At 39.9% G+C, this 144,179-nt stretch overlaps 2 long non-coding RNA genes across 2 annotated transcripts; both read right to left on the reverse strand.

The window, feature by feature from the left end:
- Positions 1-1,255: 1,255 nt before the first annotated feature.
- LOC119088501 lies at positions 1,256-103,131 on the reverse strand. The gene is made up of 3 exons (XR_005092147.1): positions 102,675-103,131; positions 52,180-52,243; positions 1,256-1,947 (listed from the first exon to the last, which is right to left on the reverse strand). It is a non-coding gene; the product is annotated as an uncharacterized LOC119088501 (long non-coding RNA).
- Positions 103,132-122,160: 19,029 nt separating this feature from the next.
- LOC114699677 lies at positions 122,161-138,940 on the reverse strand. The gene is made up of 6 exons (XR_003735559.2): positions 136,886-138,940; positions 136,306-136,387; positions 127,968-128,359; positions 127,576-127,736; positions 126,383-127,264; positions 122,161-123,226 (listed from the first exon to the last, which is right to left on the reverse strand). It is a non-coding gene; the product is annotated as an uncharacterized LOC114699677 (long non-coding RNA).
- Positions 138,941-144,179: the final 5,239 nt, after the last annotated feature.

Raw genomic sequence — 144,179 nt, forward strand, 5'->3', positions numbered from 1 at the left:
AATACTGGTTCCTGTGTTCCTAGAGGTTTATATCTGACTGGGGACATATATTTTTAAAACATGAATAAATAAATGGATATTTACTGAGTAAATGCTATGTGACAAAAAGTGGAAGTAGAGTTTACATTCATAAAAAAAAAAATCAAGAATGATAACTGGCCCAATAGTGTGGGCCTATAATTCTTGCTACTCAGGAGGGTTAGGCAGAAAGATCACAAGTTCAAAGCCAGCCTGAACTAAAATGTGAGTATCCTAGGTAACAAAATGACCCCCTTCCTGTCTCAAAAAAAGTAAAAGTAAAAAGAGAGTTTGGGATGTAGTTCAGCAACATAACACTTGGCTAGATGGAATGTCACCAGAGTTCATTCCCAGTGCTGGGAGAATAGAAGAAAAAGAAAAAAAAATAGGAGCAAAAGTCTACCATGGTTCACGAAGTCTAAGAAAGCCACTCTGGGGAAATGATGTTGAATCTGAGATAAGAGAAGGATCCAGAAGGCTTTCCATGCACAGTGGATGCAAAATCGCATGTCCTATGAGATGGAAAGAGAGATGACTGTGGACGTGCAAGGGTAAGACCCCAGTAAACTGAGACTGGATCGTTATGATTATACTTCAAATTCATGCTATTCAAATCTGATCCAGACATACCCTAGAAGCTTGCTGTACAAGCAGAACCTCCAGTTTCATCCCAGACAACCACATGAGGGCTCACCCTTTGACAAGATTACTGGCAACCCTTTGCACTTCTGAGATTAAGAGGCCACTGGAAAGTATAAACTCAGTGGTGTGCCCCTCTTTATGCTTTTAAAGGGTTCTTCTAGGTATCATAATAATGGAATTTATTGATATTATGGCTTGTGAAGCTTCTGACTAGCTTACTGTTCCTTCTTCCAAGGTAATCCTGCTGTTACCTGGCAATATCTCCCCTGAATTCCCAGCCCGGTTCCCAGCGTTGCTCTCCTGAGTATATGTTGCCTGTGTCACAGTCTGCTTGCTTTTTACTTGTAAGTGTCACCTTTTCCATGTTTTCTAGAGCAGAGGGCTGCCAGATGCCTAAGGGAGTTGACCCAGGAAGCTGCATGCTCTTCCATCCCAAAGTCTTTCTCTGTGCTAGAGAGAACTGCTGCATTTAATGTTGAACCACATGCCTTCAGCTGCCTCTTCCATACATAGCCTCTTCCAGGGAAGCGGCTTCATGTTACAGTTATCTGTTCCCACTGCACATTCCTTCTGTGCCCCAGGAACTCAAGGACCAAGTTTAAAAAAAAATCAGCAGTTCAAGTTATGATAATATTCCAAAGATGAGAACGGAGTTCGTATGTAAATGCCAGCCATCTTTGTATGAAGAATAAAACTTTTTAATCGATTGTTGGGGGAGCTGTTAATGAGCTAACCACTTTTAATTCAACATTTGACAGTAATTGCAACAGAATTACATTTAACAAGACAGGAACCTCTATGGGTTTTTAACAGGCAAATGAGGTAACAGCACAGCCCCTGTGAAGGAACGGAGATAATCAAAGGAGCCTCCACGCCTCTGGCTGCATCTGAGTGACAAGACTATCAACAGGAACCCCCAGAGACTGGTGTTATGGTTGTATGGAATAGGATATAAAACAAGATTTTTACTCCAAATGTGGTGGCTGGTGGAGCACAGAGGTTGCTGGGGATGGCTGGAGATCTTGCTCAGCTAAAGCTGTCAAGGCGTCTGGGAGGCACGGCAGGGAAAAGACATTTCTTAATGGGTCTTAATAGAAGTTAAGAGGCAACTTTTGCAGCGATGTCATGAGTAGCTGCAATCCATCTCCATTATGTGGCAAGAGGGAGGAATGCCTTCCGTCATTCTGGGGAGCTCTGCAGAGGAAAAGCGGTTCACGCTGTTGCTCAGCATCCTCTCGCAACGGCACCGTGGAAGTTATTCCTTGTATTAGCAGGCTTCAATCAGACCTACAAAATGAGGGCAGAATTAGAAAGGAGGTATTTGTATGTGCGATGGAGGAGGGTCAGTGGGAGCATGGTAAGGATTTAATCAGGTCATACTGTATTTAATCCCTGGGCTGCTCTGGGGATCTGAGGGAGGCAGCTGGGAGTCCCACAGAGGCACGGCTCCAAAATTGTCTTCATTATGCATGTTCTTGAAACCCTCTGAAGAAGCTCACCTTTCTCACCTCAAATGGCTATGTCACCACCTTTGTTGCTGCTCTAACTCCTGCTTTAATGGATTTTTCTGAGCTTCCAACTTTGAAACCACATAGAAAGAACAACCTCAGCAGAGCACTGCTGGTGTTATGCAGATCAAATGTCATCAGTCCTGGGGGACAATGTCACTACAGAAAGATGGTCAAACTTGGGTGGTTGAAAAGCCAAACAAATGGATTCTGTGTATCAGTGGTCTCTAAAACTGGCTCCAGGAAAAGCGATTCTTATTTTCTCTTAGCAAAATTTCATCTCTGTTGCAAAACAAACAGAGGAAGTCAAAATGCCATTTTTTAATACAATGGGGGAGGAGGGGGAGGAAGCAAAATAGCTAACAAAACAGTCTCCTAGTTATATAAGGAAAAAGAACCTTTGGATACAAAGTTCATATCTGACAGGTAATATGACAATAAAAAGGGGAAAACATGAATTAAAATGCAATGAAAAGTTCATACTCTCATGCATCAAGAAACAAGAGAATGCCCTTAAATTGATCAGCTCTCCGGCTGGAGTAAGGGCTTCAAATAATGGATGAATACATCATTCATTTTCTTGCAGATGTAAGTCGAACCATGGTGGTGAGGCTAATTTGAGTCCCTTCTTAAAAGAATATAAAGAAAATGTGATATACACATATAGCAGAAATTGTTTTGAGCCACAAGAATAAGGAGGTTGTGCCATTTGCAGGAACATGGGTGCAACTAGAGGTAATCATACTAAGATAAAGTCTCAGACAATTACAGTATGTTTCTCTCATCAGCAGCTCCTAGATTTCATATAGTTACATAAAACTGTGTGTGTGTATATATGGTGTAAATTGGAAGTGAAAATGTCTGGAAGACAAAAGGTGAATGAAGGAAAGAAAAAATGGAAGCAATATGCCCAACATACAATATAAACCTGTAAGAAAACTTTTAAAATAATAATAAAGTTAAAGTTAAAAAAAATCAGTGTAGCCTCTAATCTTATTTTAAAATAAGGGCATAAATGCATTCATTTTATACTATGCATTTATGCAGAGTAGGAAATTAAAAGTGCTTTTAAGTATAATTCAAAACCATGGACTAAAATGACGATAGACAGCTAAGGTTTCTGTCCATATCATGTGAAGAAAATCTACCTTAGTACTAAATAGTTCCGCTGAAAGATAGTGTCAGAATGAGGGACACTGAAGGAGATCATTAGCAGGTCACCAGTCACAAAACACCTGGTCAGTCCTTAAGATCTGATCAATGAAACATAGTGGACAGACCACTGAGCATGCCATAGCAAGATAAAAGTTTTTTTTAAAGTGCTAGACCAGAATCAGATTATGCTGAAAAATGTAATTCCTCAAGCTGAGTGCTCTGAAAACACACAAGGGAAATTTAGGAAGTTATTTCCTCTGATCCACACTATAACCCCTGGATCAGAATCACAGGGCAGAACCATGCTGTCTCCCGCAGCTCTAGTCTCTGCTAGTTCTTTCAAGTTGAGTCACACAACACAATATTGAATAAGGGTTAAGGATGAGACCCCTAATTTAATGCCAAAGAGCTCAGAGGCCTGATGTTAATAAGCATTAGTGTAATGAACAAGAAAAAAGTCTAGTAAGCCCCAGTGGTCTCTGACTTGGTGATTAAAAATCAATGTTAAGGAATTCAAGGGTTGGAAGACAGGGAACATCTTCACCACTCTTCCATCAGACTCTTACATAGAAACCTGACATGTAGAAGTTCATCCGCGAACAGCCTATGAATGAAGGAGTTGGAGAGTCTCCACCTAGCAATTTCTTGTTCCCATAAAACACAAGGTGAAAAGATGCCAGCACAGCCAGAGATCAGAGTGGAAAGTCCTTCATCTCCAAAATGTATGTATCAGAACATCGACACTCAGGAAGCTGGTCAACCCTGATCTTTGAATCCTCCACAATCACTCAACTTTATATCTCTCCTTTTGCTTATGACAATAACGAGTTCTCAGGAAATGTACAGTACATGGTGTTCACTGAACTAATCAATGCAACTGTTTTACAGTCACGATTATGTCCTTAGTTCCAAGGACAAATTTTATAGTGGGTCTCTTCTATCTTTTAAAAAGTAAATTAAAAAGTAAATAGACACTAAAACAGACCTATGGACTACAAGTCAAGTGAATGCCCCATTAATTCACATAGCTCACAGAAAAAGAAAAAGCTGTTTCAATGTTTTGAATGATTTAACTTCAGTATTTTTCAATTCTTCATTAAAACCATAGAAATGAAGGGAAACAAAACTGTACAGAGTTTCTACTTAATAACCAGCATGTTTTGCCCATTTATGTAAATTTTCCAGCCAGTCAAAGTGAGAACTAGCATTAGATCTTGGAATTCCCTTAAGTCTGTTAACCCACATCTGTGGCACCTCTCTTGAGACATGGACAGAGCTCTGACCGATGCAATGTAAGCCTAGGTGTGGTGGCCGACACCCATATTACCACCTCCAAGGTGAAGCTTCCTGTTTTTCTTCTCTTTTCTCTTCCCACTGAATGGCATCTACTTGGCAATGACCCAGTTGTAACTAAGTACACATAGACAGTCTTCGAAAAAGACTCAAAAAACTTGGGTCCCTAGATGCCTGCCTGAGCAAAGTCTTCTCTACCATCCTGAGCTGTTTGCTTTGGATTGTTGCCTGAGAAAGAAGAAATCTGCCATAACTGAGACCCAATACTTGCCCATATTGTTTCAGTGGCTTTTGCATACATATTATACTTCTTATGCCAAGGTCCTAAGATTCCATTTATGTTCAATAGGCCAAACATCTAATGTTTCATCTGTAAACAGTATTCCCTAAAGATAGTTGTATGGGCTAAAGAAAGTATTGTTTTCTGTTAGCCTGTTCAGCTGACAACCACCCATAGAGACTGTTCTCAGATAGTTGGGGGGTGGGGTGGTATTTGGAAAATGGGAGTGACTAAGAAGCTAAAAATATTATGATATGCAGTGTTTCTTGACCCGGACATATCATTTGAAGGTGCATTTGGTGTTGATATTGTAAATACATTCTCAGTGACAAGGAACAATATTCAGGAGACTCTTTTTGGGTATGTGAGCAGCATTAATTAGCAAACTCCGAACTCACTGTGCATGCATATTCCAAAGTTCAAGCAGTGGCAATTTGCCCACCTAAACCTTATACAGCTTTTATTGTTTTGCCGGGTCTGCTTACTTAAATGCATAAATTAAGTACCATGCATAGCACCTACTTAAAAATATGGCAGGATTCCTTGGGAGAAGTGCAAATTAAAGTGTCAAGGACAAAAAAAAAAAAAAAAAAAAAACCCTTTGGCTTCTCACACTCAGAGTTATATCAAGAGATAAAAGCCAGATTTGAAGATGTGCTGGTTGCCAGACCAAGTGTGGCTACCTATCCTGGCCCTTCCTGACTCCAGCAAATCATACACACACACACACACACACACACACACACACACACATGCACACACGCACGCACGCACGCACACACTGGGGAAGAGCATTTCTCCCAATCTCAGCATTTTCCAGTTGCCCCAACTTCTTGTATAGGATTGAGGAGCTTTTAAACAATTGACCTTCTTGTTTCATGATACTTAAAAATTAAGATAAATCTATCATTTTCTCTGAAGACTTAACAATCCGTCCTAAGATAAATTAAACAAATTTTTGTAATACTGTCAGGCTACCAAATAGGCCAATCATGCAAAGTCCCACTTGTCATCTGCCTGCCCCCACTTAATTTTATTATTGGAGTAAGTGACACCAGCTTATCATCAGCCACCAAAGAGAAAAGAGATCTTTATTTCCCCTATCCCTTGCTAGTCAAAAAAATATTCAAAATAGAACTTAAGTCCAATTTTTTTCATGGGATGTTTCCCTATGCAAGAACAAAGGAACATGTCTCATCATTTCCTAGTCCATCTTCCCTTATTAAAGCCTAGTTCTAATTGTGAAAATTCAAGGTACATCTTGAGTAAATAATTCCCATCCCTCCCCAGTTCCAGAGAACATAAAGGAGAGGGTTGCAGCGTCTTATTCTATTGTTGCCATGGCTCTCTGCACCAGCTCAGCCATCTGAAAGATAGCCGAATCTCTGGGTCTCATGTCGAGTGCTTACTTTTTATCATTTCAACCTGTTTCTCTCTGATAGCACTCCTGTCAAATTTATGAATAAGTCTGGAAATTTTCGAGATAAGCTGAAATCACTCTTATTTGTTGGCTTCTGACTCAAATTCCCTCCACCTCATTGAGGAGGAAGCTTCCGATTTTAAACTCTGGCTGCTGGATGTGTGTTTGCCCCAACTCCGGCTGTAAATCACACTTGGTTTCACAGAAATTGATAAAGCCTGTGAGCTTATAGCATCCCTTCCAGAACTAGCTAAGAGTTACTCTCTGGGAGATGAAGCCAGTCAGTGGCCCTTCTAGCCACATAAATATGATCCTATTAGGTGGAATTCAGTGGGCCTGTCTAGCACCGGGGGTTGACCCAAACAGCTCCATGAAGCGGCATGATCGAAGTGATAAAAGAACTTTCCCACAATGGCAAAAGGGGAAGACAAACGACAGAGGGGTCTGTTTTAATTTTGTTCTTTGCCCTCCAATCTGATTCCACAGCCACAAGGCTTTCTTGCATTTTTATATGCATGAACACACACTGATCCACCAATACAGCCCATCTCTCACACCTCGGGTCCCACATCATAACACAAGCTGCTGTTGTGAAAAATCCAAAGCACACTTATGTAGGCTTTGTCAGGTGTGGGAGAGCAGCTGAAATGATAAAGATGAGATAGTAAGTTGACCCAACTCCTGCCTTTCTCACTCAAAAACGCCGCCTTTGGTGGTGCTGGTGAAGAACAGTGCTAATGGTAGAGAACTATGCGGCAGTGCTGCTATGAATTTGCATGAAGAAAAGGACATATTTGATCAAGCTGCCCATGCTTTGCCATCACAAGACCTGCATTGCTCTGTTAGCTCTCATTAGACTCCATGAAAGACCATCTGCTAACAAGGAAATGCAGGGGTTGAATGTTCACCCCTCATTTAACTCACCTGTGATAGACACCCAGCATATTAGACAAACATTTGCATTGGATATTATTGACACTAAGGTTGCGCCTGTGCGGTGTGGGATGGGAACTGGGAAAGTAAGAAAAAACCATTCACACATGGAACAGCCAAAGGGAGGGTGGGATGTTTTGTTTTGTTTTGCTGATGTGGTCCAACATTAGTGTACTTTATTCCCATAGGAGAATGTATTCCACTCTACTCAGGAGTTAATGATAGTGATAGACTTGGTTTTTCAACCTAGTTATTACCTTTAGTAAAATGTTTTTTTTTTTTTTCTAAATCAGGGAAACCCAAAAGGAACTTTAATGAATCTGATACAATCTGTGGGAATAGAGTTTCTCAACACTACACAAGTGATGGCTGAGGGATGTGAAACTTTTTTTATACAAAGGGGTTAAGGGCAAATCCTCTTTGACTTGTTGGGACCCAAAGCAAGAATTATTGCTCAGAATGCCTAAGTTATGGGTCCCTTTGTTCAGACATTTGGGGAAAATCGAATATGTGATTAAGACAGATTTTTCTCTGAGGCTTTGAAAGGGTTTTCCTGACAAGGAGAACTCACTTTCAGGTTTCTCTCTCAACATGGTCTTGACAAATTAATGGATGAAACTAAGATTAAAATATCTTAAATTAGACACTAAATTCTGTGAATTGTTTTCAGTGTGTAATTAGAGTAAAAACCAAAATTGGGAACCTGCCAGTTCCCAGAACTTTTCAGGTCTCTACAAAGGGGGGAGCTCACTGTCTCTTCATTTTCTTATTAAGGACAAGCTCACTGGAGAAGCATTGCCCGCCTTGGATCGAGCAGTGGGTGACATTTCACTATGTGTGGCTTCCTACAAAGAGAACAATCATCTGGCTGCCATAAGGAGACACTGCGGAAGAGGCATTAGTGGACGGAAGGCAGCGCATTTCATCCTCAGAGAGCTGATGGATGTGACGGTGTCACTTGACAGGCAGCTGTGTGCCAAGCTGCTTGACACTCAAAAGGCCATCCCGAACCTGTCATTTAAGATGCATCTGCTCTGGCAGAACCTTGAATGGGGTGTCAGCTTCATAAAAAGACCCCTCTGGTAGATAATATGAACATGTTGTAAATGAAATAACTATGTCATTCCAAAGAAAAAAATACCAGTGGGGACACGCTGAATTCCTGTCTCCTTCCTACAACCTCATCAGGGAAAGAATGTGAAGTTGGGAATAAATGTGGTATGAAGGACTGCTGTGAAGATAATTTTAGTATTGTCTCAGAATCACACCAAGGGAAGTACGCTGAGGAATCTCCAGTGGAGCCTTCCACATCAGTGTCTGAAATAGGTAGGCATCCTCATCCTATCACCATCCTAAGCCCTATTGCACGCATTTACTTTGGCCCTTCATTAAAGATGTGTTAACACTTCTCCAAATGCTTTCCATTAAATAAGTGATCTCCCTCCCTCCCTCCCTCCCTCCCTCCCTCTCTCTCTCTCTCTCTCTCTCTCTCTCTCTCTCTCTCTCTCTCTCTCTCTCTCTCTCTCACACACACACACACACACACACACACACACACACACACACACGAAATATACCTCCAAATCCACCAAGCCATGAGATATGTCCCCGTATCTCATATGCAGAGAGCCTGCAAGATTCTGAAATGGTCATTTGGAGACATCATTTTCAGGTCTTGTGGATTTAAGTTTATAGTACGCTAAGCAAAGAAATGTTTCTCCACATTCGTCACTATTCTGACATTTCATAGTATGTGACAGCTTTCAGTTTTTATGCTTACCATCTCTCTTAATCTTCATGAACTATCTATTTTAAAGAAGAGAATGAAGCTCAAAAAAGTGTGAGAGCCTTTGCAGGAGCCATGCCGCTGGAACCCAGGGGAAGTGGACTCTTTTCACATGTTGGTCAGCACCACTCCAACACCTTTCCTGAGCAGGGGAATGCACTTTTATGCATCCGCTGGTAGAAAGCTCCGGTTCTCCAACTTTATGAAACATAATGAAGCCAGCAGATACTTTGCATATGGAATACACCATAAATAACCATATCCTTTTAGAGTTTATGAGAATCCCTACTATGCATTGCCTCTCATTATTACCATCCTCCCCTGGTCAAAGTATGATCACTGTGTTAATAATATCTTTCATCATATATATCAAAGAAGCAGTAGGGGCCTCTCTAGCAAGGAAGACGCATGCCCACAACACAGAAGTAGTCAAGTTGTAACTTCTCCTCTGCTCTGTAATGCTTAAAAATGCAAGACAGAAAGAGGCTTAGTCCTCGGAGCAATGGTGAAGAGATCAAGTACCTAGCATATAAACGTCTAGCAAAGACAGCTCCAAGTACAGTCATCCAGCTTCCTAGATCTTCTGTTTGCCACCAGGTTTTGTCTTCAAGACTTCCTTTTCCTCTCTAAGCTACAAAAAAAATTCTTTCTACTAAGTTAATCAGTGTTCATTTCTGTTTTCAAAAAAAGCCTTGTGTGCCATACCAAAATTTGTTAGCTTTAATAGATGTGGTTTTTCCAATGCTCTGAGCCTCTTGTAATAATTGAGTTTGACATTTGAGAAAGTTCTAAAAACCTAACGTACCTTCCCTGAAAATCAGGGGGAAAATTGTATCTTATATTCAAAGCACTGACCTGGAGTGGACACATTAATTTTCTGATCTTGACCATTATATAGCAGAGTTAATATAAGGTTAAATTACAGGACTAGTGGTAATTTTGTCCAGGAGAGCTCCTGACAGCAGACAGTGCTTCCTCTCTGGAACCCATAATACTAAATATATAGAGCATCATTGGGCAAGCAATCACCCAGTGCCTTAAGACTATAATTTGATTAGTATTATATATTAAATATGTCCTCAAATATGGTTCTCATACCTTTTTTATAAACTATCATCCAATTCCTCTAATTGGAATTATTTGATCAGTGTTATATATTAAATATTCCTCAAATATGGTTCTTATATCTTTTTTTATAAACTATTATCCATTTTCTCTGATTAGAATTATACTGAGCTAGACAGCAAAGACTTGGTACTAATTTCTTTGTATTTCCTACCAATTATAGTATGTAGATAATTTTTTTTACTTTAAAAAATGTACTTACCCTTTTGTAAATTTTATGAAAAACCATGTCTTCTATTTTGAATCTTGGCAATTTATTTTCTGTTCCTTCATACATTGAAATTGTCCTTATTTATTCTGTCGCCAGTTATCACATTTATATGCCCATAGATAACTAACAAATATTTGAAACTTAATGATTGATTAATAACAGAGTGATTCCTGACATTTATAACTGCCAATATTATTAAAGCAATATCTGACATGAAATGACAAGAGAAAAAAGGAATTTGAAAAGAGGACAGCAATAATTGTAGGTAGGATATAAAAATCTTACAAGAGGACTTTGTGGAATATAAATTAGTGCACACATTGAGTGTACACTAGGATGTTCAATAACCTTGCTTTCTGCATGAAAAGACCCCTTTCCTTCTTGATCACTTGACTTTACTTCATTAAAAAAAAAATGGACCTCATATAAACAGAAGTTGCGGACAACTGTCACTTTTTGAATTAGATCCATTCATATCTAATTAAACCCAATATTCAGAAAATAATAACAACAACACAAAGCCTTTGGGGACTCAGTAAAAATAAAAATCAGAAGAGCCGCTAGTGGGAAATTGGTAATGGTGCACGCACATTTTAAAAACACTCCTTTCAGCTGCCAGTTGCCTTGTCTAATCAGGGCACCTCTGTTCTGAAGGAGCAAATATCAAAGTCAAGATGGAATGTAAATGCAGCATTATAATATATGGCATGTAGAATGAAGATATGGCAAAGGTTGACAGTGATGATGATTAAACCGTTTGGGATTTGGTCTTAGAGACATGAGGACAGAATCCATAATCACCAGTCCTCCTCTCCTCGTTACACACAACCTGCTAATAATATACACCAGTTCCATAATTGCCTACTAAAAGATAGGTGGGGAGTTCATTAGCCACGCTAATTACAGGAACAATTTATGCTACATCATCAGCAGGAATGTTTAAAACACCCCTTGAAAGCAAAACAATGTAAAACCGACCTTCATAGATACAGAACACCTGTTCTCTGGGCCAGGCTAGAAGAGAAAAATCATAAAAAAAAAAATAGAGTCAATGGAAGCAGAAAAAGTATTTTCTTTGGCATCCCCAACTGAATGGCAGATGCACATGTCTATTATACGAAGAAAATGGTGCCTTAGAGCTGATGACCTCATCTGGAAAGGGGTCATTTGCAGCTGCTGGCTACTCAAGACGGCACTCACTACTTGTCACCCAGACGTCTAATTTCTTAGTGTTCTGAAGGACTATATCCCCTTCTTCCTCCTCTCTAAAGTGAGTCAGCCAGGGAAGAGCAATAATCCAAAAGTTTTGTGACATGTATTATAAATGTCATGTCCATTTATGCAAAATTCTACCAGATGTTCAAAAGTCAAGGAACAAAAGATGATGGCTGACTAATGACTAGATAGAAAAGTTTAATTGTAAAATTAACAGAAAGAAATCACTGCAAATTTTATTTTAAGACACCATTTAGTAAGTACATATAAGCACTAGGAGCTAATTTTTACTGAAGGGTTTCTTTGAACTTTAGTTTTAGGGCTATTATTATTTCATAATTATGAAATAATTCCTCGTGATTAGGCAGTGTCAACTAAGGATTTTTTTCTTGCAAAAGTCAACCATATCTAAATGCATATAATTACTTTCCCCCTGCAGGAATAGAATTTTTAAAGGGGGTGCTTATTCAGGTAGTGTTTTAAGATCTCTTTAAAATGGAAATGCTTCTTTGGAAATTTTCTACACATTTGACTACAGAAATCTCCTCAGTTCAAACTGTACTAATTAGGGGCATGCACACAGAGGTTGCATATATAAGGTGAAAAGAGAGGAGCATTAATGACCCTGGCTGTGATATCATTTGTGAGAACCGTTCCACTCATCTGACACCATTGAAGTTCAGCTTTCAGTTCTTTCTTTGAAGCCTGGATGAAGCAATATCATGGACACATGTCTTTTGTGTTAGTCATTTTTTTTTTTTTTTTTTTGCTACATTGTAATAGACTACCAACCGAAGATAGTATCCAACCAACACTGGCCATGGGTACAGTTTCTAACATGGCAACTTCTGTGACTTCAGTTGCTTGAGACAGGACTACATGATAAGGGGGCAGGGGCGAGAGATACTGCATGGAAATGATAAACAGTGGAAAGAAAATGCATTTCTAGTGATTTTCATTTTCTCTGATCCATAGTTGCCCGCAGATCTGACCAGTAGATAGGCTCATCTCTGGTAGCATCTGCAAAGCAATCTGTGTGGTTTCGAAGACAGCTGGCCATTAGGGAACTTCTTGGCGGCATTAACTCACTCATACTCTGATACTCTTGTTACTACACATACGAAGAATTGCCTAGTCTTAGGAAAATAAAATTGTTTGTCATTGGCAATATCCTGCCTCCTTAGCTGGCACCACCTCTCTCTATTTCAATATGCACCTGATGCCCAGGCACCTCCAGCAGCCTTTTCCACCTGCCTCTGCTTATCTCAATAAATGTCCATTGACAAAGAACAGATGCCGCCAACCCCATCAGAGGAGAGCTGCTTAAGAATACCACTGCCTAGCCATAGGCCTTTCTCTTTAAAGTTTTATCTAGGCGGGTTTAATGTTCAAAAATATTTAAAGAGCCCTGGAATTTTGCTACAAAATCATGGCCCTTGTAAACATAGCCTTAACATCACCTGTGTGTCAAAAATGCAGAATATTGGGTACCTGCCAGGCCTGTTGAATCTGAACCTGCCATTTTGTGATAAGTACATGCAGATTTAGAGCAAAAGATCTTACTTAACCATCTGCACACAGACTTCAAAGAAACACGTGATCAGAATATTGGATGATGGTCTTTTTGCATATTTCCCCCCGAGGAAGCAACCAGTAAGTAGTTTTAAAATATTTCTTTGTGACCCAAATATACTGGGGGGGGGGGGAACCTAACACTAGAAATGGGACCAAATTTCACAAATTTAAACACTTGTTGGAATCAAACATGAAATAAGTAAGCGAAGGATTTGGGGTAGATTTATAGAAGTAGTCTGCACAGAAACAATGCATTTCTGGTTAAAAAAAAATCATTAGCCTCTCCTTTTCTACCAGTGCTTTTCCTTCTTTTGACGGAAGCATAAGCTCAGGATAATAGCTGTCTACTGCACGGGAGGAGGTGTGCCTGTGTGGTACAGGGTAACTGACAAAGCCTTGGAAGGCTATTGGACGAAGAGAGGCTAGATGTAGTGGCTATCTTTCCCCAGCCAACTGCTTGTACGGAGGAACACTAACCTGGTGTTTTCAAAATCTTCGGACTTTAACAGATTGTTCAAACTCACATGTTTTATGTAAAATCAGTATTTAAATGCAGTATCAATTTTTTTTTTTTATGCCAGAACTGACCACATCAAATTCTTATATAATTAACATTTGCTACAGTAAACCCATCTCTTTCTGAAGGTCATTTGGGCTAGAATCAGAATTCCAGAAAATGTAACCCTGCTTTTCATTTTAAGAATGAGAAGGCAGAAAGGTGAGGTGTCTTGATAATGTTCACAATGAATTCATCTTAGTTAATGTGAGTCTCACCGTGAGAGTCTGTTCAGCAAAGACAAAAGTAATCTAGGCTTTGGAGGCAAGCAGTCATTCAATACAGGGAGTTGGTGATGAAAAGGATGGAAGGGTAGGAGGTGCACAGCTGCTCACAATCCTCACACTTGTTACTAGGTTTGAGTCAGGAAATTGCTGGAACACAGAGAAACCATTTGCAGGCCAGAATAACAGTGCCTAGGCAATAAGGAAAGAAATTCACAGCAGTGCTACAGGAGATTTCTACATCCTGTCTGCTGGCTCTCTCCTTGTGGAGAACAGGATGTTTCCTGCTTTCCTCTCCCTTTCTTGAAGTCTTGCACCTGTGCCTTTTATATAAAATCTAACCTAGAACCCTATGGATAAGTGATCCGAGAAAATACAGTTCACAGGTTTTCAACCTCTGTAATGCAGAGCAGAGGACAGATGATGAGCAGGAACATTACTAAGTGGACAACTGGCCAGCCACAAATAACAATACTTATCCTATGCTGTGCCCGACTTGGCCTCATTTATTGCACACTAGCTGTAACATGGCCTTTCCTGAGATAGCTTCTAACTCATACACATTGAACTAACAAATCTATCGTAAGGAACAAACTTTATTCTGCTGAGCATATAGTTCAAGAAGAAAAGAAAATATTGATCAATTAGAGACTTACCTGGAAAATAAATAAGGAAGAATTGACAATATTAAGACAGCAATAAACATTTATCTATGTGCATAATTTGAGTATGCAATACCTTAGTTTTAACTTTTATACTAATCTGCATCTATTGACAGCATGAACTTTATGTTACAGAAATAAATAAGATATACATATTAATGTCAGAACATACAAATAAGAGTACAGGTGGTTAGACTCATGGTAGATACAAATCAAGATCAATGCTTTCAAAACATTGAACCAGAATTTAAATTTCTTCATGAGTTGTCTCTTCTTTTCATAATTTATCTCTGCATAAGTATGGCAAGTTTCCCCTTATCACATTCCTTCACCAATACCTTCTTTGACTAAGGCTCACTCCATATGATGGAACCCATATGAACACTGCTTGGGTGACCAAAACCAAAGACTAGATTCCCAGTGACCTAAGGTAAAACCAAATACTGCTGTTCCCCAAAAACAAACAAAAGAAAACCACCACAACAAAACATAGCAATTAAATGTCTCCTAATGGTATTCTGCTTTACTCATAGATCAGTGCCTTGCTCAGCCATCATCAGAGATGGAAACAAATACAAAGACACATAGCCAGATTTTATAAGGAGAGTGAAAGACCTTGGAACACTCATCCCTAAATGGTATGTCTCCATCAAATCCATTCCCTCAGGAAATAGGGAACCCAGTGGAAGGACACAGAATTTAAGAGCCAGATGGGATGGAGGACATCAAGAAAGTAAGGCCCTCTAAAACAAAAGGATTGACACATATGAACTCACAGAGGCAGGAGAAGCATGCATGGGACCTGCATGGGTCTAGAATTGAATGATTTTTCTTAATGAGAATTCTACAGAAACTATTAGCAAGATGCTGTTTTCATCAGGAAAACATTGCTTAAATTGAATATAGCACCGTGTCAAGCCAAACCTCTGTTATCTTCTATTCCAATTCATAAGTTTAAACCCTTCAATCAGTAACAAGTATTTTACAAAGAGTTAAATATTCCGACCCATCCAGACATGGAAGGAAATGCATTGAGAGTACATCCTAGGGATTCCATTCAGCCCCCACTCTATAGATGCAAATGGCCCTTTGTTTTCAGAAACAAATAATCAGTTGTCCTACAACTCCCAACAGTAGAACATAATGAATAATTTGGGAGCACAAGTCTCATAGCCAGTACAGAAGGCAAAGGAAATCACAGAAAGAAATAAAAGCGAAACATAGTCTTGGAAACACCATTTAAACCCCAATTCTAGGTGATCGTAACTTATGGACACACTACTTTCAAAGTAAGTAGATAAAACACTACTAGTTGCTCCTCTCCTGTCTAAACTTCAGCTACCCTAATATTCAGAAGAGCACAAACCTGACAATATTTTTAAGTGGAAGGTTTTCATCAGAGTAATTTGACTCCATGCTCACTCAAAATTAATTTTTAAAACAGTGAGAGCACTCACACACACATACATAAACAGTGATATACTCTGAATATGATAATCATGAATTTATAGGAAATATATTTATTCCTGTTTAAGAAATGTCCAAGGCTATCTAGCTCCTGAAGTTCAGCAGGCTGTGACAGCCAGCAGCCAGTCAACTGAGCACTGCTCATGTTTGCTCAGAGCATTAGTGACTGTCTCAATCATCTCTGGTCACTCAGAGAAGTCCACTACTCTGTTATACAAGGACAGGAATCATTTCAATCAAAGGTACAGCACAAAAGAAAGACAGAGTTTTCATCCCAATGCCATGTGTTTTCAGGCAAACAAGGGGCCAACAGTTGCCTGCAAACCCTTTCCTCAGAACCAACTTCATGGTCACAGAAGAAAAGGAAAAAGAGTTGTGTTTCCAAATACCTACTTCCAAAACCACATGAACGAACTCTGGTGTATTCTTCTCCCTTGCTTTCAAACCTCTCTGCTAAAAATCATTAATTCCCTCACATGTCTTTCAAGTACCATGAATGTACAAGGGAGTTAATTGAAATAAAAATGAGGTGCTCAGTTTAACACAAAACAAATAGCAAATTCTACATGCCACATCCATGCACTGGTACGAACGTGAAAGCATATGTCTGTCAAGGACAGACTCTCTCTGTGAAACCTTCAGTCAGCCCACTGTCTAGCATCACACCAATAATGTAAGATAATTTTGCCCCATGAATTTTAGAGAAAGAACATGATTTCTTCTTCTATGGTTTCAAATAAGTGCCCCAAATATCTATTTTAGTTTGCTTTTGTAGATCCCAAATATTAGTGCTAGAGTTGGGGGGATCGTCAAAGGAAGGTTTGTGAAAATATTCTGCTTCTGAAAAGGGGTGAGCATGCTGCCATGCGTTATTATTTTTTGGAAACTTAAAGTGTTTTTCTCCCATTTTACATTTCAACTGTAAGAGAGGGGAAAACAGTTTATTGCTAATTGTCAGTTAATATTCATCACAGGCTGATCCTCAAACAGAACAATTAAAATCCCACTGTCCTTTTTGACTCTGATTTGTTTAGAACTACTGAGTTTCTTCCTGAAATCAAAGCCAATTTTGGAAAGCAATTTCCGAAATTTGGGGAAAGGAGACTTGTATTCTAAACTTTTCTCTTACCCACAAAGGAATGTCTTAAATGGATTATTACCAACGGATCCATTTATTTCTACATTGTGGCCATTCATTGACACACAATCTCACGCTTGGTTGCCTCTTAACATTATGTGAATTATCTGTATTGCTCCCAAGAAATGAAAAATTAATTCCATAAAAGAACTTCTGGCAAATAATGAAAGAAATATTTCTTTTCCATTTCCTGGCCTCAAAACAGGTGCTTATTTATACCTGGAGAGGGCTGGGGGTGGGGTCGGGGGTAAAGCCCAGGCACACACAAGCAAAATACCTCATACACTAACTTCAGGAATAGCTTCCTGTTATATCTGTCTGCTTTCCAAGCAAGGTTTCTCCGATCCTGTAAAAACCTCCTCAGTATTATAGGATAGTTAGTACCTTAATGGGAAACCTTCCACTAGTGAAGAATAGTTCCTACCATTCCAGGGGGCCGTTCCCAAACCATTACCTTGGTTTCATTGAGTACTTCAGTAGACCAAGCTGCATCTTCCCCTTACTCTGCCCTCTTCCTATTGTACAAAAGCTTATTCACCATTTAATAACGCTTTATTAACCTTTCTCTTCTCTCTGATTCACTCTTTCCATCACAATTTTAGTCTTGGTGTCCACTCTTGAAGGAGCCTAGTTCAGATACTGTTACAGGAACTCTTATCAAATTCTGTCTATACATCCTTGTAAAGATTAGCTCAAACATAGTTACATAAATTCCAGGCCCAACTTTGCTCTATGCATAAATCTATGTCCTCTCAGTCATCACCAGAGAAGCTTCCTTCTGCAGTGTGTGTGAAAACCAATAATTGGACAAAGTGAGAGAGTGAGAGACCTTGGGATGTTCAGTCCTAAATGAGATGTCTTCATCAAATCCCTTCCCTCAGGGCTCAAGGAACCAGACAGAAAGATTGTAAGAGAGGGAATGGAGGACCCCAAGAAAAGCGTTTTCTAGACATAAAAGGATGGATACACATGTGAACTTACAGAGACTGCCAGCACACATAGGGCCTGCACATGTCCAAACCAGACAGGGTCCCAGGACGCAGAGGAGGAAGTGGACACCAGCTCCCACTGCTAAGCAAAAACCTAGCTCCAATTGACAATAGTTTACAAAGGAAATAATTGGTTTTTTCACACTTATAGGTAGGCCCAATGCACAGCAATAGATAGCCAAGACAAAAGAAGTCAATGAAATTTTTTTTGGTTTTTCGAGACAAAGTTTCTCTGTGTAGCTTTGCGCCTCTCCTGGAACTCACTTGGTAGCCCAGGCTGGCCTCGAACTCATAGAGATCCGCCTGGCTCTGCCTCCCGAGTGCTGGGATTAAAGGCGTGCGCCACCACTGCCCGGCAGTCAATGATATTTTGAAGATTATTTTTTTTTGTCTCATATTGCTTTGTTTTTTTTGTTTTTTTTTTGTTTTTTGTTTTTTTGTTTGTTTTTTTTTTTTTTTTTTTTTTTTGGTCTTTTGCTTGTATATTATATTTTCTGATTTTGTGTTTTATGGGGTGTGTTGTGTTGTGTGTGTGTGTGTGTGTGTGTGTGTGTGTGTGTGTGTTTCTAGTGCTTTTTCTTTTGTTCTGGTTTGTTTGCCCTTTTTTTCCTCTTTGCTTCCTAAAGAGAGAGAGAGAGAGAGAGAAAAAAAAAAAAAAAAAAAAAAAAGAGAGAGAGAGAGAAATGTCCTGCGGTTGGGTGGCTGGGGAAGCAGGAAGGATCTGGGAGGAAATGAGAGTGAATACCATAATCAAAATATACTGTATGAAAAAAAAATTATTTTCAATAAAGAAAAACGAAGAACTGAATCTAAATGGTTTGGTTCAACCTAAGTAAGATCCAGGAGCCCATTCATGGGTTTGAGAGAATGACCCCATCCTTACTAAAGTCTGCTCTTAATTCTTGGCAAACCCTAACACATTGTGTTACTGTAACCAAAGCAGAATAGAGGGAAGTCTAATCTACCTTTGTGCTTTCCTTTTATAGGAAGCATCGCATCAACTCAGGTGAACTCAGTTCACTCTCACCAGACTTTGTGGGCAAGAACTGCATTTCCATTTGCCTACCAAGTGTCAGGTCCAAATTCTGGCGGTTAGGCCAGAGCCAGCATTCCACAGGAACTTGTGAGACAGATTCCCTCTCCCAAAGAAGCCATTTCCATAACACTGGCAGAAGGGACAAATGGCAATCATTGGTGCCTATTAGCACGACAAAGCACACACTGGCCTGTAGACTGCCTCGGTATCACTAGAAACTGATGCATATTTCAGGGTTCACAGCACCCTGGATCTTCCCACCCTGTCCCTTTCCCTAAACTTCTCCAGCTCGTGGGCTTCTACACCCAGCTCCCCATTTCTCCTTAATCCTTCTATTTAGGCCGAGTGCTCTCTTCTTCTTTCTCTCTTGGTCTCTCTTTTTACCCTCTCTTGGTCCTTTCTTTTCATCTCTTGCTCTTCCCCCTTCTCTTTCTTCTCATGGCCAAGCCCCAGTCTGCCGGCCTTGCTTACTCTATTATTTTCTCTGTGATCTGGACTCTTCCTGATGCCTCTAGTGGTTCTTTCCCTCACATCTACAATAAAAACCTTTCTCTTGACTGGGAGGTGGTGGCACACGCCTTTAATCCCAGCACTCAGGAGGCAGAGCCAGGTGGATCTCTGTGAGTTTGAGGACAGCCTGGGCTACCAAGTGAGTCCCAGGAAAGGCACAAAACTACACAGAGAAAACCTGTCTCGTAAAACCCAAAACAACAACAACAAAAAAAAACCCTTCCTCTTAACAATATTTGGAGTAGTCATGTGGTCGGTTTATACATGAAGGAGGAGGGAGCTATAACTTTCATTATGGCCTAAAGAAATATTCTCTACAATGTCAACTTTAAGGTGAAAATTGAAGATGTCGATCCTGATTTTCCAAATAGATTAAACTTTAATTCAATAATTTTATGGCGAAACAATGTAAGGCATTTTGATAATAAAACTGTCTCAATTATAAATTCCCCTTAACATCAAGGCTCACTTCTTCATTTCCCGCCTGATAGCTTTGACACAGGCAAAAGGTTTTCAAAGAAAAATGCCATTCTGAATCCAGTGATTCATTTGAACATCATTCTAAGAATTGGTTTTTTCAAAATTGGGTCTTTCAAGGAAATATATGTTTTCAAAATAATTGTCTTTGGATCACTAAACCCAGCTGGGAATGTAGCATCCTCCTCGCCGCAAGCTGGAAAGATGTTAATGTTGTGAACAAAACTGGTGGCCGTGATAAAGTTAATGGGGTCCTACTTAAGAAATAACTGGGCATTTCTCTTGTTTTATGAGGCAATAATTTCACTCCCTAGTGAATAAAGACTAGGGAAAAGTTGGACTACTGCCCAAGACATAACCTACACTACATCAAGTAGTGCATCACATTCTCAGCTGCCTTCTGGAGGTCATAGGGCTACTTATGGGAAGGTTTTCTGATACTGTTTTTCTGGGGGTGGGGCTGCATTAAATAAATACCAGAACCAGAGTGAAACAGTATCTTTTGAATGTGGCAGAGCTAATGCACTCACGAACTTACAGCACGTGTGGTTGCCTGTGCACAAGGTCAGCTCAGTCACTTTCCTGAATGGAACATAAGGGTTCATGAGCCTCCACCTCTAACTAAGGGAAAAGTCTACTCTCTTTAAGGGTATGGTTCCTGGTAAGTCAACTGAATGCCCATGAATGGCCTCAAGCCAAGAGTCTATAAGCTGCACCAATTGGAGTAGACAGGCTATCAAGGTAGAAGAGATGGATCTTGAAGGAGTTAGGGGACCAGTGGGAATGATGAAATACATTTAGTGACAGTCTCAGAATTAATGAAAAGTTAAAAAGTAAATTTAAAAAATAAATCCTTATAAAACAAACAAGCAAGCAGCATCATTAACAACAATACCAGATACCAGCTAACAATGTAAAGATGTGTGGGACTGTGTTCCAGAGACAACTACAGCCAAACTTTCCAGCTTCCAATTTTAACACCTACATTGTTATTGCACTGTCTCACATGTGAAAAACACAGTCTTCATTTACATCTGATTTAACATTGCTTGTAAATACCAACTCATGAAATCTTGAAAGAGAGTGTAGACTCTTAGTTTGAAATGAGAGGAAATCATTCTTTAAAAAATAGGGGAGGAGGCTGGAGAGTTGGTTCAGCTGTTAAGAGCATGTATTGCTCTTTGAGAGGACCTAATTTCAGTTCCTAGCACGCATATCTAGAGACTTACAACCATTTGTAACTTCGGGTCCAAGGAATCTGATACTTTCTTCTGGCCTCTGGTGACAATAAGATGGATATAGCGTATACACACACACACACACACACACACACACACACACACACACACACATACACACACACACACAAATACAGAGAGAGAGAGAGAAAGAGAGGGGTACATAAATAAAAATAAAATGTCAAAATCAAAACAAGAAGAGCAGGACCTGAGACATAGCTCATTGGAGAGAGTACTCATGTAGCATGTAGGAAGCTCTGGGTATAATCCCCAGTACTGCATATAAAAAAAAAGCAGTCAGGAGGTAGAGGCAGAAGGATAGGCTAGCCTAGGCTACATGAAACCCTGACTCAAACAGAAAAGGGAGAAAGGGAGGAGTGTTATTTATTTGTTTTGTATTGTTCAAGATGAATAACCTTTAAAAAGAAATCATTTTGAAGGCACTGAATGAACTGTATTAGCAGATACATTGTATACTCAAACTCCTACCAGAACCTTTCTAGAACAATCAGCTGTGGGATGAGTTTCTGCTTATCTGGCTTAAAACATTTGACCTCACCACATAAAGCTAACAGGACTTACAAAATGTCCATCAAAGTAATGCAAACTAATAAAGCCAGTAGCCACATCAGTTCCTTAGAACAGTGGTATTGGGGAAAATTATAAGGGCCACTCCACGTAGTTAAAAGGAAGATTTATTTAGTGGATGACTTACAAATGAAGGAATGGATAGGTCGCGGGGGTCTGGGGAAAGTGTATCGCAATCCAGCGGTGTTCTCTGGAGCTCTACACAATCAATCTCCACTATCCAGGGTCCAGGCGCAGAGAGCGCGCCCAGAGCGAGCGCTTGCCCATCCAGCTCTCAGGTTTCCAGCACCTCCCCTCGCCCCGCCTCGTAGGCGTGACAGTTGCCAGAGTCTCAATGGGGGTTGGAGCTTCCAGATCCAAGCTGGAATGGCTACCCACTACACAGTGGTGTTTTTCATATTCTGCATTGCCCAGGTAGACTTGGAGATCTCCCTAAATCCTCAGTTCAGTTTTAGAATTTAAGTTACTGACTTAAGGAGACAGATAGCAAGCCTCTTGTCTTTGTTAGGATTTCTATTGCTGTAAAGAGATACCAGGACCATGGCAACTCTTATAAAGCAAAACATTTAGTTCAGGATGGTTTACAGTTTCAGAGGTTTAGTCCATTATCATCATGACTGTTTTGAGATTTCTTCTGCCAACAGAATTATCCAAATCTCTTCACTTTGGTATCAGGCAGACTCTTCAAATAAGGGCAAAAAGCAGCCACATTCTTCACCAAAATATCACAAGAATGATCTCTAGGCAACAAACTAAAATTCTTCTCATCTGACACCTCTTGAGCCAAGACCCCACAGTTCAAATCACCTTCAGCACCACTGTCTTCTATACTCCTACTAGGATGGCCCATTAAGCCCCACTTAAAGCATTCAACTACTTTTCTAATCCATGGTCTCAAAGTCCATATTCCTCCGAACAAAAACATGGTCAAACCTATCACAATAAAACCCCACGCCTAGTACCAACCTCTGTCTTAATTAGGGTTTCTATTGCTGAGACACTAGGGCCACAGTGACACTTACAAAGAAAAACATTTAACCTGGTCTGGTTTACAATTTCAGAGGTTTAGTCCATTATCATCATTGCAGGATGTGGTGGCATTGCTGTGCAATGTTGTTCTGTATGCTATGAATGTGTGTTGCTCTGATTGGTTGATAAATAAAATGCTGATTGGTCAGTATCCAGGCGGGAAGTATCGACTGGATAAACAGACAAGGAGAATTCTGGGAAAGGAAGGCTAAGTCAGGAGTCACCAGGCAGACACAGAGGAAACAAGATGAAAAGGCAGAACTGAGAAAAGGTACCCAGCCAGGTGGCTAAACATAGATAAAAATTAGGGGTTAATTTAAGTGTAAGAGCTAGTCAGTAATAGTCCCGAGCTAATGGCCAAGCAGTTATAAATAATATTAAGCCTCTGTGTGATTATTTTATAAAAGGCTGCAGGACTGTGGGTGAGAGATTTGTCCCGACGGTAGGCCAGGGAGGACACAGGAAAACTTCCAACTACGTGGCATGCAAGCAGAAATAGTGCTGGAGAAGGAGCTAAGAGTTCTACGTTTTGATCTAAAGGCAACAGAAGAGAACAGACCCACTGGCCATGGCTTGAACTCTGCAGTGACACATGTCCTCCAACAAGGCCATACCTCCCAACAGTGCCACTCCCTATGGAGTGGGGTGTTTTCTTTCAAACCACCACAACTTTGAAATAGGAGACAATCATATCACTAAAGGAAGTCTACCTTATGTATGCAAAGCCATCAAGCTCTCAATAAAGGAATCAACTCATTTAAACCAGGCTATATCTAAGATTAAAATAAGTGCTAACACTTTTTTGGTATGTGTGAGTTTTGCCCACAAGGATATTCTGCAGGTAATCATGAGTGTCTAATTATAGAGCTGAGCTTTGAATCTGCTGATTGACATGGATTTAAAATCTTATCATAGCTTTAACTCATTTGCCCTGTATAATAGGTTGGGGGTTGATATTATTATCCTCCTACATGTCTAAACACTTAATGCAGCTGAAAGGCTAAGCAACTTTACCACCAACACAGAAGAAACTCTTAGGCTTCATTCAATTACTTTCTCCTTTTCGCTGGTGAGACTCTTCAGTGACTTTCTCAGTCCTGATGCAAGGGGAAATTACTCTGCTTTATGCAGTAAGTAAGGATCAGAATACTTTCTGGGACCCACAGAAGATGCAACCAGAGTTGAGTGACAGTCCAAGTCTTTCTCCAACCACCCTCACTCCTGGGTTTGTAGCAGGGAAGCACACTGAGGAAGCCCATCTCTGTTCCTCTCTATCGGCCCACTACTGTTCTCAATACTGGCAAGTCAGACAAAATCTGGTTCCTAGCTTTCCAAATCATCATAAAACCTCTGCTTCTCCCAATTTGAAACTATACCATGTCCTGATCCTAAATCTCCCCGTGCTCTGTTCCTTTAAACAAGCTCAGATCATTCACAAAACTGGCATGCTGGGGGTGAGGAAGGAGGTGGCTCCAGACGAAACACTGTCCTCCTCTACAAGTAAGACAGGAAGGGTATATAAGGAAAGAGTGGAGACTAATTGAATGAACTGGCTTGTCAGGGCTTTGGTTGTCACTTATGATCCAATATCTGTCTGAGAGTTGCTGTAGAAGTGTCTTGAAGATGTGATTAAACTCTGTCATCAGCTGGCTTGTGAAAGGGGTCTATGACCCTTGATAAGGTCGTTGTCTAACCAGGTGAAGGCCTTGAAAGCAAAGCACAGAGTTTCTTAGAAGAAAAGAAAACTGCCAAAGGGGGCAGAACATAAAAGTCTAGCATGAGTTTTCGAGCTGGAAGCCTTCCTTGCAGATTCCAGACTCAGGACCACAGCACTGACTGGGATTTATCAATGTCCCCAGCCTGTCAGCTTGACTGAAAGTCTCAAACATACCCTTTGTGACTATTTGGTCCAGTTCTTAAAATGAATCTGGAATGTGTCACATGTGCATGTAAAAATTTCTGTGCATTCAGTTTCTCCAGAGAACTCTAACTAGAAAAGGCTGCTGACATCATTGCATCATGTGTTGGGAAAAAGCTGTCCTAAACAAGCTACAGAGATTCATTCACTGGAAGAGGTAAACTTACCTTAACCAAGCATGCAGACGAGTCTAATACATGTATTTGCACTAGTCTCTGGCAACAGACTACCCCAAATACCTGAGTCATCTCTCCACTCCCACTCTAAAAGCTGCATGACATCGCAACCAATCAGGAATGCTGTTTCTGCCCCCAGGGAAGAGTCCACAGCAGCAGGCAAATGAAAGAACAGGAGCCTATGAAATTTTTGAGGTCTGCTATAAAAATGAAAAAGAAAACTCTCCGATGGTCTTCTATAAAACACAATATTCAGTAATAAAATATAAAAAGTAAACACTCTGTACTGCTAAATATTTAAAAAGATAAAAAACTGCTGCACAGATTCCATTTTAAGATGTGTAATTTCACACTTTCTGTACAGAGGAAAAGCACAAGAATAATGCAAAAACGTTACATAAAAGAGGAAGCACTTTGCAATTTATGTATTCTCAGAGGTCAATGCCCATAACTTCCCAGGAAAGAATGAATGCCAGTGCCTAGATAGAGGGAGACCTACAGAGGTGGAGTGGTTTGTAGGCCATTAAATGTTTCCCGAAGCATAAGCTGCATTACTTTATTCCATGGAGAATAGAGCCTGGCTAAAGGATGCAGATGAAAGATTTAAAAACCAGCACCCTAATTGAGATACCCTTTGGTGTATTTCACAAAAGAAGTTCAGATACATTTTTTTTTTCCTTCTGATCATCCTGTCCTAAGTTATTATGCCCCAGGCAGTGTTAACATAGCAGTTTCTTCCCAAATAGGAGGATGCACCCAGCAGCAAACACCATGATATCAAAACCATAGTGAAACAAATAATAGCAATGTGGACAATTATACAAATGTACACTGTACTGGTTAGCTATTTGTCAACTTGCCACAAGGTAGAGTCAACTGGGAAAAAGAAACCTCAAATGAGGGACTCCCCCCTTAGGCAAGTCTGTGGGACATATCTTTGATTAGTAATGGATGTGGAGAGTTCAGTGCCACTCCTGGGCAGGTAGTCCTGGGATGTGTAAAAAAGCATGCTTGAGCAAGCCAAGGAGGACAAGCCAGTAAACATCACTCCTCTCTGGCCTCTGCTTCAATTTCTGACTCGACTTCCCTTGATGGACTGACTGTAAGCTGCAGTAAACTCTTTCCTCCTCTAATCTGCTTTTGGCCAGTGTTTTATCACAGCAACAGAAAATAAACAAGGATACCACATTTCACTTCAGGGTAGTTCGTGCATGCTATTTAATTTCTTTTTAAAAGCTTTCCGCAACTCAATAAAATGTAAATTTCAATTACAAAATAGGGAAAGCACATTAAAACACAGAAAGAAAATACAATAAAATGAAAGGGAAATGTTCAATTTTGCTAATAAGTAGAATAGTGTTTATTAAAACAAGACTTCATTTATATGTTCTTGTGGTGAATATACCTCGTGTAGGCCAACATGGAAAGAAGCAGGTACACTTACCCATCACTGAGGACCAGAAACTGCATGGAGCCTTCTCCTGAAAGGCAGTCGGGCAATTGGGATGAAGCACCACTCTGTGCGTGCCCTTTGGTGCAAAAACCCCTTTTCTTCAACATGACCCTCAAGAATAATAAATGGCACAAATACTTTGTATGAAGATCCTAGTTTTTATAAACTCAAAAGCATGAATGTAACTTAAATGCACTAAACAGTAACTCAGACAAATTATTCTGATCCATTCAAAATAAAAGAAGAATTATTGTGCAGAGCAAGACAAACATGTCCTATGAAAAACATTAATTACTGAAGAAGATATTAAAATATCCTCAAATGATGAAACATATGATAATTTTTTTTCTGATAATAGTTTCTGCCACCTTCAGCTCTCAATCTCATGAGTTCCATCCATGGATGTTCCTAACTCTAATCATGGAAGTCAGCATGAACAGGTGAATGGGTAGCACCACCCTCTGAGCTACATCAAGAAGGCAAAGTTAAGTTTCTCTTCAAAATATTCGGTCCCACTTCACAGACAGTGCCCATATTTCCATTTCAGTTTAGCTGTGAGTCAATCAGACCAACAAGAAAATAACATCAAAGTGCCAGCTAAAGGATAGGGCTCCCAGAAACACTGAGCCAAGTAGAGACAGACAACAGATAGTTCAGGTGATATGATAGAGTGTTGGCAGGGGAGAAAAAGGGGCGTGAGAAGGGAAGAAAATAAAAATTTGACTTTTGCCTGTGGGAGATGGTGAGTTCACAGCTTACTGACAATGTCCATAGGCTGCAAATCTACAGAAAGAGCAAATGATGCAGTTCTGAGGCAAAATGTCCTCTTCCAGTAAACCTGAGTTTTTAAATTCCCTAGGGATTTTCAGGTGCTTCCATGAGCTCTGCCCATGTTGTCTATGGGATCTCTTTAGCTAGAGGTATGTGATTGTAACTGCTATTCATATCTACAAAGTCTTTTAACCAAATTAGTGTTTGAGTCAATGGTTCTCAACCTTCCTGAGGTTGTAACCCTTTATTACAGTTCCTCATGTTGTGGTGATTCCCAGCCATAAAATTATTTTCGTTGCTGCTTCATAACTGTAAATTTGCTGCTGTTATGAATCATAATGTAAATATCTGTATTTTCTAATGGTCTTAGGCAACCCCTGTGAAAGGGTTATTCAGCCTCCAAAGAGTGCCACTGATTGAGACACAGGTTGAGAATTGATGGATTACATACTCTACACCAATTAAATGTGATAGGTAAGTGGACACATGTGGTGCTTTATCAGGTCCCTATACAAAAATAAAAATTTTGCTCTGACTTAAAGATAAAGGAGGAAGTAGACTCCATAATGACAGAAAGTGGAGTAAATTTGAAAACTAGATATATCACAAAGAAGGCAAACCTAGCTGCAATGGTACAGTGGAGTATACAGACTTCAGAGTTCATGGAGAAGGGGAACAGGGTTGTGCTGGCTAGTCTTATGCCAAACTGACATGAGCTAGAGTTCCCTGAAAGGAGGGAACATTAATTAAGAAAATGCTTCCATAAGATCTGGCTATAAGGCATTTTCTTAATTAGTGATTAAAGCGGGGAGACATGGTTCACTGTGGTTGGGGCCAACCATGGGCTGGTGGTCTTGGGTTCTTTAAGAAAGCAGGTGGAGCAAGCCATGTGGAGCAAGCCAGTAAACAGCACCCTTCCATGGCTTCTACATCAAATCATGTCTCTAGGTTCCTGCCCTGTTAGAGTTGCTGTCCTGACTTCTTTCAGTGATAAACAGTGCTGTGGAAGTGCAAGCTGAATAAATCCTTGCCTCTCCAAGTTTCTTTGGTCATGGCATTTCATTACAGTGATAGTAACCCTAACTAGGACAAGAGTTATACTTGAGAAACCTTGAGGAAGCAAAGAGACTGTGAGTACGGACCAAGAGAATGGAAAACAGGAAAGGAATTACACAGGAAGACAGAAATGGAAAAAAGGGCAAAGATGCTTATGGAACTACTTTTTTGAAAAAGTTTTATTACATTTTGAAAACTGATTTTGTCTAGGGGTACTACAGTGCACGTGTGGAGGTGAGAGAACAGAGAACAGCTTGCTGGAGTTGGCACTCTCCCTTCTCTGTATGGGTCCTGGGGGTGAAGGGGGTGAACTCACATGTTAGAGTTCGAGGAAAATGCATTTTCCTGCTGAGCCATCTAGCTGGAAATTATTTTGATGACTTGAATAATAGCCATTGGGCCCTAGACCCTGCTTCTGATGCCCATGTAGGTCGCAGATAACCCGTGCTAAGATAATGTAGTGTACAACTGAACCCATTCACAGGAAGAAGGTTTCTTCCAATAAATCTATCAATTTAATAGAAAGAATTATCTTTATAGTCATCATTTAGTTTTTACATGGATAAATAGTCATTTGAGTTTTGTATGCTAGGAACTGATTGGGAATGTCTTCTCTTCTATAAATTCAATATTAACTTATTTTAGCACATCCTTGGCCTTTCAAAAAACATATTCTCTTGCTTTTTATCTAATACTAATAGAATTCCTCCATTTCAATAATTCCTCCATTTTAATAATCACTGGATGATCTTAAGGCCTCAGAATTCCTTTTCTCCCACCTGGCCCCGCCTGTCCTACCCTGCACTTAAGCAGAGCAAAGTGATGATCACTGATTGGCACTCTCTTCTGCAGTGAACACCTTAACTCACTTCCTAACCCATTCTGCTCTCTGTTCCAAGAAACTCTTCCCAAACCACAGTGTGCCCATCTTATTGCCCTAATTGAAAACTTTCCATCTCCTTCATTTTCTGTGAAATAAGATTCACACTCCTCGGGAATTCAACGCACTCTCTCTTTAAACCTGCTTTCCATCTTTCTGTCACATGCACACTCTATTTTGAATTAGTTCTGAGATTTTCCACCTATACACCTTTGCAAAAGCTGGTTCGGATCAGAACGGTTCCCCAGATTAAGCCTGTAATCCCCATTTCTTGCACAAGTCACTCGTGTCTTAATGTGAATGGCAGAAAAACAGCTACCTCTATCCTAAACAAAGCAGAAAAATGATTCTCTCATACAAAGGCAAATCCAGATAACCAAAACAGTGTAGAGTCTTAGAATAAAAAAAATAAATAATAATAAATTCTACATCCTCAAACTGTCTGGTTAGGAACCAGTCTCCACTTCCCAGCTTTGATTTCTTTAGGCAAGATGATTTTCAAGTACATTCTCTGTGTGTGGTAATTTGTTAGTAAAATTACTAGGTAAAGAAAAAGAGGAGGGAGACCAGTGTTCAGGTTTAAGCAAAGGAGCACAATTAAGTGCTGCCTTTTCTTTGCATATTTTAAATTCTTTTGTTGGGCTAGAAGCCATTTGCCATTCTAATTTTGCTCCCAGAAACCTGCTTTGTCTAAAAAAGCCTGTGGCCTGACTGTGGCACACCAGACCTCTGCATCTGCTCTGATTTTCCTTTGCTTTATGAGCTCATGCATGAATCAGTGTGCTTATTTTGGGAAGCCATGTATACTTTAAGAAGAATATGCACAGTTAAAATGAAGTTTAGAAGAGTTAACTTGGTCTAGGTTCTTGGAAGCATGCCTTAACAGGACAATTGTTCTCCCCAATTTCTGTCTTTTTTTTTTTTTTTTTTTTTTTTTTTTTTTTTTTTTTAGCTCACTGATTGGCAATTGCTCATCTTTGGAGAACCTGATGCTATCACCTGGTAACCTTGCCATGTGGCGAAAGACATTTATGAGAACAGGAATCACACTGTGCACACCATAAAGCATAAGCTCAGGTACACTTTACTGACGTCTTGGGAATAGACTTAATGTTTGAACACTGAAGTCAGTGATTAAATGTCTTCCTTGAGGTGTGAGATGTATTATTTAGATGTAGATATAGGTATAATATGGTTTGCCTTAAGTAATTACTAGAAAACTAATAAATAAAAATTATAATCAGAAGATCATAGGTTTGGATAAATTAGGTATATAATAAACATAGGTATATCATGTGAATTATATATTAATGAAGATATTTTTTAATGGAGCTTGGGTATATCTCAGTGGTGGAACACTTACCTAGCACATCAAAAGCCCTAGATCAATCAGCAGGACCACAAGAAAATATATTATATAAATATATATAAATTTATATATATATTTATATATAAGATACTAAGTCCAATCATTTCCTCACTTTCTTACCTTGAGTTCTTGGATTGGAGCCCAAGTTCCACTCAGCAGTTTGCCCTCATATCAGCTTTTGCTCAGCATCAGTGACCCTCAGCTGCTTATCTCTCTGTTGCTGGATTATGTCCTGCCAACCATATATATAGCCACCTACCTGCCGGTCAGTGCAAGATAATCAAAGGGAAGGATTTGTGTTGCCTTCTCCTAAAGTCATGCAATATCGAATTTGGCAAGTCTCTTAAAGGTTTGCTAATCCTATTCCTTATTTTGTGGCTGATAAAATTAGGCCTTGGAGAGGTAAGAAATTCACCTGTCAGCACTCAGTTAGTCAGAAGTGTAGCAGAGAATAGGCTAGTCCTGACTGGGAAAAAAATTATATACAGCTCAAGCTGAAATTACTAATAACTGTTGTAGAGAAAACTGGAAATCCGGTAGAAAAAGTGACATCATGACATCACACTGACTATAAGAAGCCAAGCCATGGCCCACTGTGGTTGCCAATCAATGGCTGGACTCTCTCTAGTCCTTCTCTCTGGCTCATGGGAAGATTATGCATCTTGCTTTCTCTTTGATTGGCCAAGGCCAAGTAACTGGTTCTCCCATTGACTTGAGAGCCAATGTGATACATAGCTCATCACTTGTTCTAATGACTGAGAGCTGTGAACCATACTTGGTTTTCCTAGTGAATTCCCATTAAGCAAAAGGTGACATTTCAGCCCATCAGACACATAGAAAGTCTAAGATGACCCACATTGGATCTTTAGGATAAGAAGGTGTATCTGTGCTCCTTTAATTAGAAATAATATTGAAATGTTGATAATCACTGTTAACTGCATTATAATTTAGCTCATTCTGACCAATAGAGTCACCATCCTGATACATGGTATCTGCAAAGAAAGGAAGAGCAGCAAGACTAGGGAGTCAGAGTCGAAGCAGTATCCTGCTTCTGAATTATATTTCCATCACTTACTATCTGTGGCCTTAAGAAAGTTACTTAACCTTTCCAGGCCTTGGTTTCCTATAAATTAGGGATGATATTACCATTTGAAAGACACATTATAAAGATTAAATGAACTAAGATAGAGCAAGCATACCACAATGCCCTGAAGCTGCCGAGAGCACTCAGTTAACATTTTTTAATATTACCCTTTGAAATTAGTTCAGATTCCTACACCATTGCTCTCTATGGCACTGACCTTATCACATTCCCTGTATTTACAACAGACAGAGATGAAATAACATCATACTACAAGACCCTTAACCTGGTACCATCATGCTCTCCTGCCCAGCACAAACTGTTCATCAGCTCATAAACTGAATTTTTCAATTTTCATCTTTCTGCTGTTACTTAAATTTTAAAGCTAGAAGAACAGGAAATCTCTGTATCAGCAAATATGAAGCATTATTACATTGTCTTAAGGTAGGATACTAGGGTAGCCTAGATTTCTTAGAAAACCCTTCTTAATGAATTATTTTATTTTCTGTACAAGAATACAATGTGAATAGGATTTGTGCCAGAAATTGTTTTTTTTCTCTACCCAATGAGTTTCAAGATGACATTTCTATAGTGATTTGAATTATATCTTGCTACAATTCATCCTCCTACCTCACTGCCCTCTTCTGTGCCCTTTGTATCCTCTCTGGATTTCCTTTCCTTCCCTGAAATAGTTCTGCCTTCCATTTTTATATTGTATATGTCCCATTATCTCTCCTTTTATCCTTGTTTTAAGATCGATTCCTCCAATTCCATGACCCTCTAGTTTCAAGATTTAGACATATGCACACAAGTAAACACACACACATAACTTGAAATGTATGTATCTTAGTTACTTTTTTATTGCTGCTAAGAGATACCATGAGCAAAGCAACTTGTAGATAAAGAGTTTATGGGGTCTTACAGCTCCAGGAGATTAGACTGTCATGGCAGCAGGCAGGCAAGCATGGTACTACAGCACTAACTAAGAGCTCACCTTTGATACATAAGCAGAAGGAAAAGAGGGGAACACACACACACAGATAAACAGAAATGACTTGAGCTTTTGAAACTTCAAAGTCTATCCACAGTGACACACTTCCTCTGACAAGGCCTCACTTTCTTGTTTTTCCCAAGGAGTTCCACCAACTGCAGTCTAAGCATTCAAATATATGAGTCTATGGCGACCACTCTCATTCACACCACCACACTAGATTAGGCATATACATGAAATGCATGTCTGTATTTGTCTTTCAGCGGTGGCTGATTTTATTTAACATGATCATTTTCAGTTCTACTCTTTTAGTTTGGGGGCCTTAAATGCACTTTATTTTTCAGATAAACTCAATGACATTTACTTCTTGAATAACAACACGTTCATTCCAAATAAGTCATAGCCACTAGGGTGGGAGATGGGGGAGGGGAAGAAATATCAGCTCCACCTATTTCTTGCTAATACCGTGATTTAATTTTCTATATGGCTGAGTCAAATTCCATCCATCTGCTGATGGACATGTAGGCTGGTTACAATTCTAAAACAGAAACAGAGCATCAGAGTTAATATGGATGAATTGCTATCCAGTACCCTTTCACCCTTTCACCTCCTTTATTATAGATTTCCAACGCTCTTCCACTTCTTTTTATTTTTGGAATAGAGTCTATTTTTTTCTTTCTCTGACTCTGCCACTGTGTCCCAAGGAGGCAGTCTCTAGGCTCCTGTCTTAGTCACTCTTCTATTGCTGTGAAGAGACACCATAACCAAGGCAACTTATCAAAGAAAGCTTCTAATTGGGGGGGGGGTGCTTGCTGAAAGTTTCAAAAGTTGAGTCCACGACCATGAAAGGAACTTGGCAGCAGGCAGGCAATCATGTTGGTAGAACAGAAGCTGAGAGCTTACAGCTGATCCATAAGCTGGAGGCACAGAGAATGAGAGAGAACAACAGAGTGAGAGAGCAAGAGTGAGCGAGAGCCCACAAGAGTGAAAACAAGGCCAAAAGAGTGAGACTGGGCCTGGCTGCCTTCTGAAACTTCAAAGCCAATCCAAAGTGTCACACCTCCTCCAACAAAGCCACACCTTCTTCACTCTCAAAACTGTTGTGCGTACTAACTAGGGACCAAGCATCCACACACAAACATCTATGGGGGCATCTTCGTTCAAACCACCAGACTCGCCATCTTACCCAGAAGACTTCTGGCATTTAATTTAAGCCAACATAAACTGATGATGAGATATCAAAGGAGACTGACTTTTCTTCATGAGAAAAGAGTGACTAACAGAGAAGATGGGTATTGCTACCCAGAAAATAGAGAGTAGGCCCAAGTGTTCAACTTAGTGATTTAAAAGGTGGTAACATTGACATTCTTGAAATGTTGACAGAGATTTGAATCACCTTGCAAGTGATAGCCAAAACTGCTTCAGCCCCCTCACATCTTTGGGCTACAGATTGCATTGACTTCTCTTGCTTTTATTGGCATGACACCTTCCTATCAACAGAATATACCTACCCAATACAACAGGAGAGCAGAACTTTCCTACGAGAACTACTGAGCCCCTCCCATGAAGTCTCCTATGGACAGACAGCACTGAATATTCTTCTTCATGCTCATACCTTGCTTTGTCCATTCTGAAAGGTTTCAGAGCTGGATCAAATCTTTGTTTTCGTGAATAAGTTAAGTTGTATAGTCGTACATTTGCTGTTCCCCACCTGAATTGTGTTTGATTGGTTTATCCCAGGCCCTGTCAAATTTTTATTTATCTAGATGAAAGACTAATGTTTAATATGATTTAAAGTAAGCTACAAGTGGCAATGGCTAAGTGACTAGTTAATAGGAAGTCACAAGAAAAATTTTCTTCAACAAACATAGCTTCCCTGTGGTGGTTTGAATAGGAATGGATCCATTGATTCATTTGTTTGAATGCTTGGTCCATACAGAGTAACACTATTGGGAGGTGTGGCCTTATTGGAGTAGGTGTGGCTTTGTAAGAGGAAGGGTGCTGTGGGATAACCCTTCTGTATGCTATGAACATGTATTACTCTCGATGGTTAATAATAAAGCTGTTTGGCCTGTAGCAAGGCAGGATAAAGTTAGGTGGGACAATCAAACTGAGTACTGGGATAAAGAAAGGTAGAGTCAGGAGAGACTCAAGCCAGCTGCTCAAGAAGAAAGATGCTTTCATTTACCATGGTCTCCTATTCCTTGTTCTCCCTCTCTGTTCTTGATCCAGCTGGGATCTCCCACTCCCCCAAGCTCTCTTTCCCTCTACCCTCACCCTTCATTACCCCCACTCATTTCCAGGCTGTTCATGTAGATCTCACCCATTTCTCCGTCATTGGGTGATCCCCGTGTCTTTCTTGGGGTCCTGTTTTCCAGGTAGCCTCCCTGATGATGTGAGTAGCAGTCCAGTCATCCTTGTTCCACATCTAGTATCCTCCTATGAGTGAGTACATACCATGTTTGTCTTTCTGAGTCTGGGTTACTTCACTCAGGATAATTTTTTTCTAGATCCATCCATTTGCCTGCAAACCTCATGATGTCATTGTTTTTCTCTGCTGAGTAGTATTCCATTGTGTATATGTACCACATTTTATATATCCATTCATGAGAATAGGAAGAAGCAAAGTGCTAGAGAGGCCCACAGAAATCCACAAAGATACCCTATTGCCATAGACTGCTGGCAATGGTCAAGAGACAGCCCAAACTGACCTACTCTGGTGATGGTATGGCCAAACACTCTAATTGTCGTGCTAGAAACCCCATCCAATGACTGAAAGATCTGGATGCAGAGATCCATGGCTAGTCCCGGGTGGAGTTCCAGGAGTCCAATTGGTGAGAAAGAGGAGGGTTTATATGAGCAAGAATTGTTGAGACCAACGTTGGATAAAGCACAAGGACAAATAGCCAAACGAATAGAAACACATGAACTATGAGCCAATGGCCGAGTGGCCCCCAACTGGATCAGGCCCTCTGAATGGGTGAGACAGTTGATTGGCTTGATCTGTTTGGGAGGCATCTAGGCATTAGGACTGGGTCCTGTGCTCATTGCATGAGTTGGCTGTTTGAATCCTGGGGCTTATGCAGGGTCCCTTGGCTAGGCCTGGGAGGAGGGGACTGGACCTGCCTGGATTGAGTCTACCAGGTTGATCTCAGTCCTCAGGGAAGGCTTTGCCCTGGAGGTGGTGGGAATGGGGGAATGGGCTGGGGGAAAGGGGAGGGGGCAGGAGGGAGGAGAACAAGGGAATCCATGGCTGATATGTAGAACTGAATTGTATTGTAAAATAAAATTTTTAAAAAAAGAAGCAGCAAGATGCCAGAGGACCGGTAAAGCAATGGAACATGTGGCAATATATAAATCAATAGAAATTGGTTAATTTAAAAATAGGAGCTAGTTAATAGTAAGGCTTAGCTATTGGCCAAGTATTTTGTAATTAATGTAAGCTTTTGTGTGTTTATTTGGGACTGGGCAGTTGGGACAGAAAGACTCTGCCACTGTTTACATATGGCTCTTGAATGTGGGGCCGGAATTTCCACCTAAATTCTTAAAACCTTACAAAGCTTAAAAAACAATTCCAGAACACAAAAACAGAGCCAAGAACAACTTGATAGTTCATGTCTCTCCTGCAGGCCCCGGTACAGAGATGGGTCTCCTGGCTGCAGTACGCAGACTTGAACTACAGCATGGCTGATTCTGGCAGTCTCATACAGGCCACAATACAAAGAGGCATCTACCATCTGAGCTGCACACCATATGGAGGGTTTAAGGTTTTTACTTATACAGACAGAGCAGGTTACAGATGCACAGTAAGGACAGAGTCAGATGAAAAAACCTCTAAATGGGTTACAGTGTGTTTAGAATAAACATAGGCTTGGGAGAGAAAGGCAAAATGGTAGAGACAATCATAAATTTAAAAAATAACATAAACAATAAGTAAAGTCCCTTTAAAAGAAATAGAGTAATTAAAAAAACTGTAATAAGCCACATAAAAATGGGAAATATACAGAGAGTCTATATTCTATATTTTATTGTGTTTTGTCATTATATTTTTGACTATTAATGAGTAAATAATAACTACTAAGAAACCTTGGATTATGAAAACTATTATATTAAACCAACCTATATATTTTAAAACTATCTTGACTTCAAAGTTTCAGTCATGTTAATTTAATATATGTTAATTTGGATGAGAGGTTTTTCTTTCCACAGGAAATGAGAGGCTATAGATTCACTCCGGGTTAAGGAAAATCAGGTTTGAACAAGGAAGAACCCCTGAAATCCTCTCTACAGACATAAAGAAATAAACCTAAAAAACACTACATGACAGAACAAGGGGACAAGACACCAGTAAAAACAGCCCCGGTGATTTGGCATCCAAAACAGCTTCAAGGCTACTAAGATGATCCATCCTCACAGAATACTCCAGCCAAGACTCAATAATTACCTTGATTTTCTCAGGATCCCTCAAAGATTAACAGCTCCATCAATCAGCAGGATATAGTCTAGAAAACTATGCCCACATTCCCAAAATGTTGGTTGGAAATATTTATTTTCATTTAAAGGGGGTTGGTTATACATTGTTATTGGTCATAGTCAATCTCTTTCTAAAAGAAAAAAGGGGGATATGATATAAAAATGATGAGGGAAAAAGGTAAATTATTGAATCTAATTTAATCCAAAAAATAACTGTTAATCTCAAAATATTTTATATTGGTATGGATTTTGGCTTATTGATACAAATTTAATTTTGTTATATGTATATATTTCTACTCTTGTTTAGGATATTATGTTTATACAACTCATTTAAAAATATAATGTATAATTTAAAAGTACAGATTAATAATCATCTATAATAGTCAAACTTATAGTCATGTCAGATTTTCTGGGTATACAGAGATATATTTCAGATAGACATGTAATCTCAAACACTTCAAAGACCTATAGAGTATGACATTCAAAATGTTTTAATAACTTAAACTTTTCATGACAGTGAGACACATCTTTGTCTTCTTCTGGCAGTACCAATGTACTCCAGAGAAAATAATAGGCATCATAGAAACTCCAGATAAAGTTTGTTTTCTTTATGGCAAAAGCTAGCCATATGAGAAAGAAAATTATCTTGCCTCAGTTAATTGTCCAAACTGAACAAACAAGACATAAGAAAGGAGACTACCAAACTTAGCCAAGACAAGGTAGGACAGTACGTCAAAATTCCCTGCTTCACAGGAAAGTCTGTCAGATATGCTAGGCCTGTAGGCCAAAGATAGATGTCCCAATGTTACAAAAAAAAAAAAAAAAAAAACTCTGGGTGACTGTCTAGGCAGCCTGATGTCCCTGGCATTAGGTAGCATTTCATTCTTCTGAAGTCTTTGATGGAGTTGAAGTCTAGATAGTCATAGTTATAATTTTTCTTAGTTATGATGAAAGGGTAAATTTTATATATATACCTTTGGACTCACCAAGCCTATCTTAAAATAATTAAATGTTTTCTCTGTTTTTGTCAAATACAAATAGACTGGATATTGTAACTGTAATTCTTGCTTGATGACTGTTTTGTTGTATGTATTTTTACTATGTTAAAGTTAAAACCTTCCCCTTTGACTAGATAGAAATGGAGAAATGCTGTGGGATAGTTCTTCTATGTGCTGTGAATATGAATTACTCTCATTGGTTAATAATAAAGCTGTTTGGCCTATAGCAAAGCAGGATAAAGTTAGCAAGATGCCAGAGCACATGTAAAGCCATGTGGCAATACATAGATTGATAGAAATGGGTTAATTTAAAATAAGAGCTAGTTAATAATAAGACTGAGCTATTGACCAAGCATTTTATAATTAATATAAGCTTTAATGTATTTATTTGGGACTGGGCTGTCAGGACAGAAAATCTGCACCTCTGTTTACAGAAGTGTGTCACTAGGGGGTGGTCTTTGAGGTCTCAGAAGCTAAAGCCCAGGCTCAGTGGCTCAGATCTTGATGTAGAATTCTCAATTCTTTTTCCAGAACCATGTCTGTCTGCATGTTGACATGCTTCCCACCTTGGTGATATTGGACTAAGCCTCTGAACTGTAAGCCAGCCCCAATTAAATGTTTTCCTTTATAAAAGTTTCCATGGTCATGGCATCTCTTCACAGCAACAGAAACACTAAGTGTTCCCCCAAAATAAAATGTTTGATTTTTACTATTAATCCTGAGAATGAAACAGAAAGTGAGACCATGTGAACAAGAAATGAATATTTCATTTCCTCAGTCTGACCAAATTGTCTGGAAACCATATAACATGTCTATAAAGCAGTGGAAGATCTAGTACCCTCAGAAAGAGTAATATCTTCATTATTTTTAGTGAGATGTGATCTTGCTATGTTTCTAAGGCTGTTCTCAAATTCATGAACGCAAGGGATCCTCCCACCTCAGGCTGAATAGCTGGAATTACAGACACAAGCCAGTACACATGGCTCACATATTCTTAAATTAAAATCTTCTTGCAATGCCTTAACCTTTCTGGAATATGAGCCTATACAAATTTCTCCCCAGACCATTGAGAACTGGAGAAATGATTATTATATCCTTCACAAATTATGATAGTGCCATGAGTACCCAGGTGAAATGTGACAGAATTCATCTAGGATCCCAGGTTTACTTAATGTACTTCAAATTGTAGCTCTGGTACTCTCCCTCCTACAGTCACAAGAAGAGAAATCAATGCAACATTCTCTTGCTCCTCTTTATTATACCTGTTTCTTTACAAGTGTCCATAGACATGCACACTTTTCTTGGAGGTAACTCACTTAACTCAGTTTATTTCTATCAGTGATTCCTGATCATCTATATTCTTCCAGCACAATATCTTTATTCAATGCCTATGATGCATGCGAGACTCACAAATATAGAAATAACATATCAGTTCTCAATTAAAATATTGTTCCAGAAAATCTCTCATCTGAAGCAGTTGGGAGAATGTGTGACTTAGAAAAGTTTGAAGAATACTGAGTTAAAGATTTATTTGTGTCTGACTCTGTTAAAGATTTATTTTGCTTGCTCCTGGGACCCTTTTCCTCCTAATAGGATGCCTAGGTCAGCCTTAATATGAGAGTTTGTGCCTAGTGTTACAGTAACTTGCTATGCTGTGTGTTCAGTTATATCTCTAGGGAGTCTGTTCTTTTCTGGGGGGAAATAGAGAAGGAGTGGATCTGGGAGAGAAGAGAGGGAGGAGGCAACTGGGAAGAGGGGAGGGAGGGAAAACTGTGGTCAGGCTGTAATGTGTAAGAAGAATAAATTTTAAAAAAATTTATTTAACTATCTTAACTGCAGTTCTTCTTAAAGCCCTTAAATTGTACTGTTCACTGTGAAACACATAAAGGGGAGTTAACATATGATTTCATACATTCTATAACACGATTCTCTTTGTTTAGCCAACTATCATAGAATCATTGCACGTGGAAAATGAAGTACAGCAGATGATTCAAGATTTCTGAGTGAGACTCACTAAAATAGCTTCATGATCTGTATAATAAGATGCTTGGTACAATTATTATACTCATTCACACCATTCTCTCTCTCTCTCTCTCTCTCTGTGTGTGTGTGTGTGTGTGTGTGTGTGTGTGTGTGTGTGTGTGTGTGTGTGTGTACATAGAGAAGGCTGGTGCTATATGTCATGAGTGCATGCTGAAGCCAGAGGAAGCCGAGTTTCTGACTTTATCATGTTCTACCTTTTCCCTTCCAGGCAGAGTCTCTCACTGAAGCTGAAGCTAAGCTAGCAGCCAGCAGGCCCCAGAACTTCTCCTGTCTCTATCCCACAGTGCTGAGGCTACAGACACATATGCAGCCACGTCTGAATTTTCACATGGATGCTCCAGATATGAACTCAGCTCCCTATGCCTGCACAACAAGCACCCTTACCCACCGAGAGAGACATCCTTATTTACAGAGACATTAAGAAAAAAATCTTTCTGAGAATATCATACACGAGTACTGTATTTATATATTTTAACCCTCCTCCTCCAACACCTACCCATGTCCCCCCACTTCCTCCAACTTTATGGCTTCTTTAATCACTATTGCTACATATATGCATATGTATAAATGCAACCTGATGAGCCCATTTAGAATTTCTCATCAGTATGTGTGTTTAGGGCTGACTACTTGGGATTGGACAATCTATCAGAGGACTCATCGCTTGCGAAGACCTATTCTCCCTCCCCTAACAGCCATCAGTTGCCTGTAGCTCTTCATCTAGATTTGTGATATTTCCCCCATTTATGTGGGGATGACAACTGGTATTTACAACATTTTTAATACCAAAAAAAAGTCATTGTCGCTGCAAAAATTCTTAATGGAAACAAACACATCAAAAAAATGCAGCTAAATGAAACAGGCTAAAAACATACCGTGTAAAAATACATTGTAGAAATTCTGTTCTAAGCAGATGCTAACGTAACTCAATGTTGTCTTTGAAATCACAAGAGAACACCAATTATTTATGGATCTATAATATCTACAAGATCAAAATGTAGCATATGCTTTGAAAAAAACGCAACATTATTCATCCCCCTTTTTAGAATTTTCATGTCTTTACAGAGGACACCATGAGTGATGGAGAATACATAGTGTTTTCCAATCTCAGTTGTACATTAAGCTACCAAAGTTATGTAAAATATGTAGATCCAGCCCCAAACACAAAGCCACTTAAGTGATATTTTGACAGTGGCCTCTAGGTGATTTATCAAACACTCTAAAGTGTCAGAAATCAGTAACTTCTATTCTTTCTCATCTGCTTGTTGAGTGCCTCTACCTAAAGGCTGAATGTGACTACAAGACAGAACCAAAAGGAACCACCTGGACATGTGTGTGGGCCGACTGGACTGACCAGCTCATCCCTTTCCCATATCTCAGCTAGTTTCTGCCAGAAGTTCTTTCAAATAGCCCCAGCTGGATGATATCTTATTTTATGAGAGCCCTCCTGATATGCAGAAGCTGTGTACATTCATTCTAATCTCTTTTCCTCTCCTCCAAACTCTTTTAATTTCCCACATATGAATTTATAATAAACTTTTCTCAAAAAGTAAGAAAATAAACAAAAAAATGTCCATGTTAACATTGTATGGTCAGTCCCCTTTACTGCACAGTTGACCTTCACAAGGAAACATACTTGGCCAATTACTTGATATAGATAGATAGGTAGGTAGATAGATAGATAGATAGATAGATAGATAGATAGATAGATAGATAGATAGATAGATAGTCAGTCATATATTCAATTGCCTCTCTATTAAACAAGAGAAAAGTTTCTTTCAAATAAATAATATTCAAACCCCCTGCTCTGAAAGCTTGTGATTTCATTATCCAATAGAAGTATTCAATAAAGTCAGTGAATATTTACTTGGAAAGCACTTCGCTACAGCAAAACACAACTCAGAAATGAACACTTTCATTTGTAAGCATACTCTCTTCTCTGTAACTCAAAACCATCAACATTAATTGGTGACAGAATTCTCTACTTCTGAAAGCTATATAAACAAACACAGATGTCAAACAGGAAATAAATTGATAGGGTACACAAAATTATCTCAGTTGCCTCACAAGGTGACACTGAATATATTAAACAAAAGTTGGAAAGGAAATTTAATTTACAAATCTCACAAGAATCTTAGTTTCATGGTGTAACACTTAGTTCTTATGCTATGAATTTCCCTGCAACAAGAAAATACCAACAGAGAGTAATCGTTACAAAATGTTCACACCCTAGCACAAAATAATAAACAGATCAGAATTACCTAATCAATGTTGGAAGAAATGTCAAAATAAGAGCACAAATTTGCATTCTTTCCCAGGCTGCTTACAATTGCTTAGTTTTGAAAAAAGAGAAATTGAAGTTTTCTAGAGATCTTTTTAAAACATGGGAGTAAGATCATGATAGCCTCAAAGAATGGCAGGAGGTCTCACAGCCCAGAGGCAATGAGCTCATCTTCTCAAAATGCTAAGATCCACATGGTTATTGCTTTACGAAGTTATCTAGAGTCCAGAAAGGGAAAACAAAGAGGCAACAGTGACAAAAAGAGGGAAATAAAGTACACCTCAATAAAAGGAAGAACTCTACAGCAATTAGACACAAGATTGAGTTCCTGACCCCTGGCGAGCTCAGGAAGTAGGCAATGGACCATTGGATGGCAATTCTGAACAGCTGAAGCTCTCAAAATTTAGTGTGACCCAAAATCATATAGAAAACTTGAGAAGCCAGTATGCTAGGCCATAGGTGCAGAGTTTCTGATTCCTAAGACTAGAATGATGACCTAAAATTTATATTTCTTACAAATTCCCAGGTGATCATGGTCCCCACAGTGAGATTCTGGGTCATAGAGTACGGTACAAACTTCACATGGCAGCGTTGACGTCTGACAACCTACAAAGCTGAAACTAATGCTGCACTGGGAGTTTGCCAAATAACCTAAACCAGAATCCCAGGGGTTTATGAGAAATCTTAATACTAGCATTTTAAGAATTAGCAACTCTTTATTTTCAAATAAAATAAAATGAATTTGCTAAACAATTACATTCATGGGTCTAGTAAGTCTTTGGGGACTCTGTAATTAGATTCACGCCTCAAGTGGAGGGTTTTGTCTCCAAACTTTTAGATTGAGAATGAGCCTCTAAATCTGAAGACTGAGTCCAAGGCAGGTTATAAAAATCAGAGAGTATAAAAATGTGTCTAGATTAGTTACAATTCTCATTACTTGAAGCAACATAGTTTCAACATGGTTTCAGAAGGGGCCAGCTCATGGTCTATTAGCCTCAGAGTGGAGAGAGAACATCAGAACATCTTAGTGATGGGGGCATAGGGTAAAGAGAGCTTTTCTACCTCGTACTAGACAGGAAGCAGAGAGCAAAGCAGGAAAGGCCCAGGAACAACATGCCCACAATGACCTCAGTGACCCCACTTCCTGAAGTTTTTAGACCCTACCCAAACAGCACCACTCACCAGTATATAATCCTTTGGGGAACAATTTATGAGCAAATTAGAACAATATCAGATAATGAAAAATATAACAAAATGTCTGATTTTTTTTTTGCTAAGTTACTTTTTAATCTGTATTTTCCAATAAGAATTTAAGAGTTTGACCACCCAAAGTTCTAAAACTCTATTACAACAACTTGTACTATTTTTCTATATCTGCCATTCTTACACTTTTAAAGGTTATTTGCAGCCATATCTAAAATACCTACTTACAACAATTGGGAAAACAGCCATTTAAAAACCCTAGAAGATGTAGATTATAGGCTGGAAATCAGGTTGACCCAAAGCAGATGGGATGGGCCATCACCAAGGTAACAGCCACCAGCAGCAGGTTATTACTAAGCAGAACTACATCCAAGCTGCTGTGCTGATTGACATGAATTCTCTTACAGAACTTGCAAGAAAAGCAAATGTTCCCCAATGGAATTCTGAACCAAGAAGACCAGGTGTCAAAGGGAAGGCATGCTGTTGCAGCCACCATTTTTCATTCATACCTGAAAATGCTCAAAGTGACTGATGTTTAACAGAAATATTTTCACCATATTCTTTTCTGGTCAGTCAAAAATTTCTGTCATATGCAAAAAAAAAAAAAAAAAAAAAAAAAACCCACAAACCACAAACAACAGCAACAACAAAAAACACTAAGTTCCTTAGAGGGAACTTGAATGAAGTTCATCCTTTCCATTGTTCCAGTGGATAAAAAAAAATCAAACTTTCTTCAAGATAGTCAGAGCAAAAGATGGTCTAGTTGTGGATTATTGTAGTTACTGATATTTGTTTGTTTGTTCATTTGTTCATTTTTTTTTATAAAAAAAAATCAATGTTCAGTAATTTCAGCTCTGGAACTCCTTGTTTTCTGGCTAAAGCCTCTGTGTAGAACAGTGTGGGGTCTGTTCTTCATTCAAAAGCAAAGACACTGTTCTCTATCTAAACATGGGATGCTAGGTATCATACCATAGCCCTACATCTCCAAGGCTGGTGACTTTTTTATGTAGTAATCCACTTTTTACAAATAGCAAAATAAAGGGCATATTTTCCCAAGGAAAACATTAGTATACAAATAAAGTCTTACAACTTTGTACTGTTAGAACCATCCTAGGAATTCACAGTCACTTAATTACATCATATTAAATGTTGGCATCCCAAAGGATAAATGTATGGATAAAACACACCAGCCAGCTTCCATTATCTTCCCTCTGAGATACTAATAAAATCACCAGCTTTCTGCTCCTGAGGAGGGGAAATAGAGGAGAGGGGGCTTTAGAACTACACTTGCAAAAAATAAGAAAGTGTAGTACATTACTTAACATGTCCAGTCTTATATCCCCTTTTGGCTGAAGGAAGATTAGAGAGAAAGATCTATTATACTTCCTGGTAATTTTGTGACAGGGGATTTGATGAGAGACATGACATGCATGGGTTTGTACAACAAGGCTGCAGCAATTTCCAAGTTTCTTTCTATTTCCCTCTGTCTTCTCCTCTACTACCTTTGCCATTTCCTCCTGGATGTGGTTAGTGTAAATCAGCGTTTCTTAATCTCTTTGGTGCTACCAACTTTGATGCAGAAAATTCTTTGTTGAGGGGACTAGGGTAGCATTATGAAACAGTTAGTAGCGTCTTCATCCTCTCCCTGTAAGATGCTGCTGTTGCATCCTGCATGCTGCTGTGACAACCAAAGGCATCTCCAGACACTGCCAGTAGCCCTTGGGGAGAGTGAGGGTGAATCAGCCAGATGAAAATGACTTCTCCAATTACAGGGGCAGCAGCTGGAAAGGAAGCATGGAGTCAATGTCGGCTTGCAGCTCTGACCACTCATCTGAGAAGGAAATAAGTGGGAAGCATCAAATCTATCTGTCTTTAAGTCTTAGTGTTACAGGGTGTAAAGTGGAATCATCCAAACAAGCAAGTGACCTCCACTCTCAGGTGCTCTGTATTTGAGAAAGACAAAGACAATGACAAAGAAGAAATCACATCTCAGAAATACTTTCCTCTTCAAGCAGACTTCAGTATGATAACCTCATTAAAAAGTCATTCTCTCCCTCCTTCGCTCCCTCCCTTTTTGTATTCTCTCCCACTCCCTTTCTTTCCCTTGTCAACCTTCCAGTGCCATGTATCCTTTTGACTCAACAGATTACATTAGTCTTCAATAAATACATGGAATGAAAACAATACTAAAAGGCACAGCTTTGCTGAGAGCATTTCCAAGGCGTAGTATTGAAGAGAGGGTATCTTGAATAAATAGATTGTTGTTTTAAACTGAATTCATGACACTATTAAGTTTTCAACATCATAGTCTAGAGAGGAGCATTTCAAAGATAAACTATCTTGATATTTTCATTTCAAAGACAGGTAATAAGTGGAATACAACAATTTCCAGGGAACTCCAGACAGGCGTAATCTACTTTATGCAACCAGTCACCATTCTGAGGCCTCTGAAAGAGCTTTGCTTTACAGTCCTCGTGAGATGCTGCAGGATTTGTGATGATGGCGCTGCCTACACAGTAAAGATGGATGGCCTGATTAATAAATTCAGAGGAAGCAGATAAGAGGAGAGGACAAGGTGAAGTGCAGAACTCAAATGAAAAGATAAAATAGGTAAGGGGAAACACAGGCAGGTGGGGGCGACCGGGCGAAGCAGGTGCGATGCTCCCTTTCCACGTACTGTGGCTGCACTCTATTTCTCAGAAAATGTGATTGTGAAAATATGAAATATTTTCTTCTCTCTAAATTATAGTGCTCCTCCCTCTCATAGCTTATTTTATGGGGAACAAATGTCCTCATGATATACAACACTGATCTATGCTGACTGCTGCTGATGAGAGGCATGTCTTTGGGGGCCGGCAACAAGAAAGTGTCCCTGTGCCATGGGGACCCAGTGTGATAGGAGGGGAGAAGTGGTCCCAACACTCTGGAGTGGATGAGAGAACTGAAGATTAAACAGAGCTGCTTGGGCTCTGGAACTGGTGGTTAATTTAATCAGACACTCCTGTGGTTCATGGTCTTAATGAGAAAAAAAGCAAAGTCCCTTGATAGTAGAACTTTAAAAAAAAAAAAGTTCAAGAAATATAGGCCTGAAAATGAAGAGGAAGATACACTTCATAGGAGGGAGAAATGTGTGAAAAGGGTGCAGTAGTACTTCAGGCACTTTTAAGAGTTTCAAACTTTATATTAAAACATATTTGTAAAATAGATTAAAAATATATCCATGTAGTGCTCTGGCTTGAAAGACAGTGGAACATGGCCTTGTGAATCCCTAAATCTGGGTGACCATCAAGGTCAGCAGTCCCCCTTCATTGTCCTTCAAGGTGGAAGAAGTTGTGTATTCAATTAAGCCATAGCTTCTCAGTGTTCCATAAAAGGAATAGTAATGTGCAAGAGGTGGAGCCACAAGCCCTGAGACACAGGGCTTGGGTATGGAGATGTAGAAAAGTGAGCTCCAGTAGTCCTGGCCACCCTGACTGGACAACAACTTTCCTCTGCAATGTCTTTCACAGTCCTCTTCCTCTTCCCTACAGGCTTGGGCCTCTGCCCTGTCAATCAAGACTCCCGACGTTTGACCCGTCACCTCCTGTCATGTATATTAGGAATACCACTTGCAATAAAGAACTGTCTGCAGAGCAAAGAGTAAAAGGCTCAGTCACAGCTGTGCCCCCAGACCCTGTGCAGAGCAGATCTCTTCTGACCTATTTTTCACTGGGGATTCCATGCCCTCTGTCCACCAGTCAGTTCTTACAGAGTCCCAAACAGAAAAGTGTCATTAACAAGCAGATTTTCCAATGACACCACAATGCAAAGACAACTGATCTAATGTTCAGGACAAACAAGGATCCCAAGCTGAGTGTCTTAAGTCAGGCCCTTGGCTCAGCTTCATATCTATTTCATTCCTGAGAAAGCAATGGAATACAGATTCATTTTGCCCCCATGTCTGCCAGACAGGCTGTATCAGCAGGATTGTCTTGTCAAAGCTGTCTGCAGAGATACAGGCCACACTAAATGAAGATTCTTCCTTTAACCAACCAGTCAGACTCTGGCTAAGATGCCTTCTATGTCTTCAAGCTGTGGATTACAATATGTAACTGTCCTTTTGATAATGAGGGTTTCTCAGGTGTCCTGTGACAAATTTACCATTGGCTTGCTATTTTAGAAATGAAGATATGAGATGCTAAGAGAGAGTATAAAGGGTGAGACGCTGACAAGTAGCCACAGGTGTTGACCATCAACCAGGGTTTTTGTTTTGTTTTGCTTTTTATAAAACTGAATAACTGACCTAAACACTCACAGAAACATGGGGCTTCAGACTCACAAATAACTTAGCAACAATGCAGCCTGACTCCAAACCTTGCACTTCTGAAATACATAAAATAACAGAAGTTGTTAGGTATTTACACAAGATAACCTGAGTTATGTTACCTTTATTTTCTCACTGGTGAGACCGTTGAAAGATCTGACATTTTACCCTACATGCAAGCTGGCATAAGTTAGCATTATTATGAATGCACACAGAAGATATAAAATTCCTGGATCAGTGGCAAAGATCTTTGTTACAGCAATAACAGCAGCCACAGTATTAGCATTCAGTGGCCATGGTGTTGCCATTTTCTTGTCAAGGCCCCATATACAATCATTTACAGGGGGACTTGGAGAGAGCAAAGGGAACATACATACACAACTGGCTGAGTAATAAGAAAGGACCCCTGAGCTTAGGGAATCTGGTTCTTTAAGAGTAGAAACTTATTGAAACTATTCTTGAGAAAGATGGTCACACATATCAAGAGAGACAGTTTTGATTGACACAGCCCCAAACCACCTCTTCTTGCAAGTCATGCAGGAACTTATAGAGAATGACTTGTGGAAGTACCCTCTCGACTCTTTATGCTTTCTTTGCTTCTGGATTTTTTTTTAATAAACAGACAAACTTATTTGTCACTTTGATAAACCTTACTCACCTGAGAGTGAATCAAATCCAACAATTCATTTCATGTAACAATTAGTTAAACCTATCGTGAATAGGACTCTAGGCAGTAGGATGAGGCCACCCTGCGAGGATGACCTTAGTCATACTTTTCCACATTTGTTGCAGATGCAAGCCGCTGAACAAATCCCATAAACCATCAGGGTCTACCTTAAGGAATAGTATTTTTTCTTTAGGTTTTATAAGGACTCTCCATTTAATGTGCAACATTGCTACAAGTACTGAATAATATATTTGTAGCTACCGATATCACCTTGGCCCATAAGGAAGAGCATGGGCAATTTTGTCATCTAGTAATTTAGTACAAGTGGACCAGAAACTGGGTCTCCTCACATCCCTGAGGAGAAACACCCTGTATTATTCATGATTCTCCAGAGAAATAATAAAGATAAGTATTTTAGGAGAGGTACTGGCCTGGTTTGATCACAAGGAAGTTGCCAAGGCTTATGACCTACCACCTCTAAGCTTCAAGCCCGTGAGAGTGCTGTAGTTTGGATGTCCAGGAGTTAAAAGAGCCAAGGATGCAGACCCCAGACCCACTTGGAAAGTCTTAAACCAGAGATACAGATTCCAGTCCCACTCTGAAGGCCTGAGAATCAAGAGCACTCAGGTTAGAAGAAAGAGGTCCTCAAATCAGTCAGATAGAGAGCTGGCAAAGCCTCCCTTCCCCCATCTACTCAAACTTCAGTAAGGGCCCCACCCACAAGAGCTGTCTGTGTCTCTTCTGTGGTTCAAACTCTGCTATTTTTCATAAACACCCTCACAGACACTCCCAGAAATAAAGTTTAGCCAGCTGATGTTGCATAAATCCTAAAGGGTGAAAGCTAAAAGATCAGAGGAGCAGAGCAAGCCACAGCCATCACCTCTTACCCGCACCAACTCCTCAGCCTGAAAGTGCCTGAAAGAATCAAGTTCCTATCTCCTCCCGCCTTATATTCTTTTCTCTGCCTAGCCATATCACTTCCTGTATCAACTTTCCTAGTGCTGGGATTAAAGGAGTGTGATTCCAAGTGTGGGAATTAAAGGTGTGTGCCACCACTGCCTGGCTCTGTTTCTCTTTTAGACAGGATTAATATCATGTAGCCCAATGTGGCCTTGAACTCACAGAAATCCAGATGGATCTCGACCTCTGCCTCCTGAGTGCTAGGACTGAAGGTGTATGACACAACTGCTTGACCTCTATGGCTAACTCTGTGGCTAGTTAGTTCTGTCATCTGATATTCAGACAAGTTTTATTTGATACACAATATATCACTACTTTTCCCCTTTTTGTCTAAAATAATAAAAGATTATAACTAATATGTATATATGTACATGTATTATAATAACATATATATATATATGTATGTATATATGTTTTTTTTTTTCTGAGACAGGGTTTCTCTGTATAGTTTTGGTGCCTGTCTTGGATCTCGCTCTGTAGACCAGGCTGGCCTAGAACTCACAGAGATCCACCTGGCTCTGCCTCTCAAGTGCTTGGATTAAAGGCATGCACCACCACCGCCTGGCTATAACTAATATAAGAAAAACTATATACAATAAGTATAATAACTATATATAATATATACAGTTAAGAATTACATTAAAATGTTGAGTCCATAAACATTTGACAAATTCAGAGAAAATACTCCATTATTTATCATATTTTGGTGAATTCAAAGTGTTGTATCTAATTCAACTTTCTATCCTAACTTATATTACCAACTGAAAACTATCTTTTGATGTCTTTCAAACTTACACACTTTACACCTCTTTAGTGAGTTTCTTTTCTGAATCTGTTAACAAGGAAAACTACAACTATCTAGTCTTCAGCTCCTTCAGAGACCCAAGAAGGAAATAATACTACCTAAGTAAACAGGAAGTGCAGGCAAGCAACTTCCAAAAAATGTGAGCAATGGTAGAAACAGCTAGCTGCCTGAACAAGTTTCCTCTGCAATGTTGGGGCATCCATCTTTGGCTTACAGGCCTAGCATATCTGACAGACTTTTCTGTGAAGCCTGAAGGGCCTTCCTACCTTGTCTTGGCAAGGTTTAGCAGTCCTTTCTTTTGTGTCCTGCTTGTCCATTTCAGATAGCATACTGTCAACAGTCGAGGCAAAGGCACTTTCTTGCCCAATGGCTAACTTTTGCCACAAAGCAAGTGAACTCCATATGGAGTTTCTTCAATGCCCAGCATCTTCTCTAATGTAGATTGGTGCTGCCAGCAGCAGACATGTCTCATTGTCAAATAAAAAAAATCTATGTTATTAAAACATCTTAAATGCCATATTCTGCAGATTTCTGAAGTGTTTGAAGATGACCTGTCTATCTAAAATATAGCTGTTTAATCTTGAAAAAATACCTAATCTGATGATTGTAATAGGTGAATAACCACTAACCTGCATTTCTTTACATCTTAAGCAGTTTCTCATAATAACTTTTAAGGACTAGCAATTTGCATTACATTGTTAAATGAGATGCATAGGTAAAATAACTTGTATGTACAGTATGTTCTAACAAAATCAATATCAAATTTGTATCAAATACACAATTTGTAAACAATATACAAAAATCTAATCCAGTGGAAAATATTTAAAACTAGTAGTTGCTTTTAAAAAGTAGATTCAATAATCTACCCTTTTTATTTTATCATATCCATATTCTCCCTTTTTTTCAGAGTAGATTCAATAATCTACCTTTTATCTTAATCTATATGTGGGAATCTGTGAACCAGTCAAGTCAACACATACTACTAACTCCCAAGCATCTGTTAATATAAGTACCTGCTCACTTGGTGAGAAAGAAATGAACTTGTCTGTGCCATCACATATCTGCTGACTGTCCAGGGTAGCCTACCCTAAATGATGACACAACTCTACTTTAATACCTGCCATTTAAAAAAGCATACATGTTTGCCTCAGTTATGGCCAAAGAATGGAAAGAGCTTAAATAAGATGTGATTGACTGAGACAAGGAAACGGAACAGTGGAAGTAAGCTCATTAGATTAACATGCATGGCAATGCTTGAGCCCCAGCAACTGTGCTGACTGCAGAAGCAGTATAGAGTTGCCAATGCACAAGCTCTGATACCCCTTCTGCAGAATCAGCAGCCATGAATTATAACACTTGTGGGGCTTAATTTCCACACAGAAGTTAAAAACTAAGTATTCATAGAAGCCATACAGAACAACTAACTTCAGCATGGAGCTTCTTTTGGAGATGGGGGAAGGGAGTGACGCAATGCAGAAGCATTATCAAGATGAGTAATTATTCTGTCTCTCTCTTTGAAAAGAGAAATGGGAAGATCTGAAGCAAATGGGTATGTTGTAATGTTGTTATCTATTGAATTGGGAATGGACTTGATAGTCATTATTATTTTCTATGCTTTTCCCATGTTTGAAATATTTCCTAATTTAAAATAATTTTTAGAACAAAATAGGGATACTTACCTATTCCCAGGAGTCTGTCACTATGAACTCCTCAAGTTTATGTAATCCACTTGCATGTGAAAATCTTTGGGGAGAAAGAAGCATAATTTTACTAAAAGCAGAATGTCACAGATTTGTGATCTCTAGGGAAAAAAAACATACAGTAGCTGCCTCAGATCCATAGTCAACAGGGAATCATCTAATTTCACTCATCTTCGGCAGATGTATGAAAACAACTGCAAAGTCTAATACACTGGGACTATGTTGTGGGGCCATGGCACCCCTGGAGGTCTTTGGGCATAGGAAATAATTAATGGACCAAGCTCACCAATAACTAATTTTCTCATCTCTATTAGAACTTATTGGGAAATATCTTCATTTAATAGCTAACTAATTTGGATATAACTATATAAATTAAAAACATTTCTTATATTTTTAACCATCTCAGACCTTAGCTAAAATAATAATAATTCAAATAGATAGATATTGTTTGAACCTAGTTAAACCTAGTAGACATCCTGTCAGTACAAGCCAATTCCCATCAGTTCTTTTGTGGTGCATTCTCTGATCAATCAAGTAGAAAGCTCCCTGTCTTTGGCCTATTAAAGTTTATATTAAACTTATTCCATTTCTACCTGTGTGACTAGCACACATTAGCTGCACATTTTTTGATCAGTCACATGTGCCCAACTAAAATACATCACATTTAGCATGATCTCACAGTTAGATATGGAAAAATATTTTTTATTTATTAACTATTTCTGTAATGCACAGTTCAAGTTCGATTTTAAAATAAAGTGATGCTGGGAAAGAATCTTTGACTGGGTGTATCATAGGCACTGAGAGAGAACCTGTTATTGTTGTTTTACTAAATGGGAAGGGTGCCTAACTACCCATAGATTAGTGCAACTCTTAGTCCTCATCAGAGAACCTTCTTTTTGCAGTGGACAGTGGTTAGTACAGAAGACTCATGATTGTTCAAGGGACAATGAATAATGGTTGAGTGCCCAGACCTAACAGGGGCATCTATCACATATCTCCTCCTAACACTCAGCGGCCATTGTGGAAGAAGGGACAGAAAGACTATGAGAGCCAGTGATTAAGGAGGAAACTGAAAACAATGTCCTCTATCCATGACAAGACTCCTGCATTCACAAACTATAGTTGGGTACATAAGGACTGCACAAGATCAAGCCTGTCAAGATTCCAGGGTGGATCAGGAAGTGGCTCAGGCAGCTCAACCTCTAGCTGAGGATCTGTAGTTGAGGGCTGCTGGAGGAGGGAGAGTCAGTTTTCTTCAGAGGTGTAGCCCTGGGTAGATTGCCCATAGTCCAGTGGATTGACCTACACCTGTAAGTACATAAGTAACACTGTACTCAATAGGCTCTAAAAAACATGAGGATAAGAAGTTGAGAGAGGGGCATGTTAGGGGGAAATGTTGAAGAAATATGATAAAAAAATATATTGTACATGAAACAAATTTTCAAAAAAGGTGGAAAACATATTTTAAAGTAGTGCTCTCCTTGTATTGAAAATTATCTTTTGCCGGGCAGTGGTGGCGCACACCTTTAGTCCCAGCACTTGGGAGGCAGAGGCAGGAGGATCTCTGTGAGTTCAAGGCCAGCCTGGTCTCCAAAGCAAGTTCCAGGAAAGGCACAAAACTATACAGAGAAACCCTGTCTCAAAAAAACAAAAAAACAAAAAAAAAGAAAAGAAAGAAAGAAAGAAAATTATCTTTTAGTCCAAAACCAATCTGTGTCACATGACCAATGCTTTCTGATAAATCAACCAAATGAATCAATAAATAAACCCAAATGCCATATAAAGTTTAGTGTAAAGAAAAATAATTCTGGTTTAAATATTGAGAGTGGAGTAGAAATTGACCATTCTTACACTTAATCCTCTTTTTTTATCTTTGTGTATCTGTATGAGAGAGAGAGAGGGAGGACAGGAGGGTGAGATGCATGTTTGTTTGTATGTATCTATGTATGTGAACACAGGCTACAATACATGTAACAGTAGATTGCCAAAGGACAATTTCAGTTGGTAATTGCCTTCTACCTTATTTGAGACAGGGCCTCTGATTGCTCCCTACTACATATGCCTGGCTAATTAGCCTGTGAACATTCAGAGATTCTCCTGTCTTCTGTCTCCAATGACAAAACAGCAACACTTGGTTACAGATGTGGGTACTATCACATCCAGACTTATATGGGCTCTGAGGATCTAAACTCAAGTCCTTGCCCTTGTACAGCAAACACTTTACTCACAAAGGCATCACATCAACCCACATTTAATCTTCTTCTCCTTTTCCTTCTTTGCTTCTACAATGGCAGTAGATTGGTCATTTGCTAACTAGGCTCCAGCACAAACATTCCCGGTAGAAGGATCTGAAAAGCCTTGCCCAAAAAAGATAATGAAGAGCAATCAGGTTGTATTCCATCCTGCATCCGAAAAATAAAAAGACGTATAATCAGGACACTCCTTGGTAGCCAGCATAAACTTCCCATGGATGGCATGTTGTGTACTATCTCAAAAATTATATCACCATATGTATGGCACAGGAGCATTTCTCAAGCAGTTGTGACATCCCCTGTGATATAGCTATTGTTACCCAATGGCAAGATAATAAAATGTTGATAAAGGATCTGAAGCACTCATACCTCTGAACTAATAGTATTGCATCTTCAGGGGCATCCAAATGTTGTCAGAGTCGGAATCTCTGGTAGGTCACCATCTTGCACCCTCAGGTCAACTTAACCCATATTAATTAAGAGCATGGAATATGTGGACAATGGGCCCGAGAACACAAACAACTACAGTGACAAAGACTTGCACTTCCTTCTCTTCCCCTCTACAAATCATATAAAACGTTGCCAGCTGTGTTGATTTTAGTTGGACAATGTCACTTTCCCCTTGAGAAGCCATCAGTGGTTGCCTTCCACCTGAGGACGGTGTTCACATTCCCTGCATGATGTGAACCACTCAGTCCTCACTCATGTTTGGGTGCTGATCCGTGTTTGAGGCCCATTTGTCCATTTGTCCCAAATCTTAGCATGTCCATCTATTTGCCAACCCAGGAAGAGGGCAGGTTCTTTCCTGTGCTGGGTGATACTTCTTACATAGTGCCTTCTCCAGCCAGCTCCTATCTTTCTATCCAGCTCTTAAGACCCCCATTCTCAGATTTCTTCTTCTTTGAAGCCTTCCTTGACTCCTTCAGACTAATTAAACATTCTATGGAACTGCCAGAATTTCTTGCACTTTGATTCTTAACCCTATAAACCATGTGTCTGTGATAACTTGAGGCTATTTGTGTGTATGTCTTTCCATACTGTTTACTTCCTAAGATCAGCATCATATCCTAGATTAGCACTCAGTAGGCCAGTGGACATTTGCCCTGTGATTAAATGAACACATGAAAGCGTGCAGTTGTAGACTTCATGTTTTCAACTTCCGGTTTAGTAAGAGAGAGACCAATTAGCTGTAAAATAATTACAGCTAAAGGGCATAGGAAGAGAACAACCTACAGATTAGATGCTAAACAAAAATAAAATAAAATAAAATAAAATAAGGACTAGGCTTTTATGCTGAGAAAGAGCTCTCATTTAGGGGCTGTTAGATCTGAACTCAAGTGTGGTTTTACTCCACCACTTGACTCAACTGGGTCTATCTCTTTATCTGTGCAATGAAGCAGAATTTTTTCTGTCAGTGCTATTGTAAGGACTAACTGGCATTCCAGTGAAGGGTGGGGGTGGGAGAGGACACCATTGTGGGATTCCTTGCCGCTGTTCTCCCTGTGGTTGTAAAATCTGGTCAACTAGATCTCCATTACCTCAAGGAAGGAGTCGCAGGAGTTCATTCTGGAATTCAAAGCTTCAGGCACCTAAACTGCTGCAAGGAATGGAATAAAGTCATGTGTGTCTACCATCGAGCAGTAAAGATGTGTGATGAATGAAAGCAAACTGTCCTTTTTCTACCCCTAAGGCTTTTATTTTTGATTAAATAATAATATACAGGTTGGACCATGAGAGGAGAGAGAAAGAGAGAATACAAATTCAGTAGGGAATAGTTGAGAGTGGAGGCTTTTACAGGGACAGTGGCAAGTGAAGCTCTAGGAATAAAACAGAGAACCACTAGATAGAATTACAGGATTGGAGAGACCCCTAAAGACAGTCATTCATTTCTCAAGAGGGCAATAGCAAGAACCCTATGAAGAAATAGATGAGGTCTGAGTCTGGGACAGAAAAGGCCTTGTAGGGTCTCTCTACAACTCCATCATTCAGGTTCCAAGATGGAATAGAAGCATCACATGGGTTTGCAGGGACTTGAAAGCAAAGAAGGCTTCCCACAGCTTTCAGGTGATAACCCAGGATGGGAGACACATCTCATTTTCTGTCTGTCTTAGAGAAACAGAAATGATGAAAAGAAAGTTAAATCCTAAGTGCCCTGCAGAGAAAAAAACAATGTAGCAGGAACTCTGTGGGTGAGTGACAGGATTGTTGCTTCCTCTGAAGATTCAGCCATGGGTACTCATTTGTGTCAAAAGTCCAGTAGAGTTAGCAATGGGTCTTCAATGAATACACACCACTTCATCTCCTCCCATTTGTTGCTAGATTAATATATCAGAAATTGGGATGGCTATTTAGTAACTTTATACTCACCAACTAACCTTTCCTATAAAGACAAATAGTAAATACTTCAGGTTTTGCAGGCCACAGTGAGTCCCATTTCCAAGAAAAATGTGTTTAACCTAAACAGACAAGAGCCTGGGTTTGTACTATAGTCACTAATTTGCTCAATCCTGGACTAGAAGATGGTGGGGAGTGTCTACTATTTAAATAATTAGGAGACACCACAGGCCAGAGCTAAGATGGTAAGCACAGAAAAAAAGGCAGCTCTTGAGCTGGAAAGACATAGGTTAGGGAGGGAGGGAGAATCAGGAAAGATAAGGGAAGGGGCTGAAAAACAAAGGTGAGGCTGGAAGAACCAGGAATCACTTATAAAAATGATACCCTGGAGATGACTGAGAAGCTATGAATGCCTTCATTGTCTCACAAAGGGTCATAATGCCTCCCCGCATAGAGAATTGAAAGGCAGGCAGGCCATGAGAAAAACTGTTACCCCTGCAAGCTGGAGCTCCAGCTGTGCTAACAGCATCACATGACCTTTACAAGCTCTTGACCAGTTCAGAAGTCAAAGTTGAAACTCCCCATTGGTTGCAAGTCATTAGTTAATCCTGAACCACTCTGCTGATGCCCCTCTCCGGGGTTGTAGGCACACACCTACACCTCCCCAGGGCCAGATACCAAACACCTAGAAACTGTCCCTACACTCCAGGGAGTGCAAAGAATTATTCAAGTGACCCAACTTCTAGGAAGCCCTTAGAACCCAATCTCCCTGCTCATCCTATCTACCATACACAAGCCGCCTCCAACATCCCCACCTTGATATTATTACCCTTGTCTGCAGGAACAACCTCTGTGGCTGTCTGGCCAACAACAATCGTGTCAGCTTCTCCAACCCTCCAGGTGCCATTGTGCTGTGTCCACCATTAAAGCCACCCTTTAACCTCACGGAATAAACAAATCTTGCCTTAACATTTTGCTGGGTATAGTTGTAGAAGGAAGAAACTCCCCCAAGTGGTTTTCATGCAGTTCCTATTTTGTTCCGACACGGGTACCAAATGCTGCGTGCACATCGCAGCGCTTGTTCAAACACTTCCGATTTTCCAAAGCAAAAACAAACATTTGGAGAAAAAAACTGAGGAAAGAGGTTTGCCGCTAGCTCTCACAGGATGTCTGTTTGCCAAGTCGCTGAGCTGATGTTCCTATTGGGAGGTTATTGTGCGTCTCCTAATCAGCACACCACATCAAGCAGACTCTCCTTGCTGGAAACCAGAGGACACATTGTTAGTCAGCGCTGACTGCCCGTGACTGTCACATGGAAGTCGGGAAAGAGGATTCTGAAGCCCCCAGCTGTGAGTGCTGTCCCTACAGGATGTCCATTCCCCAGATGCTCGTGATTGCTGTCTGTAAACCTTGCTTCTTGCCATCTGCTCTGCATTGGTCGCCCTTCATTACATTATCAAGACTGTAAACTAGATTGACATTAAGCATGCAATTCCGGATTTTACTTCTCTCAATAAATTCCCTCATAAGCATCAGTTTAGGTTTTAAGTAGCTCCTGCCCACTCCGATTGTTCTCTGTGACTGCCCCAAACTCCTGTTTGTTAAGCGTTTTCTGACCTCCCCTTCACGCTCTTTCCTGCCCACCAGCTTGTAACAACCTAGTTTATTCTACTATTTCCTTGACTTCATTTTCTAAGCCCTTTCTTAACAGCAACCATGTGGGGGGGGCATGTGGTGGTATTGTGTTCCCCAAAATATTGTGTACTCTAATAAATTTATCTGGGGTCAGAGAACAGACAGCCACTAGATACAAAGGCTAGAAAATGGTGGCACTCACACCTTTAATCCTAGCATTCCAGAGATAGAAATCCCTCTGGATCTCTGTGAGTTCAAGGCCACATTGGAAATAGCCAAGCATGGTGACACACGCCTTTAATCCCAGAAAGCCAGCCTTTAATCCCAGGGAGTGGTGGTAGAAAGCAAAAAGATATATAAGGCGTGAGGACCAGAAACTATAAGGTTTTGGCTGGTTAAGATTTGGGCTGGTTAAGCATTCAGGCTTTTGAGCAGTAATTCAGCTGAGACCCATTCCGGATGAGGATTCAGAGGCCTCCAGTCTGAGGAGACAAGACCAGCTGAGGATCCGGTGAGGTGAGATAGCTGTGGCTTGTTCTGTTTCTCTGATCTACCAGCATTGACCCCAATAACTGGCCTTGGGTTTGATTTTATTAATAAGAACTTTTAAGATTCCTGCTACAGGGGCAGGTCTTAATTTCATAGTTATTGTCTCCCAGCCTCCCAGTATTTTCAAGTTGTTCCAACTCATCATTAAATGGCTCTCCAAGTATCATAATCCGGGGCCTCCTGAAGTCTTTGTCTTAAGAATGAATGGAAAAACCATGAACTTTAGAACCCAAGCCTAACTCTTTATTAACTTGATTATCTTGACCGAGTCTTTGCCTTCCACTTTGCCCTCAAGTCTGAATGTTAGTGCTACCCTGCCAATTTCTGCTGGAATTAAAACCCCATCATTCTAGTGGGGAGCTTTAGTATAGCCATAGAGCCATGGGGGCTCTGGCCTCTTGAAAGAGATCAATGTCCCTAACTTCCTTTCTGTCTCACAGTAACAAAATGAGAGGAGGCCAGCTCTGAAGCAGAGGGGCCCTCAGCAGACTCCAAAATGTGCCAGCACCTCCAGAATTGAACTTGCTCCAGAATTATGAGCAATAGTTATCTGTTGTTTAAGAACTACATGTCCTAGGCCAGGACAAATAGCTCAGAGATTAAGAGTACTGGCCGCTCTTATCAAGGATGAGGATTCAGTTCCCAGAATTTGCATATCAGCCCACAACCCTCTGTAACTCCAGTTCCAAAGGCATCAGATTGTCTGGCCTCTGTGGGTGCCAGGTATGCACATAGTCCACAGACATACAGGCAGGCAAAACAAATAAAATAAAAAATAATAATTAAAAAAAATAAGGAGGAAAAGTAATTACCCAGCCTTGGGTATTTTGCTATAGCATAAAGAATAAATCAGGGCACTCTCTAAACCTCAGTCTCCTCATTTATAAAAGGACTAGGAAGAGGTGCCTCCCACAGGCATGAACAGGATGACTTTGTGTACTATAAAGAGCCTATCATTATATTATATTAACGGCAAATGATGATGGCCAGCAACTGTCATCAATTGCTCTGATCAGCACTCATAATCTAACCCATGTTCTAATGTTCTGAATGGTTTATTATCATTTACCAGTAGAGCTCTCAATATTGTTTCCTAAAATATTAATGTATTAATCTATCATATTCGTGTGTAGACTTTAAATAGTTTAAGTATAAGACTAGGACTAGAAAAAGAAGTGTTTAATGGGAAAAGACAGCCCAAAGGGGTTCAACCAGAGATGGGGGGGCCTTTCGTAGCAACTACCAGTTAAAAGCTAATTTGGGGAATCCTGACATCTAATATTGTACTTTGACACTTTTGGGGGGTACCCTGCTATAAATGCACAATGTCCCACTCACCACCAGTAAAGGTATTAATATATACCACTGCCAGCTGCAGATAAGTTACCCATATACTTCAGGGGTAAACAAGATTTAATTTAATGATATTCAATTAATAAAAACCAATGTGTTCCTTCTGAACTCCCTACCCTGTTTTCTGACATCAAGGATGGACACAAATAAGGGTGCCACCCAGGGGAACCACACATGGAGGTTACATATAGGAGTAGGCCTTTTACTCAAGGCAACTAGCTTCCAACCTACAAAATTCTAATCTATGAATCCTCTTCTAGAGACCAAACAGCAGAAGATTTATTTTTACCCCACAGACTGAGTTCACTCATAACTGAGAAAAGAAGAGGAAAGTGACGAAGGAGAAGGGGCAGGGGAGTAGGAGATTCTTGGCTTTTAAATATACAAGATAATTTTCATAGTAATAAATATTTGAAATAGAAAAACTTTTAATATTATTAAACACCTTCAAAGCACATAAAATGATACAAAGCATACTATTCCTTAATAAGGGATAATAATTACTAGTAATTTTGTTATATTTCTTCATAAGATTTAGTGCAGACATATAAACACACCAATAGAGTAGGAATTGAATCATTCATACACTCTAGCATATTTAACTTGTGCATAGATTTCAGCGCTTACTTATTTATTGCCTTCCCAAAGATAAATCTCCCTACTTCATGAAAGTCTCATAACAACAAGCTGCTCTGTTTAACTGAATTAGTGTTTAAAAGCTTAGAAATATTGGAAAGAAAACAGTGCTCCCACATGAGCAGGAGCCATTTATCAATCTTGATCCAACCCTCTCCTCCTGATTTCTATGTAGCTGATCACTACTTTCAAGGTAGAATGGGTCATATCCCCCAAAATCTGCAGGTAAGTCCTTCCTTTACTTCTTTCTTTTAATCATGGTTCTCTGATTTAAGAATATAAGAATTATGGAGTAGCTTATATATACATAAAGTCATATATATTTAATAAGTGATCACTGAATTACAGTAATTATAAAATAATTTTGACTATATATGATCTTTTGATTAGCAGGTAACCATCTTTTATTATGTAAATACATTATATATTTCATTGTATATACACATAAAATTTTATGTGTATATTACATATTATTAATCAGTCTACTAGTTCAATATAATATGAACATCTTTCATACTATTAATATTTATCTACAAGATTCTCTTTAATAGCTGCATAATATTCCAACCTATGAATGTGTCACAATTTAAGTCATATTTAATCTTTGAATTTCCAGTGTTGTTTAAAAGCAGTGACTTGTCTTTTATTAAATAGAACATGGTATTTTTAAGCCTGCACTGCAGTGAAAAATCGGGATTAATTCTGAAAGGTTATCTTAGCTCTTGAATCCTTTCACCATCCCACGATAAGGACTCAAATGAAGATTCCAATCTCCAGAAAATTATGCTTGAAATTTTGTTTTCCAATAAGTGGTACCTTCTCTTCCCCACTTAGTATTTCTATGTTTGTACCTGTGACCCAGTCTGTTTTTCTGAGGCCAATTAGAAGAACAACTTGCAGTGTAAGAGGGGCATCAGTTCTAATGTAGTGCAGATGAAGAACATCCGAATACTGCTGAATGCACAGCTGCTAAGAAAGAACATAGTCACACAACATCAGAATGCACCTCTGCACATGACATCAGACATCACACTCTGTGGATGTTATGTGGATTCTTCATAATGGAGACATGCTAATCACTGCCTGATTTAGACACTCAGCTCTAACACCAGTGACAAACCTGATGTCAAGTGACCATCCAAGAAGTCCATGAGAGGAGTGCACCAGCAAGGCAGAACAGGAAGCCTCCACCCTTCCTTCCCTTGGTGGGAACACCAATTCCACAAGACACAGAGCAATCCTTTTGTAAGACTTCCCAAGATCAGGAAGCTCTGAGCATCACACAAAGACAAGAATTAACCATACTGAAACCAGTAGGAAACTGTATGTCCCTAAGTACTGACTGGATCGCCCTGAACTCAGCTTGAAGATGCCCCTATCCTATTTACCCTCAGTGTGGGAAGAGAAGACTGATGTAAACCCTCTAGGTTCAGATATTTGTTGTGGCTAGTAGAGAACCTGGTATCTGACTCTTCTGAATTTCATGGCTGATTAGGAAAGAACACCCACTTAGAGACTACCATGAACAAAATCAGTGATTCAGACCAGCATTACTAACATGATCCATCCTCAGGTTAGTGTGAACTATGGTGGCTGCTGAATGGGGAGGGAACACTGGAGGTCAGGCTTCTCCAAGCATGCAAATAGTTGTAACATGCATCAAACATCCCAATACTTTAGAAGAGCTGACTGAGAGAATTAAAAAACAAAAACAAAAAAGTAGGAAGAAACTACTTCGACATAGATACAAAGCCCACTATTAACACGACCTTCATTTTTTTTCCTTTAAAGGAAAAGGCCAGGCAAAGATGCTCTGATTCACTGTTTCTATGCATCAGAGTGCGGTATGGCATGTGCTAGGTGGAGCAATTAGACAAGAAAGGGGAATTTACAAAAAATAAAGTATTCATTCCCAATTCTGGGTATTTGTCCGAAAGAATTGAAACAGGAACAGAATTCTCCTGTGTGTCACAGATTGTTTGTGATAGCCAAGGGGTGGAAACAGCCTAAGTGTCTACCAAGGATAAAATATGGAATCACATACAAGGTCTGTTAGTCCTAAACAAGAAGGGAATCCTATTATCTTCCATAACATGGTTGATGCTGAAGGACACTGGGCTGGGTAAAATAAGCATTCCATGTGTCTTACAGATCTGATGTTGTCTAGCTCTCAGGAGAAAATAAAGTAAGGACACTCAAAGCTTTGAATAAGGGAAAAGATGAAGTTTAGAAATCATCCATCACATAAGACTGGAAATTCTAGAAATTTGCTAGATACTACTTGCTGTACATATCAATAATACTTATTGTAAACTTGAAGTTTTAGAGAAATACATATTTTGTTGTTATTGTTGATGGTTATCATAGTAAAAGAGAAAGGGAAAAGGCTACTGTCTCATTGAACACTCTTTGTCTAACATTAAAGAGACTATGGCCTCCATTAGACAACATTTGTCTTTCCGCTTACACATCTGCAGCACGACTGGGGCGTTCTGCTGACCTCAGCAAGGCTGGTTGCAAGCTGTGCTTATTTCAGGATGGGTCTATACATCACTCAGTTTTCCAAGATCCCGGACAGTCTTCCTGGTGTCAACAGCACCTGGCACATGTACTGACATCCCAGTCACCGAAAGAAGGGGTGTGGTGACGCCAGAGTCCAGGCAGGGAACTCACTCCTCTAAAGGAGATTGGAAAAGAAAAGGGGAGAACAGTATAGAAAAAATATATATGTATGTATAAGTATGTATGTATCTATATATGAAATTATATGTATGTATACATATATGAACCACTGTTGTAATATTACTGCAAAATTCAGATCAATTTTAACTTTGGTCACAAGGAATTTATTAGGCAAACCCAAAATAAGGAAAATATGTTCGGTTAACTGGCCCAGACTCTAAGAATAAAGTCTCAGACATAAGAAAAAAACAAAACAAAACAGAAAGTATAGCTACTGGTGACTTTTGAGCCACTAGAGAAAATGAAAATATTCAATTTAGAGTTTCAAAAATAGGTACTTTATATTGATTATGTAACTGTGATTAATACTAGTCATTAATAAGAAACATCTTCATTATCAGAAAATCAGTGTTGACTCTCCATGAGAGAAACATCTTAATCCCTGTAATTTATGTTAAACTAGTTCATTAAAAAAAACTTCCTATTTGCATATAAACAAGGGTAAATAAATAAATCTTAAAACAGATTAATTTTGCAAGATTAATACAGGCAAAAGATGTGGAAAGCTGCTGTCTTTCTCCTCTGTTGCATTTTTTAGTATTTTTTTAATGTTAAAAGCAAAAAAAAAAAGTGACTAAAAAATTACGTAGATATACCAAGATAATTTTTAATAACAGAGGAAAATCTAGGGGAATTACACCAAATTAAAGAAAATGGGGCTGTGACACTTAGCTCCTCCTGAGGGTTGCTTCTTGGACTCTCCAGTGTGCCTGTACTGATTCTCTGGTGCTTGGCATACTTGAGTACACGAAGGCTTGACCTCTGGAGAACCTGCTGATTTGGTGGAGTCACTGACAACGATGGAGAAAACTAAAGACCTCAGAAACATTTGTGACCAGAAGCTAAGAACCTCAGTAAAGGATGAAGACAATTTCTAAGCCGAAGAAGGCAGCCCTACCTCTAGTTATTCTGATTCCAGATATGCTCCAAAGAGTCCCCTTACATGGCGTTGAGCCATTCCAAACTACAGTTCCTGGAAATACAAATCTGCTCTGATACACTAATGCATTTACTTCTCTTAACAAAAGCATCTCGAGTCAACATGGAGTTCTTCACGATTCTCAGGATGCACAGCTCGCACTCCTGGTAAATAAGTTTGATAAGGCTCATTAAGAATTTTTTCCTTTCAGCCATCAGATTCTCACTCCACTTCTAATCCCAGAAGAATTCCTCCTGTGGTCCCAGGTCCCTGCTCAGGGAGGAGCAGGTGCAACACAGGAACAAATTTGAACTTGGCTGCTATTATTCATATCCCGGGAGTGACAGCTTCCTAATCTGCATACAATGAATTTGGCAAGTGTTTTCTGAGCCGTGTTCTCTGCTGGGAACTGCAGTCGTTCTTGATGAGGAGGCTGCTCGTTAATAGGAAGTAGAGATTAAAGATTTTTGTGTCATTTAATTCCAGTTCTATAAAACAGAGAAAGCATGTCTTCTCAGTAAGGACACTTTTGTGGCAGAGACAATTTCACCTCAAATAGTTCCCTTATCTTGTATTAGTTAAGTTCTGGTAGTAACATTATTTAAATCACTTTTAGCACGAACTTAATATGATCTTGGCTTTCAAAGACATTACAACTGTTTAACCAAGCACCGAGAAACATCCATGTGGCCAGAGATGATTTCATTACATCTACAAGGTACAGTTGGAAATGTTTGAACTGCTTCACTTCCTTGTTCACCCATTACTGTGTTACATGTCTCTTCTGCTTGCCATATGTCTATTAGTTTCAAGTCGATGCTGATGGTGATTCTTAAAACCAATGATGCTATAGCACTTTTCACAAGAGCTAAGTTAGGCTTTCTCACATGTGTGGGTCGTAGACTTTACAAGTACAGAAAATGGCATGTGTCCAGATGACACGAGAAGAGAAGCACAACTCTCTGGGGACAAATGGGAGCAGTGAGATGGGGAGGGTGCAAAGGGGGTGGTGGGGACTGCAGGTCAGATGTGCTCAGAGCACGTTATATAGTTAAATGAAAATGGCCTTATGTAATCTTGTCCAACACAGTTTTTTAACTTTCAAACATAGATCAGGATTTCTTTCTCAAATGTGATAAGAATCAACACCCATTTCTCCCTCCACAGTCACATTCTCTCTTTCTAACCTACAGAATCATATTTTGTTTCATTTTAAGAGCAAAATCTGAACAGCAAACAGAAAAGTTTCAGGGTCTTAAATACTCCATGTGGGACATGAAAACAAAGCCAGGCAAAGTGTACCTGATATAGGGAGTACTTAATTAGGCAATATTTAATTCATCTGAGAAATCTAAAGTCCTTATGAAATATCCAAGTGCTGCTTCACACCTTAGAAACCCATTTGTTCCTATTAGACTTTTGGACGAGGCAAGCCTTACTTCTCAAAACCAGGAACAGATACCCCAAATCTTGAACTCACCAGAAAATAGACTTAGTCTTGGCTCAACTGTGCTCTTCTCAATAGCTATCCAGTGCTCCATTGAAAAGAAACATGTAGCCAGAGGGACACAACATAAGGGAATTGTCTATAAAGCAACCTGAAGGAAACTGCCTTTAAATGGCGTTGCTTCTAAGTGATGCCGGAGAAAGATCACAGAGCTTCTGCACAAACGCAACAGGAGTTAAGAGTAGAATATAGATCATATTCCTCGCTAAGGACACCACTCTCTTCCACACATCATTTGTCAGACTTTGTCTTCCATTTTAAGTAAGTGTACATGAAATCTACAAATATCTAAATCAACCATTATCCACAATCAGACCTTCTGCCTACCTCAGATTTCTGTTCTGTTTTCCTTTATTCCTTTACAATTGTTCCTTAAAGGCAGAAACACTGTCTTAAACATCTATGAACAAAGGGTTTTGTTTGGGCCATTCAGATGTCTAAAGCAAATCCCTTTTTCTATAGTCTGTGTCCCAGTGTGGTGATAAAACACCATGGCCAAAAGCAAGTTGGGGGAAAGAGGAGTTTACTTCCTCTTACAACTCATGTATCATAGTCCATCACTTAGGGAAGTGGGGCAGGGACTCAGGGCAGGAACCTGGGGGCAGGAACTGAAGCAGAAGCCATGGAGAAGTGCTGCTCACTGGCTTCCTCCTCATGGCTTCCTCAGCCTGCTTTTTTTTTTTATATATATACAACCCAGGACTACATATCCAGGGTCACATTACATACTGCAGTAGGCTGAGTTCTCTCACATCAATCATTCATCAAGAAAACACCATACAGACTTGCCTATAGGCAATCTGGTGGAGGTATTTTCTCCAGTAAAATTCCTTTTTTCCAAAATGACTCTAGTTTGTGTCAAATTGACAAAAAATTAGCAAGTGCCATCCCGCTGTCATCTGTCTCTAACATAATACCTTCAGAATAAATCCTTCTTTGTTCCTTCTAATTCAATCCATCTAGTTAGTCAAATAATAATAATAATAATAATAATAATAATAACAATAATTCTTCAGGTCTTCAACTTTAAGAACATTAATGTTTCATGGAAATGAACTGCCTTTTGTTATAATACCACTAGTAATTCCTAATGTACATAACAAGAGAGGAACTCTATATAAACATCTTGTTGGGAGCAGGGCAGTTTGATGGGAGGCAGTGGGAAGGTGGTGGATTGGTAGGAGCATTTAGAATATATCTCATACATGCATGAAGTTAGAAGGGAAAAATCAATTTTTAAAAATTAAGTTTCAAATTTGCATTTATAGATAATACTGCATTTTAAAAATCCCATGTATAAGAAACCATGTCCAACACATCAAACGTTATAATTCATAAAACAGAAAGCCGTAATTTGAGTCTCTGAGTTTCCTGATTAGAAATGGTTGGTGTTAAACTGCTGGTTTCTTTGAGACTCCTAAAATGTGTATGTGTGAAGTGGGGGGGAAGAGTGTTTCCAAAACAAAAGAATCCTTCAGAAAAATAACGCTCAGAAAGTTCAGAGACAGCCTCCCAGACTTGTACACAGACAATGGGCTGCTGATTTAGAAAATAGAAGTGCAAGAGTCGACAATGACAGATTAAAACTCATTAAAACTAAATCAGCTCATTGTCTATCCTCAGCTAAAAGAAAAAACGGCTCCTTTGTAAATACGTGTATGCTCTTTTCCCCTTCTATATGCAGTCATCCCACAAGATACTTCTCAGGTATCTTAATGTCTATTCCTAGTCCTCCAGTGTTATAGTCTAAAGGAAAAAAAAAAGTGCCGAGGAATCCAGCCATCCAGGACACAGGAGAAACTTAGCAGAAGAAACTTTATTTGACCATCAGCCACTGGGCTGAAACCAAAGGCAGACAATACTGTCATTGTGGTCTCTTTGGGGGTTATCTGTGGAATTCTAATTAACCAATGCTCATTTTCTTTTCAGATATCAGAAGCAAAAACACAATCTGACTTAAGTTCCCTAGGAATTTGGAAGGAAACTCTGAATTTATCGGTGGCATGCATTAGCAGGGACTCCCTGAAGATTTTTCTGTTGAAGCATCAGTTTAAAACACTTCTTAAAGTCTTGAAATTGAAATGTCACTCATCAACAGTGGAACCCCTTAAAATATACAGACTTAAACAAAAAACTATTTCATTTTGGTGTCTTGGTACTGAAGAAAATAAATTCTAAATGATAAATTCTTGAAGCAAAATTATCCTCTTTGTACGTCCCTTAGCCAATGGCTATCTCCTATTGAACTCTAAATACATGAGGGGAGAGGGGAGAGGGGGGAGGGTCATTCATTGTTCCAACCCAAGATTTGCTAAAGCAGCAGTGAACAGGATAGTCAATAAAATTTAAAAATTTCTCTAGAAATTAATTTCTAGACTTGGGAAGCAGCAGACAAAATGAACAGCAAACCTCAGTGGAGAAGTATGAGAAGTAAAGGCTCACCCCTGCCTCTGCCACTCAGCCATTAATAACCTAAGGCATACAAGGAGAAGATGCACAGATGCATTTGACAGGCTTCCCTTGGTCTTTAATAAGGCATATATTGTCATACTTTTTCCCTTTTATTGAAAACAGATTATTTTCTCTACATTATATCCTGACTGTAATTTCCCCTCCCTCTACTTCTCCCAGTTCCTTCCCATGTCCCCTCCCCTCTGGATCTGCTTCCATTCTGTTTCTCATTAGAAAAAGAACAGGCTCTGAAGAGCTAACAACTAAACATTACAAAATGAAATATAATATGATGTAGCAAAAACTATCATATCAAAGTTGAACATGGCAACCCAACAAGAGAAAAAGAGTCCCAAGAGAAGGCATAAGAGTCAAGATCCACTCATTCTCATAGTCATGAATTCCATAAAAATACTAAGCTAAAAGCTGTATTATATACAGAGAGGGCGTGGTGCAGACTCACGTAGGCCTTGTGCTTCAGTCTCTGCAAGTTCATATGTGCCTTGCTTAGCTGATTCAGAGGCCTTGTTCTCCATTCCCTCTTGCTCTCATAATCTCCACCGGATTCCTTGAGCTCTGAGAGGAGGGATTTGATGAAGACCCCCCATTGAGACTCTCTCTGCATAATATCTGGCTGTGGTTCTCTGTATCTGTTCCCATCTACTGCTGGAGGAGAAGCATAAGCTTGTCTGATGATGACTGGATAAAGCACTGATCTATGAATATAGCAGAATATCATCAGGAGTCATTTTATTAATACTTTATTCATTTATTATTTGTTTGTTTGTTTATTCTTTCTTTCTTTCTTTCATTTATTTTTGACCAGTAGTATTTGGTTTTACCCTAGATCTCTGGACTACCTAGTCTCTGGTTCTTGGTTACCACAGCAGTCTTGGGTAAGGGTTCCTTCTCATGGTATGGGCCTTTGATCAAGGCAGTCATCAGTTGTCTATTCCCACAAGTTTGGTGCCTCCATTGCCCTAGAATATTTTGTAGGCAGGACAGATTGTAGGTCAAAGGTGACTGGGTTGGTATTTACATTTCTCTTTTGGTAGCATGCAGAGTACTTTCCCACACCAAGGAGACTATAACATGGGGTGAAGGCTCCATGTAGGGACAGCTTGACTTCTCCATGTTCAACAAGTTGTGTGGCGGTGTCCTTAGCAATGGGGCCCTGGTGTCAGTCTGTACTGATACATTCTTCAGTAATCAACATTATGTGGAGAATCTGAATTCAGTGTTTGTTGTTAAATGTTTGTCAGCACCAGTCTTTAAAACCTACAAAGTCTGTCTGCTTAAAATTTTGAAGCCAATACAGATGTGCACACATACTCTGAGAATCGCAAAATATAAAACATAACATATCCTATATAATGTGTTAGTTCCGGGCACCTGCTCATTTGGAAAACATCTGTGCATGGCTGAAACCCAACATGGCTGAAACACAGAAGGCCCATAGACACCCAGACAGGCTGGTGTCTGCTTCTGCCTGTGAATTATTCTGAGTCAATATCTTGATGTTAACATGCTTTCTCAGGCTTTGGGAATTATTCCACTAGGCTTCATCAAGCCGGTTTTCACTCGGGACACAATTACCATAGGTAATTACTCGTAGGCAAATGTCTACCCTTCCGTTGGGTAGTCCCAGCATTGTCATGTTGAAAAACACACTTGATATGTCATCGCTGAAGTAATTAACATGCTCGGATTTTGTTGTTGCTGTTGTTGTTATTGGTGGTGGTGGTTTTTTTTTTAATGTATAAAAGTTTCACATTTTCAGCAGAGACTTTTTGTGCTTATGAATCTCTCCACCATAACAACCTGTGAATTACAATCAAGGTAATTGGAGTACAGTGTTCCATAGCAACATGTTGAAATATGGAGCTACCTCTCTACAGCATCAGATAGTGAGCCAGGCGTAAGGACTTCCACACTCTCTCCCCATTTAGTTAGTCTGTGCCCACACTGTAATGGAGAATTTCATTTATGTGCACTGACCTAGTCACAATGGAATGGTATGCAAAGAGATCAAAACAGGTAACATTCTGTATCATTCAAAGTAATTCAGAACACAATCAGAACCCAAAGATCTTCATTGCTTACTTGTCTGCCCTGGCAAAAGCAAAGGAATAGTTCATGAAATTTAAAATTATAATAATACAAATATATAACTAGATTATGAAGCTTAAAATGCATTCCTTATCAGAAGTTGTAACAAGTTTTAAAGGGCCCTCAGCTGGTCTGGTGTCTCTTCATACTTCTATGGTCAAACCATAGGAAAAGTAGTAGAGAAGTACACAGAATAGAGCCGAGAGAAGTCCATGCTTCTGGGCTTTGCTCAGTGAGAAGGAAACTTAAAGGCTGGCCATGCAGGCTCTCTGTAGGACTCCAAGTGAGGTTTCAGAGCTGAAACAAGTCCCAAAAGATAATTATCTTCAGTGGCTGCCTTGTGATTACTTTTTATGGTGAATTTTAATTAGTAGAATAAAGAGAAGACAATAGATAGAAACATTTTATTTAAGTCATAGTTCAAATGATAACCCTGGGACCCACTTCAGGGCCCAGCTCTATGGATCCATGAGCCACACAACTGACTCCTCTTTTCCATCCCTCCTGGATACAACTGATAACTCTCCATTGCTTCCTACATTTCACGTTCTCATAAGCATGGGCCACCTCCCTCATCTGATTGAGAACTTTCAAAATCAGGGATTATATATTTCCAGAATCAGTCACACTGCTCACCACTCTGCAGACACTAAAATGTGTTCGTGAAGCTAATGAAGTCATGAATGAATAGCTGAATATTCATCTTCCACGTGTTTTTCTGAAGCAATTAAAATTTGTTCTTGTGATGAACAGCTGCCATTCTAGGATTCCACAAGGCTATAAGAATGGGAAAGAGATGATGTTAATGTTAACTTCATCTATTATATTTTTTTAAGTAGCCAGGATACTTACCAAAGATTTCTAACAAAGCTTCTGGGACTGAATGCACAGATCTGTAATGGCAGTTTCCTGAAGGTAAAGGAAGAAGGACCAAAAATTCTAAGCCAATCGAGGCTACATATCAAGGCCATGTCATAATGAGATTAAAACAATCATAATAAAGAGCAGGTCAGTGTCTACTGACCTTCACTAAAAGAGAAGCACCCTAGAGTACCAAGGAGGGAATTATTCCAAAGTTGGATCTGTATTTGCTCTGGATGACCGAAAGGATTCAGGACTGACAAAGGAAGCGGAGACCAAGCAATGACTGACATGTCTCACATCCATCATGTCTAAACACCCAAGCAACAGCACCAGACTATTTCTCTGTCCTGAGTAAGGAAAGTGTATTTTACTAAAGAAACACTTTCATGGTTCCAGCCACAAAACAGCTAATTTCAAGCAGCAAGAGGACCACACCCATCATATTCAGCTGCAGTTTCCTTATAGCCATTAGCAGATTGGACGACATTAGTTCCCAAGTCGGGGAGATGATGGTAGAATCAATGTCTAACACACGACTTCTCAGGACAGAGCTGAGACAGAGAAAGAACAATGAAATAAAGGCTGTCATTCCTGAAAGAGGTACTTCATAATTACGACTTCACAGAAATTTTACTTTTAATGAAGTTAACAGCTATGATAACTATAGTGAACTTGTCAAAACTCCTCCATGTTTGTTATTTTGTGACAGGCAGCCATTCCTCCGTTTCTTCCTGAAGCCTCGGAGTTGAAATAGGGTAAAGTGCTCATCTTAAAGGCTGAATAAAATATACATTTCAAAGACTGGTTTTTGTTTTGCTTCATCTTTCTGAGGCCTGTATTTGTGCCTAAGTTGTCTGTGAAGTAGAAAACTATGTGCTCTAGAGGACATTGTTTGGAAACCAAAGAGAGAATTCAAAATTATGGGTCAAAGTCATTTGCTTGCAGTTATAATGAAAATTCATGGTTAGATTTCAGAGCACTGCTTGATCATTAAAGCACTGTTTGTGGCATTTTACTTGAAAAATTAGACAATGGACATTTAATCTCTCTTCTCCAAGAAGTTCTTAAAAAAATAAAAGAAAATTAAAAACAAAAGGCAAGTTGACAAGATTCGGAAGAGTGGAACTCATGTACCCAGGGTTGTTGAAACACTTCCTAATGGAGAGGACACATCAGTGAAAGCTGCTGCATCTTACTACCGGACTCAGCTATAGAGAGGAGAGTTATGCCAGGACAGGTAAGCACTGCCCACAGTATGGAATACACCCTGCTCTGGATCTTGTCGGACTTATGAAATCTAACAATCACTACAGTGCTTACTCAGGAATGCATTTAGTCCTAAAAAGAAGTCTCCATTTATGACCTCAGATTAAAGTGTGTGTGTGTGTGTGTGTGTGTGTGTGTGTGTGTGTGTGTGTAAAGTAGCAGTCACTAAACTGTAGCAGCTCCAAGAAAATTATGAATAAATAGAAAATGTGAACAGAGCCACTAGAGTCAAAAAAATGAGCAAGTCAGAAAGAGAGGCATGAGAACTTTACAAACATGGCTGTAATCAAAAGGAAAGAAGGAAAGACAAGAAGAGGACAGGACACAATAGCCCTGAAAGACTCAAAGACAAAAAGAGCCCAGACAGGCAGGCAGGATGCAGAAAACAATAGTTGCCCAAACTAGGAACATATAAAACCTTTGTGATCAAAAAGTTAGTAAAAGCCCACATCTACAAAAGAAGTGCCCAGACAAAAGTGACAAACAGCAACAACAAAATGAAGGAAAACAGACAAAATAAGTTAGAAACAGTGAAAGATAACTCACATGCAATTACCCATTGAATAGACTCACTATGTAGACCAGGCTGGACTTGAACTCATAGCTTCCTGTATCTGCCTCCCAAGTGCTAGGATTAAAGATGTGAGCCATGATGCCTGACACTCTTTGATGTTGACAAGATGTCTTTAGGAAACATACATTGATTCTGTGGGCAATTTTGGCTTTATCAATGATGTCTGACAGACAAATTAGAATGAGACAACGAACAGGCTTTTTCTCCCCTTTTATTTTCATTCCTATCCTGGCTTGCTACTGCAATAAAATGGTGTTATGACCTAACTACATTCATATACATAAAGTGCTTAGAATTAGGCCCAGGCATATTAGTTGGCTACCACCATAATCACTAGCAGGACATGGCCATGTGAGGTTATCAAACTTCAAAGACAAAAGTTATTCAGGTATCTTGATAGAAAAATCATCCACATGGAGAAGCTTTGTGCTCTTCCACTAGACTATCTCATTCTCAAGGCCAACAGAACTCTCTCTACAACATAGTCAGGGGCATCTGTGTAACCAAGAACAATCCACCTGCCCAGCAGAGTGTTACAAGTATAGAGGCAACATGCTGGCCTTATCAAGTATGAAATGACATAGAGGAAAAGAAACCTCTAATCCCCTTATTAAGGAAATACATAAAAAATTTAAAATGCATGACAATAAGATCCAACCGACTAAGTGCTAAATTAAAAAAATAAACTCAGTAATGTAAAAGCCATGGTAAAGGAACAGCACTATGCAGCACATTCATTTAAACAGATGACTTACAATGATCAACAGAGGGAAATGCGTCTGCAGAATCAGATGCTGCAATGCTACAGTGCTGACAAAGAGAACAATTCAGACCCCAAACCATGGCACACAGAGAAGAAAGGGGAAAGAAGTGTGCTCATCTTACGTAGCAGGCTCCCTCTCCATTAATTCAGGTTGAAGCATGTAATTAAATACTGTCGGCTACCATCTTTTCAAAAACAGTTTTTATTTTATGTATATGTATGTGTGCAGGTGTGTGTGCATGTATGAGTATATGTATGTGCTCATCTGTGCAGGTGCCTGCAGAGGCCAGAAGAGGTTGTTGGATCCCTTGCAGCTGGAGTTACATGCAGTTGTAAACCACTCAACACAAGTGCTGGGATATAACTCCAGTCTTCTACAAGAACAGCAAGTGCTGCTAACCACTGAGCCATCTCTCCAGCAACATGACTACAAACCTACGAGAAGTCTTTATCCCATTAATGGGTTGATATGTAATTACTTTTACTTATTGAACAATCATTGGTAATCCCTTAAATTTCATTTCAGCTTCTTTTTCTCCTAAAATGTAAATGAATCTAAATAAAATTTAACTTAAAATTTCAGAGTTTTTTGCAGGATTTGTTTCATTGCATTGTTTCCATATTTTTAACTTATCTGTCCTACCCTCTGGCCATTAGCTCTGTATAATTCCAAAGAAGATCTGCAGAACGATGAACCTTCCATAATTTTCAGGGGATCAAATTTAGGATGACTCTTTTGATTCCTCTTTTGTACTTAACTGTGTCTCTTGACAAACAATGTATGAGATTCCTGGATGGCCACAAAAACTTATACTTATACCTTCACTTGTGGTTATATCTTGTTTCCTAACCTCTTTCTTAGGTAAGTGTAAGGAGTTGAGGAAGTTGGTCTTCATCAATGTCCACTCATTCACTCAACTCAGTGTAACCCTTCACATATTTCTTTCTCCTTCCTACCTGTGACCAGAACCAACTTAGAAAACTTATATTGTGGATTGCTGATGTGTTGGGTCACATGTATTAAAGAACATGTAAAGTAGAGCCACCTCATGGCTGGCCATACAGAAGGAAGGGTTGGCTGGCCGTTGGTCAGTCTGAATTTACTTCACCATTGAGACTTACCTGAGTATATTGACCACAGTATTTCTATTACTGTGATCAAACACCATGACCAAGGCAACTTATAAAAGGAAGCATTTAATTGGGCTCATGGTTTCTGAGGTTAGATTCTGCAGTGGCAGGTCAAAGACATGATGACAGGAACAGCTGAGAACTCACACCCTAATCCAGACACAGAATACAGAGAAAGAGCACATTGGAAATAATGCATCTTTGGAAACTCAAAGCCCACCCTCAGTGAATACTTTTTCCAGCAAAGCCACATCTCCTAATCCTTCCCAAACAGTTTCACCAACTGTTCAAACACAGGGTTCTATAAGGGCCCCTCTCATTCATCATACTCATTTTGTTTGATTAGGTTTTAGAGAAAATCTTGTTGAAATTCTATCACATTATATAAAAGACTATGCATCCTCTGAATTCAAAAGGAGGTTGGTCTCTGGTCTCACTGCCCTTGTTCTCCAGTCAAGTAATATCTTTTGGTTCAGGGGACATTGATGGACCTAGTCCAAGCTGCCTTCTCTAAACTCAGTTTTATAGGCTTTCTAAAAATCAGTTTTGACCCAGAGCCCTTTGTACGCAGATTAATTTAACTTCTTATTTAAATCCAGGAAACATGGCCACTACACCACCCATTTAGTTTGTTGACTTGTAAGAAGACTTTATACCTTGGTATCAGCAAATACAGCTCCGAAAGCCAGAGTCATGGATTAGATCTTTGGATGTTAGTTCTAGAAGCTAAGAATTTATAGAAAAGAAAATAAAAAAGCTAGAAAAGCCCCCAACAGGCCATTTGGCCCAGGCTCTTCTGAGTTAAGGTATCAAATATTTTTCTTAAACTTTTTAATTAAGCTGCAAGATGACAAGTTTTCAAATTTTACTTATCACCACTGAGATAAATGGTTTTCAAATAATCACTGAGGAGAGGGACGTGGGAGGTTAAAATAAACCCTCTCATTTAGTTCCCGTCACACATCTGCTCCTGAAAAATCTGTTTTGAACTCCATTTTTTTTTAATTTTCTGAAAGAACAAATTGGAATACCAAAAGGATGAGAGTTCTATGTCTGGCTCATACCCTAGCAAGAAATAAAAAAATTTCCACGATGTGTTTACAAGTTAGTAGACAGTCATAAACATTCATCTTTCAGTCCAGAGATAGCTGATGTCTATTATAATTCATTTAAGTATTTGCAAGACAGAAGGTTTTTACAAACCATGCCAATCAAAGATATCTAAAACAATGCTGTTTAATTCTTTTCTAAGTTTTATATCAATTAGGTATTATTCCTAGTGTGTAGAGAGCCCCTCAAAGATTACCATCCCACACCCCTTATTCTTGACTATCTTATTAATTTTGACATTTTTTCCTTTTGCATGTCAAGGTAGCAATAGCAACACTATCAGACTCATCAAGCAGCAAATGATGCTTCCAACTTGAAATCTAATTAATTTTTCATGTTCATTATCTTTTAAGAGTGTATCTTACAAAGGGGCATTATCGGCTCTTCTTTTCTTAATAACTGCTGTAGTCATTTTCATCCATTTTTCTTTTTGTCTAATAGGTTAGGATAGACCTTCAATACTTACACTCACAGTTTTTACCAATGACTTTTGAAAGGATAAGTATTAAATATGTCATTTGCGATGTATAATGTGTTATAAAAAATCAGATCCATTAAAATCAGAAGCTCATTAAGGGATAAGTTTCAAGAATTTACAGAAGTACATAGTTACTTTAAGAAGCACTGAGTGGGTCACATGAAATGTACTAATGTGTATTGCCCTTACTTTGAGAAACCAGGAGAAAATTATTTTAATTAAAATGTAAAAAATCATATATCCCATAATTTTCTAATTTCCCTCTCAATTACATGGAATAAATTACCCTAAATGAATACTTGTATGCTAGAAGAAAAGAGTGAGTGTTTGTATGAGTGTGGGGTGTGCGTGTCTGTCCATTTGTGTTATAGAAAGGGAAAGAGAAATGGTGATTAATAAAGTCTATTTCAAAGACCTAAAGAACTTGCTGTGCAAAGAAAATAAATTAACAAATCAATACTTCACATGGAAGACATTACCAGTTTTAATACTGGCATTTTAACACTAGAGGTGTGAAAGTTGTTATTTGTCTTAGAAAACAATTCATCATACTGTATGTAACAAAGCATGCAGAAGAAATGCCTGTGACCATGAAGGATCCCTCTATCCATTCCCAGCTAGTGTACAACCCTGGTGGTTCAGAAAGACACTGGTTACTAATACTCAAGGAAAGGCATCAGCTGTCAATTACAGAAAATAAGGGGCCAGTGAGATGACTCAGAGATAAAAGCAGTTATAATGTAAGCAAGTTGACCTCAGGCCAACACCTAGAATGCACATAAAGGTGAAAAGAGAGAAATGACACCATAAAGGTGTCCTCTGACCTCTAAAAGTGCATCATCCACTCATGTACACACACACACACACACACACACACACACACACACACACACAAACTGATAATCAATAAAAAGTAGAGAAAAAAGAGAGCATCCATATTCAAAGCAAACGAAAAAAGTTTTGATCATCAGTTGAAATGAATGGAATGCAAAGGATTAAACTAGTAAATCTTTTCAAACACTGCCTGGGTTTAGACAGAAACAAAAGGAGGGCCCAGGGAATGGGCACCAGAAGGCAACTTCTCTTCAAGCACCAACTCACAACAAAGCATTTCTTTTCTCTTCAGGGCCATTGCTACATTTTGTCACAGAGAACTCTGAATCCAGCTCATTCCAACTTGCCTAACAAGCAAAAGCAAAGAGTAACTCCAGTGCAGGGCTCTAAGGCCTTATTAAAAATACCACTGTAATATGTGTTGCATGTGCCATCCCTTTTAAGTGGGACATTGAAATGTTAACCCCCTGTTTCCTCCTGAAGAATACTTGCCCGGAGCTCTCTATAAACTGGGGACACACTCTCTCACACTTGGGAATCTACAGAACATATTAGCAAATTGAAACCATAGCTTTTGCCTAATGAGGGGCATTTTTCTCTGAAAATCTAGCTAGTTCATTAACTATGATCGAAACCATATACTTCATTAGGCACATATCTGTTCAACTGGACTATCCAGCCCAAAAAGACAGAAATATGTATAGTCTGGATAGAACAATTATGAAAATTCATGTAAATATACACCTTTGACTTAAAAATAAAGTTACTGCTTAAAGAAGCAAGAAAACAAACAGATAACAACACCACACACACACACACACACACACAAAAAAAAAAAAAAACATGGCAAGGGAGGAATAGAAAACTTCATGTTTTTACCTAAATCATTCCAGGGCTGGTCACTGGAAGGGAGCATGGTTTTCAGGTGTGTTTACATGTCACACCCTACTGGATACTTCACAGTCCCTTTCCTTAGGATTTAGACTAAAAATAAAACAGGCTCTCACCAAGCATGATTACTTTTTAAAGCTGACTGAGATCATAATTTTAATGCTTTCTGAAATTATGGGGTTTTTCATGCCTTCATCCTGTCTCTAACTACTTACATCTCAATTTTTCCCCTATCCAAAAGAAAAAAAAAAGTAAGCAAGATTTGGATAAAGAGGCTAAAAGGTGAGCTGTTTTATAGAGATGAATAAGCTAACATTCCCCTGGTCATGACTTCCTGTGCTATACAATTTGAGAAGAGAGTAAAATGAGTCTAGTCTTCAAGGACTGAATCTTCAATTATATTCTGAATAAACCCAATCATGACGCCACCATCTTCTCCATTTAGTCCTCAATTATATATGCAGAGTTTAAATGATCTCCTTTCTTTAGGAACATGAGTCCTTTCTCCCTGTAAGAAATACTATTTCCTGTTGGTGTTTTGTTTTGCTTTCTATGGGGGAGCACATCTCTGTGTCTTACGAAAGTGGTTCTGCTTGTGTGATCATTATCATCATTAAGCATTTATGAAGCACTTTAAACTTATTTACTAGAACTCATGATGTCCCTAGAAGATAGGCTGGCATAATGGACTTCTTATAAATGAGAAAATGGAGGTTAAGTAACTGAGCCAAGGTCACATAGATAATTTGGATAAAAGACTCAAAGTCCCTGACTTCCTGTTCAGGATCTAAATGAAAACTTTTAAGTGTTATGAAAAGTTATCTGACTCAAAACTTTATTCTGCAACTATTACTGGTGGCAAGCAACGTCACAGGTATGTTTCATGTCTCCCCTGTGGCTGTTGGCACTTTTTTGGTATGTGCTGAAGTTGCTGGATGCCTAGAAAGGAGCACAATGTGTGATGATGTTAGGCCAATGTCTTTGAGGTTCTCTCTGCCTTTCCTTCTTGGTCAGACAAATATAGCTCCAGATTCAGGCCATATGTTGCTGTGGGATGGTCTGTATGTCAAATCTGTTGCTCTGATTGGTCAATAAATAAAACACTGATTGACCAGTGGTTAGGCAGGAAGTATAGGCGGGACTAACAGAGAGGAGAAAAGAAAGAACAGGAAGACGACAGAGAGAGTCACTGCCAGCTGCCACCATGACAAGAAGTATGTGAAGACGCAGGTAAGCCACGAGTCACGTGGCAAGGTATAGATTTATAGAAATGGATTAATATAAGCAAGAAGCCTGCCACGGCCATACAGTTTGTAAGCAATATAAGTCTCTGTGTTTACTTGGTTGGGTCTGAGCGGCTGTGGGACTGGCAGGTAAGAAAGATTTGCCCTGACTGTGGGCAAGGCAGGAAAACTCTAGTTACAATACATCCTCATGCAAGATGGTGTAATGGGAATAAAATACATTATCAACCCTGGACAGCTCTATCAGATGGAACAAGATGATGGAAAATCTCTGGTAGAATTCTACTTCTATGACTCTCAATGGAGGTTCCCAGTATGAACATCTCACTGTTTCCTATCAATAACAAAAACAGAAACCAAGACAACTGTGTCGATCAATAGTGGCTGCCACAATTACTTGCTCAGTTTTCTGCTAAATATTCATTTCTTAAGCATCACTTGGTTGCATTTTAACTTTATATTATTAGCAATCCATGGAATTTAGCCGCTGGTTTTTATTTAGATAAAAAACTTAAAGAAAATGTAACCCTCTAACTTACTTTGATAAGACAAGGGCAATAATTCAAACACAGCCTCTCATTAATTGTGTTGGCTAATCTGTGGTGCAGGTTTCTTGTGTTCTCAGGAAGGAGGGTTTGAAAGTTCTTGCTCTGATATCAGTGCCACACATTTTCCAGCATCTGTGCCTTCTGTTTGTTTGTTTGTTTTTGAGTCAGTCCCCACTGCATGAATCTCCTTCATTCACTCTTTGTTTAGCCTAATCCTATCTTTCAAGGTTTGGTTCAGATCCCAGTTGTTCCTGAATGCCCTCCAATCATTGAACTCAAGGCTCAATCACTCTTTGAACATACAGTACAGCTTTATCTTGCTGAGATACTTACCACCTGTTGTAGGAACATTTACTAATTATGAATAGTTGATAAAATTTTCCACTCATGTTAGTCTCTCTCCCCCACAGAGTTTGACACTCTTCTCTTTTACATCTATACAGAGTAACAGATATATGTATATATTTTAGAATAGCAGCTAACATTTATCAAGAACTCAAAATGTGTTAGTTAAATAATTTACACATTATCTTAATTATTCCAACAAATCTATGAAGTAAACGCTATAATTATTCTCATTTGATGTGTGAAAAAAATCAAGTTCAGAGAGGTTAAGACATTCACACAAAAACAAACAGGTGATAAATTGTGCAGATGAGATGCTGATAAAGACAACACTCTTAGACATTGATTTAATCATTCTGCAATGGAAGAAAAGAAGGAAGGGGGCAGCAAAAAAAAAGAAAGAAAGAAAGAGAAGAGCTAGGCCAGGAGGAGAAAAGCAACTGAGCAGGCAGCATGCAAGGGTGAATTTACCACCAGAGCAACAAAATATAGTGTTCCTCAAATTTTTTGGCTTTCTAGTGGCATTAAGAGGCCCACATAATCAACTAAGCAGGGCTTTTAGGGGCTCACAGATACTCAAGCAGCAATCAGGAAGCATGTATGGATCTGACCTAGCTCCTCTGCATATATGTTATGGTTGTGTAGCTTGGTGTTCTTGTGGGACTCCTAACAGTGGGAGTAGGGGGGTCTCTGACTATTTGCCTGTCCCTTGGGGCCCATTTTCTCCTCCTGGGTTGCCTTGTCCAGTCTTGATAGGAAGGTATGTGCCTAGTGTTATTGGGTCTTGTTATGCCATGTTTGGTTGATGTCCCTAGGAGGCCTATTCTTTTCTGAAGGGAAATGGAGGAGTGGACTTAGGGGAGATGGGAGGTCAGAGAGGGGAATTGGAAGAGTGAAGGAAAGGGAAACAGCAGTCTGGATACAAAATACAAGAGAATAATTTTTAAAAATGAGGACACACTAAGATAACTATTGGTTAAAATGATCTATGATAGATTCCAAACTGATTTGAAAACAAGAAGGATGATAGTTCAAAGAAATGAATTTTTTTTTTTCGAGACAGGGTTTCTCTGTGTAGCTTTGCGCCTTTCCTGGGACTCACTTGGTAGCCCAGGCTGGCCTCGAACTCACAGAGATCCGCCTGCCTCTGCCTCCCAAGTGCTGGGATTAAAGGTGTGCGCCACCACCGCCCGGCTAAGAAATGACAATTTTAACGGATATTATTTAATATATTTATATCTTAAGTATTATATACATAATATATTGGATATATTAATATATAGTAAAATACATGTATTTACCATAACATACACCATAAAAATATATAAATGGTATGTCTAAAAAGTGGGTACTCAACAATACTGTTTTTGCAATTTTAGAAGTTTTTAAAAGCTATTTTAGCTGTTGTTACTTAAGATGTCTGTCTGTATTTTCTGTCTGTCTCTCCTGTTGTCATGCTGACCCCCCAGGTACAAGGACCATGAGTAATTTTGGACCAACCTAAGGTTAAGTGAAGTTTCAGATGTAGTCGATTTGGAGGTAAGAGAGTTTGTTTATGTAATAAGCAATCATTTACATGTATAGCTGTCAACTTTAGTTGCCTAACATAGAAATAGCTTCTAGAAAAATTCCTAGTACACATTGTACTTGTTTAACAACTGTTTTTAATAATGTACCATACATGTTTATCAAAGGTAACATTGTCTTACAAATGTGGCCTAGGGTGCCTAGCACATAAAGAACTTTGTTAGTAGAAGAAACAAAGATTTAAATATAGACTAATTTCAGGAAAATTCTTCAATGCATCAAACACATAAAATTATATGGAGGGAATGTGCTTCATTCCTGGTTAAAATACAAGTTCTTTCTTTGCAGCGGTATTCTATCTTATGCAGACAAGGCCATTATAAGGTACCTTGTATTTATTTGTTTTCCTTTGGATGGGAATTGTGCAAAATAGAATTTATCAGCCAGTGTGTGTTTGTAAAGAACAAGCCTATAATGGTGCTATAAACAATAAAGGTGTCTTTGAGGGGATCCACATGTTTTATGCATTCTAATGTGCCTTTCCCCAGCACTGTCAATAGAAAAAATGTGTAATAGAAAGAAAAATTTCTAAACTCTCAATGGAAAGATATGAATATCCATCAATTGTGCAGGTGGAAAAGGTGAATTGTATTTTTTTCTATCTCTCTCAATATGTACAGAGAATCACAAAGCAAACTTCCTTCTAGGGGGCAGACACAGAGGAAACTGGCAATGTGAATTAAAATATAATCAAAGAATCACTGGAGAGCTATGGTGTCATTTCTCTAAGTGGTCAATTGTCGGCTTCTTAAAATTGTAAATTGCCATTTGGATGATTTCCTATCCTTTGTTTTAAACTCTTTTTATTTATTTATTTATTTATTTATTTTTGCTGTTAAATGCAAGTATCTTTTATTTTAGATGTTTTTCTTTTCTTTATTAAGAATTTTTTTTCATTCATTGTACAGAACAATCAACGTCCTCCTCTTCCCTCTTCCTGCCTCCCCAGTCTCCTTCCCCCAACCCACTCCCCACTCCCCCTCACAAGAAGCTAAGGCCTCCCGTGGGGAGACACATCCAGCAGAGGCAAGTCCAAGCCCTTCCCCTTTCTTAAACTTCTTAAAGGAATCCCAAATATTGTTTATGCTCTAGGATCCTTCATGGAAAGATTCTACCCTACAGGAGGGAAGAACTCACTGGTGGAACTCACTGGTATCCAGAGTCTTCACTGGAGAGGCAGAGATTCATGGAACCAGTTCAAAGAAAGCGGTACCAAGGGGCCAAGGGCACCGCTGGGCTGGGTTCGTGGTCATGTTGGCTGATTGAAGATAGAGCTAAAAGGATGTGGGGATGAAATGAACTAATATGAGGAAATGAGAAGAACACTGGTAATTTAGAAGAAGACAGCATGAGCAAACAAGTCATCTCCACTGTGCGCAGGGGAGAAGCACCCACATAGAGACAGAAATTCTTCCAGCTCCACCACTTGTCCACTCTCTGATTCTCTCAACCCGCAATACTCTGTTTTGCTTTTACAACATTCTTGAGGCAGGATGTCCAACTACACAAGAGCTCAGAGGCTACCAGTGTTTTCCAATAGAAGTCATGGCAAAAGGAACAAAGAAATCTTAGACGGACACGTCAGTTTCATTTTACTGCATTGTTCTTGCCAAGATATAAACATGCCATTGTCATGAACAAATATTAAGCTAAGTAATTTACACACATATAATGTGCATAGCAACACTCAGAGATAGATATTATTTTACTCTTACAAACTGAAATGAGTCGAATCTAGAAAAAAAAATATTACATGTGCTTAAGGGGGTGTGGTGGTTTAAAACAAAATGGCCCATATAGGAGGTGGCACTATTAGGAGGTGTGGCTTTGTTGGGGTAGGTGTGGCCTTGTTGGAGGAAGTGTGTCACTGTGGGGGAAGGCTTTGAATTGCTTCTGCAGCCCACGGATCAAGATGTAGAACTCTCAGTCCATGGATCAAGATGTAGAACTCTCAGTCCACGGATCAAGATGTAGAACTCTCAGCCCACGGATCAAGATGTAGAACTCTCAGCTCCTCCAGTACCATGTCTGCCTGCATGCCACCGTGTCCCACCATGATGATAATGGACTGAACCTCTAAACTGTAAGCCAGCCCCAATTACATGTTTCCCTTTATAGGAGTTGCTGTGATCATGGTGTCTCTTCACAGCAATAGAAACCCTAAGACAGTAGGCATGTAGCTCAGAGACAGAGCATTTGCCTGGCATACACAAGGTTCAGAGTCGTGTTTAATTTCAAACACATTAAAACAAAGAAGTACTTAAGGTCACAGAAACATTGATTGGTGGAATTTAAAATAGTTGTTCAAAATACAGTTTTTCTTTAACCAATATCAAAATATCAGATTATTATACCATATCCCATCAATATGTACAATTAAATCAATATAAAAATTGAATACCTATATCATGGGGCTGGGGATGTTTCTCAGTGGTAGAGCATTTGCCTGGCATGTGCAAGTATTTGCGTTTAGTCCTGAGTGTCCCATCACTTACACATGTACACACAGAACTCTAATTAAACTGGAAGCAAACAACCTCTGTGTGTAGTTTTCTCACTTGAAGTCATCAATGAGGTGGCGTTTCAACTCTTCATGCCTTTTCCATTCACCCATGTATGTCTGTGTCTATAGAGAAGCCATTCCATCGGCTCACTTCTGCAAGCAGAAAATGCTTCAACGCTTTATTTGAACCCTGCTACTTTTATGTTTCTTGTCAAAAAGAAACAACCAGATCTTGATACATATATCATCATGCTCCAGCAAAATCTATAGACACTTGTTATCCATGTTTTCTGTCCCCACTCACAGAATAATGAACATGGGTTTCATCAATGAACATCCAATGACTTTCAGCATTCATTTCGAACCTGTATCAAGTCGCCCACTAGAGACAATCCTCCATGCTGACTGGAGATAGCTGTGGTGCTGTTGAAATATCAGTATCTTGCCAGTTTAGTGCACTTACCGCGTATGAAAAATTGCTACGACACTAATTTCTATTAGGAACTAATGGCCCTTGAAATTTTTTGTTGTAGCTTAAAACTGTCTTTGAGTTAGAAGACTATGGATTTCTCCCCACTTAAAATATCAAAAGTTGAAATCATGTTGTTTTAATATCCAACATATAAATTATCTATTGAAACTGTGTTTGAGTTAGTGGCCACTAGAGTTCTCTTTTTATATTCTAACTTAAAAAAAAAAAAAAACTTAAATTTGTCTTGTATCTTTAACATATGACATAGAGATTACTGCATCCACATGCAAAGAACAGTAGTAACTTACAACTGAAAAAGAAATTTGGAAAATCTGGACATTTTGTTGTTTTCTTGAGGTCTTACTATATACCATGGTGGCCTGAACTCACTATATAGATCAACCTGACTGCAAACTTGTAGTTATCCTCTTGTCTTTATCTAAGGTCAAGCACTTGTAAACCCTTGAAGCAAACAGTTCTCTGAGATTCTTATGAATTGTAACCTAGGCTCTGAGGCCATTTAAAAATGTTTAAGACTGCCGGGCGGTGATGGCGCACACCTTTAATCCCAGCACTCGAGAGGCAGAGCCAGGCAGATCTTTGTGAGTTAGAGGCCAGCCTGGTCTACAGAGCAAAATCCAGGAAAGGCGCAAAGCTACACAGAGAAACCCTGTCTTGAAAAACCAAAAAAAAAAAAAAAAAAAAAAAAAAAAAAAAAAAATGTTTAAGACTATAACAAATAGTAAGTTCTAACATAGGAATAACAAGAAGCTACCCAAGGCATTGGTGTTCTTTCCTTTTTTTTATTTTTTAGTTTTTATTGCAATAAAACAAGGGGAAACACAATGTATAAAGTACTGCATATGGAGAACATTTATACAAATGTACAAAACTTCAAAAACTCAACTCCAGTTTATTTCATACCTTAAAAACATGGAAAGCACATAAAAATACCCAACGTCATGTTTATTCTTAGGAATGTAAACTCTAGGAATACAGTGACAAGTATATCTGCAAGAAAAGTTTAGCATTACCACATGATCAGAAGTAAAGGTCAGAGGCACACAGTCAGCTCCAACAAAAGAGATAGTATGGGGACAAGAAAAAAAACTCACAATTGAGACCCATGTCCACTAGCACTCCACTGTACAACACAAAACCATCTTCAAATTGTTCACTCTTAATCTTTTTGGAAATGTGCAAGTTATAGCGTACGGAAGCTCGCACACTGGCACACGCACTCTGGTAAGCCGTCAACGGTGTCAACCACACATCTCAATTCCACAATGTGTCAGCGCTCAGCAGCAAACCTACATGTTTAAACTTGTGCTCACTAAAGGACTAGGGTTTTAGCCTTCCTTCAGGGACTGGGAAGACATGATCGTACATGAATTTCTATCTACAATGCCTTGCCTCCCTTCCTTCTCCAGCAGCCTCAGGAGAGCACCTTGGGGTCACTGGGACGATGCCTGAATGGTCCATCTCTATAGCATCAAGAGCAGGAATTCCCTAACAACTTGTTTGTTTTGAAAAGGCAGCATTTCATTACCCTTTCAATTGTAAAGCAATCACTCTGCAAATAAAACTCAGTTGTTAAAAGTTGAATTAAAGGGGAATACATCTTTAAATCAAAATAGGTGAAAAGGATCCCTGTTTAAAGGGATTCCTTCCTATTTTGGAAAATCACAATTAAAATATTGAATGGCAAATTATGGAGTAAAGTATTTACTCTGAAACATGATTGTAAGCAAAGAGTTGAAGTAAGACAGCTTAATGTTTCGGTCTCCAGACACATTACACATCCATAAAGGAAAGCACAGTAAGGAAGCATATGTTAAGTATTGTAACAGAACAGTAGTTAGAAAGACATTACTGTTCTTTCTAACATTAACACTGTGGGCTGCTGCTAACTAAGAGTATGATATATCTAGAGTCCAGATCTGGGATGAAAACAGAGAATGTGTCCTGAAAGGACAGTGTTCTCTGAACCTCTTTAGCTTTCAAATTGTAAGAAATTATCAACAACCTTTTGAGATCCTTGGATTTTTGAGTCGTATAACAACAAACATTGACTGAACCTCTGTGACTCAGATAAAAGGTAAACCATCTTGCCACTGAGAGCCAAGTGTGGGTCTGTGGTCTTATCGCAGCCAGGGTCTATGCTGATGTCTGTGGCCTGTGCTACCACTAATGGCCATATGGATGTCTGTGGTCTGCACTGCAGCCTGAAGCCATGTTGTTATCCTTGGGCCATTTGGCTGCTAGGGGCCATACTGAGTGGCCTGTGATGCCACCTGGGGCCATGCTGATGTTTGCACTTGTGCTGCCACCAAGGGCCATGTTGGGGCCTGTGGTCCTATGGCAGCTAGGGTCTGTGTTGATGTCTATAGCCCATGTGGCTGGCCATGGTCTGTGCTGGAGTCTGAAGCCATGTTGACATCTGTGTTCCCTGCTGCCTCTGAAGGTCTTGTCTGGCTCTGTGACCCTACTGCAGTCATGGGTCCTGTTCTTGGCTTATGTTCTCGTCAGAAACCATTTGGAAGCCCATGGTCCGGGTTGCTGCTGACTGTAAAGAACAAATAAGCTACCCTTAGAATGATACTGATGACGGTGGATACACAATTGAGAAAGAGGGACATAGAAGACTTCTGTGACAACCCTTACTCCCACCCTAATCCCCCCACACTAAAATAGGGTAGCAGCCTAAACAGGAAGCCTTCAAAGAAAACTCTTAAAAACTGTGATAGGATACTGAAGAATCACTCCCAATAGATGGCTTCCAGCAGTGGTTCAGGAGGGGAAGAACTTAGTTCTATTTAAGGACAGGACACTGAGAGTTCGGCAATGCTCCAGTGAGTATATAAATAATACAAATTGGACTTATTTTTGTTTTAGTTTTTGTTTTTGTTGGGGGGCAAGACCGCAAGGGTAGGGAGTCAGATATAGAAGGGCAGGGAAGTGAATGTCAACTGGGTGTATGATGTGAAATCCCCAAAGAATCAATAAAAATATTATGTTGGAAAGAAGTAAATAAAATTTAAAGACACATCGTAGAAAAAAAATGAATGCTATCTAGCCTCCGAAAATTTCAGATGTTGTCTGTCAAATGAGGGACATAATGTCTGCTTATATTATCAGCTGAAAACTAACACACTACTTATAAAGAATAATGAATGACCCTATAAAATACTTTGTCAAGAATAACCCTGTGCACTTGAAACCCAGCACATCTGAAATGTGGATTTCTTTCCTATTCTCCATTCCTAATGCTCAAGCCAAAATCATAAAAATTATGGCCAAATCACCCTTCTTCCCTGCATTCATATATTTTTGGAATTATAAATGTCATCAAAATGCTCTCCCTAATATTCTGCTATTTCTGAATTTTCCCACGATCAGAAAGGCCTAGTTACACCTTCCTGGAAGTTTTGTTGGCATGGTAGTGGTGTCAAATGGTGACACTTTTAAAGACAGAAACTAATGGAAAGTTATAGAGGTCTGGACCTATGAAGGCATTAAGTATTGGTTTTCCCAAGAGTCAGTACTCAAGAAATGAGACTGTTATGAAGCCAGGATATAACCCATGTGCTCAACCCGTTCTTCAGGCAGTTGTGTCACTTTGTTCTTACTATTTCTGCATAGCCAGGACTTTTCACTTCCAAAACTGTGAGCCAAATTAAAGTCTTCTTATAAATACCCACCATTGAACTAACACAGTTCAGTCATCATTTCCTGAGGATAAGAATGGCTGACGACTCTTTCTACTTCCTGATTTTTTTTATCCCCTTCAAGTCCATTGTCTCCATCACTAGTAGAATATTTGTTCTCTTTTTCTTTCATTGCTATGACCAAATGCAACTTAGAGAAGAAAGGCCTTATTTCAGATTACACTTCTGGACTACAATCCAGGAACTCAAGGCAAGAACCTAGAGGCAGGAACTGAAGCAGAGACCATGGAAAAATGCTGCTTACTGCTTGTTTTCTGGGAGGGTCAATCTCTGGCTCATGCTAAGCTAGCCTTCTCATACAGCCCAGGCCCACCTATTTAGGGATGGTGTCTCCCACCATGGACTAGGTGCTCTCATATCAATTATCAATCAAGGGAGACTTTCACAGATGTGGACACAGGCCAATCTGATTGAGGCAATTTATTCAGTTAATATTCCATCTTCCTGGGTGATTCAAAGCTGTATCAACTTGGTAATAAATACTATCCCAGGCAATTTCTAGGTTGAAAACGCTGATCTTGTTGCTCACTCTCCAATGACCCTCTCCTGACTCCGGCTCCAATTCCAAGCTCCTCAAGCACAAAAATGTGCTTACTATGCTCTTTGCTCGTAAAAATTTTCACGTCATATGTTTGAAATGTGGTGATATTGTGTTCTCCAATCTAGTGCACCCTAATAAACTTGTCTGGGGGTCAGAGAACAGAACAGCCACAATATCAAACATAGAGGTTAGGCAATGGTAGCACACACACCTTTAATCCTAGCATTCGGAAGGCAGAGATCCATCCGGATCTCTGTAAATTCAAAGCCACACATGGTGACTCACGCCTTTAATCCCAGAAAGTGATGGCAGAAAGCAGAAAGGTATATAAGGCGTGAAAACCAGGAACTTTTGCTTGTTAAGCTTTTAGGCTTTTGAGTGGCAGTTCAGCTGATGTCCACTTGCATGAGGACTCAGAAGCTTCCAGTTGAGGAAACAGAATCAGCTGAGGAATTGGAGAGGTGAGGAAGCTGTGACTTGTTCTGCTTCTCTGATCTTCCAGCATTGACCCCAGTGCCTGGCTCCAGATTTGTTTTTATTAATAAGACCTTCTAAGATCTGTGCTATATCATCACACTCAACATACATATTAGCGATACTCCCACTCTAGAATGCCCCTATCTTGCTTTTATTTACCTAATTTAATGTTATTTTGTGTAGATTTAAAGCAGTCTGCTACAGTAGCTTATTAAAAATGTCATTTCACACACCATTTCACACACACAAATCAGAATTTCAGGAGCCCAGGACCATGTATTTAAAATGTTGCTAACTGATTCTGATACATGCTACAGTTTGGGAAACACTTACATAGATGATTCTTACTGATTATTTGAAATCAAGGTTCAGCCCTGTCTCCTACAGTGCTGAGGCCCACGGCACTTCACGAAATCTCATAGCATCCCATGCATTATGCACTGCACACCAAATGCCACTGTGTGATCAGTTATTTCCTTTCATGAGTTGTTTTAGAGCAGAGGTTATCTCTGGGCTGCCTTTGATTCCCCCTTACACCACAAATACTACAGACGGTCCATGCAGCGTGCTCATTGTGTGTATCTTCTTCACTTAGTTCTTTACACGTGTGAGATCATTTAATAACCACAATAGCCCCTAGAAGGTTTATACTGCTATTATACACTCCATTTTGCATATGAAAATGTAATAGATACTACATAAATGGTCCCAAATAATCCAGTCAATAAATGTTATAACTAGGATTCAAGGTTGGGCAGGGCCTGCAGCAGGGCCCTCTGTGCACGTCCTCAGCCAGTATAAAGCACTGCGTCTGCAGAACCACAAATGAATGAAGACTTGAATTGTCTGGCACATGAGTGCTCAGTAAATGGAGCAACCATTCTCATTATCATCACCGTCAGACTCCCACAAACCAAATTACTTGCCTAAGTCTCTGCAATGATTCCTGCTCACACCCGCCTAGTCTTTGGCTCAGTCTCCTTTCAGTTCTCATAGCAAAATCCGGCAGGATTTCATGATGCCTAAAGACATCTTCCCCGCTCCCCCAGAAAACTGTTACATCAACTTCGTTTCTTGTTCCCCCTCTCACCGTTTAGTGGATCAGGAACCTCACATGGCCCAGGACCTGCCACTTCTAGCCATCCCCTCTTGTAAAACTTCACCAGGGTATCTATTGCCTTTGCTGCAGCCTTCATGACTGCATAAGAAAGTGATGAACACTTCCAATCTCATTTAAACCACCCAAGACAATCATCTGTAGAGTATTGACAGCCTTCCCACTCCACCTGACTATACATGTAACATGCTGGGTAAGATAAATGAATATTTTCACATGCTTGACAATGTATTTTTTTTTATTTTGGTGATATTGTTGGATTTATTGAATTGTGTGTCTCTCCTGAAAAAAAAGCAACTATATGTTAAAGTAAAGTTCATAATTCTTTCAGAATGTCACCATTTTAGAGGAAATCATGTTAAAAATTAGGTCGTTAAGTGAAAATTCATTTTGACCTACTTTTTATAACAAAAAGACAGTTGTGCAAGACAGAGAAAACAATATAAAAAAAAAGTCATGTACAAGAACTTGCTGGTGGCTTAAAACAAAAAGTCTCCCCCATCACCCTCAGAAGTAAACAACCCTATCAACACTTGAACCTCAGATTTCCAAAAGCTAGGACTGTGAGACAAGTTTCTGTTATTCAAGCTACTCAGTCTACAAGTACAGTAGTTATCCTTTATTTGCAGTTTCTCTTTCTGTGGTCTCCATTGCTAGCATCAACCATGAACACAAACTGTTAAACGGAAATTTTCAGAAATAAAAAACTTAAAAGTTTATATTGCAGGCTGTTTTGAGCAGAGTGGTATAGTCTTGCACATTCCACTTCATTCCACCAAGAACGTGGCTCATCCCTTTGCCCAGTGTATCTATACTTTATATACTACCCACCCATTTGAAAAGTGTTGTGCTCACTTTGTTAACCCTTATTTTACTTAATGATCATTTCCAAAGCACACGGGTAGTCATGCAAAAGAGGCATCAGGAAATGAAGCTTGAAAAGACAGAATGACTCTGTTCCTATGTGGCAATGATTCAGGATATATAGAAAGAAAGAAAAAACCTTAGGACATGCAGAGTTTAGAATTGCCTGCAGTCTTGGAACATATCACTAGTTTACCACTGAATGCTGTAGTAGAAGCATAAGTAAACTAATACAATTGTTACAGATGGTGGGGGTCAAGGCCAGGTGCTTTCAGGTTCTTGACCTCTTATTCAAGAATGAAATAAAAGTCCACAAAGTTGGTAAAGTAGCAAGAAAGCCATATCTAAAGCAAAGCAATAAAACAGATCAGCTTGCATTTCAAGAGCACAATGAGTCACAGAAGTGAAGACACACAGGCGCCCTGATTATTTGGGGCTTTCTTTTATAGGGTTCAAGAAAAAGAGTTTGGTTTCTGGTTGACATAGCATGAATGGCTCTCTAGTTTAATTAATAGATGTGGATTATGTAAGCTTTTACTAATTGCAAACATCTCTCCCTATAACACATCTAATTTTAATTATAAGCATACTCAATTATTTATAAGACAGTAACTAGGGATACCTAAAAGTTTATATGGGGACAGAGTTTTACCTAGTTGTGCTTGCACCCAAAACTCATTCAGAGAAGATTGCCCCCTTCCCCAACCCCAAAGCCAGATCTAACTGGAGTATAGTTGAGTAGGATCTGTCTAAGTTTGATGGTTGTTAAGGGAGAGAGAGGCTCCTTCCACTGAGTGGGGTGTGCATGTTGTCTGTCTTAGTTAAGGTTTCTATTGCTGTGAAAAGACAACATTACCTCAGCAACTCTTATAAAGGAAAACATTTCATTATGGCTTACAGTTCAGAGATTCAGTCCATTATCATAATGGGTGGGACGTGGCAGTGTGCAGGAAGACATGGTGCTGGAGAGGAAGCTGACTCACCAGCAACAGGAAATGGACTCAGACACTGGATGGTATCATGGCCATATATAAAATCTCAGAGCCTGCCTCCATAGTGATAAACTTCCTCCAACAAGACCACACCTACTCCACAAGGCCATATCTCCTAATAGTGCCACTTCCTTCGAGCCCCATTTTCTTTCAAAACACCATGTAATTCAATGAAGGAATCTCCCAGGTTGCCAACAGGTTGTTATTGTTCAGAGAGGAGTTTGTGTACATGAATCTCCTAGGCTGCCAAGTACATTGTTAGAAGAGGGGTATATGCATCGCCCAAACCAAACAGAGTTCTAGTTGCTAAGCAGTTCCCTATGCTTATCCACCTCACAGTCAGTCAGATTTCTTTGCTGCAGCCTTTCACCATTTCTGCAGCCAAGGAAGCACCTTCACAAGGGAAAAAGAAAGTGGGATACAGAAGCTTTGTCAAGCTGAAAGGGAATACAACAGACATGGGGGAAAATAGAGTTGGGAGAAAGGTGAGGGAAAATGAGAAAAAAAATAAGAAATGAAGAAATAAAGGCGCAGAGAAGAATCAGGAATGGTAGATAGAAATACCAGTGAGTGTTTGTCCTCACTTCTCTGGAAGCTTGTGCTCCCCTTACAGAAACCTGGAGTTAGTCAAGAACCCAGGTGGAGCCACCTACTGGGAGGGTAGTGGAAGTGGTAGTCACTGGGGAGACTGTCTAGGTGGGCGGAGAGAGATGCTATCCCTGCATTTCTATACTTTACACAAGCAAAAGCATGTGTTCTTCGGTAGGGAAGTTGTGGATTAAACAAGGCATGGTAAAGACAGATGCCACCGAGTAGAACCAGTCAGATGTAATCACATCCTTGACTAAAACAGCAGCTGCCCAAGGAATACCCAAACACAAGGCAAGAGCAGCCACCAAATGTGAGCTCACAACCACTTGGCTTGTTCAGTGATCAGGTGGGATAAGATAGCCCAGAAGACAGCAGCATACCCCACATACCCCCATGAGGATGCTCAAGTGGCACATTGCACTCAGGTGACATCGTCTGAGGGGCAGAAAGACAAGCTATGCTCTATGATAGGAGCAACTGATATTTGAATTACAAATACAGTCACTCTGACACACTGTAAAACATATTTACATGACAAGATTTGAAAGATTTGAAGCTCAGGTTAGTGGCAAATGGAAATATTTGCAGCCCTAAATGGGAAGATTCCCAGATAAAACATTGGTTTTCAATACAATCATCAATGTGGTGTTATCTGCAGTGTGAAAGAGTGATACAGGAGGTCCTCCAGGGGCTTATAAGATGACAAAAACGTGAAAGGCTGGCTACCCACAATCCCACTATTTTCTGGGTACCTAAGGCAAAATTTCCTACTACAGAAAGCAATATTCTTTTCCTTCATCCAGCCTGGCCTTCTGCTGTATAGTGCTGCATTTTAGAGTGCTGGCTCCTTCTTAGAAAGCTTTCAAGAACAGACTAGAATAGAAAGAGAAATATAGGGGGTGTAGAGGGGGTGGGTAGGGAGGGCTAAGTCATAGATGGGATAATCTCTGCTTTCAGAACCAATGAAGCTTGAGGTTTACAACAGTGTGTTAACTCCCTGTGCAGCCAGCCTGTGTCTCCTAATCTATATTCAGGTAGTGCTTCTGAGCATTATGTAGCTTGAAAACTTGAAGTGAATTTTCTGAGTGGTTAATAAGCTATCTGCACGAGTATTAATGAACAATGACCTTGCACTGAAGCAGCGCTCCCTCCGTGCATGCCTCTTTATAGCCTCTCTGATATCACAGCGTTGGAGTCCCCGTTTTTCTGGAAGATGACTGTGCACCAGTGTTTCAACTGGGTAAAACCAGACGGGATGTGCACCCTCCCATCCTTTGGCTGTCACACCAAAAGGGTGTAACCAAAGCTCTGAGGCACTTTTATCATTGCTCAATGTGAACAGCCTTGCATATTTCAATAGATAGTGGTTTTTGGTTTTGTTTTGTTTTTTTTTTCTTAGACAAAGGCTATGTGGAGAGAAAGTGGATTGCTGAAACCAGGTATATCAAGGATAGGTGAGAGGATGTAGAAGCAACTCCCTCAGGTCATCAGGTCTATGTGAGTCCAGCAGAAGAGCCTACACACCTGCTCCCAATGTGAAGCCAAGGTTGAAGTCATTTTCTGAATAAAGTTGTTTTCATTTTGAGGCAAAAAATTGTTAAAGAAAAATATTTGTTGCAACTGGATTCCTACTCTTTTCATTTCACAAAACAAGAATCTGTATGCAGTTTATCTTTGGGTAATTCTATCTTAATTAATCTTGCTCAGATGTGTATGCACAAAACTATAATAGACTTTATGATTTCCCCTAGCTTTATGGCATGATAAAGAATAGGTCATAGATTAAATAGCTGCAATTTCATTGAAAAAGAAGAGCTTTCAATTATTATTTTGTGTTCCAAGACTATCTCTAGATTCACCCAAAATAAGTTTATTTATTCAACCAACATGTATTGGGTATCTAACACAGTCAGAAAATGTACTAAGTCCTGGAGTTACACAAGGGATTGATGTAGAGTAACTACTTACTTCTCCATCCTTCTGGAGCCATGATCAAACAGTAGAGGAAAACAATTACATAACTATTATTGATCAGGTGTGAAGTGTGGTGGGCAGAGAAAAGTATAGGGATCTATCGGCACAAATGGTAAGATGAGTTTAGGTAAAGGAAGCCTCAAAGGAGGAACATCAGAAGTCTGATCAGAAGTCTGAGTTTCCTGGGCACAGAGAAAGCATCAGTGAAGGTGAGAGGTAAGATGGAACTTGATATACTGGAGGGTCCAGGAAGACTCAACCTGGCGAGACAGGGAGGATGAGTGGGAAATCACCCCAGGAGAGGCTGGTGTATACCCAGGAAGACCAGCTGGAGAAGGTGATTTCACTGCAGTAACAGTAACAGTTCATCCTTTTGTGGTCTCTGCCTAAATCCTTGTGTCATTTTTTACTACCAAGTGGCCTGTATCCATTCCTTGACCTCCTCTTATCTGGATAAGAGCTTCACCTCTTTCTTTACTGAAATGATTCAATAGAATCACTGTTGAATAGCTCAAAATATTTTATGTGTTCATTAAACACCTCTTCCTTGCTCCTCAGCCCAGAAAAAGAAGAATGGCTGATATGAGAAAGCTGCTAGGAAGTAAGTGGACATGATTATGAAAGACAGTCTCAACAATTAAAACTAATATAAGTAGTCCTTGGATAGTACCTGGTCTCTGTCTCCACCACGTGTGTGTGAGTGTGTGTGTGTGTGTGTGTGTGTGTGTGTGTGTGTGTGTGTGTGTGTGTCATCCTCCAGGGCTTTGTGGTCTGAGATGGGAGGGGTGTAGAGGAAGATCATAGGAAGTGAGTGAAGGGATGGTGAAGCTGGATTTGGAGAAGGCAGAGCTGAGGATTTGTTTCTTCTCGATCCATCTTCCATCTTACTAACTCTAAAACCACATTTGACAGTGGAGTGAGAAGACAGGAAAATAATGCAGAGGGAGAAGTAGGTTTTCTGTGGGTAATATAACAAAGCAGAAAAGGACAAGGGTCAGGGCAAGACAGAAGGCACAGGTGACCTTGCTCTGGGCTTGAGAGTGAGGGTAATTGGAAGCCCCGAAGTGTCTCCTACCCAGAACAGCCAAGGAGGGAGTAAGCCGGAGCCCAGGGACCAACCTGAACAATTACCGAAAGAAAAGCAGAAGGGAACCAGGTTGATTGGTTGTTGTCTCAGGAACTGTGAGACATTGACAGAAGAAAATTAGACAAGGCACGAGATCACCTGAAGCAAGGAAACAAAGCAGACACATCAAACTGAAGGGATATGTTGCGGAAGTTGCACTGATATGAATCTTTCATTACAACTGGCGGATAATCTCACTCAAACTTACTTAAGCAAATAAAGAGGTATCACTGGGATCCTGTTTCCCTGTCTTTCAGTGCCCTTATCCAAGTGGCTTTACTCTCAAGTGTTACATGGTGTCAGGATGGTCCTGAGCAGCTCCAAGGATATGATTTTGTTGTTTCAAATCCCACTGAAAACAACATATCACTTTCCTCACCAGATGATAGTAAGTGACATATTTTTTAACTTGATGACAAACATTGGTCAAAGAACTATCTCTGTGTTAGCTCCTTCAGTCTTTACAAAGCTCTGGCATTAAGCCAAGACATGGAGACATGAGGCAACTTGCCCAAGTTACTGCCTTACTTTGTAATGTAGCATTCAGATCCAGCTTCCCAGAAGGCTGATATCTGTGGATGCAGTAGGTCAATTGTGTATCTATACAATAACCACCTTGAACATGACACTAGTAATATACCGATCACATGCTATACACTACTGAGATCAAGTTCATAGCCAAACCATGTGTTCACACCAGAGAGTGTAGTGTTCCACAGGGAAACCAATGTTCAACTAGCAGAAAAAGGGTAAATAGCTAAGTGAGATACCTACTGCAGAGCAGAAATGATATAGGGCACGTCCATGCCTCCAATGTCACTCCACAGAAACACTATGTGTGTTATGGACCAGAAACATTGAGTGAGCAGTGAGTAACGCACAGATTCCTTCTTCTCACAGAGCTTATACTCTAGCAGTGCAAGTGACACACAACACAAACATAGGTGCTAAAAGCTAAAGCCAAGAAATGCTCAGGGATAAGAATGACAGAGGAAAGAGACAGGAGTGTTGTGAAATAGACACGTAATGATTATCAAAGCCTCCTGGAGTAGGGAGTGTGTGAGCAGAGATCTGAATGAAATGAGAAAGAGGGTGAGTGATGCAGATTTTTAGAGGAAGGAAGATCAGCAATAGAAAGAGCAAGTGAAATCAGAATGTGCTCAACAAATCCCTGGAATTCCAAGGAGCAAGGAGACAGGAGGAAAGTGAAGAGAAGGATGTCAGGAGAGCATCCTCAGCCTGCTCCTCCAGGTTACTTCTGCCACCATTAAATTCTTCACTGCAATGGATCATTGGAAACCTGATCTTTCTTCTTTTCAATTTCTCATTGCAACATTCCCAACAGCATCTCAAACTCAACATGTTGAAGTTAAAATTTTCCTCTTTGACTCAAACTTCCTCCTGATATCGGCTGATGGATGAATGGTCTTCTTCTTCTGGTCCCTGAACAATTGGCAGTTTCTTTTCCTTGTTTACTCACCAAGACTCATTCAAGTGACCTTTACCTGCAATGCCTCTCACACTTGTTCCACTTTAGAAGACACTCATCACTTCCAATAGGAGACGGTCACAACTTCTACCAAACTCCTTTCTCAGATGGACATTCCATGGCTTGAAGACCAGTCCTTCAAACAGAAACTCTCAATGGCTTCTAGTAAACCTCAGTAATACTCTACTGCCTTTCTGAGGAAATATAGTTTATTTACATGAACCTAGTTAGTGTCCAAGGTCTTTCTTTGTTAGGAAGATCCCAGATCATATTTATCAACTTACTTCCTATTTTTTTTATTAGCTGAGCCAAATCTGGGCTTTTTAATCTAGGCTTCTCCACCTTGCTGTTTGGTTAATCATCTCTTCAGTTAAGACATGCAATCTCCAAACTACTGCCTATAAAGATCTTCTCAGCTCTCAAAAAAACCTTTAGATGACTACCTTCATGTTAACCCAACTTTATTCCCTCAGCTGAGTTTAGAGTTGAGGTGTAGAGTTTCAAGGGCTCTCAGTTTCAGGCCAAGCTGAATTAACCCCTTTGCTGTGTCACTACGATATTGTAAGTGGCTTGTCATTTGGGGCTATGTGTAACCTTTAGGATTAGGCTGTTTTTGTGGCTAGAAGATCCATAGGCAGCTGAAGGGTACAGCAAGCATGCCGTTCTGACCTGTACTCTAGAGACTCCAGAGTAAAAACCATCCTCTGGCCCAGCCATGCCTCTCCTTTAGTGTAATCACCTCTTAGGGTCTTGTAGTGGTATTGTGTTCCCCAAAATATTGTGCACCCTAATAAACTTATCTGGGGTCAGAGAACAGAAAAGCCACTAGATACAAAGGCTAGAAAATGGTGGCACTCACACATTTAATCCTAGCATTCCAGAGGTAGAAATCCCTCTGGATCTCTGTGAGTTCAAGGCCACATTGGAAACAGTCAGGCATGGTGACACACACCTTTAATCCCAAGAAGTGAGCCTTTAATCCCAGGGAGTGATAGCAGATAGCAGAAAGGTATATAAGGCGTGAAGACCAGGAACTAGAAAGCATTTGGCTGGTTAAGCATTTGGATGGTTAAGCTTTCAGGCTTCTAGCAGCAGTTCAGTTGAGAGCCATTCGGATATGAGGACACAGAAGCTTCCAGTCTCTTCTTGAGGAAACAAGATCAGCTGAGAAGTTGGCCAGGTGAGGTTAGCTGTGGCTTGTTCTGTCTCTCTGATTTCCAGTATTCACCCCAATAACTGGCCTCAAGTTTGATCTCATTAATAAGAACTTTTAAGACTCCTGCTACAGGGTCTCTTTCTATATACTCCCTCTGCATAATTTGCTGTCTAGCTACAGAGAGTCTCAGCTTTCACTTTCTGTCTCTACCTAATCAGTCATAACACAGACCTTCTGGCCCTATCAGAAGCAAGTCTGCAAAGTGCAGGTAACTACAACTGACTGGATAGTTCACACTTCTAATCCCATCACTCAGGAGCCTGAGGCAGGATCGCCATGAGTTCAAGGCCACATTAGATTATAGAGCATGACTCAGAAGGAAACAAAACCTGTCTGGAAGTGTTTGGTTGTTTTTGAGCCATTCTCTTTGCTCCTTTTGATTAGCACCAATTGTTTTGCCCATGACCTCTACTTCCCATTCACTCTGTTGACAAAGACAGGGTTTCCTTTTATTAAGTAACAAGAAGTGGCCAAACACGCTGCAACCAATATTGAATGTTGGCAGCAGTTTACTAGTCATATCTACGTGCAGTCAAGGTTAGATGTATAATGCACACCATACATAGCCACACAGGACCTATACTGCAGTCAAGGGCTATGGAGAAAGAGCTTTGCATTAGCCAGAGGGTACAGTGACTCCTGGATATTCAGGAGGGTGTGACTGACTTGTTTGAATAATTTTACACACTAGAAGCAAACAGAACCTACAGAACTGAGAACATAATGGAGGGCAGCAGGTTAGCTGAAGCAGGGACTAGCTGTGTGGGATCTGTCACTAACGGTGAGGGAGGATGTCTGGAAACAACAGAACAACTCATGGTTATGCTTTGACATATGAATAGGTCTTACTGCAAAGCTCTTCCCCATCTCTATTCTGAACTTCGTCTACTTCTAATCCCCTCCACTTTTGCTAACTAAATATCAGTTGTCATATCCATTCTACTCTGATCACCTCCTGTGCAGTTTCCCCATTTCCATCTTCTGTCCATACCCCATCACCACCACAGCATGTATTTTACCCAACATCTTCAATAAACATTTGCCTATCTCTATCAAATTGCATCAGTACACACTTGCCCTCCATACCCACAAATGCTGCATCCACAGATGCTGTAGATAAAAAACTGTATCTGCACTGAATATGTACAACCCCATTTTCTTATTCCTTAAACAATACAGTATAAGATTTACATAGTATTAGGTGTTATAAGTATTGGTTAGGTATTATAAGTACATCACATTTACATTGTATTGGATACTATAAGTACCATAAAGACAACTAAATGTATATGAGATGATGTGTGTTATGCAACTACTATGCCATTTCTAGTCTCAGATTTTGGTATGAAAGAGGGTCCTAGAAATAATCCACAGCAAACACCAGGAGATGGCAATGCCCTACCACATTTAAAGCACAACAAAATTCCTTGCAGTGGCCATGGGACCCCTCAAGATGTGCTCTCCAATCCCATCCCTTTCCAAATTTATTTCCTAACCTAACTCCTCTTCCCATTGTTCACTCTGCAAACAGCCACAGTGGTCTTCTCCCTTCCCCTTTAAGTCAAGCTTAACCGAATACAAGGACCCTCACCCTTACTGTTCCCCTTATCTGAAATCACAACCCTGCCCCCCAAACCCAGTATTTGCAAAATTACTGTTTCTCTTGTTTCAGATCTCAGCTTAACTGTCACTGTCTGTCCTTGACAACTTTATCTTTCCCCACTGAATATATCCCTACCTGATGATATAGTATACTGGTTTTTATTTGTGTAGTTTGTGGACCTTGCCAGGATATATATTACAAGGTGGCAGGACATTTTTTCTGTGTATTTCTATTGTATTCTCAGTATCTAGTACTGTTTAATATACAGTAGGCAACCAATGAAAATGTGCAATGACAAATGAACAAACTAATGTAAAGGACTAATGTAAACAGTTAATACAATTGCTGGAACCATATTCAAGTTTTAGCAAGAAAATGTTATTCGTTCTCATTAGTATTATGTGCATTTTAGGCCTTCATTTCCCTACTTGTGAGACTGAATGGGGATCACATTCTGAGTGAAATCACTTGTGATGAGGTTGTTTAGCTTTCTAGACAATGGCCTGCCTCTTAATGCCACCCATCTCAAAATTGATTCTTATTTTAACTCAGTAGAACAATAAGCAAACAGTAGGTGCTTAAAAATTAAGAAGAGCATTTTCTGTACGTCCGCTACTTAGTCTGAGGACCTTACATTTAGTAACCCATTCAACCCTCACTCCAGTTTATAAGACAACACCAATGAATATAATCAGTATTCTGATTTTATAGATAAAGAAACCAAGCACAGAGAGGGTAAGACATTTCCCAAACAAAGATTGGCTATTGATTTACTTACCTGTCAGCATTCTATCAGAGAAATCAAACAAAATTTACTGGAGAGACTCTAAGGTGTGATTGAGCCCCTAGGCAGTCTGTAGGGCAGACTAGCAGCAGGCTGCAAGACTCAGGCAGGTATTTAGTCTGCAAGAAGAATGATGTCTTCCTCCAGGAAACCTCACTTTTGCTCCTTCCACCTTTCATATGGAGAGATGAGCCCTCCAGATTAGTGACAATAATTTGCTTAAAGTCAACTGACTGTGGATGCTGCTAACACTAAACACCATCACAAAACCAATACTAGCATTTCATTGAAGAATTTCACCTAGACAATTTGACCCATCACAGTAAATGGCCAACAAAGGTTTGAATCAAGCCTCTGACCCCAAGTATATAATCTTAAGCACTGGGAAGCTCTGCCAATATTTGCAGGCTAGATAAAAATCAAAGACCAACTCCACTGTGAAAGTAGACGGCTGTTTTTCCTCTGGATGGAGACAATTGCCTGCCTTTCCTCTCAAACACCTCAATGTGGAACCTATGGCTAGACTTCTCTGAGCAGAGCTGTTTAAAATATATTTGAAGAGAGATTTGATGTGTGAAGCTCCCTTGCTTTCTAGCCAGAGTTCTTCTCTCTACATGTTTGCGATTTGTAGCAAGGAAAACCCACAAATGGAATCTCAGCACATCTGAATTCAAATGTCCTGGTTGCTTGACTGTAGGATTGGCAGCCTAACAGCTTCCAAGCTGACACAGGCTTGCTGTCCTGGGGAGAGTGACTAAAAGCAATTTACACATTGCAGAGGGTTGAGAGTGTCTTTTCTTTTCTGCTATAAAGAACACTATAACTGATAAAAAGACAGAAAGTCAGGTGGAAAGTCTCCCCTAAGTCCAACTTACCGGAAGGCTAACGTTAGCACCGAAGTCAGCCAGCTTTCCACCTCTCCCTTCCTCTCCTGGCCTCCAGACCGGTTTGCTTCCTGGATTCTTCAGCCTATGACTGTTCCCAGACATTCCGGAAATACAGTGAACACTAATTGAAACTTTGAGGACATAGGATTTTTTTTTTTCTCTTGCTCAACTTTTTACCAGTTCTCACACTCATTTCCTTGTGAGCCAGTCAATTATTAGCAGTTTCTATACAATGAGTGCTTGAGTAGAAAAGTCCCCAGCTAAAGCATATGTAAGAGTTACTGGACCTGAAAGGTCACAGTGTGCCATGCCTTTGCTGTTTCAAGTTGTTGCTTATCATTTGCAACACTCGTGAGTGCTATAGCCTGCTACCAAAACTGTGTCATTCCATTTCCTTTAATAAAAAGTATAAATGAATTCAGCAAATATTTACTTCATCAAAAAAGCCTTCCAAGGTTTAAAAAAAAAAAAAAGAAAGAAAAGAAAAAAGAAACATTGGGAACAACCTCGAAAACCCAGCAAAAGCAAGTGCACAAATCTGGGGGTCTGTGTTATCAGAGGAGCTAAGGGTGTAGCCCTCCCTGAAGGAACAGCATTTTGACTCCACTTAGACAGTCAGAGCTAGCTTCTATGCTGGTCTTGAACATCAGGCTGTGGATCCACTGAGTGCGAACAAAACAAAATGCTAATGTCCTTCCTTACATGGGGAAAGCCAAACAAGAAACAAATGATAAGTAATAAGAAAAAAAAAATGAGTCAGATGAATGGTGATTTTAAGGGGATTATTTGATATAGACGGTGACTGTGGTGGCAATTCGTGGTTGTCAAGTCAAGCAAATCTGGAATTAACTGAAACCCAGTAAGCTGAGTACACCTATGAGGGATTTTTTTCTTAGTTAGATCATTTGAAGTGGGAAGACCCACTTGCCATCTGGATCTTCTGAGGTGGGAAGAGCCACTTTTAATCCAGATCTTTTAAGGTATGAAGATTCACCTTTCATCTGGGCCACACCTTCTGTTGGCAGCCGATATATAAAGGACGTGGAAGAAGGAGATGTTCTCTCTTTCCCTGTTTGTTTGCTCTTGCTCTCTCACTAGCGAGTCTATTCCTTCTCTGTCATTAGAGTTTACTCCTTCCAGATCCCTTCCAGAAAAGGGGAAGTGCTGTGGGATGTTCTGTATGGCAAATGTGTTGCTCTGATTGGTTAGTAAATAAAACACTGATTGGCCAGTAGTCAGGCAGGAGGAAGTATAGGCGGGACAAGGAGGAGAAGAATTCTGGGAAGTGGAAGGCTGAGTCAGTGACACTGCCAGCCGCCACCATGACAAGCCACGAGCCACGTGGCAAGGTATAGATTTATAAAAATGGGTTAATTTAAGACATAAGAATAGTTAGCAAGAAGCCTGCCATGGCCAGACAGTTTGTAAGCAATATAAGTCTCTGTGTTTACTTGGTTGGGTCTGAGCAGCTGTAGGACTGGCAGGTGACAAAGATTTGTCCTGACTGTGGGCCATGCAGGAAAACTCTAGCTACACCGTATGTACTAAAGACCAGCTAGGACACCTAGCCTTGTGGACTGAACAACTACTAGATTCTTGGATGTTCTGGACATAAGCAGGTATTGTTGGAATAGCTGGACTACAGCATATAAGCTGTTTTAATAAATCCACTTTCAATAGATAGATAGATAGATAGATAGATAGATAGATAGATAGATCAGACAGATCAGACAGACAGTTCAGACAGACAGACAGATAGATAGATAGATAGATAGATAGATAGATAGATAGATAGATAGATTCTATCAGCTCTGTTCCTCTAGAGAACCCTGATTAATCCTGTGACTGAGAAATTCCTCTCTAAACAATTGACATATTTTATTTAATTTTAAAGATTTCTTTTACCTTTAACTTTTTGTATGTCCTTTTTTCTAGTTTCTATGAGGTCCCATTTATTATTTTTTGACAAAATAAAATATAGTAAGATTAAACAAATGAGTTGTGTGTGTGTGTGTGTGGGGGGGGGTGTGAGTGTAGGTTCCCTTGGTGGCCAGAGGTGTCAGGTTTCTCTGGAACTGGACTTAGAGGTAGCTGAGAGCCAACTGATGTGGCAGCGGCTGCACCAAGTCATCTTTCTAGCCCCCGCAGGTGACTTTTAAGTAGTCTTTCAAAGATTTTACTCATCATTGTCGGCCTCAATTCTCCCATCTGATCATCACAACTCTACCTCTACAGCCCGTCTCTGAGAAGCCCACTTACACTTTCATGTCTTCCTTTCATGTGTGGTCCACTGAGCTGATTACTTCACTTCTTGTCCAACTATGTGTGTGTCAGGCACCAAGGGGAGTGGTTATCTACAAGAGCAACAGCAGCTTCTTGGTGGCTACACCTATGAAGAAAATGACATGGGCTGCCCCAGCAATCATTAATTACCAACAGTTCCTCAGGAAGGAAGTGGGGCCTCCTGAGTCCCTCCTCAATCTGTGATGACATAGTAAGGCCCAATCTTATGAAAGTTTTGTGCAGGTAATCACAGCTGCAGTGAATTCATGAATGCAACAGCGGGAACATGTCCAGAAGATGTCTTTATGCTGCACATTTCCCCATCCTCTGGTTCTTACATTCTTTCTATGCCCCTTTCTGGACTGTTCCCTAAGAGAGTGGTCACAGCTGCTCCATTTGGAGCCAAACACTCCAAAAGATAACATTCTCAGCTTAGTTCTGGATTTCAACAAGCAGAGATTTGGAGCTGATGAAGTTCCACCCAAGCAACAACAAACATAAAATTCCTGAGCATGTGTTCCAGTTTTTCCAGGCTGGTAAAAGAAAGTCTGTGAAGGAAAGGTCCAAAAATCAGATTATGATGCCAAGTTGAAAGAACCAGAAGGTTCCAGAGACCACATACCTTAGAGCCATTGGAGGCCACTGTGGAGTGGTTGTTAACAGAAGGTTGGTATAATGTGATTTATAATTTTGAAATATCAGGCCAGATGTGAGAAGAGAGTATCTCATGTACTTCACAGTGAACATTAGGAGATAGGGAGGGACTGGTTTCTATGGTCACCCCGGCTAAGTGGTGTCTCAGATGAGGCTCTTCATTGGAGATATAGTGAGAAGGTTTTGGAATGTCATGAATATATTAATATTTGGTAATTTATAAAAACTCAGCAATAGCTGAAGCACATTTCAGACAAAACCCAAACGTAGACAAAGATCTGTATACAAGAAAGGAGCAGAACGTCAGTTTGTGGGTGTTTATCCAGGCAGGGGTATGCTGGGCTGATAAAGTAAGGTAATATGTTGACGTGTAATACTGAAGACCTTGAATGCTGTGGCCGGTTGGAAGGAATGGGTCCTAGAGAATGTAGCTATAAATAAGTCAGAAACTAAGAAAAAATAAATAAACTGGAAGATTCTAGTGGACAAACTTATTTCCGTCCTAGTAAACTCAAAAACCAAAGAGACCCAAATTAGCGGATTAATGAGCCACAGAGACCAAACACAGAGAGTATCCATAAGCCATCCCAAACTACCAAAGTCCTGTTATAACTCTTGAAGGTGGCTTTTCAGTATTCATTTCCTGTGAATGACTGTGATGGGTTGGGAGGTCCTTAAGGTTAGCAGAGGAAAGAGTCCCTTTCTGGCAATCTTGCTGTAATCCAGAATCTTAGTTTATATGCGCAAAAACAAAGATGGCTGCCAAGAATAAGCAATTTTAACTCAGTAATGTTACTAAAATACTTAGTGTGCCTAAAATATTTAAGTTTAAATAAACCCAAGAAGTTATCTTTTCTGCCCAACCCCCACTGTTGAAACATGTTTTTTCCGCCTAAGCAATGATTTTCAAAGAGAAACAGGACCTTCTCACTGTAAGACTGTAGCTGAGTGACAAGCCATTCAGAACACTGCCTTCCCGTGTCATTACCACAGCTACCTATTCCCAGAGCCCCACTAGTGGTGTGTGACCTCCAACACCTAGAAACATCCCCACAGAAACAGAAGCTGAGAACCTCAGGGGCACTGGCTCTTAAAGTGTTTGCTTTTAGTCTATTTAAGTCACCAATACACGATTTTATATCAGGCGGCAGGGTCTAAGGAAAAGAAAAAGAATCAGACAGGTTTTGAAACCAAATTATTGCCTCTCTGACAGATACCACTGTGCCGCTTACAAGCATTTTCCCTATTAAGTTTTAGCTAGTGCAAGGGCTATAGTAAATAACCTTTCATCTGCGGACACTTTTCAGGGAGCCAATAAGGAGCAATGCAAAGTAATCCTGGGGAAGTTTAAAAGGAGATGGTATCACCTGAATTTAAAGTAATAGAATAGAGGGGAAGTAGAAAACCACATACAATCACTTCCTGGGGAGCCCTTCTTTCTAATATGTCATTTATATGCAAATGTGATTGTAAAAATAATTACGCTGGTGTCGATTGGAGTAATTATATACATACATACACATCATACATGTATAGATGTATATAAAGCAGACAAATAAGTTAGCTAACACTGTCAGAGATATTTAGATGGTTTGTGATATCAAATACTTGATGCAAAATTCAGTTTTCACTGTTTCATATTCGAGGGTTTCTGTCTCTTTTCAGGGCAAAAGGAAAGAGATAATCCTATTGGCATTTAATGGTAGACTTGTAAGATGGTATTTTCATTTTTTTTTTATTAAAAAAGGCTGAATAAACTTTTAATGCAATGATAGTCACATTTCCAGGAAAAGTTAGGAAGCCTCATGAAAGTGCACATGTAACAGAATGGAGACCAAGAGAATGATGGAGTTTGCACTGGTTTGAAACTAGTCGTGCATAGCTAATCGGTGAGAAAACCCTGGATTACAACCAAACCATAGCAGAAGAATACAAATGAACACAGGGCAGGAGAGTGACTCTTGCTGGGGGAGGAAAACTTTGAATTATCAAGCAGTCTTCCGAAAATTGAAAAATAGGCGCCCGATTATTGGCAGCACACACCCTTGATTAGGCAAATCTGTGTGTCAGTCAACCAGAATATACAATAGAATAATTTAGGTGCATTCTCTCTCAATCTACAAACATAATCATTTTTTTTGCATGGAAACTTGGCAATGTCACGCCTCATTTCTCAGCAGACTTAAGAACAGTGTGCAGTCTTGAGGTGTTTTGGATCACCTTGCAAAGTGAATCTCAGTCCATCTCCGCTCCCCTTACAGATTGTTATCACGTACAATTAAAGCTCAGCTGTACTTGTCAAAACATGATAACAAAGCGCACACTCTGCTGCAGTAGTCCTAGATTTCTTTTTAATCAGCCTTTGTCACCTGCTCTCAAAGATCACCACTTGAACCCTGTGCAACGCAATTCCAATATTTATTAGTGGTGTAGTCATAGTTATTGCTCTAATTATAACTTTAAGACTTTATTCTAACAAATAATTAGTACCTAAATGAGCACTTAACTAACAGCTTTATAGGATGCTTAATGAAGCAATAATAATTTATCAGGGATAAGAAATAAAATTTCAGAAAAGTGACAGCTCTTTCTGTCCTTTGTGTTCCTGTTTTAGACCCTTTCATTATGATAAAATAAAACCTAAGCCTAATTTGGAATTTAAGATTTTAAGGGGAGATTTGCATCTATAGGTGTGAGTCTATATATCACATACCTACCAACAGACTGGATTCATTGCTTTTTCCTCATGTACTAACCACCACTTCTTTGGCTTTGCTGTCTGCAGCAGACACAGTTTATCTGGTAGGCTCAAGCCAGCTCCATTTCACCCAGGCTGCTGTCTTTGGGGTAACTCCATATTCCTGGAGTATTCAAAAAACTGAGGCTGCACCTTCACCACTTCTCTCTCTCTCTCTTTCTCTCTCTCTCTCTCTCTCTCTCTCTCTCTCTCTCTCTCTCTCTCTCTCTCTCTCTCTCTCCCTCTCTCTCCAGAGACTCCAGTTCTGTCACACAGTGTCAAGCCTCAGCTTTTCTCCATGACTCCTTCTATCTTCCAGCTTTCATGCTGTCAAATGCAGTACTACAAGGAAGACTCTTACACATCACCAATTTCAGATGCCAGCTGGAGATGCAGTCTTACCCACACGGACCATGGCTTCTGTGTGCCTACCCTAAGGGAATATGTCCCAGAAGATTTGCCTCAATGATGCTATGATGCTGTTCTCTTTTTAACCACAGCTTGATTTTTCAGCTCCAGCTGTGAATCATTCCATTGTCCTATTAAATCAAAGGCTTCAATTCTACAGATTCTTAATTCAAAATATCACCAAACAACCCCTAAAGAGTCATTGTTACCCTCTAGAAATTCGCCTTGCTTTCTCTGGCTTGCCCAGACACCTCTCCTTCAAACCACAGGTCCACCTGCCTATACATAACACCTCCCACAGTGGGCTGGTTCCTCCTACACCATAAGCAATTGAGAAAATGTCTCACAGATATGACTTCAGATCAACCTGATCTATGCAATTCCTCAATTGACACTCCCTTTTTCCAGGCCCTGGAATCCAGACTCTGGTTTGTATCAAGTTGGTAACTAAAACTAATTATAAAACCAAATTTCAGTGGTATAGCATAATAATATCTATTCTTCGGTCATGCTAATGCCTAACTTAAAGTAACTGGGAGGTTAGTCAATGTACTCATCTAAAACCCAATGAAGAGACACTATCTCAATGCATTCTTCTGATGCTAAACCAGGAAAGCCACACATATCACTTCTATTCAGTGTTCAGAATTCATCAACAAAAGCAATGAACACAGCAAAGCCTGATTTCCAATAGAGAGTTGATCAGCATTATCCCCACATGTCTAAAAACTAGAGAACTCACAAATGCATGGATAGAGTCCCAATAACTCTGGACTTCCAATATGCAAAAAAATGGACAAAAGTCCACTGAAAGTCCAAGAAGACATTCAAATTTTTTCATTTGCATTTTAATTTATTTATTTTTAAAAAGTTTTTTTTATTTTATATACCATTCCTAGTTTCCCCTCCCTCCCCTTGTCTACCCCCCTCCCAATACCATCCCCTATCCACTCCTCAGAGATGGTAAGGCCTCCCTTGGGGAGTCAACAAAAATCTGACATACTAAGTTGAGGCAGGACCAAACCCCTCCCCACTGTGTCAAGGTTGAGCAAGGTATCCCACCCTAGGGAATGTATCCCAAATAGCCATTTCATGCACCCAGGACAAGTCCTGGTTCCCTCCACCAAGGAAGGGAAAATAGTTAAGATCTCCTGGGTAAACTGGGAGGGGGTAGAAGTAAAGGGATGGGGGGAGTGAGAATACTAGAGACTGATATGGCCACGTGGAGGGAGGGATGGAGAGAGAGAGCAGTGAAAAAATTGAAATTTAATGGCATCGCCTTTTATTTCATAGTCTACCTCTCCACAGAGAAGACCTAGTTCCACTATTGAGATAATAACTTTATAAAATGATGAGAATTCCATAAAGAGAGAAGCTGAACTCATCAGTTACAAAGCAAATAAATGAACCACAGAAGAAAATCTTGCTCCTGAAGAAAGTCACAAATATCCATCTTCCCCTTTGGCTTTCTCACTGACACATTAATCAATGCACTGTGATAGTTAAATGAGAGAAGTGGGTTCTCATTCTGCTAAGATGTTGTAGAGGAGGATGTCCCCCAGAGGTCTCACCCTGCTGGAATACTAAAGGAGATCTTCTTACTCAGAAATGATATGTTTTTGGCCATGGCACAAAAACATGACCGGCCATGTTCTTAGGTAGAAATGTTTGTCTCTGAATTTTGTCATAGTTAGCCTGAAATGGTTATTTTATCTAGAATGACACAACTAACAAATTTCATACAAACATTTTGTATATAAATGCAGTCTTTTCAAAGACAAGAAGTAATATTTTATTGCTTATGATGTATATAATAGACATTTTCAGCTTTCCTAAGCCTAACCTCATCATCAAGCTACACTTGATGGTAGCTTTGATGACTTTGGGAATAAAGTCACAAAGAAAACACTATTCGATAGTGTGTTATGTTTATTACAGACTAACTTACAAAATTTTATTATTGACCCTCATGGAATCTCTCTCCAGTCTTTAAAGTCAACTCTTCTCTTGTGTGTTGGATTCCACCTAAAGTCTCTCGAGTCCTGGCTCCTTATGGATATTACCCACCCTTAACATTTACAATCCTCAAAAGTAATATAGAACATATTTTTATTATAATTTTCCCACATCAAAGATTTGGTTAAATATTAATAACAATTTTGTATTCATTAAGAATTTGACTAAAGACTGACTGGGTAATTTGATAATGAATACTGTAGGAGGTGAGGGAAGTCCTAAGTGAATGTATATTGTTATCATGGACCTCAATGCCTCAGCCATGGGCATAGCAAAGTCTTCCTCTGGTGGGTCAGACTCAGAGGGATAACAAAGCTTTCCTCTGGCCCATGTACAAATGTTGATAATATGCGCAAAAATAATGTCCACAATTGTTTTATTCCCCTGAATGTTTTATAGCCTGAAGATTGTTCCCCTACAGAGACAGCTCCTGCCAAGATAAGTTAAAACCACCTCTGTATTTGTCTGTAATAACCCTGCCTCTTCTTTTAGCTGTATGCAATAAACCATCCCCCTGTTCAACTACATAAACACTCTGAACTTTCAGGATGTCATGTCTTCTCCAACAGAGAACTCAGACCACTCAATTCCAGATTTTCCTTATGTATTTCTATCAATTCTTTAATGTCTGTCTTTTCTCCATTCCCTCACTATCCCAGCTAGGTCAATCTTTGAAGCAGTGCAGAGTGAAGCAGAATCCACAGAAAATTGAGTGTGGTTCCTGTCAAGTGTCTTAAGGATGGTATTAGTCTTGCATTCTCTTTCTTCATTCAAGACTTTTCAATAACTCTGTGAAAATAACCATTGCTTCCCTCGTTTGTAATGTTTTGTGTCCTTTGTTTCTTCTACATTGGACTTTGCAGAATCCATCAACTACTTTCCCAATGAGAATGCCTTTCTAAATTCTGGTTGTATAATCAATAAATGTCTCCAACTAGGAGGTCATTTATTGTAACTACTCATTGACTTACTATGACTGATTTAAGGTAATGTGGAGATAATAGAAGTTGTCAATGTGCTTGATTCCTTATGTATATGTAGTATTTACATTCAGAAGTAACAGATGAATAGATAGATCGAGTGTAGTTGAATAGTTCAACCAACTTTAAAGTGGATGACATCCTTCTGCTTTTTGCTTTGTAAAAAGTTCTTAGTAGATATCACACATGAGGTAATGCTTACAAGTAACTATTAAGCTATGCACTTCAAAATATTAACACTTAAAAGCAGAAAAGAAAACATCAGTAGGATGTTCACAAGAAATGAAATGTACCCTGCATTTGTACATATTATTTATTATACTGTTTAAATGGAATGAGTAGGCTCATCCTTTCTTGCACATTAGAAAAATCTCAAAGCCAAACTTTTGACTCAAAATGTCAAAATATGGCTTATATGTTGTGGAACATTTGTTTAAGATGTGTTATGTTCATTTCTGCTGTGGAATATTTGCTTAATGATGTTAAGATGTATTGCATTCTTTTATATTGCATTTGTTGAACTCTGTAAAACTATGTTACTTTGCCTACCTAAAACACTGGCTTGGTCTGATAAAGAACTGAACGACCAATAGCTAGGCAGCAGAGAGAAATAGATGGGGCTGGCAGAGAGAACAAGTAGGAGGAGAAATCTAGGGAAGAGAGGAAAGATCAAGGTGTGAGGAAAGGAGGAGAGGAGGATGTCAGGGGCCAGCCACACAGGCAGCCATAGAGTAAGAAGAAAAGAAAGATATATAGAATATAGAAATATTTTTTAAAAAAGCCCAGAGGCAAAACATAATTAAAGAGAAACAGGATAATTTAAGTCAGAAAAGCTAGCTAGAAATAAGCCAAGCCAAGGTCAGGCATTCATAAGTAAGAATAAGTCTCCATGTATTTATTTGGGAGCTGGTGACAGGCCCCCACAGAGTAAAATAACCAAATATAATTATATTTCCTAAGCTTGTATTTCTAAACAGAAACCCTGACATACATTTTAAGTCATTTGTCTTTACACTAATCTCAATATCCAAAGGCACATATCCTGGTATAATGTATCACCCATGGAGGAGGCCAAGTAAAGAGTGTTGGAAACGGTCACTTGACTATATGGTTCATGTATTTCGGGGACAAAAAAAGCTAATCTAGCAGATCTAAAAGATAATTCCCCAGAAAGACTATCTATCCTTATATATGAATATTCTTTAGAAGTGGGACTTGAATTTACCATTTAGAAAAACTTGAAAGCAGAATCTATGGGTGCACTTTAGGTGTGAATTCTCTCAAGTAAATCTTCTTTTCTTGTATCAAGTTATGCTCAAGACATTCTATATAAGCTGTGTACGTATGTTGAGTGTGAACTGCTGTAGTCAGAGAATGAGTGGTCTTCTGTGATGACAGAAAAGAGATGGTTGCTTGACACCCTGAATGACAAGAAGAAAAGTCAAATGAGTATCCTGTGTCTTCAGCATCTTAATTCACTTTTCTGAATTTTCGATGAACAATGGGCAAAACCAAGATGCTCTGCCTTCAGATAGAAAGTGAATAGTAAACATTCTAAATACCTGCCTCAATGCACCTGTCAATCAAAGAGCAGCTCCTCTATCTCATAGACAAGGCTTCCTTCTAAATTATGAGCAATACAGAGTGTTCTGTGTGCTAGGTAGACACCCAAATGATAAAGCCTTTATTACTTTTAGCCAGACTTGCTCCTCTCTGCTAGTGTTTTCTTGTTTGTCTTTCTCTGAACTGTATAAGAGCATACAAAAGAAGATCTGGCATTGATGACAACTAGACCGGGTCTCTAATGAAAAGAAAACTTGAAAGCAAATCTGGAGTTGGCTATGTTCATTTGCAACACAGGCAATATTGTATCTATAGTTACAGAAGCAAGAAAAAAGATGACCTGCAAGCCTGTAGCCTCTCCAAAAGTATGGACCCTCCCCCAGAGCCAGGCAGAAGTGGCAGCAGAAGACTTGGTCCCAGATTTTGGCTTTGGGGTCTGGGCTACATATGACACAGACAAACTAGATATGTAGATCTGACCTTAGTCACCTATTATACCTGTTGGAATTTTGTCCTGCTAGAGAATCCCCAACCTCTCCATTCTCTATCCTACTGATAGGATTACAACAGCCCTTTGTAGTTTTATCGATTATTTGATTGGGTAGCATATCAAAGATAAAGAAATTGAATAATAGACTTAATAGTAAACATCTCTAAGTGTTGCCAGGTACCATTCAGTGAATTTGCAAGGAGTGCTGAGTGCTTTCACTCTATAAAGACGGCAGTGATGGCACCAGGAAGAGGCATCACTAGCATTTTGATTTCTGCAGGTCAGGCCACAGGATCATTTCTCTGCTTGGAGCTGACATGTACAGGATCATATTCTGGTCATTGTCACTGCCTGGCTGTAAAACCAGAACAATGTAATTCCTGCTATCACCAGAAAAAAAAAAGATCAAATTTAAGGAACGCTTTTTTTTTTTTTTATTCCTACTTTTCACGGATTGGCCCATGTCATTGTCACAGTAACAGAGACATCGCTTTGGAGATGGGAAAGCAGACTTTAAGAGCTACAGACTGAGCAGAAGTGAGAATGGGTCGATAAATTTTCATGGTGTGGGGGAAGGGAAGAATGCACAGTACTACTGAGGCATGGAAAAACTTTCTTGTGAGTCCAGGGAGGCAGAGGAAGTTGTCTTAGCTGACCCTGAAGGGGCTAGCAAGGTTCAAACCAAAATAGACTTTATGGTTTACAAAGAAGAACTTCATTTGATTAAGACACAACTAGGAGATGAGGGAAGCATACCTCCAGGAGTGTTGTGAGGACATTTCAGGAGAAGACTGGATTATAAAGAGTCTAGTCTAATGGTTGGTTTAATTGCCTGATGGACTCATGCTGTGATGAATGGTTGATGCAAAGTTAAGTGGCAGGGTCTAGCTGGGAGAAATAGATCATTAGGGGCAGGCAGATCTTTGGGAATGTCTTGCCCTGGACTCTTCCCATATTTCTCTCTATGGTTCTTATCTCCAATGATGTAAAAGGATCTGTTCTCACAACCAGGACAGGTCAAGAGGGCTCTGAAATAAGGTCAGGAGGTGATCGACAGTGGCTGGGACCTAAGGAGAGGGGAAGGGGCACATTCAAGTTCAAAACCTTTTTCAGAGAGCAACACATGTAACATGAATAAAACCCCAGGAGTCTCCAGCTTGCTTCCTTCAGAGGCTCCCAGGACCCTTAAGACAAACTCTAGAATGGCTTCCACAACCTGGGCCCCTTTGGTCTCCTCACACCAGCCTCAGGCTCATCCTTCTTCTCACACTCCTGACCCCTGCCTAAAGCACTCTTCTGGCAACTTACACTTTGTCTTCAGTGTTTAACCCTCCCTGGAGCAGACTTCCTGCATTACCCAGTAGAAGTCAGCACCACTGGGCACCCAATTTTTTCCCTTTTCTAGATCTCAGCAATTTATCACTATTGTTGGTTTTTGGTTTTTGTTTGTTTGTTTGTTTGTTTTTGGTTTTTTTCTGTTTTCTGCTTTCTACAATTTTTTCTTTGCCATGAGGAATGAAAGATCCCAGGAGAGCAGGAAGTCTGTCAGTCTTCCTTCTATGGCTCAGTGTCTGCTTTAGCATGCACAGATCTACACAAACACACACAGGCTTCTTGGAACACCCCAGGTCTCATGCAGGCACAGTCGTGTCCACTATGGTGACTGCCAAAGACCAGGTTGGGTGTCAAAGACTATTTTAGACCCAGAAGCTATGTGCTTTTTTTCTTCACATTCCTCTTGAGACTATTTCTAAGAAGGAACAGAGTCAAGAAGCATCATCCTACAAACTGCCAAATCACGTGCACAGTTACTAACTGGTTTTTTTCTTGTGTTATTTTGCCACCCCCATATAACAGTAATTTCTTTACTTTTTCAACATAACAATAGAGCACAATATTTAATCCTGTGAGCAAAATAGCAAAAGCCAAATTGAGCTACATTTTTATTAGTGACAATATTTTCAAATTATTAAAGAATATACCATCTTCATATATATATATACATGCATGTATACACAGCTTTAGTATTAGCTTTCACATTCTGGAGCAATTTCTTTTTGCAATCTCACTTCCAATGGTTAATTTTTATCATTCTCTACAGAAGTCAGGGTTTAGAAAACTGTATAATCCTTATATTCTAAATCAGCAAATTGAAGCAGAGAAAGATTACCTTTTCCAAGAAAGAGTGGTTTTTATGGCTGAGTCCATTTCAAATTCAGACTGTATCCCAGGCTTCAACACTCTGCTAATGAACTGTGTACTACTTTCATTTCTGTTTGCTTATGTGAGTATTCACCAAGCCACCAGCACCAGAGAAGATCAGTCGCCAAGCTATAAAGGCTTTTGGAATTGCTAACACTAGACATAGTTCAGACTTTAAGTACCAGGAAGCAACTGGGAACAGCTGCTTTTGAATCAGACATAAATCTAAGCAATGCTGCAGTATAGCAAAACGGAGAGAGAAAAAAAGACCTTGTCTCATTAAATAGCTAACAGGAGAGTGTATCTGATAGTAAAATCTTGGCAGAACATAAAATACCTGTTTACTGCCAAATTCTAGTCACACAACATTAAGGTTACCTATTTAAACACACAGCACTGGCTGTTGATCGTATATAATTCTATCAAAGTGTTTCCCTTATGCATCCGAATTGCCTTTGAGTGGGGGAAAACACTATTGCCAAGAGAATGGGGACCCAACCTCAAAAAGATTTGCAGATAAAAATTAATCCCTCTAATTGTGCCCTGAAGCAAAAAAAAGTGACTAATGGGGAGTCCTAAGGACAGGGACAGCCATCTCTGCAAGGCTGTGGCAGCCAAAGCTTTGGAATACTCTTCCAAGCCTCTTCACACAGTGCAGAGATGAAACCCTGTCTGAGCATTAGAAACAGACACTATACAAGATGGGATGTTTACTTCTTCCTTTATTCTTTCAAGTAGTGCTCCCCCAATTATTGTATTTGAGTGTTTCAAGATTATAGAGTGACCATCTAAAACTAAAAGGACTTTTTTCTTTTACATATCAAATGGTAATCTCAAAAAAGGAGGGGGATAAACTCATGGGATATTTTTAATAAAGGAGCACACACATTTCCCATACAAATGTTGCTCAGAGACTGCCATGAGAATAACCCATTAAGTAAAATATTCCAAAATCGAATCTAATAAAGCTGGATAGAAAAATCCATTCTTCTGCTTTGGAATAGAATGTATAATAAAACTAGGGAAATGTTCGCACGACATTAAACTCTCCAAACCTGGTGTAAGCCGGAGCCTTCTCAGCAAAGCAGAGAAAAAGAAATAGGAGAATGAAAGGGTGATGGCTTTCTAACATGGCCACAATTAATAGATCTACCATCAAATAAAAGAAAAAGAAAATCAATTTGGTTAGAAAGATGCCAGCACAGGGCACTTACTCATGGCTAATTACTTTTTAACAGATGATGACAATGGGTTAGTTTTCACAGATATTGATGAAGGAAAACCTTTGGGGAAATCATTTGCAAAGGTTAGCAAGGATATGAATTATTCTCGGGTACAGTGCAAGGCAAGGAAGAGGGGAGAATCAGAAAGATACTAGTGCAGCCTAGGGAAGGTCATCAACACAACTAAGCTGCCATGCCCATCATCAGGATCTCACAGTGAATTATTTCTCAGAAAAGATTTTGTGTGTGTGTGTGTGTGTGTGTGTGTGTGTGTGTGTGTGTGTGTGAAATCTTTAAGCCACCAGACAAATGACTTTAAATACTTTTATTCAGTGGTGCATTGTGAAAAGTGTTAATAGATGTGGTTCTTCTACCTGTGAGTTTAGAATTCTCTTAAAGAGCTAAAGGGTGACCCAGCTGTTAAGGGTACATTTTGCTCTTCCAGAGGACTCATGTTTCAATCTGAGTACCCACATCAGGTGTCTTACAACCATCTGTAACTCAAGCTCTAAGATGATTCAACACTACTGGACTCATTGGGCACCTGTACTCATACACACACACACACACACACACACACACACACACACACACACATAATAAAAAGTCAAAATAATTTTCTTAACATAATAAACTTTAGCAGTATTTAAATGTGTGTTCTTGGCCTTGGACTTAGAAAAATTAGTTTGTGATGCCTGTACAGAGAGTCCACTCACAAAACAAAAAGCCTTATTGTTTTCCATAAGCCACCCTGACTATGGGTTAATTATGGATTGTATTCCTGACTTATGACAAAATATCACATAGAACTGCAAGAAAATAAAGAATAGTATGGTTGACTCATTCACTTTCATCATAAAAAATAACCACTCTCTGCAAATAACAAGAAGATATGCACATCAAAGAAACTGTTTTCTGTGGTATGGTAATAAGGGTCATTTACCATATACCAGATTACTCAGCAACCTATATAAAAACACTCTGTTCATAATACACATATGTATTTATATGTACATATATGTATGTGTTCCTAGATATGTAAATGTTCTGTTTTATAATGTTACCAGCATCTATATGACCTCAGGCTAACTGCTTGTTTTTAATTGTGAAACATATATTTCTGAAGAGTAATGTCTCTCCAACTGCTCCTTACATATTTCCTATAGACATATATGTACCATTGCCTCATGGATAGCCCAGATAATTCATACTGAACTCATTGAGTGTGGGCTGGAAGCAGCACCCAAGCTAAGCTTGCCATCCTCTCATGCTGCCCAGAGTCAGAGTTGGCATTCTCTTACTACCCCAGGTGGCTGAATCTTTAATAATTGTGTAATTTATAAGCTTCCTGAAACAAGGCCAACTCATGAACATTTTTGCGTCCTTAAAATGATATCATCATACTTTCTTTATAGCAGGTGATCAAATGATACATTTTGATTCATGAACAGATTGGTTTTAAATGGATTTAAAAGTGTCTGAAGGGTTTGTAGCTGTGTGGGTGTTTACCTTTCCCCTCTGGTCGCATGCAAAGTCCCTTCCAGTACCATGAACACTATTCAGTAGGGGTGAAGGCTCTAGATGGGCACCAGCTGGACTTCTCCATATTCAATAAGTTATATAAGTATTGTTGTCAGCCACAGGGACTTATCAATTTGTGGAGAGCAACCAATATCCTTGGCAGTATCCTGAGTAGTTCGGAGGTTTCAGTGGGAACCCTTTGTCCAACAACTCAACGAAATGCAACCTATTCCTGGCACTGGAGGTTTCATTTAGTGTCCAGAGATGTTTCACTGGGATTTTGTGTTCTCCATTATTCAGTGATTCCATTTATATTTCTTTCCTATATGTATATATATGTTAAGGAGCTTCTACTGTAGGAGGTTCCTATATTACATCTCAGATTCTACATGAGCAAACTAGGCTATAACCAGATGGCATTCAAGTAACAATTAGGCAAAGCTCTTTTCACCACAAAGTATATGTCAGAAATCAACCTCATGCTATCACTGGACAACTGGATGAGTCTTAGTTAACTCAGTATCCCTAAAGAAAGAAAATTGTCTTTATTCGTGTATTCATGTAATTATTTTTTTAATTTAGAAATTCAAGAGGCAAGAAAATGACATCTACAACCTATCACTATTCTTATTAGGAGTTTTCATAATGTTTATAAGTTCAATGATGGAGCACTTACCTAACATGTTGAAGACCAAGGGTACCATCTCAGCAACACACACACACACACACACACACACACATTGCTTCTCAGGCAAGACCTGAAAACAACAGCTGGCTAAGTCTCTCAGTGAACATACCTGGGAAAGCACTGCAGACTTCCTTTTGAAATAGCCACAGAAAAACATCATGAGATTGATAGAAGAGGTTCAGAATCTAACTTCCATGTTCCACTTGGAGCATGATGGGAGAATTAGGTCCAATAGTGCTGGACTTCAGAAAGTCTTTTGGCAAACATGCATTAGCCACTTCTTTCTTTGAACTTGAGATGTTTTAGGCAGAATGTTGCTTTATAAAAGGAAGTTTGAATTCAACAAAAGGAATAAAACCTTCTTTTCTCATCTTAGCAAAGCTAAGATAATACACAAGCCCTTGTCTTCCAGGTGGTTTGCCATGGTCTGTTTGTTAGCCCTTATGACAAACACTTCCAACAACTTTTATGAAAATTTATTATCATTAGCTAAAGGCTGATGGGTTTTCAAACATTTGAAGTGTTCAGAAGAACTGATCAGGCTCTCTTCTGAGTAATGGAATGTTTTCCCTGATTGTTCTTCCTAGATAGTATCCTGTGATGAGTGCATTGCATCATATGTGTTTTAACTCAACTTGACTACCATCTGTGATCATCTAGAGGGCTCTTAAAAATATAGTAAAACTTGAGCTAAAATCCCATGAAAACTCAGATAAGAGGAAATTGCCTATCTTAGAATCCTCTTTAGAGAACGTTTTGAGAGAATTTGAAAAGGGACATTGATGGATTCCTGCAGACGAAAGTTTAAGAAGTAATAATATCTGAGCTGGGCAGAAAGAAAAAGAAAGATGCTGAAGTGTTCTCAGTGTATTCTGCTGATACTTTAACTTCTACACTTCAGTAATTGGATTGGGATTTCATTACAAGAAGTTTGTACCCAGTCACATCAACTGTATCCTTGTCAGAAAGTGGTGGAGACTAAGTGTACCTGTTATGACCATTACCGTCGTGTCTCCAGGGAAACAATTCATGAAAGTCATCAAAGCTGAGCAAGGAGAGGAGGAAAAGCATAAGGCACTTGCAGCAAGCATAACACTCCAGAACACTTGAAGCTTCAACATAAATAAACAAATAATTCATATAATTCTTCTTAAACAATTGTGAAAAACACTTTCTTTCTCTGAAGATTTTAAAGTTTGAATACCAACAACAGCCCAATTTCCTTGAAAATATTTAAATTCCTTACTTCTTCAAAGTGTGGAAGTTCAAAAAGACTGTCAGAATCCATACAATTCAAAGTTTAGCTCAAGTTTAAATGAGCTGTAGACTCAGGTGCTTCCTCCTATTTTAACTTCTTTAAAACTAATTATTATTTGTATATCGTTCACATTTCTATTTTGGTCTCTCAAAATGTGTCATAAGTCATACTTGTGCAAGATACTTTATAGAAACATGTTCTATATGATGGAAACAGCCCTATACTCAGTCTCTGTGTGTGAGTAAGGTGTTTTTCTTTTCATTCAGGGCTGCAAACTCTATGTGCTCTCATGGTGGTATGATTAGTATAAGGGGAAAGAGTCTAGGGTGATTGTATCTAGTTTTCTTTCATTCAATTTGATTTGATTTTTTTTTCCCTAGCCATCTAGTCCTTGTTCTGACTCAGTGTGAAAGAGAAAGGTCCCTGCTTTGCCATTTCTGTGGAAAGAGAGAGTTCCTTAAATGCATGCTGTGATTATGAAGAGGATGTTAGGAGAATCACGGCAGTGGAAGCCTACCTCCTTTAGAACTGAACATTTCCAGTACCTGCCATTTTGCCCTTGGGGCTCAGTGGAGCTGGCAATTTCCAGTCTTGTCACAGTTAGCCAACCACACCTGGTTTGGATTTCCTAATGTGACTTTCCATATGAGATGAGTAAACCAAGATCAGCCACCACTAGCTAAGCTCTAGGACCCCAGAGTTAAGTAAGGTCAAAAACAATTTTCAACCCCTAGCTGACAGGTAGCCCTGAGAATTAATTCATGATAATACTCTACCTTGTGCCTTATCTCTATATTCACAGCTGAAGCTCTGACCCCCTGTGTGAGGCAAGAAAGGCAGAGGTTCTCTTTGCTAACAGAAGATGAGGATAACTCTGCCTAGAGAAAATAAGAAAGAAACCAAAGGGTCTCTGTAACTCCGAGCCTGAAGTTCATTCCTTCTCTGACATCCACACATTTTAGATTATATACCCAGCCTCTTTTTTTCCTTACCCCCTACCTCTCCAGAAAAAAAAAAAAAAAATCCAGACTTTTTGACTCCAACAACTAAGGAAGATTCAAGTTCTGTAAAAGCAGAGAAACCTTGGTACCAGGTGTGTTCAGGGGAGTCCAAGAGATTCCCCAAAACAAAATAAGCTACTGCCATTGTCCTTGATTGCCTCCCACAACTTGAAAAAAAGGCCCTGTTCTGAAGATACCACATTTCGGACACAGGACTTGGAGGAATTGAGTTAAGATGGACTTGGACACTACTTCCCTGAGAACTGACTCTCATAATATGGGAAGTTACTATGTAAGCTTCCAAGGGAGAGAAGTCAGTAGTCCTACCTGCAGAGCCTATGAACCACAGTGATGATTAGAGGGGTAAATGTCCACAATGGTGAAATGGTGATATTTTTATCTGGAGAGTACCCAACAACTGTCAAATTGGACCAAGATCTGCTCAAAAAAAAAAAAAAAAAGGCAATCCATGCCTGGTATTTTAAACCTAACTGTAAACCTGTGGCAAAGGAGATCACAGACCCTAAAGAGAACATACTAATGTCATTTTTCTAAACAAATATATTATACTCACAAAGAAGTATACCTCTCACCTTTCATATACAAAACCTCTTTTTGCTGCAGATGAAGAATATTATAGAGATCTACAACTGGTCAAAATGTAGAAGGTAAGTGATTGTGTGGAAACCCAACTGATCCATGTACAATCCAATCCCTTTATCTAAGGCTCACAGAAAATCACAGAAGAAAAGGAAGAAGGACTATAAGAGCCAGAGGCTCAGAATGACTGCTGGTAAGTAGTTTCCCTAGACATGACAGGAAAAATGTATCCATGAACTCTCAAAAATAAGGATGCCTGAATGAAACCAGCACAAAGACACCACCAGTTGACAGACAAAGAGATTCCACAGGGTCCTAACTCTAGATGACAGGCTATAGATGGTCAACAGCTACTGAGAAAGGGAGAATCAATTTCATCCAGGCATGAGTTTCCAATTGTCCAATTCATTGTTACATCTACACATAGCAATAACAATGAAAACATCGTGAGTTTGGGAGGAAGGACATGAGAAGAAGATGAGGAGGAAGAGGGGGCAGAAGGGATATAGAATGCTCATGTATGAAGTCCTCAAAAAAACCTACAAAAGAAAAGCAAAACAAGAATTCACACATACAATAGTAAATGGCAAACATAAAATGAGGTACTTTGAAAGAGAAGGATTGTTAATTATAAGAAAATACAACCCTTTAGTGGGTAAGTCATGGCTGGTCCCAAAGACCTGTGTACTAGGCCCTTCTTCCTGTTGTTACTGGTTATAGATCTAGGCTGTCACTACCAACAAGGCTGTTATTCCGGCCCTTACTCTCACTCATCTCTTTTCCATTTTCATGTAATTGAGCTTCAGAAAATTACCTCTTTCACTAATAAGGCGGCTGGTTAGTTGAGAGATTTCACTGATGCTTATGAGTCTTTGGTGTAATATTTCATTAAACATTTGCACATTCTGGAGGATGACTAAAAGAGAAAATGAAACAGTTATATCAGGCATAATAATAAAAATATAATAAAAATAAAACCCTTCACACAAATCTTCAGTGTCTTTTTCCCAAGGTTTTCTTTTCTTTTACATACATTCCTTAATCACAACAGTGTACTAAAAATAAACTTTATTTTCATACCCTTACCACCGCTCTTTAAAATGAACCTAGGTTTGCAAGATAGACAAAATATAGGCTACAAATTACTCCTAATGGTTAAAATTCAATTGCATTGATGAAATTATAGGAAGAGGCTCATTTTCTGGTGCTGTCTTTGGGTTTTTAGAAATCCTGGTTGCTGGCTTACTCACTAATTTGGTAATTTGCAATGGGTTCCCCAGTCATTAGTGCAAATTAGCAAGGTTTAGCTATAATGTGAATATTAATATCTTCATTTGGAACCATTCCACATGCCCTCTTCTGGTTTCTAAGGACAAGTTGCTGTTTTAAACCTCAGAGAAAAGCTATGTGAAATACATGAATATGATGTTTATGAAAAGGCATTTGATAACAATGCATCATTTTTTTTCCATTTTCTATGAATCAAATGTCAGTGCCTTTGATAATATTGTGTTTCAAAAGCCCCAAATACTGACAGACAACCTGAAGTACATATTGTGCTATATTAAAAGAATATTGGTCCTTGGCTAGAAAGGATTTCTACCCCAGTCTAAGCAATAAGCACTTGATCACAGATCTCTCCCACATCTAAACTCCTGATGGCAGAGTCTGTGTCTCTCATTTGAAGGTCCTAAGACCTCTGCTCAACAACCTACTCAGTCACTGGGGCTGTGTGCCTTCAACTGATGACATCTAGGGCACACTGGAGAAGTGTTACCTTCTGTCCATGACCCTTTGACAACCTTTTTATGTCTACCAAGATGTCACTGTGCCATTGCTTGCTTTCATAATTCTCCCTGACAACCACTTTTCCTGGATGCCTGCTTTTACCTGGTGCATACTAGTAATCTCCACTGTATCTCTTTTTTTCCTAATAGCAGCAACATTCATATTTTTTTTCCTACAAATATACCAAAACTACCAATTTACTAAGTCTCTATGGATAATCTTCTTATGTGTTAGACCTGGTCTGTGCCACACCTTGACTCAGGCGTCAGAGACTTTAAAAGGTGTCTTTCTACTTCTTTCCTAACTGTGGCATTATTTAAATGTAATACTTGTCATCAATCAGCTTGGAGGCAAGGACGATCACATGAAATAGTATCCTCATGAAAAAAGAAGATAAATTTGTCAGCTGAGACTTCCAAACAAGACAGTGAGATGGCATGAAAACTCAAAGCTCCTTTTTTTTTCTAGACTATTTTAGTTTATACTTGTGGTTCTACTACTCTTAAAAGAATCTCAAGCTTGGGAGCATCTCAAGCCATGCTCTGACACACATAGACTGAAAAGAGGGGGGATATTAAGAATGCCTCACAGTGTGGCTGGTCATCTCTGCACATCCTCCCATCATGATCTCAACATCCCTAACCTGCAGTATCTTTCCTCTCTCTCATCAGTTGAATTCCCGGAGCTCAGCCTTGTGCCTGCCTGTAGATCTCTGTATCTGCCTCCATCAGTCACTGGACAAAGGCTCCATGATGACAGCTAGGTTATTTGCTAGGATGGTCACTAGAGTAGACTGGTCCACGTACCTTCTGGACCACAGAGATGACCAGCCACACTAGTAGAAGCCCATGAACTGTGGACTGGTGGCTGTGGAGCACCCATGGGACTGGACTAGGCCCTCTGGATACGGAAGATGGTTGTTTGGCTCAAACTGTTTGGGGGGCACATCAGGCAGGGGGATCGAGATCTGTGCCTGGTCTATGGGCAGGCTTCTGGAACCTGGTGCCTGTGGTGTGACACCTTGCACAGCCTTGGTGCAGTGGGAAGGGGCTTGGAAGTGGGAAGGCTGCCTAGGTTCAGTGTGCTGGGCTCTGCTGACTCTTCATGGGAGACCTTGATTTGGGGGATATGGGGATGCGGGTTGGCTTGGGAAATAGGGCTGGGGTGGGAGGAGGGAGGAGGGGGATCTGTGGATAGTATGTAGAGTGAGTAGAAAATTCTTAATAAAGAAAAATGAAAGAAAAAAAAGAATGCCTCACAGGACTGCTGAAGTACTAGAGAGTAATGATGATTGACCCCAGATGATTATGTTGTTCTTACCATAGCAGAAATCATTGCTTAAAAGTCTCAATGTCGGGGTCTACACGTGTCCTTGTGAGGGCTCTGGCATTCGCCACCAGTGAAGCAGCCATTTGGCAAGTATTTGTACATGATATGCATGAGGGACACCTAGAGACAAACTAACACTATTCTAAAACAAACAAACAAAAAAACCCTCTAAGATTAAAAACAAAACAAGATGATGGTCCATGCTGACTTCAAAAAGGAAAACGTAAGAGTTGATAAGAATAGGTGGTGTTCTGGTGAGTTTTGTTGTTAACTTGACAAACCTGAGAAGACAGAAACTCAGTTGAAGAACTGCCTACATCAGATTGGCCTATGGACATGTCTGCTGGCCTTCTCTTGATTGCTAATTAATGTAGGAGGGTCCAGGCCTCTATGGCCAATGCCATCCCTATGCTAGTAGGCTTAAGCTGTCTATGAGAGGTAGTTGAGCAAGATGCAAAAAAGAAAGCCAGTCAGCAGTGTTTCCCTGTGGTATTTGCTTCAATTCCTGCTTTGAGTGTTCCTGCCTTGGCTTCATTTGATGCTATACCATAATCTCAGTGGTGGTTTGAAAGAAAATGACCCCCAAAGGGAATGGCACTATTAAGAGATATTGGCCTTGTTGGAGGAAGTGTGTCACTGTAGAGGCGGGTTTGAGGTCTCATATATGCTCAAGCTATGCCCAGCGAGACAATTCCCAATCCTGTTGCCTTTGGATCAAAATGCAAGGACTCTCAGCTCCAGCACCATGTCTGCCTGCATGCTGCCTTGTTTCCCACCATGACGATAATGGACTGAACTTCTGAACTGTAAGCAAGCCCCCACAGTTAAACGTTTCCCTTTCTAAGAGTTGCCATGGTCATGGTGTCTCTTTACAGCAATAGAAACCCTAAATAAGACAATCTAAGCCAAAAACTTCTTTCCTGCCCAAGTTGCTTTCATCATAGTGTTTACTTACAGTAACAGAAACCAAACTAGAACTGGTGAGGAGCAAGTGGCAGTCTTCCCAAAGTTCAAACGCAGGTGCTGATTTCAAGCTCACCTTGGGAGCTAGCAGACATGTTCTAGGGTAGGTAGGACAGGTAGAATATATATGCAACCACACAGAGCAGAGAGCAAAGATCTTGTCAGCCTGTTTGAAATATTTTAATCTGTCACATAAACGCCATTCTAATACCACCCCTTTGGAAAACGCCTACCTTTGAAGTCTTTCTAACTTGATAGGCCACGGTTTCTGAGCAACAGTTCATTTCCTGAAAACCAAAAGCAGACATCTGCTTCCCAAAGTAAGACTTCCTGCTGTGTAGAGGCAGCAGATGTCTGCACTTGACCTGTGCAGCAAAATGACCCCGTGGGGGCAGCAGGGCTCTGTCAAGTGTCCCTCAGAATCACCTCTGTGGACCCTCTCCAGCTGTTGTTAATCTGTCAGCACCATTTACGAGGCACTTGGCCAATGAAGAGTTGTCCTCGGGACTACAGGCAGTTGTAATAATCCATATGGGACTCTTTCCAGGAAAGGACTGGACATAATCTCCTCCGCACAATGTGTAAGAGATGCTCTTACACATTGTAAGAGAAGTAAGTGTCCTGCACTTCTGCTCGTTCTCACTGTTAAAGGCCCTCCTCTTTCATCACAACATCCCTGAAACCGCCGCCATCAGAAGACCCTGTAAATTTTGATACTTTTTAGCAAACCATGACTCCTCTGCAGAGTCCTCATATCTGTTCCAAGAATCCAGGGAACTTATTCTCTTTGAGCACAACAGCTTTTCATGCTGGTCAATGTGCACCCACTTCAAACCTTCATTTCCAGTGTAGGGTATAAGTTTAAGGGCATAGTCTACAAAAGAAAAAAAAAATGTAAAGAGAGAGAAAAGTGAGGGTATGTACCTTGTGAAAAGGGAAAATCAAAACAAACCACATGAAGCTAAACGTCTATTTATTTGAATCAAATACTATAGTTTATAAGCATAATGTTTGACAGTAAACTGTCATCTAAGCAACAGACTCATTATAAAAATGTTAAGGGTATATAAATCTCCTTGACTGCTTATCATTAACTTCATGGGGTGTTATAGAAATGCCTAGCTATAATTTATATTTCACTAATAAGGTCCATTTTAATGTGTAGCTGTCAAATCTATTACTCACCTTTCCCCAGTTTTACAGTTTTTCTGGACAGCACTGAAATTGAATGTTAAAAGTACGGCTGCAAGCATTATCTTCTGCTCAAGTATCTCATGCCTGCATATTGCAGTGTGCCTCCTCTTCAATCAGAACTCAACAGCCAGATTGTTTTCCAAAAAGGTACACTGAGAGAAAGAGACATACAGAAAATTTATTTTTAAAAGACAAGCTACAACTTGTTTTCTCACTTTCAAAATCTAAAAAGAAAAAAATATTGATAATAGGAGTGAATTTTGAGTGATTTTGGTTTCACAAGAATTTTTATTTCTTTGGGATTTATTTTCTGTTATGTGTGACAAAGCATGTCAATAAGAGTCTACTACATATCAGGCAGAAGAGCAGACATCTCCACTTACATGTTTCATTTATCTCTGGGTCAGCTCAAGGGACTCCAAGAAGTTTATTGAACTTGATGCTTGTCTATTGACAATCTCCAAAAAGTCAAGGAAAAGATAGAATTGTTTAGTCCCTTGGATGATGTCTAAATGAAGGAATATATTCAAGGTAGGAAAGTATTGGTACACACACTAAAATAAAAACATAGTCTTTAACCACCAGCACACTTTAAGGCTTGTACTCTTGACATGCAAAGTACTGAAAGGGGTTATGCAAACTTTAACAGAAAACATTTTCCTATTTGGGGCATACAGAGGGGGCATCTTACCAATGTACCATTTCTCATGTGCACTTGATGGAAGTCTCCAAAGCATTGACGAACAGAAAGCAGTGGCTTCCAAAATGCTCCAAGCTGATGTGTTGGGCAAGGATGTAAAGTGAAAGTCATGGTGACTATTGAGATTTGCCAAAATATTAACCCAATGAGGAATAAGTTCACAGATTCTTCATCTAACAACTGTGATCAGAGGAGTCCCGATATGATAGCCTAAAACAATGCCTACTGGGCAGTGTGTTCCCTTCCTGGCCATTTGTTTTTGTCTGTGGTGTCTCCCCTTGATGTCCTTAGAACCTGAGTATTTTGAGACAGCATGAGCTACTCCTCGAACAAAGGATGATGTATTGTGGGAATGAAACCAGTGAAATGCCATTTCCTTACAAAGCAGAGCCATTCTTAAGAGTAAGTGTCCTGCACTTCTGCTTTTCATAAAATTAACTCTACCAGTCATGGGAGCAATGATTGAGAAATACGTTCTACTAAATTCCAGCACAAGGAGTGGAGGTTCTCAGTTATCCAGATAGGTCATTCACATCAAATTTGAAACAGTAGGTTACAAAGAAAGTCATCATCAATGCCACTGATGTTTAATTTAGTGTCTTGACGCCACTTCTCTTGAATTCCACCGTAACTCTCCAGAATCTACTACCCTTGGCCAACAAGCTCTCTTGAACTGGAAATCTTAGCATTCCTAGTAGAGTTCAGTCTTACTACTTTTTCTACTATTGTATGGCTCCTTTATTTCCCCACTCAGAATCTGCCCACATGCTCCTTTTCATCCTAGCCACCCAATGCTCAGCTTCTCACTACTATGACCATACTATAAATCTTTATCTTCCCTGTTTCTTTTAGAATCCCTGCAGCCTTTCTTTCAGTCAGATGAAAATTAGCAACAGTATATCTCGTCAGCCTCAAGCATCACTAGTTCTTTAATCTGGAGGGGGAAGCAACTTAACCTTGCTGAGTCTCTATCCTCATTAGTAAAATGAACTTGTGAATCTGACACAGCGTACCCCAGCAGGTGTGTTCAACAGTTCAGAACCAGCTAAGCAGTAATCTCAGAGCTTCCTCAGTCAAGCTTGTTATGCTCCCTGTGGTACTCAGAGCTTTTATACTGGCTTAGAGAAAGAAGCATCCAGGCTATTGAAGATATATAATGGCAACTCTCCAACTGCCACTTGTTAGGATTCTTACCATAATAAACATCTCTTATAAACTTTAAAGAATTCTGTCATTCAGCACGCAAGGTCTTCAAATCTGACTAGCCCATCTGCCCATGCCACTTAGCTCATAGCATCCCTTCATGAAACCCTTCTTCCATGTATATTTCCAGTAATATTAAATAATCATTTTTTCAACTTCCAGAACTTGATACAATTTTTCCCCTTCTGAAGCACATTTTTCCTATTTTCCCCTCTCGATTGCTTCAAATTCCTAATCATTCTCTAAATAGCAATTTCAAGCTCTACCTATGAAATAAGCTTCCCTTCTCCCTCCCATGGCAAACTGTAATTCTTATAAGCCAACATATACTTGAAACACTCATGGAATTGTGATTGGTGTGTGTTTATTTGAATATCTGACATGCCCCTAGATGGTAAAGTCCTTAAGGGACTATGGTCTTGATCCAGTCTCCAAGTTATGCCCAGCACATGATAGCTACTCGGTGGGTATTGCAGCAATCAATGGATGTTACCACTCTCTTTTACAAAACCTCCCCAGAAACTTCAAAAAGCAGCAACTCTTTTTCAATTTTGAAGCTACATAAATATGGCACTGATCTCATACATTTTTCCAGCACTGTGTCTATAACGAGACCCGAATAACAATTTGCTCAAATCATCTCAGGCCAAAAGCAACTTCATCTAGAAACTTATCAAAATTGACCACATCTGTGAAGTCACCTAACCCCTCAGAATCATAGAGGATCAAACTGTGCATCTATCTAATTCACATTCATTGGAGTCACTGACTCCACTGAGTAGGGAGTAGAGGTAAAAGATGAAGACAGCAATTCAGTGGCCCTAGGGATCAATGAGCATTACATGAGGAAAAACTCTACTGTTTAATGTCTGGCCACATTCCTAATTTCAGCCAGATATTGCACTAAAGTGAGAAAGCACACACCATAAATCTATCTCCATGGGTGGAAAAAAAATTCAATGCATATATATCATGGATGGAGGAGTGATGGTATGACTCCCTAAATGGACGTGTGTGTGTGTGTGTGTGTGTGTGTGTGTGTGTGTGTGTGTGTGTGCAGTAAACTAAATGTGTCTAGATAGTTTAATCTATGCAACAGTGTAGTGAACTAAATACACATGCAACATAAAAAAAGTAACTGTCTTCCTAATGCAAGCATGCATCCCCATTATCCTGAACCAATGACAGTGCATAGCACCACTACAAATGCTGAGATTACATAGCCTCACAAAGCACTCTCAAATCTCCAGACATGCTAAGCAAAGAAAAGCAATTTTTATTTTTTGCTGATAAATGGTTTAATCAAACCTAACAGATGAGGCAATATATTTTGAGAGCATTGTGCTGTTCAGATCATGAGGTCAGTAATTTTCTCTGGTGCAAACACATTACGGTGTAACTGAGTGTTTGTTGTGGGAGTAAGCTAGTGAGGAGGGATGACATAGATTTTCTGCAATAGATTGTGCAGTGTTCTCTGTCTAGAAATTATTTACATTCTAAAGTGCTATAAGAGGAGAAGGGCATCAAATGGAAAGGTTTCTGTGATTTTACAGAAAGAAAATAAAACAGTATTGTAATGTTATGCTTCATAATAAACCAAAACAACAAAAGCAAAAAAAAAAAAAAAAAAAAAAAGACTGGGGTAATGAGGGAGTGGAAGTTGATTTTTGATTTAATTTTCAAAATCTTACTCATCCCATATATCATATGAACTCAACTTTGTCGAATATCACAAAAAATAATGGTCACATAGTCCAAGTACTGTAATATAATTTGTGTAAGCTACTTTTGCAAAAGGCAGAACCTTCAGACTATGCCTTACAAAGGCATAGTTTTTCATGGTCAGCCCTCTCTGTGTTCTGGCCAGGTTCCTCAGGCATCAGAAGATATGTATCATGTGCTTAAAGATTTGCTTCATGTTTCTGCATAGGTCTGCTTAAATTCTGGAAATCACACTTTCTAAAATAACTTGCCGTGGAACAACCTTAACATTGTTACAGGATTATAACAGTTTTTCATATTTGCATAGAAAATTGCCCTCTACTTTTTCATCTTACTGAAAGTTGATGTGGTCTCAGAGAGCTTCTGTCCATGCTGCCTTTGTGACTCATTCCAATGTACCTCATTGGAGGTGTTGGAGGTTCTATGAACAAGCAGAGTAGAAATACCAAGAACAAAAGGCCCAGTTGTTATGATTACCCAAGACTGTGGGACTTCCCAGCATGTGAGACTTTCAGGACTAAAACCAGGCTGTCCTGTGGAGCAGAGTTTTAAGTGTTTTAAGCCAGGACATTTCCAGGTAAAGCAGGGCACCTTGAGTTTTAAAATGTTAGATAAGCTTCTTCAGAAACAAGGATTTAGCACATGAGAGGTAACATTCTTACTAATAAAAATGCATCAAGGAATTGAACAATCATTGCACATATATAGAACAATTCCATTATGGGAGAAATTTAAGTTGGCCCTTTATTGAGGCCCTTTATTGTCTTATTTTGTTATTGATTTATCCTAAGTGTTAGATCTTTTGTGCTTTGTGATGTGACATATTAGAGAATGTTATTAAGAAAGCCAGGCTTTGGACATTAGTGGGGATAATGAAGGGTGAGGGTGGAGGGAAAAAGAGCTTGGGGGAGTGGAAGATCCCAGCTGGATCAAGAATAGAGAAGAAGAATAAGGAATAGGAGACCATGGTAAATGAAGACCACATGAGAATAGGAAGAAGCAAAGTGCTAGAGAGGCCCACAGAAATCCACAAAGGTGTCCCCACAATAGACTGCTGGCAATGGTCAAGAGACAGCCCGAACTGACCTACTCTGGTGATAGGATGCCCAAACACCCTAATTGTCGTGCTAGAAATCCCATCCAATGACTGAGGGAACTGGATGCAGATATCCACGGCCAGGCCCCAGGTGGAGCTCCAGGAGTCCAATTGGTGAGAAAGAGGAGGGTTTATATGAGCGAGAATTGTTGAGACCAACGTTGGATAAAGAACAGGGACAAATAGCCAAACAAATGGAAACACATGAACTATGAACCAAAGGCTGAGGGGCCCCCAACTGGATCAGGCCCTCTGAATAGGTGAGACAGTTGATTGGCTTGATCTGTTTGGGAGGCATCCAGGCAGTAGGACCGGGTCCTGTGCTCATTGCATGAGTTGGCTGTTTGAAACCTGGGGCTTATGCAGGGACGCTTGGCTCGGCCTCGGAGGAGGGGACTGGACCTGCCTGGCCTGAGTCTACCAGGTTGATATCAATCCTTGGGGGAGTCTTTGCCCTGAAGGAGATAGGAATGGGGGGTGGGCTGGGGGTAGGAGGGCAGTGGGAGAACAAGGGAATCCGTGGCTGATATGTAGAATTAAATTATATTGTAAAATAAAATGAAATAAGAAGAAAGCCAGGCTTACTGTACTGGAGAGATGGCTCGGAAATTAAGAGATCACTGTTCCTTAGAAGACTAGAGTTTGGATCTCAGTAACCATGTTAGAAAGCTCACAACCATCTATAATTCTAGCTCCAGGCATCTGAAATCCTCTTCTGGTCTTTCAAGGTACCTACAAACACATGGGCACACAGACCATAAAAAAACTAAAATAAAAACTTTTTATTTAAGTGACCAAAACCAAAGCCAGACATGGTAGCACACACCTTTAGTTCCAGCACTCGAAGGGCAGAGGCAAACAGTTCTCAGGGAGTTTGAAGCCAACCTGGTCTACATAGTGAGTTCCAGGACAGCCAGGGCTACATAGTGATACGCTATCTCAAAAAAAAAAAAAAAAAAAAACTAAGAGAAAGAGATAGACAGAGACTTAGAATTTGCTATGAAACAATTTAAATGATCAACAACCATGCAATAATGGAGAATCTATATTTTAGTGTGCAAAGGACAAAGGAAGGCAAAAAATGGCCTGCCTGTTGCACATCCATATTTTGGAAGCAGAGAGAAAGGGATGAGATTGGCCTAGACAGAACAGAATATCCCTACCTAGAAACAGGAGCCACAAGGGCTAGACAGGTTAGAAAATCCTCATGATGCCAGACACAGACAAGCATGATGGACTTGGTACCTCATGCTAATGAGTTAAGGTCTTATCCTGTCTGTAGCTGTTGGCCATCAAAGGGTTCTACACAAGACAAAGGCATATACAACTGCTTCTCAAGGAGCTACTTCTGGCTTCAATATGAAGGCCAAATTTGGAAGAGGAGAGCATAAGACTAGAATCTACCAGGATTGGACCAGTTGCTGTAGAGTAGGTAGGAGGCGATGGCAGCATGTACTACAGTAATGCCAGAGAGGATGAAAAAAGGTACACAGATTTAAGGAGTAAAGATGGCAAAAAAAAGAGCATAGAAATAGTTTGTATATGGTTTGTGATATAAATAAGGAATCTAAGAAGCAAGAAAATTATATGTGGCACATGTGCTTGTGTATGTTCAAGTGTGATGAGTTTATATTTCTCATTCTGAAAGAGCTATGTAGCATACATACAAATTTCAATTTTTGCCTGGTTCAATGAGATTCTATAACCATCCTCAGCTATTCCTCTTCAAAATATCTGGATAATATGCAGGTGTACATGCATAGGACAACACTATATCTTATATAGCTATGTTCCCAGGCAAAATAATAGGACTTCATTCATTTATCTATCAGTGAACATTTATCATTAACTTCTCCATGCCAGTGGCTGGTCTAGACACTGGTAACAAAAAAGATGAATGAGTCAGAAAGAGACCTTGACCTCAAGGAGTCTTCAGCAGAGAGGAAGAGAAAAACAATACACAGAGAGAGAGAGAATCACAGCCTAATGTGATCAAGGAAATGTACTCTCAAGGAGGAGAAATACAGGGAGCACTTATGCAGGGAGTGGGGAGACACTGATTCTCAAGGGCTTCCAGAGCAGATTTTCTACAGTCCTCTCCCAGGGTGGTTATGTACTTTCATCTCATCCTACTCCCCCTTTCCAGTGAGGTCTCTACAGCCAAAACTGTTTCTTATTTATCACAGAACCTTGCACAGTAGGTGCTCAGTGAGACAGATGGCTGAATGGATGGATAGATGGTGGGTGAAATGAGTAGGATATAAATGGATATTGACCTGACCTCAAAGGATTGAGGAAGAATGGCCATCAGTTCATGGAAATCACCAGGTAAATTGTGCTTTATGGTGAAAAGGATTTATTGAGAAGGCACTGGATTAAATGGACCATTGGTTCAATTTTGTTTTGTGGAGTTTGACCCTTATCAGTTGATTCTTGTTGTTTAGTATTTATTGAGCCAGATTTTCTCTGCACTTAAGCTACTCCCCGGGAGAAGGTTAGGCACTTCTGGAAAGTGCATTAACTCTTTCAAGCCACCAGGGTGCTATTCAGTGAATTACTTTTCAGTAATTAAAGATGCTGCAACACAAAAACACAACGCGGGGAAATGGAGAGCTAATCTCTCTGCCTGCCTTCCCGGGCTACCTATTTCTGATTACTGAAGAGATAGGGTGCAAATATGGGTGGATTACACAATGACAGTCAGCCCTGGTTTCACATAAGAACCTACAGTATTCTCTTCCTAAAGCCCATGAATTTCTTACATTAGAGAACAAAGATTAGTAGGATCAAGTGACTAAACCACTTAACGGCTTTAATCCTCATTCCTGCACAAATTCACTCTGTGCTTTTGTACTTATCTCCTTCAAATTCTTCACTTTCTCCGCCCCTCTCAGTGCATTTGCAGGATGATAAGAGCTGTTATGAGCACCAGACAACCAATATCTCTAATCTTTTCTAATATATATATATATATATATATATATATATATATATATATAAATATTATATATATTATAATAATATATTATATAATACTATATGTGTGTATGTGTGTATGTATGTATGTATGTGCATGCATGTATATATTTTTAAAGAGCTGAGTTGGAATGATTGCCTGTCTTTTCCCAGTGTCAATGAACAAGCCTGACATCAATGCATTAAGCAGAACCATCTTTCTCCCCCTTCTCCTTGCTCCTCAAAAGCCAGCAATACTCATTTTTTCCATTTTCAGAAATCTTTTGCAGCTACTTTGCATCTTTAATTACCCTGGGCACTGGGCTTGTTTTATATGACTTATAACAAGCAGTTCTGCCCTTGGTTCATTTAAGTAAAATCATCCCTGGTTTGAGCCAAGACATATTCAATATACAATTACCTGGCGGGTCAAGGCTCTGCCGTTTTGTCATTTTTACTGGCATTTTCTCCATTATTGCTAAGTACTGAGCAGTAGAAGCTGTCAGAGCCACATGGCTGGTCTGAAACTTAATTTTCCTAAATTGCACAATTCCTCAGCAACAGCTAACCCCCCCCCCCAGGCACAGTCCCCTTGACAAGGGGCAAACAGGGTTAAATTTCAAACTGAGTTATACAGAGAGCAATGGGAGGAAGGAAGCAATTAAGCAGAACTTGGGTCTGCTAGGGAATGAGACTTTTAGAGACAATGCAGAATTCTGTGTCAAAGTCGCCACTTGAAAGCTTTGGAGTAGCAAGTGGCTTTAAATCATGTAGTGGTGTAGCAAAGAGAATCAGTCAGGGCAAGGACAAGGGAGCTGAACGTCATGTTAAAGACAGAGTTCTATACCTTTTTATGTGCATTATTTCATTAACTCTGATAATAATCCTTTTAAATGGATATTTTATTCCCTTTTTTATATATAGACAAGAAGAACGAGGTAGCAGGTATAGCAGACTGTCCGAGGATAACACAGCTAGTGAGCGGGGGCAGTCGCATGCAAGCCTACCTCTTCTGAATTCTGTGCATAATGATCTTTGCACTCACCCATGCTGGAAGTAGTTTAAAAGCAGTTTTCTTGGAGCAAAGGACGAGTAGTCTAACATTACCGTCTCTGTGATTCAAAGAGCTGAGAAGTGAGAGAGGAATACAAAATGCCCAGAATTAACCTCAGCTGCCTCTACCCCATTATCCACAGAGCTACTCATCTGCTTCCTGCAGTGGCTCCAGGTGATCTCAAAGAAGCATCTCCCTTGGTCTCTTCCTATTCTGGGTAACATCTTAACTCCCCACACTTCCTTCTCATAAAGAGGAGCCCTTTGAAGTCCAATAAGCTACCCAGGCTCTACTGGAGAATTTGAGAAAACACAAACCAGCTTAGAATCTTGCTGTGCGTTAGCCTCAAAGACAAACCGCTTGCAGAACAAGATTACTGACCCTCTCTAAGTCCGGGTGCCTTAGTGAGGACTCAAACCTGCCACAACATTAGAGTGTAAAAACAAATGCTAATTATTTACAGATAACCTAACTTTTTTTCTGACTTCTCTTCTTCCCTCCCCAACCCCGCCTCACATACATAAACAACTGTATTGTCGAGGACTGAGAGTACTTCAGCCGTGTTTATTACCTTGACATTATCTCTGCTTTCAGTCGAGTGGGACTGGAACTGTAGACCATGGATTCGTAGCCACTTGCAACCCACTGGAATGTACAGACTGACTAAACATCACGTTATTCCTCTTCGGGTGACATCCTTTACTCGGCTCTGAGAAAAGCACAGGTACATACAGTTCTGCACCATGTCCAGGGGCCATGAGTCTTTCGGCAGCATTTTTCTCTCACCATCTACTCCCTCCCTTGGGGCTTGTTCTACCTTAAGAAACACCATGATCAAAAGCAACATGGAGAGAAAAGGTTTCATTTCAACTTACATTTCACAGCCCATCATCATCAAGGGAAGCCAAAGCAAGACCTTGAAGCAGAAACCATGGAGGACACTGCTTACTAGCTTATTCTCTCTGGCTAATGTCCAGCAAGGTTTTTTTATACAACTCAGGACCCGAGTGGCATGGCCCACCATGGGCTGAACCTTCCTACTATGACTAGCAATAAAAAAAAATGTTCCCTCAGATATGCCCATAGGCCACTGTGATCAAGGCCCCAACTGAGACACTCTCTGACATCCAATGATCACTCTCTGCTGTCAAGTCAGTAGCTGAAGCTGACAAAGAGAGTGCCACAGACTGACTTCACCTTACATGAGCTCTGAGTCAACCATTCTTCCAGTGTGCTCACTGTGGAATTCACCACACCAAAGCCCAGGTGTGGCCTCTGTCTCAGCTTCTCAGAAGAAGCCTTTAAATTCTTGCAATTCCCCAATGATAGAAGTGCCCCATGTTTCATGATGGACCCTCAGACCACACATGAAAGTCTGTGCTATAGAGATGGTGGAGGAAGTGACCAACCATGTGGGGATATTTACAACAGGAACTAGCTTTACCAGAAAAAGCAAAGCTGTGTGATTAGAGAATTAGAAGTTTGGGCCATGTGAAGTGTAGCTAACCTCCGAGGAGAGGAAGAAGGCTGCAGATGCCAGCAGAAACTCAATCAGCCATGCCTATCAAATAAAGCTTTAATGAAACCACTATACACTGAAACTGGGATACAATCCCTGGCTCATAGCACTCTGTATTGTCACATATCTATTTATGACAGTCTCAGGTTCTACTCTGTGTGCCTCTTTCTTTGTCTGTCTCTGATCTGGATTCTTGTGCTAGAATAAAACCATAATTGTAAGTATAACACTATCATAAGTTCTCAGACTTGATCTACAAACTCATCAAACCTGAAGAACTCCCTGACCCCAAATTCGTGATCAGTTGGTTTGAAATGGGGTCTAACATAAGACAGCCTGTGCTGTGGGATGTCTTTCCATATGACATCCATGTGAATATATGTTGCTCTGACTGCTTGATAAATAAAGTTTCATGGGCCTATGGCAGGGCAGGATGGAGCCAGGCAAGAAAGTCCAACAGAGATAGTGAAGGGAGAAAGGAGAGGAAGAGGAAACATGAGCCTGTGTCCAAGGAGCAGCAAGATGCTAGCAGACTGGTAATGCCACAGTCAAATAGCAACTTATAGATTAATAAATGGGTTGAGTTGTAAGAGCAAGCTAGGAAGAAGCTTGACCATAGGCCATCCAGTTCATCATTAATATAAGCCTCTGTGTGTTTACTTGGGTCTGAGAGGCTGCAGGACTCAGCGAGACACAGAAAAACTTCTGACTACAAGCCTGGGCAGTAGGGAGGACACTAGCCCTGAAACTTGAGAGTTTCTGAACACAATTTAAATCTACTTCTTGTGTTTTTTTTCTACTCTCCCTAGATAAAACTTCACATACATCCCTTTCAATCCAGCTTCATCACAACATGATTTAGTACCTGAGAAATGTCATTTCCCCACTTGTTCTAGAAGCTGATGGTAAGAACATTTTTTTTATCATGATTACTGTCTCTAATAAAAGAAAATCAATTGTTTATGAGCTGGTGCCTGCATGGAGCCTTTACCCCCATGTTCTAGTCTCTTTGGTGTGAGAAGGTGCTCTGCAGGCTACTAAAAGAGAAACTTGGACACCAACCCAGCCACAAAAACCTTGGACCTATAATCTGTCCTGCCTGCAAGATGTGCTGGGGCAATGGTGACACAGACCTTGTGGAAGTGGCCAGCCAGTGTTTGCTTTAACTTGGAGCATGTGCCACAAGAGGAAGCCCAAGCCCTACACTGCTTAGATGGCCAGAAACAGGAGACTAGATAGCCCAGACACCTAGGGACCAAACACAACTGGCGAATAAATAAATCTCATGAAATGGTTCTTAATGATATCCTTTGATACTCATAGATCAGTATCTTGTCCAGTCATCATCAGAAAAGCTTCCTCTGGCAGCAGAGGGGAGTGGTTACAGAGATCCACAGACAGACATTATATGGAGAGAGGTCTCCATTGGATCCCTTTCCATAGAAGGCCAGGGAACTCTGATGAAGAGGGAGGGGAAAGATTTCCAGAGTCAGAGGGAAGGGACACCAGGAGAACAGGGCAAACTGAATCAATTAAGCAGGGCTCATATGGGCACACAGAGACTAAATTGGCAGCAGAGGGCCTCCATGGATCTGTAGCAGGTTCTCTGGATGTATGTTATGTTTGTTAGCTTGGTGTTTTTGTGGGACTCCTAACAGTGGGAGAGGGTGTGTCTCTGACTCTTTTGCCTGCTCTTGAGACTCTTTTCCTCCTATTGGGTTGGCTTGTCCAGCCTTGATATGAGGGCTTTTGCCTTGTGTTATTGTATCTTGTTTGTTGTGTTTGGTTGTTGTCTCTTGGAGGCCTGCTCAATTCTTAAGGGAAATGGAGGGGGAGTGGATCAGGGAAAGGGGGGAGATTAGGGGAAGATAGGAGGGGTGGAGGAAGAAGAAACTGTGGTCCTGATGTATTATATGAGAGAAGATTCTGTTTTCAACAGAAAGGACAGGAGGAATTATGGGACAGAGAAAGAGAGGGGGAAGAGAGGGAGGGAAGGAAGGAGGGAGGGAGGGAGGGAGGGAGAGAGGGAGGGAGAAAATGTTTAGATGACTCAATAATGATGGACAGCTTTCTTTGGCCAACACACATTGGGGAACTTCTGCTAACCTAAGAAATCCCTGAGTGGAAGAGACACAAGGCTAGAGCTTTACAGGCTGAGATGACAGGAGATGATGATACCCTGTAGTCCTGATGAGGTAGCAACTTTCTCTTTTTCCCCACCACCCTTTTAATTTGTCCCATTTTGAGCGCACACCATAGGCAACTTTAATTTCAAACTGCTCCAAAACTCCAAATTAGAATTCACTCAACCATTGGGACAGTTCCCATCCCTCAGACATTGCTCTCAAAAGATGTTTTTGCACACTTTGTGGTTTAGAGGTTTGTTAGGCTTTGGGGATCAGAAGCATAGCAGAAATGCAGGTCTAGAGAGAAGAGAGGCATAGTCTATTTCAAAGGAAACTGGAGATCTGCTGTGGGATGGTCTTTCTGCAAGCTGTGAATATGTGTTGTTATGATTGGTTAATAAAGAAGCTGCTCTGGCCTATGGCAAGTCAGGTTATAGCTAGGTGGGAAATCCAAGAGAGAGACAGGAAGAAGAAAGGCAGAGATGGGAGAGATGGCAGCCTGCTGCCAAAGGAGCAACATGCCAGCAGACTGGTAATGCCACAGCCACGAGGCAAGACATACATTAATAGAAATGGGTTAATTTAAGATGATAGAGCTAGCTATCAAGAAACTTAAGCCATTGGCCATACAGTTTGTAATTAAGCCTCTGAGTGATTATTTTATAAGTGGCTACAGAACTGCAGAGCTGGGTGAGACTAGAGAAACTTCTGGCTACAGAGACCTTTTACATGTCTGCTCCAGTCTTTTTAAACTTCCTGCACCAGGTGTCTACATCCAGACGCTCAGAAGGTGATGTGCTCCAGGCCCTTTGCACCTCCTTCCTCCTGCTACAAATGTAGACTCATCGGTATCTCCACGAGACTGAGAGGGTATTCCCAATAGATCTGTGTGCGACATAAAAAGATGTGTGGGTGGTCTTCTGGGATCTAAGCTGTGACATGCAGTGCCTTCTAGCATTTTACTTGAAGCCTTAAATCTGAGTCTTGTTAGCTTCCAGACTTTCTGAGCTTAGGGGACAGTGATTCTGCTTTGTTTTTCTTTTCTTTTCTTCTTCATCCCCCCCCCCTTTCTTTTCCTGTATGGGGGTGGGAGGGGCCATCCCAATACCAAGAATACTACTCACTCACTCACTGCAACACTGCACCTCTGCTAGTCCCCAGGGCTCCCAAAGCAGCTCCTTCCTGCCTCTTCCTCTCTCTGGAAAAACAGAGCAGGCATGCTTACTGAGTTGTCAGAGAATCAAGGCATGCTAAGCACCCTTGAATATCCCTAAATACTTGTGCTGCTGGTTTTCTACTGTTTTTGTGGGAAACAATTAAATTTTCTGTGCACCGTGTCAGATTCACCTTCCATATAAGAAAATGGAAGAACTGGGGGAGAAAAACTTAAGACTTTATAAAGCAAAAGAGAAATAGGTTAACCAAAGCTTGCTATTCTAAAATGCCACGTGGAATCGCTAACGTCTGTACAGCCACCGTGCCTTTCCTCCTGTGGTAGTAAAGTCCTTGGAGCAAAGGTCAAAAGACCTGGAGTCCAGCTTCAGCCCTCCCCTAATTAGCAGTGTGACCTCTGTCAGGTCTCATGACCTCTGTAGCCTTGGGCTTCTCTTCTCTGAAATGTACAAATGACCTTTGAGGACCTTCGAAGCTCAGAGTTTTCCTGATAAAGAACATGCAGAAGAAGACACAAGTCCCCAGGGAGGAGGACCAAGGACCAGAAGTCCAACATGAAAGGATGAGCAGGAGAAAGGAGGCCCTTGATGTGTACCTGCCAGAAGAGAGAATCAAATCCACTTTTGTTCAGAAGGGACTGCCGTGTCTGAAGTGACCCTGAACATTTTGGCACAAAAAAAAAAAAAAAAAAAAATTAACTATCTGAGAACTGCTATTATTCTAAGTGATAAAATAAGCACTGGACTAGAGTGCTGATTAAATTCAGACCAACCTGACTGGTTATGCTGTCCTTGACAAGAGCTCGGTTAAACAGTGCTTGAGTAGGCATGACCAGCCCAGAGAGAGAAGAAATGTTTTCTCGCTTAACAGAGAAATAGAGCAGGGTAAATCTAGAGAGGTCATTGCAATAGTGGGAGGGAAGTTAATTTGAGATGATTGTATTAAAATTAATTAGCCTTCTTCATTTACATTCTAAAACATATCTGGCAGATATAAAAATTACATGAACTATAACTTGATATGCCAGATGCAGCTATCACTCGGGCACTAAAAACCCCAAATGGGTGGAAGTTATTTTGTGTTGTTTTTTTTTATTAATTATTATTATTTTGTAGTGTCCTAGTTAAAATAAAGGTCCAAGTTGAATGGTTAGGAAAGCCTTTCTAGACTGAACTGATATTTTTGTTCCCTCTAAATATAAATAAATAAAAATAAAATTTCAAAAAGCAATAAGAATATAAGATTGTTTTTATTCTTTTCTCATATATTACATCCCCTTCCTCCTCTCCTCCATTTCCCTTCAGAAAAGAGCAGGCCTCCCAGGGATATCAACTGATCATGATAGAACAAGTTAAAATAAGACTAGACATAAACTCTCATATCAAGGCTGGACGAGGCAACCCAGTAGGAGGAGAAAGGTCCCAAAAGCAGGCAAAGGAGTCAGAGACAGCCCCTATTCCTGCTGTTAGGAGTCCCACAAGACCACCAAGCTATACAATCATACTTAACATATATGCAGAGGACCTAGGTCAGACCCATGCAGGCTCTCTGGTTGTCTGTTCAGCCTCTGTGAGCCCCTATGAGCCCTGCTTGGCTGATTCTGTGGGCTGTGTTCTTGTGGGGGGTGGATGGCGGGGGTAGTCAGGGGCCAAGTACAAACCTAGTACAACAGAAAGTTTCTGGAATCTACGAGGGTGACGCTAGCAAAGACCCCTGGTCATGGAGGATACAGAGCCTGAACAGGCCATCTTCTGTAATGAGACAAGGTTTCCAGTGGAGGGACGGGGACACCAACCCAGCCACAAGCCTTTGACCTACAATTGACTGCATCTGGAAGATGTGCTGGGGTAGGGCTGGCACAGAACTTGTGGGAGTGGCCAATCCATGACTGGGCCAACTTGAGACCCTTGCCACTAGAGGGAGCCCATGCCTGACACTGCCTGAAGGGTAGGGAGTCAGAGGCTGGCTAGCCCAGAGATCTAGGATAGAACCAAGCATGACTACACAAAACAGGAAAATAGTAAATGAAATTATTCCCAAAGATATTATATTATTATACTCGAAGACCAGAGCCTAGCATAAGAGTCATCAGAGAGGTTGCATCCAGCAACTGATAGGAGCAGATGTAGAGACCCACAGCCAAACACTAGGTAGAGCTCAGGGAATCCTGCGGAAGAGGGGGGAGAAGAATATAAGATCTTAGAGTATAAGGAACAAAGCAGAAGGAATGAAAACTTTCTGACAAAGATGCCCAAAACTTCTAAACAAAAAAAGGATGATTGAGATCCATACAACTTCCACCCCTCCACATGGGAAATCAGCAGTGGGAGCCTCCTACCCTGCATAAGTACATCTCTTCCCAGAGAGTTTCCAGCCAAGTTTCTCCTTTAAATTTTATTCTTAACTCCTTTACTCTTATCATATAGAGTCACTTTCTAAGCAGGACACTTATGGTAACAAATATTCTCTATTTAAGATTAGTCATATTCTTGTCTTTGATTCCAAGATGGGGTAACAGTAACTTGACAAATAAAATAAAAATGCCTTTCTATCATGTGAAGATGAATAGAAACAGGTGGCAGGGATTCCTGACCCCTCCAAGAGACAGGCATATGAATTAGAAGAGCAATGTTGAAGGGCACAAGGAAGGAAAGAATTCAGTAAACTCAGGAGCTGAGGAGGCGTATTTGTAGAAGGAAAGAGGGTACATGCATGTGTGTGCATGTGTATGTGTATCTATGTGTGTGTGTCTGTGTCTGTTTGTCTCTCTGTGTGTGTCTCTGTGTGTCTGTCTGTCTCTGTCTGTCTCTGTGTTCTCTCTGTTCTCTTCTCTGTGTGTCTGTGTGTGTGTGTGTAGGCATGTCTGTGTGTTTTGAGACAGGGTGGCTGTCTTCAAACCCGTGATGCTCTTTCCTTTGCCCACCCTGTGATGAACTGTAGCATGCACTACTACGTTTTGCTTTACTAGAGCTTTAAAAAAAACATTTTTTGCTTAGATGTCCCCACTGCTACAATAGGAGCACAGATGTTATGGAAGAAACCAAGCA

The sequence above is a fragment of the Peromyscus leucopus genome, chromosome 9, assembly GCF_004664715.2.
Source record: "Peromyscus leucopus breed LL Stock chromosome 9, UCI_PerLeu_2.1, whole genome shotgun sequence".
Lineage (NCBI taxonomy): Eukaryota > Metazoa > Chordata > Mammalia > Rodentia > Cricetidae > Peromyscus > Peromyscus leucopus.